Genomic DNA, 120536 nt, shown 5'->3' with positions numbered 1-120536 from the left:
GAAAAGAAAAGACTCTCAACCTACCAAAGCAGACTCTGCATTTTAACACGATCCCCAAGCGATCTATTTGCACATTAAAGTTTGAGAAGCAGTCGCCTGTTAGACATCCAAGTGGTGATATAGGCAGCAATTCTCTGCTTGCTCAGAGACATAGGAAGCAAAGTCCAGGCTGAGAGTGAGGCTGCAGAGGGGGTGTGGGAGTTCTGAAGGGACTGTAGAAAGTGTGGAGTAATTGCCTAGGATGCGCGTGTTAGTGTGAATAGACAAGTTAGTGTGCATGAACTTAAAGGGAGATCAGTCAGGACCGTTGCATGTTTTTACCCTCACTTTCGGCTGTGTGGGTGCAGAGCTGAGATTTTGCTGCTGAGAACCATAAGGTACAGTTGAGACTGCATACAAAGGAGTAATTATAATATTGGAATCCAAGCTAGTCAAAGAGGAAAGTGAGGATGTGAGGGACAAGAAAGAGGTGGTGGTCAGGTGGAGTGGCTCACTCCTGTAATTCCAGCACATTGGGAGGCTGAGGAAGGAGGATCACTTGAGCCCAGGAGTTTGAGACCAGCCTGGGCAACATAGGGAGACCCCATCTTTACAAAAATTACAAAAATTAGCCAGGTGCAGTGGTGTGTGCCTGTGGTCCCAGCTACTCGGGAGGCTGAGGTGGGAGGATATCTTGGGAATAAGAGGAAATCACTTTGGCTTTTCTTGAGTAGTAGAGTTGTTTAGACAAAAGCAAGTGACTATGAGGAGGAGCTTCCTAACTGGGGGCAAGAGAGTGGGAGAATGAGGCCCAAGATGGACAAGGAGAGGAGCTCGAAAGTTGAGAATCCCCTGGTATTCTGACTGGCAGAGGTGGTGGAGGTCCATGGCGAGAGGGCAGAGTGTAAGGGCACAGCTGGAGCCTGGCTCTGCTGAGCTCCCAGCTCAGGCAAGTTCATCCCTCCAGGCGCTGCTTAGTGTGAAAGGACGTTGTGTTCATCACTGGGAGAATCACTGGGCTTCTATTCTTCAAACAACAATAACAATGAACATTTTAACTCTGCCCTAAGCATTTGAAGACTGCTATTATTTTTCATTCTTACAACTACCCTATATTATTACCACCCTTTTTACAGACAGGGCACCAAGGCTCACAGCAGTTAAGTAATATGCCTAAGGCCACACAGACACCAAAGACATTTGAATGCTTGCTGGTGCGGCAGGCGATTTACCTGGGAGCGTTTGTTTATGCTTCCACTGAAGATTCTGATTCACTGGTCTGGAAAGAAGTATCCCCAAGGGAATGTGCATGTTTTCACAAGCAGCTCAGGTGTCTCTGAGGGTCAGGCAGATTGGAAAGCATTTCGCTGGCCCTGCCTGCAGCATGGTGGATGCCAGGCTGGTTCGGTGGCCCAGCTTCCTCATGGTACCACCCACGTCCAGTTATAGCCGTTTCAGTCACCATCAACATCCGCCATGTGCCTTTCTCACTGCCTTTCACCTAGATGACCTCAGCTGAGGAAGGCACCAGAAGTCACAGGAGGTAGAGAACGATTTCTTTTCTTTTCTTTTCTTTTTTTTTTTTTTTTGAGACGGAGTTTTTTCTCTGTTGCCCAGGCTGGAGAGCAGTGGTGTGATCTCGGCTCACTGCAACCTCCGTCTCCCAGGTTCAAGCGATTCTCCTGCCTCAGCCTCTGGTGTAGCTGGGACTACAGGCATGCGCCACCACACTCGGCTAACTTTTTGTATTTTTAGTAGAGACAGCCTGTATGTTAGCCAGGCTGGTGTCGAACTCCTGACCTCAGGTGATCCACCCGCCTTGGCCTTCCACAGTGCTGGGATTATAGGCATGAGCCACTGCGACCAGCTGCAGTGTGATTTCTAAGTAGAGAGATGGGCCTCCAGCCTCACAGTCCTTTAGTGCCGAAGCTGGAACAAAACCTCACTTCTGAGACATCCAAATCCACCATTCTTTCCACCATTCTGAACCCAAGAGGCGGAGGTTGCAGGGAGCCGAGATCATGCCACTGCACTCCAGCCGGGATGACAGAGTGAGTGAGACTTCATCCCCCCCCCAAAAAAAGAAAGAAAAAGAAAAACAGAAAAAAACCAACTTCTTTCAGAAAGTTAGTGATCAATGCATGGCTAGAGTAACACATTAAATGCTAGGTAACCAGACAGCTATGAGAAGGGTTTGGAGGACCAATTAGTAGAGCCCTGGAGCTGGGCTGGAGGGTGGCAACAGAGAAAGTTCTCTGGATCCACCACTCCAATTAAGTTTTCCCTACCCGTGCCCTTCAGGTTCCACCTGGGCCCACCCCTTCCAGGCTGCCACCACCCCCTCCCACCAATCACTAAGCTTTAGCTACTCCAGTCCTAAAATAAACATCAGCCTAATCCCTTTCACTCCCCCACCCCTCTTCCGGCAGCCGCGGACTTGACTCCACTTTCCTCCCAGGTAGTGTTGCCAGAAAAATACAAACGACCAGTTAAATATGAATTTCAGGTAAGCAATGAGTACTTTTTTTAGTATAAGTATTTCCAAATATTATATGGGGCAGTGGGATATGCTTACATGAAAAAAAATTGTTTGGCTGGGTGCAGCGGCTCATGCCTGTAGTCTCAGCAATTTGGGAGGCCAAGGTGGGTGGATTGCTTGAGCTCATGAGTTTGAGACCAGCCTGGGTAGCATGGCAAAACCCTGTCTCTACAGAAAATACAAAAATTAGACAGGCGTGGTGGTGCTCACATCTGTAGTCCCAGCTACTTGAGAGGTTGAGGTGGGAGGATGGCTTGAGCCTGGGAGGTGGAGGTTGCCGCAAGCCAAGATCGCACTACTGTATTCCAGCCTGGGAGTGCAGAGCCAGACCTTGTCTCGGAAAAAAAAAAAAAGTTTGTTGTTTATCTGAAGTTCAACTTTAACTGGTTGCCTTGCATTTTTATTTACTAAAGCTGGAACCCTACCCCAGGGGTACTACCAGAGCCTCCCCAACCCTCCCAAACTCCCTCTAGGTGGTTATTTTCTGGCTCCTCATTACTTTCAGGGTAAAATCTCAATTCCTGGCCCCCTGCCTCCTTGGCCAGCTGTTTTTCCTACCCCTTCTACCACATTGCACCCTCCACCCCACATCCTAGCTTGCTGGGGCAACTGGCCCTAAGCCCCTTTCCCTCTGCCTGGAGAACCTTCTCCCCTCCTCCAACTAGGCTGGTTCCTAACACCTCCTAACACTCTACTCAGTTGTCACCTCCTCTGAAGTCCTTTCCAGAACCCCCACCCCATTCCCCACACTGGGTTAGCAGCTTTCTCTGGGATCTGGAGAAACCAAGTGAATATTTCTTTATCTGCCAGCACTTGTCAAACTGTCAACATTGTAATAATCTGTCATTTTACTGGCTCCCTTAGATTGTGAGTTTCTTGAGAGCAGGGGCTGTGTCCTTTCAGCCTTCTCACTTCTAGAACCGGAAATTCCTGTCTGGTTGGCAGACCAAAAGAGCTTACTTAATAATTTTGCAGATAAGGCCCAAGAGAAAAAACATGATTTATTGAATGCCTATTGCCAGCGAAGCACTGCTGCTCTGGGCCAGCTGCTTCAGGTGTTACTTTTGACCCTATAGTCAGAAAAAGGGCTCTGGAGAAAAAGCACGCAGCAAGGCTTGTGTGGGCTTGCCTCCTGTGCCCCATGTTCCACTCCCCCAGTCGGGCAGATACGAGTCGCTGGTGATTGCTGGCTGGAAATGGAATCTCCTTGGATATTCACTATCCTGATGGTTCCAGAAAATGGAGGGTGTTTTGTGGAGAAGGGGCCTGCTATGGTCTGAATGTTGTTGTCCCCGCTCCATTCATTTGTTGAAAGTTAATCTTCAATGTGACAGTATTAAAAGTGGGGCCTTTAGGAGGTGATTAGGTCATGAAGGCGGAACCCTCTGGAATGGAATTCATGTTCTTACAAAAGAAGCTGGTGGCCAGGTGCAGTGGCTCATGCCTGTAATCTAGCACTTTGGGAGGTGGAGGAGGGCAAATTGCTTTAGCCCAGGAGTTCAAGACCAGCCTGGGCAACATAATGAGACCCTGTCTCTACAAAAAATACAGAAATTAGCTAGATGTGGTGGTACATGCCTGTAGTCCCAGCTACTCAGGAGGCTGAGTTGGAAGGATTGCTTGTACCTGGGAAGTCAAGGCTGCAGTGAGCCATAATTGTGCCATTGCACTCCAGCCTGGACCACAGAGTGAGATTCCGTCTCAAAAAACAAAACAAAACAAAACAAACAAAAAAACAACAAAAACAAACAAAAACCACGCAGGTTGGAGGGTGTCTGTTCCTTCCTTGGCCATATGAAGACTCAGTTAAACGATATCATCTGTGAAGCAGAGGGAGCCTTCATCAGACACCTAACCTGCTGGTGCCTTGATGTTGGATTTCCCACCCTCCAGAACTGTGAGCAACACATTTCTGCTGTTTCTAAATTACCCACTCCAAGGTATTTTTGTTGTAGCAGCCCAGATGGACTAAGACAGCCCAAGTGTAGAGAGCATGAAAAAATGTCGGGGATCTGGCCAGATTCCACGGGCCATGCATTTCACCTGCGGTGTTACTCCTTGAACAAGGGGGAAACAGAAACTGAGCAGAACTGTACTTGCTTTGGTGAGGTCACACCTTGGGTGGGGACTTTCTAAAATGAGGTTCTTGGCCCGTAGGAACTGGAATTACATTGAAGGGTTGGGGTGTCTGGGGGAGCTAGCCCACCATAATGGCCACCAGTCCCCCTAAGTAACTCCTACTTAAACTATATTTACACAAATAAACATACATAGTGTGCATATGGGGGGCAGTTTAAAAAAAAATTTTTTTTTTTTTTTTTTAAATCTCTGTTTTGGGGCTGGACGCGGTGGCTCGTGTCTGTAATCCCAGTACTTTGGGAGGCTGAAGTGGGCGGATTGCTTTGAGCTCAGGGGTTTGAGACCAGCCTAGGCAACATGGTGAAAACCTGTCTCTATGAAACAAACCAAACAAAAACAAACAAACAAAATTAGCTGGGTGTAGTGGCACACACTTGTAATCCCAGCTACTCAGGAGGCTGAGGCTGGAGAATCAGTTGAAACCAGGAGGAGGAGGATGCAGTGAGCTGAGATGGCACCACTGCACTCCAGCCTGAGAAAAAAAAGACATTCAGTGGTGGTGTTGTGTGGTGCTGACCTGTAGCTATTAACACAAGATAAGCACTTTAAACAGAGTTGGTCAACTACTGGCAGCCTTGGTGTCATGGAAAGAACTTGGACTTTGGAACCCCGGAAACTCAGGCAAGCCTCGGTAATGTTTCTTTCTTTTTCAATTGAGACAAGGTCTCTCTATGTTGCCAAGGCTGGGTCTCCAACTCCTGGGCTCAAGCCATCCTCTGGCCTTGGCCTCCCAAAAGTGCTAGGATCACAGGCGTAAGTCACCATGGCCAAGGTCCAGTAATATTTCAGAACTTCCCCTAAACTCTTTCCTCCTTTGCTACTGCATTCTTCATTGGGTTGAGGGTTAAGACCTACCTAACAGTAGTAATCGACATCTCAGTGCAGGACTTCTGAATTCTGACTCCAGGAAAACACCTGCTTTCCTGGTTGAGTAATTCTAAACAGAGATTCTAAGTTCCGTCTCTAGGTTTGCGTGTTTGCAGTTTTAAACTCGAAAAGTGCATTTATCTCAAAAGCACAGAATTATCAAGGATTTTAATTACTGATTTATTTCTAATGTAAAAATGGGAAACAAATGGCCTCCAGTAGGAAATTAATTTAATCTGCATAGTCATGCAATGGAATACTTTACGGCATTAAGATTGTGCTTTTGAAGACTATTTAGTGAGAAGAAAAATGTTCATGATAAAATATTAAGTAAAAAGAAGGGCAGTAAACGAAACATCATACAATATACCCCACTGTAGAAAAACAAAATACATACAGAAATGTAATAGCCAAAGAAGGCCCCAAAGCGAACGCTTCCCCCTAGGAACTGGGAGGGGTGGAGAGAAGTTACTTTCTTCCCTGCATTTCTGTTTCTTTTCTAGCTTCCCATCAATATCATGTATTGCCTTTAAATCCGAAAATACCGCCGTGTTATTAGTGAGGCGTCGTCGGGGCTCTGAGAGATGCGCGCGCCCGGGACAGACCCCTGCGCCCCCTGGCGGCGCCCCGAGGCCCCGCCCCACGAGGCCCGCGCGACGGGGCGGGGCGCGGAGCCCCAGCCGAGCCCAGCCCTGCCCCGCCCGGGAGGACTTGCAACACTCGGAGGCCAGGAACGCTCCGTCGGGAACGGCGCAGGCAAGCCAGGGGGCCTGGGCCGGCGCCGTTGGGGACTGTGGGCGGTGGGGACTGGGCCAGGGTTGGGGCAGCCACGCGCCGGGGCACCTAAACTTTTCGGAGCCCGCTTCCGGCTTGCCCGCTCCTGGGCCCAAGGAGCCCGTTCCAGAATGGGGATCTCCCCGCCTGGCCCTTGGCGTTTCGCTCTTCCTGGGCGCGCGGGTGGGCCGCCCGGTCTGTGGAACCTGGTTAGCCTTGGGAGCCCAGCAGCGTGTTGTGGGCACTGGTGAGCGGAGCCAGGGTCTGGGGGTGTCCTGGTGTCCCCTCTTTCGGGCACGAGTGGCCTCTCTGTCGCCGGGTCTGTCCACCATGGCAGCCCGAGTGACCAGCTGTGTGGGATGAGGGCTTTCATGGCCCTCAGCTGGTGAGAAGAGGGAAGGGGGAGAGACAGCCAGGGCCTGGCACGGACCCCAGGTTGCCCCCGCACGCGCTGGGGCCAGTCTTGATGTAGACAGGTGAATATTTAAGGGGTGGGGAAAGGGGGTCCTAGCTTGCAGCTCGGGCAGAAGCCAATGAGCAGCTCAAGTGTTTGGCATGGAGAAGTGGCCACCTCTGTCACCATGACTTTGCCCTCTGCCAGTCCCACGTCCCGCTACTGTTTCCCTGCTGGGTTCACAGAGCTACAGCGGAGTAACATCCCCCTCGTGACTTCTTTGGGTCAGAGTGAAAACAAAACAGGGAAACGAGAAAAGGGAAAGCAAGTGGAGAGGCTGGGGCAGGAGCCAGGGACCAGTGGGAGGAAGCAGAGGGAGGCTGCTGGGAGGCCAGGCCCTGACCTTGTGGGGTCGGCACCAATTCTTGTCCTATGGGGTCTCCATCTCCTCTCACTCCTCTGTGGCCTCTGCGTGGTACCCAGGAGTTTGGGGTTCTACCTGAGCACCCTGGACATGGGATAAGTAGGCCTGGGAACGCAGGTCAGAGCCAGATGTCATGGAAGGGCCCTCAGGTGTCCAGTTCTCTGGGCTCTGAAATATTCATCTCATCGGTGAGCTTTGGTTTCCAAGCTGGCGCCTTTGGGCTGGCCAGCGGTGGCAGGGGAGCCAGGTGCCTCCTGGGGCTGCTTTGTTGGCACAAAGGGGGAGCCATACTTCCTCCTCACCTGCCTCCTCTCTTTGTCTCTCCAGTCATGAGGATCCAGAGAACCAGTTTATAGCTTAAATGGAAAAGGCAGGACCACAGTGTCAGGGGCCCTGTCTTCCTGTGCTATGACCTCAAGGCCTCACTTGTAAAAATGAGCACATCAGAGAGGTAATGATGGGTTATCCTGTAAGTGTTGGGAGAGCCTCATGTCATCAGCTGGGGTAATAGCCACCTGGGCTCAGCTTCCTCCCCTGGGAATGGGTGCCTCAGCCAGACGCTGTCTACCTCAGAGCACCTCCAACCGCAGGCCTCACCCTGGGCCCTTCAGAAACAGCAGAAGCCACAGAGAAGGGAAACACACATACTTGTGTGTTTTCAGAAGGCTGAACTGGGAGGACCAGAGAGTGGAAGCTTATACACTTCTCTGGTAAGAAGTTCTGCTAATGACATGGCTGACCATGACATGGGCCTTCTGGACCTATTCTGTTGGGGACACTGGAAGGGATGACCTTGACAGAATCTTCCAACCCTAAGATTCCGGGCTTCTAGGCCAAAACCTGTGTCTTGTTTTGAAGTAGAAATGATATCCAGAAGTCCACAGGCCACAGTGGCAGGTACCTCCACTGGAGGGGAGGGAGTTAATAATGGGCCCCCACTTTTGTCTGTAATGATTTGTGCTTTGCTCCGTTGCACAGAGGTGAGGTTTAGGGGTGCCCATTTCCTGGTTCTGTGCTAGCTGGATATGTCCCCCAACCCTTGGCAGTAAATCCTATGGTGGGATAGCAGCTGTGTGGAATGGGGAAAGGGAAGGACCCTCGCCAGGGATCCTGGCACTGGGCTGACCCCCTGAAAATGAGAGGGCGTGTCTAGTACTTCATGTGACTGCTCTGAGGGGCAGCTAGGTGGACACACAAAGGTTTTAAGAGAGGAGGAGTTAGGATATGAATGATTCTCAGGGTTGGGTGTCTATAATACAAAGGTGGCCTGGATCAGCATCCCACAGAATGTTAATAGGTTTGCCTCGATAAAAGTGGTTCAGGCTTAAGGAAGTTTGAAGGAACACTGGGTTAAACAAAGCTGAACAGGGTTGCTTATGGCAGGACTTCTCAGGGGCTGAATATGCCATTGTGAATTTCCAAGAAGGGGGCGTGGATTGTTTCTCAAGAGTCATCTGTTCCCAGTACTCATTCATTGACGTCTCCTGGGGCGTGTTCTTTAGAACAGTCAGGGAAGTGCCTGGCTGGGTGATTCTGTTTCTCCACTCTCTGGCTCCCATAAACAAGTCCCTACTCCTTTCCCCCACATGGGCTGATTTAGGGATAAAAGGAGGCCAGGGGATGTCATTTGCCTGGATTCCTGTGGCTAGTTCGTGAACCCAGGTCAGTGGACTTCCTGCCTCTACTCTTTCTTTTCTAGAGTGTTATCATGTTTAGCTCGGGGGTAACTGATCACCCAGGAAGAGCCAGCCGTAGGGTCCAGACAGCAGTGTGGGTACAGTTTGGGAGGGTATGGACAGCCCCGTACTGAGAACATGCCATGTCCTTCTGCTTCTGAAGGTGTCCTCTCAAACGGTTGCACATCAGTAGTGACCCCCCAGTGTAGGTTCTTGGGGAGCCATGCCATTCTGCCCTGAAGCCTTCTGTTAGGCTATTCATTCGGAATCAGAAACTGGCAGAGTGGACTTTGATCTTTCAGGTTTTTTTTTTTTTTTCTGTCGCCCAGGCTGGAGTGCAGTGGCGTGGTATTGGCTCACTGCAACCTACGTCTCCCATGTCCCAGGTTCAAGCGAGTCTCCTGCCTCAGCCTCCCAAGAAGCTGGGATTACAGGCACGTGCCACCATGCCCGGCTAATTTTTGTATTTTTAGCAGAGACGACGTTTCACCATGTTGGCCAGGCTGGTCTCGAACACCTGACCTCAAGTGATCCACCTGGCTTGGCCTCCCAAAGTGCTGGGATTACAGGCATGAGCCACTATGCCCGGCCATTCTTTCAGTTGAGGGGAATTGTCTTACTGATGTTAAAAGTCGGTCTAGAGATGTGGCTCTCACAGTGGAGTCAGTCCCAAAGCCAGGACAAGAACTTGGGTCCCTGCCTCCTAGCCCAGGACCCAGGCTTCAGATCAACTTTCTGCAGGGGAAAGAAATAATGGTAGCAACAACAGCTTGCTCAGCCTTTCTCTCTATCGTTTTGATCTTTGCTGCTTGGCCCCCACGCTGGGTGCTGCCTATTCATGCAGGTGCCTGCTACAGGTGCCTCAGGGGCTTCTACTCCTGCCTGATATAAAAGCAAAGAGGCTGAATTTTAAATCAGGCATGAGATCTGGGCTTAAACTCATCTCTGCTGTTTGCCTGCTCTGGGACCCTAGATCTCTTTTTCTCTGAATTTCAGTTTTCTCATCTATAGAGTGGGATGGGGGTAAGAATACCTCACAGCACTGTTGCAAGGATCAGATGTGCCTTAGTTATTATAGGTTGAGTATCCCTTATCCAAAATGGGGACCATTTTGACAATTTCCTTCCCTCCCTTTTCCTTTACCCACCCCAACTCCCTTCCACCCCCAAGAAAACACTTTACTCTCCGACTCCAGCATATAGGCACGATACCCATGGGGGCAGACATCTACAGTGGCAGAAGCACATGGATTTTGGATTTTTTCAGATTTGGGGCTATGTGTATTATACTTACTGGTTGAGCATCCCTAATCTGAAAATCTGAAATGAGAAATGCTCCAGTGAGCATTCCTTTGAGTGTCATCTTGGTGCTCAAGAAGTTTCAGATTGTGGAGCATTTTGGATTTTGGAAATGAGGGATATTCAACCTGGACTTCCTTAGTTGTGTAGTAAGTACTGGAAGTGGTTCAACTACTCTAAGTGGTTCCCTTCCTTCCCTAGCTATTTTATTTATTTAGTTTTTGAGATGGAGTCTCGCTGTGTTGCCCAGGCTGGAGTGCAGTGGCGCCATCTTGATTCACTGCAAGCTCCGCCTCCCGAGTTCATTCCATTCTCCTGCCTCGGCCTCCCAAGTAGCTGGGACTACAGGCACCCGCCACCACACCCAGCTAAGTTTTTGTATGTTTTAGTAGAGACGGGGTTTCACCGTGTTAGCCAGGATGGTCTTGATCTCCTGACCTCGTGATCCACCTGCCTTGGCCTCCCAAAGTGCTGGGATTACAGGCGTGAGCCACCATGCCTGGCCCCTTCCCTAGTTCTTTATTGGGGTTAGTTATCAGTCTCGTTTTTCTGTCTCTTTCCCCTCCTAATCTTGAAGTTCAATGAAAAGACAGGAGATGATGAAACAAAGAAGGAGGTGAACAAGGACTGCGCTCACAAGTATTTCAGCATCAGCTTGCTAATGTCTTCCTCTTCCCTTATCTGTACTCCCAGGCCATCCTGACTTGGGTGGGGTAACCTGAGATTACCACTCTGATCGCAGGATTCTACTCCAGACAAAGGTGGCGGAGCTGCGGTGTCTGGGTCCTCTCGTGATCCCCAGGACAGCCTCTCCCTCCTGGTAGCTTGGAGCCACCCCTCAGTCTCCATGGGTTCAGACAGAGGCCACCCTGGCTAGAGAGGGGGCTGGGAGGGGTGGCCTCGAGTTGGGGGACAGAAGTCGAGGGCTGGCAGTCTTTTTTTTTTTTTTTTTTGAGACGGAGTTTCACTCTTGTTGCCCAGGCTGGAGTGCAATGGCGTGTTCTTGGCTCACTGCAACCTCTGCCTCTCCAGTTCAAGCGATCCCCCTGCCTCAGCCTCCCTAGTAGCTGGGACTTCAGGTGTGCGCTATCACGCCAAGCTAATTTTTTGTATTTTGTAGTAGAGATGGGGTTTGACCATGTTAGCCATGATGGTCTTGATCTCCTGACCTCGTGATCCACCTGCCTCGGCCTCCTAAAGTGCTGGGATTACAGGCGTGAGCCACTGCGCCTGGCCTGGTCTTAACTGTTTCTCAGCTGAGAGGTCACTAGAGAACTGAGAGAATGGTAGCTTGTTCTGGCTCCTCCTTGGGAGAGGGTGTGTGGTGGTGTCTGTCACTCAGAGTGGGCGGGGCTGGGAAGGGACGTTCCAAACCCATGACCAAGAGGGCTGTTCTGGGGTGGAGCAGGAACTTTCTTGGCTGTGGGGTTTCCTTGTCTGTCAAATGACCAGGTGAGATCCAGAGTCTAAGCCAGCTCTGATATTTTAGTGTTTAGATCCCTGTGGCTTCATCCTCTTAATCCCAAAGTTCAGGCTGATGGAAGGATATTCAGTTGATTCTGGGCCCCCTTGGTGCAGAATCAGGCCTGGTGAGTTGCCCAAACGTGCTCCTGGGTATATCTTTTTACTCGTCTGCTCTCATGGCTATGAGGTCAGCTGTGCCCTGGGGTAGGAGGATAAAGTGTTTTCTTGTAGGGGCAGATAAAGGAAAAGGGAGGGGAACAAACCGTCAGATCCGGGCTGTGCTCCTGCGCCTGCTGGGTGGGGTTTCCTGAGATGCGCATTCTGAGCTATTCTTTCCACTCTGGGCATCCGTCCCTGGCAGGGAGGAGGGCAGGCTGCCTGGACCAGTCAGCTGCTCCTTTCCATCCCTCCGTCCAGTACACACACTTTCCTCTTGCTGTAACCCCAGTAGCTCAGGCCTCCTCTGCGGATTCCGGAGGCTTAACCCTTCAGATACCCCCAGGAGAGCCCCAGCCCCAGGGCCTCAGTAGGCCAACAGCAGGATTACCACACTGAGAGGACTCCAGGGGAGGATGTGCTTCCATCTCTGCATCTGAAAACCGTGACACCCAGCAAGTCCTGCTGTCTGAGCTCACCCACTTGTGCCGCTGCTGTGGTAGAAAGCAGGGGCTCTGGTTCCTTCCTAATGGGGGACTGCGGCCCTGAGAGAGGAGCAAACTTAGATCTATAATGGGCAAGGATAGGGCACAGTCTGAATGCCTCGATACCAGGCATTGTGAGGCAAGGAAGAGTGTTCTAATGATTCGAGCTGTCTGCAGCCAAGGGGCTTGCTCCACGTTGCTGGAGTTCCTTCAAGCAGAAGGTGGGCCAGACGCGGTGGCTCACGCCTATAATCCCAGCACTTTGGGAGGTTTTGGTGGGTGGCTAACTTGAGGCCAAGAGTTTGCCAGCCTGGCCAACATGGTGAAATCCTGTTTCTACCAAAAAAACAAAAAACAAAAACAAGCAGAAGGTGAATGCCTACTGTATTTTGGGAAAATTCAGGCTTCCAGTGGGAACCTTAAAATTCCTTTTTAGCCCCTGCAGACTGTGAGCCCCTCTAGTAGCTGCTGGCAGAACCCAGAAGATCTGATTCCTAGTCTTTGGGTATCATCCTCACTCTCAGTCAATCTCATGGTCTCTCTCCCCTTCTCCCTCCTTCCCTTCCCCTCCATTCTCCAGTCTCCACCCTTAGACATAGCTATGAAAGTAAACACTGACCCTTTCCCCCTTTGCTGCTACCTAGGCAGATGGCAGCCCCACACCTCATCCCTAGCGGAGGCCTCGATGATGTGGAAGTGCCCAGGGCGCTTATGGAGGCTGGGCAGGAGCCCAAGAGCAGGCTCTAAGGCTGCCAAACGTGGCAGCCACGGGCCCCGGAGGCTTTTGCCAGTCTGACAGTGTTCTTGGCACTGCTCAGAGGTGAGTGTGGCTGAGTTTAGCAACTCCCCTGGCTAGCGTTAATGCTGGGGTTTCCTCTCCTGTGCCCAGGTCTCTCTATGCAGACAGCTAGGATGTCGTCCTGTCCCCAGGACCAGCTCGGTAACCAAGGACAGGTCCCTGTGCTATGGCTGTCTAGTTAGTAAAGTGAGGGGTTGGCTGGCCTTGGGTGAGTTTCTTTTCAGCTCTGACCTTTATGTATCTCCATGCCTGGGCTACCCTCTTCACCCGGGGCCATTGGCCAGGGTGTTAGCCCCGTGGTGATGTGGAGGGCCTGAGTAGTTTGGCTTTCACTTGCGTCAGCCTCCTGTTGTCATGAGAGGGTTTTAGATGGAAGCTATGGCAGAAGTGATGAGAAGTTGGCTAGACAGGGTGTTTTCAGGTGAGGGATTAAGAGCAGGAGCTTGGGAGTCAGTCTTGGGGCTCATTTTGACTTCATCACACTTTAGCTTGGTTATCCTGGCCAAGTGATTTAATTCTTCTGTGCCTCGATCTCTTCACTTGTAATGGGAATAATAATAACAGTATTAACTTTCTGGACTGTTGTAAGGGTTTAATGAAAATAACCAACCTTTATCCCCGTTGATCAGGGGCCGGGTTTCATTCTAGGCACTCTATGTGTATTTTCTTTTTTCTTTTCTTCGAGATGGAGTCTCGCTCTGTCACCCAGGCTGGAGTGCAGCGGCGTGATCTTGGCTCACTGCAACCTCCACCTCCCAGGTTGAAGCGATTCTTCTGCCTCAGCCTCCCAAGTAACTGGGATTCTAGGCGCCTGCTGCCATGCCCAGCTAATTTTTATATTTTTAGTAGAGATGGGGTTTCACCATTTGGCCAGGCTGGTCTCGAACTCCTGAGCTCAGGTGATCCACCTGCCTCGGCCTCTCAAAGTGTTGAGATTACAGGCGTGAGCCACTGTGCCAGGCCTGCTATGTGTATTTTCTCACTTAATTTTTATAGCAACTCTGTGGAGGGTACTATTACTAGTGTGAGACCCATTTTCCAGGTGAAGAAACTGAGGCATAGTGAGTTGAAGTGGTCATGGCAGTTTCTGTTGTGGATGGGCTGGTGGCTGAGGTGCCGGAGGACTGGCCTGGAAACTGCTGTGTGCAGGCAGGCCTACTAGCTCATGCTTTTGAAACCAAAAGCCTGAAAGGGAGGGGCAAGGGAGGCAAGAGTGAGGCTCTGAGTCAGCACCCTCTGAGCTGCACCAGAACCTTGGAGTCCTGGCGGCCCATGCAAGGCTGACCCTTCTCTCTGAGTCACCTTTCACCCGGTGGCTGCCACAGCCCCTTGGTCTGGAAAGTTACCTATTTGCCCTGCTTGGCTCAGAGGAGGGAGCAGGGGCAGCTCTCTGGCCAAGCAAAGGTCAGGCCCTGCAGAGCCGAGTTCCCAGGATCATAGTCTATTGTTAGAGGAGGCAGTGGGCTTAGAGGTCGTGTGGCCCCCACCTTATTTCACAGTGGTGCACCCTGAGGAGGTACGGGGACACATCATGGTGACATCATGGTTGGGGTTTCTGCCCACAGAGCCTTTCTGGCCAGTGCTTTTTTTTTTTTTTGAGATGGAGTCTTGCTGTGTTGCCCAGGCTGGAGTATAGTGGTGTGATCTCAGCTCACCACAACCTCTGCCTCCCGGGTTCAAGTGATTCTCCTGCCTCAGCCTCCTGAGTAACTGGGACTACAGGTACACGCCACCATGCCTGGCTAATTTTTGCATTTTTAGTAGAGCAGGGTTTCACTATGTTGACCAGGCTGGTCTCAAACTCCTGACCTCATGATCTGCCCACTTCAGCCTTCCAAAGTGCTGGGATTACAGGTGTGAGCGACTGCACCAGGCCCTTTGTATTTCTGACCTGACATTCTTGCCCTGGTTCTATCCCATTCCCTCTGGGGAGATGGAGAACAGCTTTCCTCAAAATAACCCACTTAGAGACCTGGACTTTTGTTCAATTCCCCCTCCTCAACCCTCCCTGCCACTTTCCCCTCTCTGAATTGATCCCAGTGGTCATAAGAGACAAGAGTTAAGACAGTCCTTTATCTGATCCCTGAACTGTGCAGTGTGCCCTAAAAAGAGACGCTGGTCTCTCTTGCTTCCAGAAGAGCCTCTGAGAGCCTCTGGTGTCTGCTGACCTGCATCTGGGGGTGTCCTCCTTGGGGATGCTAAAGCCCCTGTAGATGCTCTAGAAGAGGTGGTGGCCCTGTCAAGCCCAGACTGCCAGGGCTTGTCCTTACTGGGGATGCAGGGGCCCTCTAGGGGCCTCCTTAGCTCTTCCTAAGCCTGCATCTCTGCTACCTCAGAGGGGACCACCAGGCCCAGAGGTCAGTAACTGGCAGAGGAGGCATAAGAGCACCGCATAACATAAAGGACCTGGACCCAGGATCTAGAAGGCCTCCATCCTGGTTATGCCACTGACCTGCGAGTTCTGGGGTCCTGGGGAATCACTTCCCTGTTCAGGGCCTGCATTCTCTCATCTGAAGTGAGCATTTGGAGCTTATGGCCTCGAGGTCCTTTCCAACTCGTTTGGGGTTCCCTCCCCCTGGTTCCTTGGCCCTCCCCTGGCTGTGGGACTCTTCCTGCTGCAGGGAAGGCATTCCCTTGACCTTGTGGCCTGACTCCTCAGCTCTTTCTCCTCCCTGCTAGCCCTGCACCTGGAAAACAGGCGGAACTCACAGAGAGCCTGGGATTCAGAACATCTGTCTCGCGCTCCGGGGGGCCGAGGGGCCCTGCACTCACTCTCTCCTCCCTAGCAAGGCCAGAGAGCAGCCGTGGTCACAGGCTGCCACATGCCTTTCTGACACGCCACTGCTGTTATTTGAAGGAACCAGAAAGTCCTGTCTCAGGCTGGCCCTTTGGCACAGCCTCCCCGCCCCCAGCCCCTGTACTACCCACCCCTGCTTCTCAGGCTTCCTGACTGAGCCTGCCACTGGCCCCCGGGTCCCTGGATCCCTTCCCCCTTGGGGCCTGGCAGCTCTGGCGCTGGGGCTAGCTTGTTTTCCTCCACTTCTCCCCCTGGCTCTCCACTTTGAGCCTTAGCTCCAACCCAGCTCTGGCTTCCAGGCCTGGCATCCCCGTGGCAGCTGTGGCAGGGGCAGAGCTGACCCTTTCAGAGGGTCCCAGCTGGACCTGTGAGTTGTCGGGAGGCTGTGCCTGGGCCATCTGGCTTCTTCGCTGGTTCTGCCATCAAGCCACCAACACTGGAAGGTTTTCTTAAATGAGAACAGGGAGTTCCCAGGCTCCCTGGTCCCTGTCTCCTCAGCGAATCCTTCCTCCTGCTTTCCTATGGCTGGGGAGCTGCACAGTGAGAGGCCCGTAGACAAAAAGCAGGCGCAGAGGCAGGAGGGACAGGAGCCCAGCTGGTGGGGAGGCGGCCTGTGGACAGCAAATGACACGTTGCCCTCTAAGGAGAAAATAGGAGGTGTTCCTCTCCACAGAGGCAACCTGGATAAGGCTGGAAGTGGGGCCACGAGGCTGAGCGAGCTGGGCCTGGGTATTCATGATTGCTTTTCTCCTCTTCCATTTCAGATCCCAGCAGCTGGGGTTCCCCTTCAGCCTGTGAGCGGCCATGTCCAACCCCAGCGCCCCACCACCATATGAGGACCGCAACCCCCTATACCCAGGCCCTCCGCCCCCTGGGGGCTATGGGCAGCCATCCGTCCTGCCGGGAGGGTATCCTGCCTACCCTGGCTACCCGCAGCCTGGCTACGGTCACCCTGCTGGCTACCCACAGCCCATGCCCCCCATCCACCCGATGCCCATGAACTACGGTGAGTCCTGGAAGGGCAGATGGAGGGTGGGTGGGAGGGACAGCACTTGGAGCAGATGAGGCCACCACCTCCTGCCCCCTTTCTCTTCTGGTTCCCTTTAAATCCCTTTTCTCATCTTCTCTGTTGAGATCTCTCCCTCTGTTTCTCGTCTTTGTTACCCTCCACTTTTTCTCTCAGCAACTGGCCCCCAGCCACTTGCTGGCCCCTTTGTTCAAGGAGACCCACGAGGCATGTCCCAGAACAAGTACACACCACAGGAGCAAGGGCCTGGGTCAAGTAATGACTCCTGAGGGGTTACCTCAGGGCACAGGCTCTGTTTCCCAACAAGCTGCTGCCACCTCCGAGACCTGATGACTTCCTTAGGAACTCCTTTGGAAACCTGAACCACTTTCCTCATCCTTTAAAGTAAATCTGACTTTTGCAAAATATATTTGGAGCCAAGTTTGGTAAATATCATGGCAGGGACGTGCTGTGTTTGGTCAGAAATGAGGTGGGGCTGGGCGCGGTGGCTCACGCCTGTAATCCCAGCACTTTGGGAGGCTGAGGTGAGCGGATCACCTGAGGTCAGGAGTTCGAGACCAGCCAGGCCAGCATGACAAAACCCCATCTCTACTAAAAATACAAAAACTTAGCTGAGTGTGGTGGCGTGCACCTGTAATCCCAGCTACTTTAGCTGAGTGTGGTGGCGGGCACCTGTAATCCCAGCTACCTGGGAGGCTGAGGCAGCAGAATCGCTTGAACCCAGGAGGTGGAGGTTGCGGTGAGCCAGGATCGCACCACTGCACTTCAGTCTGAGCAACAGAGTGAGACTCTGTCTCAAAAAAAAAAAAAAAGAGGCCAGGTGCAGTAGCTCACGCCTGTAATCTCAACACTTTGGGAGGCTGAGGTGGGCGGATCACGAGTTCAAGACCAGCCTGGCCAACATGGTGAAACCCTGTCTCTACCAAAAATACAAAAAATTAGCCGGGTGTGGTGGCACATGCCTGTAATCCCAGCTGCTCGGGAGGCTGAGACAAGAATTGCTTGAACCCGGGAGGCAGAGGTTGCAGTGAGCTGAGATCATGCCATTGCACTCCAGTTTGGGCAACAAGACCGAAACTCCATCTCAAAAAAAAAGGAAATGAGTTGAAGTTAGAGTGCAGTGAGTCTTCCTGGGTGGCTCAAGTGTGGATTTTAAAAGTAGTTCCCAAAGAGGCATTCAGGCATCCAGGGAATGTTTGCAGCCCTGCAGCGTCTCTGAACGCCAGAGGGCTGTCAGCCAGCTCTCACCTGGACATGTGCGCTGGTGCGGATCTGCGCATGGGTCTTGCAGTCTCGCACACCCTCTGCACACCTGCCTCTGTGAGGCTGATGCAGATTCCCGTCTTCGGCTCTATCCCTGCTGCTGCACAAACTGCACTCCGCCGCCTTCCTCTTCTCCGACCCTCTGTCCCTGTCCCCTGTTCTGCCCTGGCTGGCTGTCCCAGTGGATGCCCGCACATGCTCCTGCCTGGCTTCCTCACTACATTATGACCCCGCAGTGAACCCCTAGTGGCGTGGGCTGGGCACACAGAAACCCTCCACAGATGCACGCGAGGAACATTTCCTACCTAAACCCCCTCGTGACAGGCCAGCTCTGGGTCACTCTGAGGGTGTCTAGAGGACCGCAGCTTGGGAGAAGAGTTCCTGTTATAACACTTGTCTTTTGGCTGGAGATACCTGAGACTTTGAGAGTGTCAGGGAGGCTTTGGGATTGAGGCCACATATCTCAGGTCCCCAGCTGGTCAAGTGTCATCTGTCCCTAGGCCCAGGCCATGGCTATGATGGAGAGGAGAGAGCGGTGAGTGACAGCTTCGGGCCTGGAGAGTGGGATGACCGGAAAGTGCGACACACTTTTATCCGAAAGGTAAGATGCGCACAGGGAGGTGGGTGTACCTGGGGCCCTTCAGGCTGTGGGAATGGGGAGTGGGTAGGCCACAGTAGCCCCATGGCACCAATTCCGTGAAATACGCTGGCTGCCTGTCTTCTCTAGCCTTGTCTGCTTCTCAGAGGGGCACCTGGCTTCTCTAACTGCAGGGTTCCCCCTGTTTTTGCACCTCTCTTCTTGACCATGTTTTGGGAGGACACATTTAGTCTGGGAGAATCTCCTAGGTGGGTTCTGCCACAGTGCCTGCCTTCCACAGACATCTTTCTCCCCTTAGACTATAGGCAGCTTGGAGCCAGAAATGATCCTACTCGCTTGTAACCCATGCTTTCCATCTCATAGCTGCACAGAACGTGCAGACTGAGCTGCTGGGAGTGCAGAGGCCGTACTGGTAGAGCATGGTGGCCAGGCAGGGCAAGTCAGTAGTCACCGAGGCTGGTGTTGGACAGGAGGGGAGATGGCAGGGAGCATGGGAGGGGGGCTGAGGACACATAGCCTCTGAGCCAGGCATCTCACTGGGGTTGCCTCTGGGCCAGGCTGCAGCTAGGAAGGGTTCTTGAGTGGGAGGAAAGGACTGGGGGCTGGCAGCTTCCTGGGGGAGGCCAGGGGTGCCAGATGGTGACCCATGCCCGGCCGTCTGTATCCAGGTTTACTCCATCATCTCCGTGCAGCTGCTCATCACCGTGGCCATCATCGCTATCTTCACCTTTGTGTAAGTCTCTAGGCCTTGCCACCCCACCCACTCCTGCCGCCCTGGGGGTTCAGGGTCACCTGCTGGGAGTGTGGGTGGCGGTGGGCCCTGCTCTCAGGGTGACCATGGGCAATTAGAGAAGGTGGTGCCAGGGCTGCCTGGCAGGCCTGGGTGGGGCAGACAAGCCTCAGGGTGACTCCTCCTGTCCTCCCCTGCCCCACAGGGAACCTGTCAGCGCCTTTGTGAGGAGAAATGTGGCTGTCTACTACGTGTCCTAGTGAGTGTGTGCTCCTCTGTGGTCGGGCAGGGAGGCAGGGGTTGCAGCTTCTGTTTCTAGGTGACCAGCTTTGCTGGGCAGGATCAGAATACTTTTTGGGAGGGCCCTCAAGTTGGTGCGGGTTTCCCATGCCAGAGGGTATGGGTGTGCGTGCCCAGATGAGTAACAGACCGCCAGAAGTCAAGAGAGCAAGAGTGGGACCTGCTGGTGGTGGCGTGCACGCTGTGCTGCAGCCCCCATGTCCTCTCAGCCCATCAACTGCAGCCTCCCCAGACCTCCTTCCTGGCCAGAGCCTGGTGCTTCAGAGCATCTCAGTGACCCTGGCTGGGGGTAATCTTGTTCTTTCTTCCTGTTGTGTTGCTTTCCCTCAGACTTCCAGACAGCTGTTTGGGCCCCGACTCACTGGCCTGGTGTGTGCTGCCAGATGGGGCAGGTTTGGGCCTGAACTGCTTCCCCATCTCTTTCTCCCCAGTGCTGTCTTCATTGTCACCTACCTGATCCTTGCCTGCTGCCAGGGACCCAGGTGAGTCCCAGAGACTTAGACAGTGAGAGGGGTGACAGGGGTTGGGCTGGGAGCTGAGTATTTTGGAAAGAAAAAGGATTCCTTTATAGCAGCTGAATGGAAACTTACAAGAAATGAGGAGGATGATGATGGCAGCTACTGTTCAGGTGTATACAAAGGACCATGTGTGTGCAGGAGCTAACTAGCTGTCACTCTAATAGCAACCCTGCAAGACAGGTAGCATTTTAACCAGTTAACAGATAGGAAGAACCTGAGGCTCAAAGAGGCCGAGTAACTTTCTCCACATCACACAGGCAGTCAGTGTAAGAGCTGCAAACCAGTCCAGGCGTTTCTGGCACCACAGCACAGGTCTGTCCCACTGGTCTATGTTGTCCCTGCCTAGAACACCTGAACAGGTGCCAAAGGCCATGCCAGCCTCCCTCCTTGGAGTCACAGCTTAATCCTCCAGGCACAGGAGCCAAGCACTTCCTTCTGCTGCAGGAACCTCTGACACCTGAGGGGCCCCGAGTCATTTAATCAGGGCTTCTGTTTCCCTTCAGACGCCGTTTCCCATGGAACATCATCCTGCTGACCCTTTTTGTAAGTCTAGAAGGGTGGCAGGAGGGTGTGGAGATGCTGAGAGGGAGGCTGGTCCCAGGGACGGGATGGGGACACACTGCAGAATGATGTCCTGGCTGTCTCCCCCACCTTATCTGGGCCGCTTGTTCTGATCTCCTCTGTGGCTGCCTCTTTCCAACTTGGTGGTGTTCCCCAGCTCTGGCAGAGGCCACCATGGCCACTCCCCCAGTGCCCTGCCTGCCTTCCTTTTTAAGCATTTCATTCTTGTTTCTCTCCTTCCCTCAGACTTTTGCCATGGGCTTCATGACAGGTACCATTTCCAGGTACATTGAGGGATAAAGCACCACTCCTGGGAAGTGTGTATTGTGGGGAGCGGGGTGTCCCTGGGCCGGCAGCCAGATGCATGGGTGGATTCTGGGCCGGTGCCCTCTGGAAGTGGTGATTTTGAAGTCATTCATACGTGGCTTAATGCCTGTTGTCTCTAACTCCTGCTTCTCCCCAGTATGTACCAAACCAAAGCCGTCATCATTGCAATGATCATCACTGCGGTGGTATCCATTTCAGTCACCATCTTCTGCTTTCAGACCAAGGTGAGGGCATGGAGGGCCCTTCCCTGGCACCCCCGACTCCCCTTTCTTATCAGGCCTGGGCAGGCCCGGACCCCTCTACACCAGAGATGTTCCCTAAAGACCTGATCCCCTTCTCCTCATCTGCACCTACAAAACTGTGTCCTGTTTCTGTCCTTAGAATGTTGTGGGCACTCCCATGTCCCCTAGGAGGCAGCACTGGGACTCCCTGGCAGGACCAGTCTGGCTGGACTGGTTGTCACAGCGGTCTGACAGGTGCCTCCTTCTCCCTTCCTGGCAGGTGGACTTCACCTCATGCACAGGCCTCTTCTGTGTCCTGGGAATTGTGCTCATGGTGACTGGGATTGTCACTAGCATTGTGCTGTACTTCAAATACGTGAGTGTCCCAGGAGAGTTGGGGTCAGCGAACCCAGTGTTCAGAGCAGACTTCCTATATAGTATGGTCTCGCAGGCCCCAAAGGCCCCTGGGGCGGGCTCTGACCTCCAAAACCTCTCGACTGGCTAGCAAAAGCACCAACGTGGAGGCCGTATCCTTGTGGGTGAGGGTAGACTCTCTACGTGGAAATGGGCGGCCTTGGAGCCAGAGCATCTGAAGCTCTGGACTGCATCTTTGCACTCCTAGGGGAAGGGGTGGATTCAATCTGCCTGGCAGCTGAGAATCAGGTTCTAGGAGGCAGACTGGGAGAGGAACCCAGAGGACTGAGATGGTGGGCCTGGGTGGAAGGGACCTTGGGGGTCTCTGGATCCAATTATTTCCTTTATTCCGTTCAGCTGGGGGAGAAGAGTGCCGAAGGGGAAGGATGGGGACACAAGGGCTGCCTGCCCATGGGCCGGCTTTGCCCTTCTGTGGATGGCCACCTGTAGGCATGTCATACGGGGTGTCCTGTGGGTGCTCCCGGATTCTGATACTCACCAGAGGGGTTAGGGGCCTCCCTTCTTCCTTAGTCTACCCCTCCCAGGCTGGGCTGTAGGAACTGGTCTATTGAATTCTGTCCATGACGGGGCGGTGCTGGATCCGCCCCCTTTAGAGCTGTAACTCAACTGCCTTTTTTCTAGAAGTATAGTGGATACTTGTGTACCTTGACTGGCTTTGGAGATTGGTTCTATACAGCCATTGCAGGATGGCCTCTGCTTTCTCTGCTGGATACAGCACCAGTCTTAATTTCCTCCAGGATCTGGAAAGGCAGTAGCCTTTCATGGAGAGCTAGTTTCCCTAGTTCTACCCACTCTCATGCCACTATCCTGGGGGAAGCTGAGGCCTGTGCTTTGCTGAGGCTTCTAATGCCATTCCCTGTCCCCTTCTTCCCCAGGTTTACTGGCTCCACATGCTCTATGCTGCTCTGGGGGCCATTTGTTTCACCCTGGTGAGTAAGTCCCAGCCCCACTCTAGGAAGGGGAGCTGAAGGGATGAGGGGAGGAACCTAGGGAAGGGGGCATGAATTTAGACTGCCTGGGAGGCAAGGCATGGGGCCATAGCTGGCCATTCCTCTCACTACTGTCCAGAGGTTCCATTGATTTTTGTGGGCATTCTCGCCATCTTTGGTTGACGCTGCCTGCTATTAGAATACTAGTCAGCCATATCATTGAGAACGGTGTGTCTACCTCCTTTCCTAGACTGTGAGCGGCTACAGCGTAGAGCCCATATGTTATGCTGTGCATTAATGTGGCCCTAAGCACTGTGTGGCGCATAGGCCCCCAGGACAAATCTGCTGACCTAAAATGAGCTCTGGACACTGATGCCTGAGTTCTCACTTCTGGCTCCCCTATCCTTGCAGTTCCTGGCTTATGACACACAGCTGGTCCTGGGGAACCGGAAGCACACCATCAGCCCGGAGGACTACATCACTGGTGCCCTGCAGATTTACACAGACATCATCTACATCTTCACCTTTGTGCTGCAGCTGATGGGGGATCGCAATTAAGGAGCAAGCCCCTGTTTCACCCGACCCTGGGCTCTCCCTTCCAAGCTAGAGGGCTGGGCCCTGTGACTGTGGTCTGGGCTTCAGGCCCCTTTCCTTCCCCTTGAGTAACATGCCCAGTTTCCTTTCTGTTCTGGAGATAGGTGGCCTCTCTGGCTGTGGATGTGTGGGTACCTGGTGGGGACGGAGGAGCTAGGGACTAACCGTTGCTCTTGGTGGGCTTGGCAGGGACTAGGCTGAAGATGTGTCTTCTCCCCACTACCTGCTATATGGTACCACATTCTTCCTAACAGCTGGGGTTGGGAGGAAGATGAAAAGAGCCTATTCGATAGCTAGAAGGGAATATGAAAGGTAGAAGTGACTTCAAGGTCATGAGGTTCCCCTCCCACCTCTGTCACAGGCTTCTTGGCTACGCAGTTGGAGCTGCTTCTTCCCCCAGCAAAGCCAGAGAGATTTGTCCCCGGTGTCCTGGACACATAGGCCATTATCCTGTATTCCTTTGGTTTGGCATCTATTAGCTCAGGAAGGTAGACGAGATCTGTGCCCATGGGTCTCCTTGCTTCAATCCCTTCTTGTTTCAGTGACATATATATATTGTTTATCTGGGTTAGGGATGGGGGACAGATAGTAGAATGAGCAAAGTAACCTATACAGGCCAGCACGGAACAGCATCTCCCCTGGGCATTGTGACGGTATAAGACAGAGCAGGCCACATATGGCCATGTGCTCCCCATTCTTCAAAGCTGCTGGCTCCTCTTTGCAGGCTTCTGAGATGTCTGGTCAGAGTGAACTCTTGCTTCCTGTATTCAGGCAGCTCAGAGCAGAAAGTAAGGAGCAGAGTCATACGTGTGGCCAGGAAGTAGCCAGGGTGAAGAGAGACTCGGTGCGGGTAGGGAAAATACCTGGGGGCCCCTCACCTGGTTAGGGAGATACTGAAGCCCACTGTGGTACTGACGACTTCTGTATTATTTCCTTCTGCTAACCCAGGGACGGTCCTAAGAGGAAGGTGACTTCTCTCTGTTTGTCTTAAGTTGCACTGGGGGATTTCTGACTTGAGGCCCACCTCTCCAGCCAGCCACTGCCTTCTTTGTAATATTAAGTGCCTTGAGCTGGAATGGGGAAGGGGGACAAGGGTCAGTCTATCGGGTGGGGGCAGAAATCAAATCAGCCTAAGGATATAGTTAGGATTTCTCTATTAAGTAATTAATCCTAAATATATCACACAAAGGGACACAACTAGAAATGTAATAAAGTTTATGTCTAGAAGTTAAAACCCTGTATGGCTCCAGGAATATGTCTGGCTCTGCCCGAAGCATCCACTTCTTCCTTCTGCATTCTGGGTTGGTCTCTCCCACCTTTTCCAAGGTAATCAAATACACTCTATTGCAGCACTTCCCAGGGATCGGTGCAATAGACTAGTGAAGGCTCAGGATTTGGGTGGGGAAAGGGAGAGCTCAACCCTACCACACTGGATCACTGGATCTGGAAGAGACCTCTTGGCTGTAGTGCTTGACCTTTGCTACACCATGGACCCTTTCCAAAACCTCATGAGAGCTAACTGTCTTCCCCAAAGAGCTGTATGTATACCTACAGTTTTGCAGATGGAGGAGGGGATGGACTGCAGGTTCAGTCCATGTCAGCTCCTGTCTTAGAAATCACCAGTCCCAACTCTTACAAATGAGGAAACTGGGCCTGGTACAGTCGCTCACACCTGTAACCCCAGCACTTCGGCAGGCTGAGACGGGTGGATCACCTGAGGTCAGGAGTTTGAGACCAGCCAGACCAACATGGTGAAACCCCATCTCTACTAAAAATACAAAAAAAAAAAAAAAAAAAAAATTAGCTGGGAGTGGCGGTGGGTGCCTGTAATCCCAGCTACCCTGGAGGCTGAGGCAGGAGGATCGCTTGAACCCAGAAGGTAGAGGTTGCCGTGAGCTGAGATCATGCCATTGTACTCCAGCCTGGGCAACAAGAGTGAAACTCTGTCTCAATAAATAAATAAATAAATAATACAAATAAAAATAAAGACACAAAAAGTAACTGGGCATGGTGGCACTCACCTGTGGTCCCAGCTACTCAAGAGGCTGAGGTAGGAGGATCACTTGAGCCCAGGAGGTGGAGGTTGCAGTGAGCTGACGATCACACCACTGCACTCCAGCTTGGGTAACAGAGCGAGACTCCGTCTCAAAAAAACAAAACAAACAAACAAAAAAACCCAACAAAAAAACAAACGAGCAAACTGAGGCCCAGAGTCGAGTCCTTTGGACTCAGTAAAGAGCCATGCTTTTTTTGCCTCCACACCCTGAATACCTTCTTTGATTCTGCTTATTGTTTCAAGGCTGAGTGGGACCCCACCCCTCCTGGGCGGCAGCTCTGAGGGCTTGGTCCCGAGGGCTCAGGGCCTAGGCTGGTTGCACTTAAATCTCTGGGTTTGCCCCACCATCCAGCTGGGAACACTGAGCTCTGTGAGAGGGAGCACACATGAGTAACCAGCCCCACCCTCTGCCCCTCCCATCCCAAGGGACTCACAAACCCAGACCTGGTTCCTTTCCACTAAACACTCAGTAACTTTATTTGCCTTTGGCTGGCTCCTTGGTGTGGGGCGGCGTAGGGTTTGGCAGCAGCCTGGGCTTTATGCGCCCTCTGGTGGACCTCAGAGGCAAGAACTGAAATCCGGGCCGAACCTGAGGGCTTCACAGTCAATAGCCTAGGAGGGTCGCAGCACTCCTCAGGTCTGCACCCCAGACCCAGCATCAGGGGATGGGGCACCCTGGGAGGAGGCCCTGAACCTCTGGCTCTCATACTCGCCCGTGTTGGACAACCGCATGTTCTGCCGAGCCTTCATCTGCTTCACACGGTCCTTGTCCACTTCCCGCTTGGTGAGGATGAAGAGGAGGATACCACAAGGGAAGCCGATGGCCCTACGGGTGGGGAGATGTGCACGGGGTTTGGGGAGGGGCCAAGCCTGAGCCAGAGGAGCTGGGGGGAGTCATTCTAGCTTCAATTGCATGAATGCTGCAATACCTCTTATAGTCTATTCGTCCTCTGTGCTGGCTGCTGGAGGGACCCACACAAATCAGATCCTGTCACTTCCCTGCTTAACACCCCTTAATAGTGCTCCATCACTTCCTGGCCAAGTCCAACTCCTAAGCATGGCACAAAAGGCCCAGTGTGGCTGGGTCTATGCCTACCTCTTTCCTCCTCCCCACTAGAGCCCGATCCTCAGCACGAGCTATGCATTCCTGCAATAGCACCTGTGCAGGATTTTCCAGGCAGCCCTGAAGCTTTCCCTCTCTGAGACTTGGTCAAGGTCCCCTCCCAGTTTTCCCCTCAGTTAAGCTAAGTAACCACTGCTTGGGAGGCACTTTGGTGTGGGGGAAAGAGCATGGAGTCACAGACCAGGTGAGAATCCTAGCTCAGCCTCAGTTCCTTCCTCTGTGAAATGGGGATGTAATATTTATCTCAAACCCTAAAACATTACATGGCAAAGTGCTAGCACACCTCACATGCAGAAAAAAGTTGATTTCTTCCTCCTTTCCCTTTAATATTGGTCAATAATACGTATTAAGGTCAGAGTCAGAGCCCAATCACAATGTTCATAACGCCTTCTGAGTACTACTATACAACTAGTACAATCTCACATGATCTCAGCAAACTACTTAACTTCAACTTGAGTCTCACTCCAAGCTCCCAAAAGGCAGGATGAGGCCAGGGACCCAAGTCTGAATCAGATCAACTCAGCTTACTCCACAGTAAACCCACTATCTTCTCAATTCTCACATACTTTCCCATATCCCCTGCCCCACCCGTCTCAGATTCCAATCGAACCCAACAATTCTGTTCCCACAACTTTGGATTCAGCTCGCCACCTGAAACTTGGAGAAGTTTCTGAGTCCTGCCCTTCCCTAGAAGCCACGCCCCGTCGGTGGGCAAAGGGGTGGTTAAAACTCACCAGGCCAGTCCCACAGCTTTCATGGGGTTCTTGCCCCTCTTTCTGGGAATGTATTCCAGCTCCGGGGATAGGGGTTCAGGTTCCTCCTTGCCCTCTGGAGAGCTGTGGCTTTGCAGTGCCCGGGTCCTGTTATGGGAAGCCTTGTTAGCTGTGGCTCCTGCGAGAATGCCTGTGGATGGAGGTAAGGAAGGTCAGTAAGAAGAGATGAGAAGAAAGCAAGCGGGGAGGTGGGGGGGCAGTAAGGGCTGGGGAGGAACGGCTGAGATCTGGGGAAGGGGAGTGACTGCAGTCTGAAGTAACAAGTGCCAGGGAGAATCCAAAGGGAAATGGGAAAATCGCCATCGAGGTGGCACCTTTGGAAGCCACTTCCACGTCACTGCGAGCTCATCACCCTGGTGCCAGGACGAAAAGCTTCGCTGTTCTTCCTCAGACGACAGGATGGGAAGGACTGCAGTGGGACTCGCATGAGACGTATGAAGGAAATCCGGGAAAAGGTTTTGAAACTGCAAATGTTAGCACTGGAAGGGACCTTAAAGATAGTCTACTCCATCCCCTGCACTGTATGGAAGAGGAAACTGACGCCCTGAGAGACAAACTGCTTTGCCCAAGGTCAAACTTCTAATTATCCGGGGCTGGAACCCAAGCCTCCAGAAGCCTGGGGCTCTTTCCTCTGCACTGCGGTGAGTGTGAAACACCTGGAGCGCGGGAGTCTAACAGGCTTCCTAGGAGCTCCCTCTCGCAGCAAGACCCCGGAGGTGTCGAGCAACCCAAAGGCGGGGGGATGCACTGGGTGACCTCTAAAGAGCATCTCTTCACCCCCAGACTCTAAGATCTTGCAGAAAAGTGTGGTCAGGAACCGAGAGCCCTGACCTCCTGCTACCGTCAGGCTGGATGTGAAAGAAAAGGGATCTTCTGCTGTCCTGCCCTCCCCGGAGCCCCTCTCCTTACCCCGGAGTACGCGGGCATTTCTCGCCCCCCGGCCCTTCAGCGCCGTAGCAGCTACCACCGCCGCCATGTTCAGATCCCACCCCACTTCACCGCGCTCCCCGCCGGGAATTGTAGTTTGCGTAAGGGGCCTTCCCCGCTCCTTCCGTCCTGCCTACAGACCAGAAACTACATCTCCCAGAAGCCCACAGAGCCGACCCAGGAGAACTACTTTTCCCAGGAGACCCCGGAGGCGCGCACGCTCGCTTGTTTCCCTCCAGTTGGGGGCGGAGTCAGGCGGGGCGGAGTTTGGGTTTTCTCTACCACGCCTCGGCCCCGTCTTCCAATGCCACTCTGTGATTGGTGGGGCGTCCAGCCAACCTTCGTAGCTATTGGCCGAACGGCCGTCGCTCTTCCTGCCGGGGAGTCGCCTACGCCTACTTCCTCCCGGGAGGAGGGGCTCGAGTTCCGCGTCGTCGCGCAGAGCTGACTCTGGGAGGCGTTTGGGCCCAGAGAAGTGGATCGGCCGCTTGCGCCGCATGGAGTCCGAATCGGAAAGCGGGGCTGCTGCTGACACCCCCCCACTGGAGACCCTAAGCTTCCATGGTGATGAAGAGATTATCGAGGTGGTAGAACTTGATCCCGGTCCGCCGGACCCAGGTGAGAACTGCCGCTCCTCAGGCCATGGGACAGGAGACGCTCACCCCTGGCCTCTGACCCCTGCTTTTCCTCGCTCCCCTCCACACCCGACCGGTCATTCCTACCGATATCCCTCTTCCCCTCCTCCCCCACTCCCACCCTCAGACTTAGTTTTCAGGCCTGGCTGGGGTGGGGGTTCCCTGACGCCTCCTCTGGCCCTTCCCCTCACACACCCCCTTCCCATCATCCCCTTGGCCCTCCCTTCCCGCACGGTCGCTGGCCAGCCCTGGCCTCCCGTGCTGTGTCCCGCGCGCCCCTGGGACCCCGGTGTGTCTGACTCCACCTTGCCCTCTCGCCACATTACCTGCCCCAGCCTCAGGCCTCCTCACGCTTCTCTCCGTACCTCTTACCGCCTTCCGAGCCCCATCTTCTAACCCTCTCCCCAAAGCAGATGACCTCGCCCAGGAGATGGAAGATGTGGACTTTGAGGAAGAAGAGGAGGAAGAGGGCAACGAAGAGGGCTGGGTTCTAGAACCCCAGGAAGGGGTGGTCGGCAGCATGGAGGGCCCCGACGATAGTGAGGTCACCTTTGCATTGCACTCAGGTAGGTCTTTGAGGCGATTCACCTCCAATCAGTTTAGGTGGGTGTGTAAGCATTCAACATCCGCCGTGGACAGAGCGTTATGGGGGACACAGAAATGAGCAAGATGCTGGCCTTGCGCTGGAGGAGCCCACAGGTGGGGACCTGTGGCAGAATGGATGACTGCTTGACTTCTGGCATCAGTTGAGACACCAGGCTTCAAGTCCTCCCTCTACTTTGCCGGTTAACCTTGATTAACCTCTTAGTTCTCTTTTAAAAAGTTATCTTTGGCCAGGTGCGGTGGCTCACTCCTGTAATCCCAGCACTTTAGGAGGCTGAGGCAGCTGGATCACTTGAGGTCAGGAGTTCGAGACCAGCCTGGCCAACACGGCAAAACCCAGTCTCTACTAAAAATACAAAAATTTGGCCGGGTGTGGTGGCTCACGCCTGTAATCCCAGCACTTTGGGAGGCCGAGGCAGGCGGATTGCAAGGTCAGGAGTTCCAGACCAGCCTGGCCAATGTGGTGAAACCCTATCTCTACTAAAAATACAAAAATTAGCTGGGCGTGGTGGTGGGCACCTGTAGTCCCAGCTACTCGGAAGGCTGAGGCAGCAGAAGGAGAATTGCTTGAACCCGGGAGGCGGAGGTTGCAGTGGACTGAGACTGCGCCGTTGCACTCCAGCCTGGGTGAGAGAGCAAGGCTGTCTCAAAAAAAGCCCAAAAAAACAAACAAACAAAAAAAAAAACAAAAATTAGCCGGGTGTGGTGGCACATACCTGTAATCCCAGCTACTCTGGACGCTTAGGCAGGAGAATCGCTTGAACCTGGAGGGGTGGAGGTTGCAGTGAACCGAGATCGCGCCACTGCACTCCAGCCTGGGCAACAGAATGAAAGTGTCTCAAAAAAAAAAAAAGTTATCTTTGATAAAAGTTAATAAAAGTAGTGAGTATAAAATTAGAGATAATTGGTCAGGTGCGGTGGCTTACGCCTGTAATCCCAGCATTTTGGAAGGCCAAGGCAGGCGGATCACCTGAGGTGAGGAGTTCAAGACCAGGCTGGCCGACATGGTGAAACCGAACCGCATCTCTACTAAAAAAATAAATAAATAAATTAGCTGGGTGTGATGGCATGTGCCTGTAATCCCAGCTACTTGGGAGGCTGAGGAAGGAGAATCACTTGAACCTGGGAAGCGGAGGTTGCATTGAGCCGAGATTGCGCCACTGCACTCCAGCCTGGGCGACAGAGCAAGACTACATCTCAAAAAAATAACGTAAAATAAAATTAGAGATAATTGTATCTTTTTGAGCATATTTTATATAATTTTCTCAAGTGCTAGTTCTTAGTAAGAAACTCCTAATATGATGCTCTCCTCATTCTGTACCCAACCTGGTGGCATCCCATGCTGAGACCTGTAGGGCCTGCACCTGTACCCACCTCTTGTCCATGGCATTGGTGCCGGGTGGTAAGGGGAGTCGCACAGTGAGGGGATCTGCTCTGGCAAATAGGGAGCTTGGCAAATATGGGAAGGATCTTAACAACCCGATTCTTGAAACTTGGAAGAACTTGGATGTGCCTGTGTTTTCCAGGAGGAAAGACATATTGCTTTGGGTGAAAGGGGGTGGGTTTCCTGAAGGTTCTGAAGGACAGAGTCCTAGGTGGGAGCTCTGTCCCCTTACCCATGGAATATCTCTTGGGACAGCATCTGTGTTTTGTGTGAGCCTGGACCCCAAGACCAACACCTTGGCAGTGACCGGGGGTGAAGATGACAAAGCCTTTGTATGGCGGCTCAGCGATGGGGAGCTGCTCTTTGAGTGTGCAGGTGAGGGGGCTGAGGTAGAGGGCTCGGAGAGGTCATATTCCTTTGGGAGATCTTAGGAGCCTGGCCTGCAGGGGTCGTGCATCCAATAGCCACTTAGTGACGTCTCTTTTGTGCCAGCTCTGTGCTGGGCCCCAGGGCCATGGGGAGAATACTAATGTGTTTTGGGCACAGAGGCAGGAGGCACTCATTGGCCAAGGGAGTCCAGGAAAGGCCAGAGGAGGTCACACTGGTATAGGAGCAGTTGGGCAGAGGGGAGGACTTGGGATTGTGGGCAGAGGTGTAGAGTGGACAGAAGCGGGAAGGCATAGGAGGCTGGGGCTTGGCCTGGTTGAGTGAGGGCTAGCAGTGTCTCTCCTGGGGAGACATGGGAGGGTTGGGTCCTAGAGCGGCAGTGAGTTCCAGCACCTGTTCTGCTCAGGCCCGCCCCTCTTTTTTTTTCCTAGCTGGTCGTTTCAGGGGGCCAGATAGCAGAATCACATGCCCCCAGCACCAGGTACCCTATTCTTTTCCTCTCTTTCTGCCCACTTTTCTTTGAAGGCCATAAAGACTCTGTGACTTGTGCTGGTTTCAGCCATGACTCCACTCTAGTGGCCACAGGGGACATGAGTGGCCTCTTGAAGGTGTGGCAGGTGGACACCAAGGAGGAGGTCTGGTCCTTTGAAGCGGGAGACCTGGAGGTAAGATCATCAGAGCGGGAGTCAGCTCTGTGGGGCCTTGGGTTGCTGGGTGTACAAGCTTGGGAGGCCAGTTCTTCCTTTATTGAGCCAAGCCAGCTCTGAGCCAGTGCTCCCCAAGGCACAGGAAGAAGGTCTGCCTGCTACCTGGAAAATCCCCGCGGAACCCCAGAGGCAGGAAACCTTGGGTGGAGCTCATAGGACAGGCTTCTAGGTGGGATGGGGTGACAGGCCTTCCTGCTGCCCCTTCCTCCCTGTCCAGTGGATGGAGTGGCATCCTCGGGCACCTGTCCTGTTGGCGGGCACAGCCGACGGCAACACCTGGATGTGGAAAGTCCCGAATGGTGACTGCAAGACCTTTCAGGGTCCCAACTGCCCAGCCACCTGTGGCCGAGTCCTCCCTGATGGTGAGAACACCTCCCTTGAGTGTCCTTTCCTGGGTGCAGAGGCTGAATCCCGGGATATACACCTCCTGGAGCAGCCTTCTGGGCCACAGCCGGCAAACTCTGAGGCCTGCTCTTTGGAGTGCTTACCTCCTGGGCCCCAAAGCTCATAGCGCCTCCTTCCTGCTCTGAACTCACCTGTGATTCCTGGGGCAGTGTCTGGGTGCTTCCACTGTTCTTTCCTCTCCCTCTCCCCGTTCCCTTGCTTAGTGTATCCGAGCGTGCCCTCTGCCCTCTCTTCATCTGTGCCTCTCTTCAGGGAAGAGAGCTGTGGTAGGCTACGAAGATGGCACCATCAGGATTTGGGACCTGAAGCAGGGAAGCCCCATCCATGTACTGAAAGGTATCAGAGGTGGGGGAAGTGTTAGCCTGGGCCTTTGTCGGGAGGGGCTGAGATCCTGGGGGAGGACTCAGAGGAGAGGTAGGATGAAGCCTGACTGCCTCCCTGCTCTATGCTAGGGACTGAGGGTCACCAGGGCCCACTCACCTGTGTTGCCACCAACCAGGATGGCAGCTTGATCCTAACTGGCTCTGTGGACTGCCAGGCCAAGCTGGTCAGTGCCACCACTGGCAAGGTGAGTTGACCTGGAGCCCGGCTGGGGCCTCCGCTTTCTCGACTCCTCTCCGTCCTTCCTGGGTCTTCACTGTCTCCTCTCCCCACCGTCTTTCTCTCCATTAAGCACCCGGATTCCGGGCCCTCCTCTGATCCTCTCTGGCTTTCAGGTGGTGGGTGTTTTTAGACCTGAGACTGTGGCCTCCCAGCCCAGCCTGGGAGAAGGGGAGGAGAGTGAGTCCAACTCGGTGGAGTCCTTGGGCTTCTGCAGTGTGTGAGTGAGGATGGGGAGACGGGTTTGTGGGAGGAGCCTGGGCTCGGGGCCCCGGGGGGAGGGCAGGGCGTGTGAGTCCAGGCCTCATGAGTCTTCATGGTGTGCTCCTCTACCCAGGATGCCCTTGGCAGCTGTTGGCTACCTGGATGGGACCTTGGCCATCTATGACCTGGCTACGCAGACTCTTAGGCATCAGTGTCAGCACCAGGTACGGGCAGCTGGAGCTGGGATTGTGTGGGCTGTGGCCATGGTGGTGGGGAAACCCAGGCCTCCAGGAGCATCTACCCCAGATCTGGCTCCTGCCTGGCCGTTGTGTGTGGCTGTCCCTCTTTGTGAGAATTGGGAGGAGATGGCTCTCAGCTCTCCTGCCAACCCCTGCCCTGCCTCTGTCATTCCTCGGGGCAGTCGGGCATCGTGCAGCTGCTGTGGGAGGCGGGCACTGCTGTGGTTTACACCTGCAGCCTGGATGGCATTGTGCGCCTCTGGGACGCCCGGACCGGCCGCCTGCTTACTGACTACCGGGGCCACACGGCTGAGATCCTGGACTTTGCCCTCAGCAAGTAAGTGAATTGGCCGAGGGCTGGGATCTCTTGTGTATTTGGAAGGTGGGAGTAGTGGGGGCACAGGATCCTTGGGGTGTGGGAGGGGATTCCTAAGGCAGGGATGCTGGGAAGCCTGAGGGTTCACAGCCCAGCGCCCACCCCAGTGACTGATAGTGACCCTCCGGGGGTCACTCCTCTCTCATGAGGGAGAGGCTGAGACTGATTTTCCCCATCGGAGTCAGCTCTGCTTCTCCCGTGCTGGGGGCTTCCTGTCATTCCCCCCATGCTGGCTGCACAGATGTCGGCCCCGTGCTGGGCACTAGGGCCCCTGGGCGGTGGGCTTGGGTTCCCCCCGTCTCTGCAATCACATGCTTTCTGTTTATAGAGATGCCTCCCTGGTGGTGACCACGTCAGGAGACCACAAAGCGAAAGTATTTTGTGTCCAGAGGCCTGACCGTTAATGGCTGCAGCCCCTGCCTGTGTGTCTGGTGTTGAGGGGACGAAGGGACCCCTGCCCCCGCCCGCCAGCAGAGGCAGTAGGGCACAGAGGGAAGAGGAGGGTGGGGCCCTGGATGACTTTCCAGCCTCTTCAACTGACTTGCTCCCCTCTCCTTTCCTTCTCTTTAGAGACCCAGCCCAGGGCCCTCCCACCCTTGCCCCGACTTGGTGGGCCCTTCAGAGGGAGGGGCGGACCTGTTTCTCTTTCACTTTCATTTGCTGGTGTGAGCCATGGGGTGTGTATTTGTACGTGGGGAGTAGGTGTTTGAGGTTCCCGTTCTTTCCCTTCCCAAGTCTCTGGGGGTGGAAAGGAGGAAGAGATACTAGTTAAAGATTTTAAAAATGTAAATAAAATATACTTCCCAGAGACAGCGTCTGTGTGGATTTTGTGGTGGCTGGACCCTAGGAGGAGCTAGCTAGGGCCCCGTCAGGGCAAGGCTCTCCCGCAGAGTCGGCTGGATGTTGAGATGTGCTAGTGCTAGCTCCCTGTCTCCAGGGTCTGTGCACACGACACTTCTTGTCTGCCAGGAGCCGACTCTGCCTTAATCCATGACTCTGCCTTAATCCATGCGTATGTCTGTAGGTTCTTTCTGTTGTTGGTGTGTTGAGCCATTTCCTCCTGCCTCGCCCTGAGATATGGAATGAGATAAGCATAAACAGCCAGAGGAGCTTTATTTAGTCAGTGTGGGGTCAAATAGAGGCAGGGTCTCTGATCCAGAGAAGTGGGGCCCAGTGGAGACAGGCTGGGTGGCTGAGCTGGATGGATGCTCTGGTAGGAGTCAGCAGAGGCCCTTCCTTTTTAGTTCAAGTCCCGGTCGACGCTGCTTTGGCTGCTTGGGTGGTAGGCAGTGCTGGGGCCGGGACTGTCCCGGGAGGCTCTTCCCCGCAGCCCCTGCAGGCACCTTTGGGCGGCTGCCCTCCAGGGGGCTGTGTAGCGCTGATCGCCCAGCCCCATGGCCACGGGCACTGCCGCTGCACTGGCACTTCCCAAGGAGATGAGGGACAACAGAGTCCCAGGCCCCAGTGGCGGGCGCTGCTCATAGGCCAGGACTGAGAGGAGCAGTGTGGCCACATAGGGCCCCCAGCACAGCCCGAAGAGCAGCATGGCTCCAGCCTGCGCCCTTGCCTGCCTCCAGGTAAGGGCCCGGGCCAGGGCCGAGGGCTCATCGCGGCACACTGCCCGCTCTAACCGGCGGATGTCCTGCAGCTGGCGGTGGGCAGTGACCAGCACGCGGACAGAGAGGAGGGCAGCAGCACCCACAGCGGGCAGCAGAAGCCCATAGACTTCGAGGTAGAGGTAGGGGGCTGGGAAGATAGCCTGGGAACTGCAGTTGGCACCAGGGGTCCAGTGGTTCCACCCCAGAGCGGGCAGACTGGCAAAGAGCAGGGGGCCAGCCCAGGTGAGGAGCAGGGCCAGCCGAGTGCTCCCAGGGGGCTGGAGTGGCCTCAGGACTGCTATGTAGCGCTCCCCATGCACCAGCAGGAGGTTGGCGAGCAGGGAGAGGAAGGAGAAGTTGGGAGCCAAGTAGAGGAGGAGGCAGGACCAGTAACCCCGGCGACTCTGGTTCCACAGCCCTGGCAACGTGGGCAATGCCAGACCCGTGAGCAGCCCAGCCAGCAGCAGGCTCAGGAAGAAGCAGCCAGCAGGCGGGCTGCGCAGATGGCGGTCCCAGGCAATGCCCAGGGCTAGCAGCAGGTTCGCCGTGACGATGAGGCTTGCCAGGGCCAGGGAGAGCCCCAGAACCCCCTTGGGAATGGGGCTGGGCACCTCGCCAGTGCTGTTGGGCGTCATCTCGGTCCTGAGGACAGGGGAGTCCTGGAGTGGCAGCCGGCATGCCTGCAGGATGGGGTGGCCAGAGTTAGGATGGGGCTGCAGGTCATGTCCTCCTGACAGGGTGGCATGTTAGTCCAGGGGCACAGACCCGCAGGCTGTGGGCTGTATTATGTTCGCTGATACACAGAATTTTTCAATGAGTTGCCAATTAAACATTTATATAAAAAACTATCTTTGTTTCTATTGAAAAATCAGGTCTGGTAACACATATGTCCTGTATGGTAGCAACCAGCCGGAGCTCACCGATGGCTGCCCTTGGGACAGTCCCCACCCATCCAGCTTTATCCATTTCTGCTATCTGCCTTTTCTGGGCAGCTGTGTTTAGGTCTCTTGTTTAGACTGAAAGGCGGGTCCATCCAGCCCCAAAGCATTTTGTGTATTCCTGCCTCCACCGGGGAGGCCCCTAAATGAGCCAAAAGAATGGACCAGAGCTGGCTGGTGTGTAGTGGTCTTCCAGCCAGCCATTAGGTGACAGGCTCCAGTGGGCCAGGTCTCGGGCACCCTGTGCCCTTCCCCCTATCTGTCCTTGTAGCCATCACAGCTCAGTGAGCAGCCTCCGGGTAGGACTTCCAGCCCATAAACTTGACTCGTCTTTGCTCCACACTAGCAACAGGGTCCTTCCTGGGAGCTGGAGGGAGGAGAGAAGCAGCAAGAGGGGACCTGTGGCAGTGAACATGGAGATGCCCGCAGCAAGGACAGGGACTCCCCAACACCCCCAGGCCTGAGGCTGAGCCCAGAGGAGAGGGAAGAGGAGTCAGTGGGCAAAGCCTGGCTTCTCTGTGGCTCTCATCTGTCCCTCTCCTTCCCGTCATTCCCTGGTCTCAGTCCTCCAGTGTCATGGCTCTGCTGCCACATCCTGGGGACGGGGGAGGGGTCCTGGGTCCTGTGGGAACTCCTGCTTCTGTCAACAGGGGAGCAGCTGCTGTTGCCAGGCTCCAAGTCAATAAGGAAAGGATTCATACCTCTCCCCTCCTCCAGGACAGGGGATCAGCGCCCCATGGCCACCCTGGGCTGAGAGGAAGGAAGATGCTCCCCTTCCTTCCCAGGTTCCCCCAGCACCCCGAACCCGGGCCTCCAAGGCCTTGTGCCCCCTTTCCCCTCCCCTAAGCGTGTTTTCTCTTCCTCAGTCTCCTCCAGTGCCCTCCGCCCAGGATGTCTTTTCCTCTCTAGAGGCCTTCCAGTTTCTGTTCCCTTCCCCCCAGCACCATCAACTCTCTCAAGCCCCGTGAGACTCAGGGTTCGTTACCCCAAACCTGGCCTCCTGGAGCTCCCGGCCCTAATCGGAATGATTCCCCCCACCCCACCTCCACCAGAACAGCGACAAAGGCAGGGGTGATTTCCCAGCAGGGTGCAGGCTGTACCACCTGCACACCCCCGAGGGTCTGGTGGCTTGGGCTGGGTGCAGTGGCCTCTCCAGGATCTGGGGTTTGGGGGTTGGGGGAGTAGCTACTCACATGGCTGTTGGGAGCAGGTATTGCCTGCCCAGCCTGGGCCTTCCTGAGTGTCAGGGAGTTGCTGCAGCCAGACCTGCAGGGGTTTGGACCGTGTCTGGTGTCCTGGCTGAAGAGCACAAGTGGACCAAGCACATGGTGTCTCCACCCGGTGGAGACAGCAGGGCCAGGCTCTCCTACCCAGGCTCTGCCCCTGTCTGGGTTCTCAGAGGGATGGAGAAACAAGGCTGGCGGGACTCAGCCCCGGCCCCGCCTCTGGGAGGGTGGGACCTGGCATATTCTGAACCACAGCAACTGGGAGGCCTACCTCCCACTCCCACTCAGTGTCCCTCTGCCCTGCCACCTAGGTGGCAGTTTCCCTACTCCAGCTTGGAGTAATCTGAGAAATGCATTCCAGTTAATGAATAATAGTGATTGACTTACCCCTCCTGACTTCTCGCCTCAGCTGATGCATTTACATTTAAGCCCCTGGACTGGCCAGTCAGTTGACAGTACACCAGGCTCCCTCCACACTTCCGTGTGTGGTGGCGGCAGTGGCGGGTGTTTGGGGCCTGAGGATCTTCACTTCCCCATCCCATCATCTGATGGGCCTTTCAGTTTATAAGGCCAGACTTGCCTTCCTGAATCTGTGGTCATTCCATACTTTTCTCAACTGCTTTCTAAGTTCTGAACTATGAAGGATAAAAGGCTCTGGGGATGTGACCCTGGGTAAGGTACTACTGGGCCTTGGTTTCTGCCTGTGTTAAAATGGGAACAAGATAAACCACCTCTAATTAATTAAGGTCGTGGTGGGGCATATCACAGGATAACACATATGGCTGCATATACGCCAGTGGCTTGGCCTTGATGGGTGGGGGTTTGCTCCAACAAACGACTCCCTCTCTTTCCTCCCCCATGATGAAGAGGCATGAGCTGGCGCTGGAATCAGAGCTGTCTGGATCCTTTTAAAAGCTGGTGAACTTGGGCAAATGACTAAAGTTCTCTTGCCTTAGTTTCCTCATCTGTAAAATGGGGCCCAGAGTTGTACTCGCCTATCGTGAGACTAAATGAGGTCCCGTGTGATGAGGACTCAGATCAGCACTTGGTCCTTCAGCACTCCGTGACGTGACAGGCAGCGATCGCTAGGAACATTATTAGGATTTTTGCCTTTCTCTGCACCTGGCCCCTCTAAGACAGATCCGCTGAGAGAGGCACATGGGGAGCTTAGGAAAAGCAAGAGGGGAGTGACACTTTTGCTGCACAGGGAAACTGAGGAAACCAGGTACACTGAGAGGGAAGCGCAAGTTCAAGGCTGGGAAGCCAGGAGGAGTGGTGCCTCAATTTCCACCTTATATCAAGTGCGGCTTTGGAGTGAGGGGGAGGAGAGAAGCCCAGCCACACGCCCTTAAGGCCTGAAATGGGAGGGAACAGGCGGAAACTGCAGCAGGAAAGCTGGCGCTGGGGGTGAGACATTAGGAAACACTTCCTGGCTGAAGAAGTAAATGGAGCAAAGGGACTTCCGTGCTCTCCAGGAGAGCTGGGCCCGAAGGGCTGGAGGTCCGCGGAGTGTGGCTCTGCCAGCTCTGCACAGTCAGGGATCCTGAAGAGGAGAGACTTCTGTTGGGACAAAAAGTGGGAAGACGAAAGCATCCAGCCTCAAATCCATCCTCGAGGGAGCTGGTGGGTGGGGAGGACGCAGGGTTCCAGGGCCGGCCCTCAGAACCACGCGATATGGTGGGGCAGAAGTCACAGGCTCTGGGAGAGTTCAGCCTGGGGCCTGACAGAAGTGGGTGTGGGACCCTTCTAATATGGGACTGCCAGGAATAAACAGACCTCCTGTTCCCAGCCCCGGCCTGCTCCCCGCGGGATCCAGGATGTCTGTTTCTTCTCTGCTGCTCTGTCTAAACACTGTGTGTGGGATGTGTGAAGGGGGACAGATTAGGCAGTGGCAGCCAGGGAGCCTGGGCTGTCTCTTGCTCAGCCTCGCTTCTCCCTTACTAGATCATCTAGTTCCTGTCTGTTCCATCAAGCCCTGGGGCTGACTCACTCCCTGGCTTCTTCCTTCAGCCACGAGGGCTCTGGTGCAAGCCGTCTTCAGATGCTCTGTCCAGCTGACTGTGCCCGGACCCCATTCTCCTTTCCTCAGGCAGAACCTGAACGGGGGTGACCAATCCAGACTCTGGCACGGAATCCTCCTGTGCCTCCTTTGTCCGTTTCCATTCTCTTAGCTATCTGAATTTCTCTCTGTTGACCCACAATGTCTGGGACATGAGTGTCATGCTGGCTGGGGGTACTAGCTTTGGACCAGTGGAGGCAGCAGGGATGGGGTTTCTTGGACCCTGGTTGGCCTCCCTGAGCCGCTGTTCACTTCACACTCACGCCTGTAATCCCAGCACTTTAAGAGGCCGAGGCCTGGGCAACGTGGTGAGACTCCGTCTCTACAAAAAATAAAGATTAGCTGAGCACAGTGGTACGTTGTGTGGTGTTGTGTGGTTCCAGCTACTCAGGAGGCTGAGGTGGGAAGATTGCTGGAGTCCAGGAGGTCAAGGCTACCGTGAGCCTTCATGGCGCCACTTCATTCCAGCCTGGGTGACGACAGAGTGAGACCCTGCCTCAAAATAATAAAAAAAATCAGAGCCAGGCACGGTGGCTCACGCCTGTAATCCCAGCACCTTGGGAGGCCGAGGCGGGTGGATCACAAGGTCAGGAGATGCAGACCATCTTGGCTAACACAGTGAAACCCTGTCTCTACTAAAAATACAAAAAATTAGCCGGGCGTGGTGGCATGTGTCTGTAGGCCCAGCTACTCAGGAGGCTGAGGCAGGAGAATTGCTTGAACCCAGGAGGCGGAGGTTGCAGGGAGCCACGATCGCGCCACTGCACTCCAGCCTGGGCGACAGAGTGAGATTCTGTCTCCCAAAAAAAAAAAAACAAAAGAAACAAAAACCACAAAAAACAAAATCCTCCCCGCCCAGAAATGGCAGTGCTTTTAGCGACCCCCAGTAGGGGGCAGCATTGCTTGAACTCAAAATCGCCATCAGAGTAGACCCAGGTTCCGGTTGAGCACCCGTCAGTACTACTCCAAATGAGGGTAACTTAATGGCAAACAACTCCAAGTAACAGCTCCCCCCAGGAAGGCTGAGGCAACAGCTAGGGCTATTTCCTTTTCTTGGTTTCAATTCCTCCTCCAAGTCCACCCTTCCACTTCCTGTTAGTCTGTCTTTCCTGCCGAGCTCCTAATTCTTAGCTTGCAGCTTGCCCCAGGTCCCACTTTTTCCAGACATGGAGATTCCTGCCTGCCTTGCCCGGGCAGTAAGGGCCATTCAAGCAGGGGAAAATACCAAAATACCAACTACCTTGGGGAAAGCCTGGGAAACCCCAAGCACCGAATGAGGGTTGGCTTCTGCGGGACTTTGCTGGGGCGGCGGCCTGTCACTTCTGATCCCCTTGGGTGTATAAAGGGAACCAAGATTCATTAAGGACATTATAATTACAGGCATCATAATGCTTACCATGTAAGAGACGTTTATTCTCTTTTCCTTTTACAAATCCTCAGGTAAATGTCCAATTTAAATGAGGCTACCAGGGCTCAGATTAAGAGATTTGCTGTCACACAGCTACTGGATGGCAGAACCTCGATTCAAACTGTTCTTCTACAGCCCATATCCAAGGACACCTGCACCTCCCAGGTGTGAACCCTTGGGGCACTGGCTTCCTGAGACTAGGAAGAAACAACTACATCCCCTTTTCCCAGCCCACACTCTCAGTGTGCTTGACCCTCATTCTGAGACGTTCTTCCTGCGGTCCTAAGGCCTCAACTGGTCACAGTGGGCTGCTTCATCTGTGAGGAGGGTCTTTGAGGCTAGATCCGTACTAACACCAAGTGTGTCCTTGTTAACAGAAGAGTCAATCTGGACAGGGGTTTACACCAGTATGGATTTTTTTTTTTCTGAGACAGGGTCTCACTCTGTTGCCCAGGGTGGAGTGGAGAGGCACACACAGCTCATTGCAGGCTTGACCTTCAGGGCTCAAGCAATCCTCCTGTCTCAGCCTCTTGAGTAGCTGGGACCACAGGCATGCACCACCACATCCAGCCAATTTTTATTTTTTGTAGAGGCAGGGTCTCGCCATGTTGTCCAGGCTGCACGACAGATTTATTTATTGGTGAGATTATTCATTGGAGAGTTTTGCTCTTGTCGTCCAAGCTGGAGTGCAATGGCATGATCTTGGCTCACTGCAACCTCCGCCTCCTGGGTTCAAGTGATTCTCCTGTCTCCGCCTCTGGAGTAGCTGGGCTTACAAGCCCCCGCCACCATGCCCAGCTAATTTTTGTATTTTTAGTAGAGATGGGGTTGCACCGTGTTGGCCAGGCTGGTCTCAACCTGACCTCAGGTGATTCCCCCGCCTTGGCCTCCCAAAGTGCTGGGATTACAGGTGTGAGCCACCACGCCTGGCCAGATTTATTTTTTATAGAGATGGAGAAGGAGTCTGTTACCCAGGCTGGTCTTGAACCTGGGCTCAAGCAGTCCTCCTTCCTCATCCTCACAAAGTGCTACAATTACAGGTCTAAGCCACTGTGCTCAGCCTGCACTATGGATTTTTAATGTTGACAAAGTGTCTTGGCACTAGTTACTTCCTTAGGATTTATTGCTGTAGAAAATATTTATGCCTTTTCATTTTTCTCCTAACTCCTTATCTTCTAAGCAACCTTGGTTCTGCCATCTACAGTACCTACCAGAAATCGGATTCCTGCTACTGGCAAGAGAGTACAGTGAGCTCCAACATTAGTTATGTTCTATTCTACTAAGGAAGAAAGCAAAAACTCAACTGGACATGGTGGCAGGTGCCTATAGTCCCAGCTACTCCGGAGGTCAGGAGCTTGAGTACAGCCTCGGCAACACAGTGAGACCCTGTCTCTAAAAACTAAAATTAAAATAAAAAAAGAGCAAAAACTGCTTATAGTCAAAATTACACCTGAAAACCCCTTAAATAACTCATGAGGTAGAGAATGCATACGTTGCCGTCAATATATCCAGTTAATCTAGGTTTTCCAAGTACCAGAAGTGGTCAGGGGCACCCTGAGCAGCCAATTAGAACTATCAGAGTACCCTGAGCTCTCTAGCAGCCCATTTTAGTGAAATAAAAATGAAGTCTGATGACTGAACAACCTGTGGTTTTCAAAATTCTCCACTGTGACTCTCAGTCAAAAGACATTTCTACAAGCCAGGTATGATGTGCATATGTAACTAATATGTTTCCAAATCAACACTTACCCTTAACAGATGTGATGCACTCCGATACTATTCAGTTGCTTAAAAATGCTGGTGTCACATAAAGCTACAAATATGACAACAATGCACAGATGTACACCACACACAGTGCAGGTAAAACCGGCCAAATCTGAAGAAGGTGGGTGGACTATACCAATGACCTTTTCTTGGCTGTGATGCTACACAATTATACAAGATGTTAGCATGGTGGGGGAACCAAGTGGAAGGTATACAGGATCTCTCTGTATTGTTTCTTACAACCATATTTAAATCTACAGTTATCTCAAAATCAAAAGTTTAGAAAACAAAAATGCTGGTTGTGATATAGTCAGGTTATGTCACAATTAATGGGACCCAAGCCAGTATGAAACACACTGCCATAGATGAAAGGCAAAAACCATTCGAATGACCATCAGACCATTGCAGATGCCCCTAAAATTCTCCTCTTAATTCCTTACACCAAGCAAACTTTCTTAAGCAATTTCATTTCAGGGACCAGAGTCCTGCTGGGGGACAGCTGCTCGACTAGGCTCTGTACTGTTTTTGACAACTTCTCTCCCTGAAAGCAGTCTTTTGGGCTGCCATGTGAGAAAGACAAATTGTGGCCAGTTAGTCTGCATCAGACATACACCTGAATCAATGTCCTGCAGGACACACACTAAGGAACACATTTTGGGAAATTCCACACATTATTCACAATAAAAAGATCAACCAGAAAACCCTTTGTCTGTCACTGTCCAGGGAGCTTCAGGAACAGCCAGAGTCTCAGCGACCAAGCTTTACAAGGAAGCATGTAAGTTTGTATTAACAGCTCAGGTTCCATGGCTCATGCCTACAATCCCAGCACTTTGAGAGGCTGAAGCAAGCAGACTGCCCAAGTCCAGGAGTTTGAGACCAGCCTGGGAAAGATGGCGAAACCTCATCTCTACTAAAAATACAAAAAATGAGCCAGGCATAGTGGTATGCGCCTGTAATCCCAGCTACTTGGGAGGCTGAGGTGGGAGGATCACCTGAGCCCAGGCGGCAACGAGACCCTGTCTCTCGGTGCGGGGGAGTTTAAATATAGTTCACTGGCCAGCCATTCTCTCCTCTAGGGGAGGTGAGGATCTAAACCTGATGGGCTCCTGAAACTAGGGCTTCCCAGCTTAGGTTTGCAGGTTCAAGGGCAGTATAGGTCTATCCTTCTTCCTTCCTTCTCTTCTCACTTTGAACCTGCAGTCCAGAAACCCAGTAAATTCTCATGTAAGATAGAAAGATTTTCTTTATTAATGACCCCAACCGTATTTCTTTAGATACAGGAGTTTTGAACTCAAATACTTAGGAGAAAACAAGTTAAGACTGCATTATCCTGCAACTCATTACCGGTAACATATTGCAAAGCGAAACAGCTTGGAAAAGAGGGTGGGAGGAAAGGGAAGTGAGGGAGGGAAGATAAAGAAAAGGAATTAAGTTGATCAAGTGGAATTCTTTTTTTTTTTTTTTTTTTTAATTCTTGGGAACTACGAAGTCTTTGCAAGCACAGCTCGTTTCTGCAGATTATTTTCCAAACGTGTACAAAATGGAACCAAAACGGAGAATCCCTTAAGAACCTGAAGAGGTGCAACATTAAAAGCTACGATTATCCAGTAGCAAGTGTTCCAGCCTTCAGTTGCCAGCCGCTTCCTCCTCTTATTCCCAAGATTAGCGGGATGAAAACGTCTTCCCCCTTCAAAAGGAGAGATAAGTGCGAAGGTCAGTTTCTGGCTGCCCTTTCCTCCCGCCCCACACTCCTAGACTAGATGGGATCCCAAAGAAATACCAAATGAAAGGTAGAAAGGGCTAGATTTCTTTTCTTTTCTTTTTTTTTTTGAGACGGAGTCTCGCTCTGTCACCCAGGCTGGGGTGCAGTGGCCAGATCTCAGCTCACTGCAAGCTCCGCCTCCCGGGTTTACGCCATTCTCCCGAGTAGCTGGGACTACAGGCGCCCGCCACCTGGCCTGGCTGCTAGTTTTTTGTATTTTTTTTTAGTAGAGACGGGGTTTCACCATGTTAGCCAGGATGGTCTCGATCTCCTGACCTTGTGATCCGCCCGTCTCGGCCTCCCAAAGTGCTGGGATTACAGGCTTGAGCCACCGCGCCCGGCCGGGCTAGATTTCTTAAGCAGAGGCACTGGAACCACAGGACATGGGCTAAAATCTGGCTTTCACAGAACGGTTTCACCAGCTCTTCCTTCCTATTGGATACTTTGGATGCCCAGGAATTATCAGTGTTAAGCCCATAAGGACATTCAATGTACCAAGTTAGATACAAGAATCACTTGTCCATAATTTCTGGATGGCCTAGATGTACCTGAATTTCCAACTAGGCTCAACCATCTTAGTACTACCTCATTTGTCAGCTCCTCCTACACAGCGTATACCTCTCAGGGTTCCCAGATAGCAGTTCCTTCATCTCTCACCATGAAGGCAGGTGGCTGGTTCAAAGCAATCCTCAGAACTTCCAAGGCTAAAGGTATTTCTGCTATCACGTGGTGACTCCTCCTCTGGCTTATACAACACCTGCCTGGTTCGAGGCTCCTGAATTGTGGTGTTCTGTTCCACCCACTATTTCTCCAGACGGGCTAGGTGGTCCTCAAGGACAGAGCTTCTAACTGGTACCTAACAGCATCTGGGAAAGCAGCCTGGAAGCTAGAGCTGAGTACTATGGGAAATCAGGGCAAAAACACGGGCTCTGCATTTTCCCTGCCTTGGATGTATCACTCATTCCAAAATGAAGCTACACCTTATTATCCTTCTCTCCAAATGAAAAGCTCATGAGTGTTCAATTCTGGGCAGCCCATCGAGGGTTCCTGGCTTCTGCCCACAGCTGAGTCACTTAACTCCTACCCACCATTAGTAACATAATCTGGTTTTCAGGATGGATGCAGCTGTTTGTCTCCTGCTTCTCCTTTCTGGGGCCCAACTCTGCCAAAGAGAAGCTGCAGCACAGAAGAAGGCAAAGTTGCTCTTTCTAAGTCCCAGAAAGGAGGCTTATATACAGTCTGTTCATTTCAAGGATTCATCCTTTCCTGGGTTTCTCACCAGGACAGGAAGCTATCCCTGCCTGCTACACAACTGCACTCACTGGGCAGGGACTCCCAAGACTGCCTGCTGGCTGTGGAATCGGGCAGCAGCTGCCTGACAGGCCTTCCTCCTGGATGCACAAGCAGCTACCAGTGCCAAAGGTGATGCCGGCAGCCCCAAGACTATTATGACGCCCAGCCTTCCAGTCCAGTTATCACAGGCTGCCAGGTCAGGCTTCCCTCTCACTGTACCTTGCTGCCAGTTTACCTCTGGGCCTCTACTGAACTGCCTGTCTACTGGGCCCTGAAAGCAGCATGAAATTCGCTGCCTCACACTCCAGGTCACCAAACAAGTACCTGATGAGAAAAGCACTCCTGTGTAGAGCAAGCAGGGAAAGGGGAAAATGCAGACACCAGGATGGAGACTAGGTTCTGGAGAGGCAGCAAGAGCACATCCTCTCACCTGCCCACCCACCTTGTTGGTTACTTTGCCCATTTAAGGATCTGCCCAAGAAGCTGCAGAAAAGAAATGATGCTGCTATTTCATTGCATGGCATTTGGACACTCTTCTCTGAATTGCTACAGAGACAGGCCTTTACCTAAAGAAGGGTGACTTAAACTGCTTATTTTTTTGAGACTGAGTTTCGCTCTTGTTGCCCAGGCTGGAGTGCAATGGTGCAATCTCAGCTCACCGCAACCTCTACCTCCCGGGTTCAAGTGATTCTCCTGCCTCAGCCTCCAGAGTAGCTGGGATTACAGGCATGCACTACCATGCCCAGCTAATTTTGTATTTTTAGTAGAGATGGGGTTTCTCCATGTTGGTCAGGCTGGCCTCCAACTCCTGACCTCAGGTAATCTGCCCGCCTCGGCCTCCCAAACTGCTGGGATTACAAGGGTGAGCCACCGCACCCGGCCTTAAACTGCATTTTGAGAATGTCTGAAAACCCTCACCTACTGCTCAGGTCCTTGGATCTCTTTCTCATCCTTTCAAATGGCAGCAGAAACTAACTTAGTAAAAGAGCCCTCAAATGCAAGAGAGAGAGTGTAAAGCCCTAGGCATACCACAACCACTAAAACTTTGCCTCAAGAGTACTGAGTGCTGGGCCAGGTGCGGTGGCTGATGTCTGTTATCCCAACACTTTGGGAGGCTGAAGTGGGAGGATCACTTGAGTCCAGGAGTTCGAGACCAGTCTGGACAACATGGTGAAATCCTGTCTCCACAAAAATACAAAAATTAGCCAGCTGTGATGGTGCACACCTGTGGTCCCAGCTACCTGGGGGGCTGAGGTGGGAGGACTGCTTGAGCCCAGGAGGTTGAGCCTGCAGTGAGGCAAGATTGCACCACTGCATTCCAGGCTGGGGATCACAGAGTACTGGGCTAGGCGCGGTGGCTCACACTTGTAATCCCAACACTTTGGGAAGCTGAGGTGGGTGGATCACGAGGTCAGGAGTTCAAGACTAGCCTGGCCAAAATGGTGAAACCCTGACTCTACTAAAAACACAAATAAATTAGCCGGGCTTAGTGGCGCATGCCTGTAGTCCCAGCTACTTTGGAGGCTGAGGCAAGAGAATTTGCTTGAATCCAGGAGGCAGAGGTTGTAGTGAGCTAAGATTGTGCCTCTGCCCTCCAGCCTGTGCTCCAAGAGTGAAACTCCATCTCAAAAAACAACAACAAAACAACAAAACAAACAACAACAATACTGGGGTGCTGGCAAATATACTGGCTGTTAGGGAGGCTTATGATCTCAAGACTTTTAGTTCAACTGGTACAAAAGACAGCAGATGGGAAGCCGAGGTGGGCGGACTGCCTGAGCTCACGAGTTTGAGACCAGCCCAGGCAACATGGTGAAACCCCATCTCTACTAAAATACAAAAAATTAGCCGGGTGTGGCGGCGTGCACCTGTAGTCCCAGCTACCTGGGAGGCGGAGGTTGCAGTGAGCTGAGATTGCGCCACTACACTCCAGCCTGGGCGACAGAATGAGACTGTCTCCCCCACCTCCCCCCACCAAACAAACCAACCAACAAACAAAACAAAAAACAGCAGATGAACACTACTACTATATCTTAAGGACAGGACTGCCTGAATTTCATCAGAAGAACCAAGGTCTGGACTATAATCCAGCCTGGGCTACAGAATGAGACGCTGTCTCCAACTCCCCCCATCAAACAAACGAACGAACAAACAAACAAACAAAACAAAAAAAAAAACAGCCGATGAACACCATTACTGTATCTTAAGGGCAGGATTGCCTGAATTTCATCAGAAGAACCAAGGTCTGGCACCTTTCACAGAGATAAAACTCTCTAGGCTCTAGGCCATGCTCGCCTTTCCTGCATGCAGAGCCACACCCCTATTTAGGGCTCTCCTCAAAAAAATGTTTCTTTCTTTTTTTTTTTGAGACGAAGTCTCACTGTTGCTCAGGCTGGAGTGCAGTGGCACAATCTCAGCTCATTGCAACCTCTGTCTCCTGGGCTCAAGCAATTCTCTGCCTCAGCCTCCCAAGTAGCTGGGATTACAGGCACCTGCCACCACTGCTGGCTAAATTTTTTTGTATTTTTAGTAAAGATGGGGTTTCACCATCTTGGCCAGGCTGGTCCTGAACTCCTGACCTCGTGATCCACCTGCCTTAGCCTCCCAAAGTGCTGGAATTACAGGCATGAGCCACTGTGCCCATCAGGGCTCTCCTCAATTCTATCCTCAATAAAGAGAACCTTCCTCTGCATGCAAACTTCCCGCTGAGAGTGCACCAGGGAAAGAACACTTAGTGGGTGGCGTCAGGCCTATTTACCCAATTAAAGGTCCTTAAGCAACTTCTTCCATCTCTCCAGAAAGAACACCAGAAGCACAAGACTGAAATCATAACTCAGGCCCAAAAACAACAGTCTCTTGGTAAACTTTATTTCCTAGCTGCCATTCTCAGAGTTCACAAAGATACGGAAACAAGGAAACCCATCCAGGCCTATACAGCACTGAAAACCTGGAATCCCACCTTTGTTTTATCTACTTAGCCCTGCTGGCCTCACATGTAGCCAGTGCCCAGACACATGGAGGACCAGGCCACCAGCACCCACTGCTTCCTTCTCGGTGACTCAGGAGAGGAAGGTGGTCCTGCTGGAGTGCTGCCTGACTTACGTGATTGTTTTCATTTCTTTTTTCTCGGCATCTGGGCGTGCGCGGTTCAGCACCTTGAGGAAGTCAGACGTTTTTGCCCGCATACGTGTGTGAATATAGGCCTGGGAACAAACATAACAGGTACTGAAGCACAGTCACTGTCTAGAAAGACAGCTTTGCTTTCATCAGAGGCGTTTGGGAACATACACCCTGGGACTGACCCAGGCCCTGCAGCAAAGCAGGAAGGCGAGCAATTCTGGAAACAAATATTCATCTCTGCTATGGGGAGGGGTGAGGGACAGTGGCTTGATGAACAAAGACTATGGTTTCTTGAAGCCTCTAGAATTATCTACCTAAGAGTCAATATCCACAGCCTAGACTAACAGAATGACTTTTTGTCATGAGTTCTGGTGGAGGAAAAGACTCAGAGCACAGCGGCTGAGATGCTGGCACCCCCCTCACCTTAGAGCACTTGATGTGGTAGTGCAGGTAGTCCCGGAACGTGTGGATCAGGTTGATGGTGTTGTCTCGAGCGCTGGCATTGGTGTGACGAGGGAACAGCACTGAAGGTGGAAGACACAATGCGTTAGGACCCAACACGAACGCCAAAGGGTGGGTAAGAACAACAGCCTACTGAACTTCACTCCCTCTCTGGTGAAGTACCTTCCACTTGTGTCAATATTACCAGGCTTTGTCAGAGTTTTTTCTTGACATGGAAGGGTAAACAGCATGGCCAGGAAAGGTGTCAATGAGCGTGAATGGAGGAGCCCATGATGAAAAACAGGGTTTAACCCTAGGCCTTCATTCTAGTCCTGGATTCTGCAGCTGTGCATTTTGAAATCTATTCCCCGTCTGCCACACATGTAATAGCTCCTGCCTGTGCAGCTGGGCACACTCCAGGATCACATTAACTGGCTTTAACAGTTTACCTTAAGGAATCAGGATTAGGAAATGCAGCTGCCTGTCTTAGGTCCTTGGTGCTGAAATAGAGTAAACCTTCCCAGAAAATAGATGCCAGAGAATTTCCCATATTCTCACTGTGAAAACAGACAATAAGGTATAAGGACCTGAACCCTCATGATAGGCCAGGCAGGAGGAAGCTGCTCTGACTGGGCATGACTGAAATCCAACCCTGTGGCAACAGCCACCTAAAGACCTGTGTGAGGCCAGGCGCGGTGGCTCACGCCTGTAATCCCAGCACTTTGGGAGGCTGAGGTAAGCGGATCATCTGAGATCAGGAGTTCGAGACCAGCCTGGGCAACATGGTGAAATCCCATCTCTACTAAAAATATAAAAATTAGCCACATGTGATGGCATGTGCCTGTAATCTCAGCTACTTGGGAGGCTATGACTCTAAGTCTGCCATAATTTTACGTACCACAAGAGAAAAATGCTGCCAATTAAACTATGACATGCCATGAATTGTAAGACGCATCCCAGCTTCAAAGATAAAAACTTGAAAAAAATGGTATAGCTGGCTGGGCGCAGTGGCACACGCCTGTAATCCCAGCACTTTGGGAGACTGAAGTGGGTGGATTGCTTGAGGCCAGGAGTTGAGATCAGCCTGGCCAATAGGGAAACCCTGTTTTGTTTTGTTTTGAGACGGAGTATTGCTCTGTCGCACAGGCTGGAGTGCAGTGACATGATCTCAGCTCACCACAAGCTCCGCCTCCCAGGTTCACGCCATTCTCCTGCCTCAGCCTCCCAAGTAGCTGGGACTACAGGTGCCTGCCACCATGCCCGGCTAAGTTTTTGTATTTTTAGTAGAGACGGGGTTTCACTGTGTTAGTCAGGATGGTCTCGATCTCCTGATCTTGTGATCTGCCTGCCTTGGCCTACTAAAGTGCTGGGATTACTGGCGTGAGCCACCACACCCGGCCGGAAACCCTGTTTCTACTAAAAATACAAACATTAGCTGGGTGTGGTGGCACGTGCCTGTAGTCCCAGCTACTCGGGAAGCTGAGGCACGAGAATTGTTTGAGCCTGGGAAGCGGAGGTTGCAGTGAGCCGAGATCACACCACTGCACTCCAGTCTGGGTGAAAAGAGAGAAAAGAAAAAAGCGTATAGTTTAGATTTAATGAAATTTGGTAAATCAACAGATTCATTACCAATAAACAGGCTCACCTTTACCACTGAGGTGAATTAAATTACATTTCACAAAGGAGACATTCCAGTGGCATTGGGTGCAGTGTGAACGAGCTGTTAATTCCAAACTGTAAGCTATCCTAATCAGCCAGTGCAGAGGCTGGAGCAACTGAAGAAGACCTGAATTTATTCCATGAAAAAGTGGAGTAAGTGGATCATGGCTGGAGCTTGGGCTTAATAAGCAAAAAACCAAGAATTGCCAAATGACAGAGAACCACCATCTAGCTGCTTAGGTGGTTTCTCTTCTTAACTCCTTTTTCTGGTAACACAGGGTCTCACTCTGTCACCCAGGCTGGAGTGTAGTGGTGCCATCACAGCTCACTGTAGCCTCGACCTCCTGGGTTCAAGTGATCCTTCCACCTCAGCCTCTCAAGTAGTTATGACTACAGTCATGCAACACCATGGCTAGCTATCTTTTTTTTTTTGAGACAGTCTCCCAGGCTGTAGCGCAGCAGGACGATCTCAGCTTGCTGCAACCTCCACCTCCCAGGTTTAAGCAATTCTCATGCCTCACCTGGTCAAGTAGCTGGGACTATAGGCACATGCAACCATGTCCAACTAATTTTTGTATTTTTAGTAGAGATGTGGTTCACCATGTTGGCCAGGTTGGTCTTGAACTCCTGACCTCAAGTGATCTGCTCACCTTGACCTCCCAAAGTGCTGGGATTACAGGTGTGAGCCACCGCGCCTGGCCCCTGGCTTTTTGTAGAGATGAGGTTGTGCCATGTTATCCAGGCTGGTCCCAAACTCTTGGACTCAAGCGACCCAACAACCTCGGGCTCCTAGAGTGCTGGGATTACAGGCATGAGCCACTGTGCCTGGCCTATCCTTAACTCTTTTTCTTTTTGAGACAAGGTCTCACTCTGTCATCCAGGCTGGAGTGCAATGGTGTGATCTTGGCTCACTGCGATCTCTGCCTCCTGGGTTCAAGGGATTCTTGTGCCTCAGCCTCCCGAATAGTTGGGATTACAGGCGCATGCCACCATGCCCAGCTAATATCTTGTGTTTTTTTTTTTTTTTTTGGTAGAGACGGAGTTTCACCACGTTGGCCAGGCTGGTCTCGAACTCCTGACCTCAGGTGATCTGCCCACAGTGCTAGGATTATAGGCGTGAGACACTGCACCCAGCCTCCTTAACTCTTTTTTTTTTTTTTTTTTTGGGAGACTGAGTCTTGCTCTGTTACCAGGATGGAGTGCAGTGGTGCGTGCGATCTCAGCTCACTGCAACCTCCTCCTCCCCGGTTCAAGCGATTCTCCTGCCTTAGCCTCCCAAGTAGCTGGGACTACAGGCGCGTGCCACCATGCCCAGCTAATTTTTTTTTGTATTTTAGTAGAGACAGAGTTTCACCATGTTGGCCAGGATGGTCTTGATCTCCTGACCTTGTGATTCGCCTGCCTTGGCTTCTCAAAGTGCTGGGATTACAGCCGTGAGCCACCGTGACCGGCCAAAACTGTACTTGTACTCCTTCAAGCTGGAATCAAACCAGCGACCTAAGGACATCTCCTACTGAGGAAGTAGCTACAGTCCTCTGCTCTACCAGCTGAGCTATCGAAGGGACCTTAACTCTTGATATCAGAATTCAGTCTTATTTTTAAGATTTAAGAAAAACGGGGAAAAAAACAAAGGAAATGATTACTGTACAAAAATAGCATATGGCCTGCTCTGTGATTAATACCCTGTGACATCCCTCCTTTAGTCACAGCAATGGCAACAGAACAACTTGGTACGCCTGCTCTTGCCTACCTTAAAATGTTAACCAAGGTTCTGTGCAGATTTAGGTATTCTGTGTGAACTCATTAAAGCGGCATGAAAGCAGCAAGTGCACCCTGCTCACCAAAGGTGATGTAGCCAATGTTGTCACCCACAGCGGCGTCCGTGTCTTTCAGCTCCAGAGGAGGTTCCCTGTGGCTAAAGAGGACCTGTGGGGCTGTGTGGCTGGCTCTGCGTCCTTCTTTGAATTCCTGCCAAGACAAAGCAAAAGCAACCAGAAGAGAAGTGGGTGTAAGATGAGTGGCAACTCAAGCTATGGGGTTTGTTCTATGCGGTGTGACCTTTGTAGCCCTCCAGAGCAGCAGGAGGTTAAAAATAAACTACATCAAACCTGAAACATTACAAGAGCTAGCTGCTGCCACTGCACTTCAGATTCAAAAGGAAGAGACTTCAAAGTAATAGGTCAAATCTTCAAAATGTGATGAAAAGTAGTGATAATCCTTTTCCCTTGGACCAACATAGGTGATAAACTACCATACTTTCTCTGGGCTCTGGGACTTTGCATGAGTCTTTTTTCACTGAGGATCCTGTTGCTATTTAGAATTCATCAATAAAATCTTTAGAGCAAACTTAAGCTCTTCTTGGAGACAGAAGACAATGGAATGAAAGAAGCTGAGCTGTCTTGGTGCTCATAAAGGAAGCCCTTCCTTTATGTTCCAATCTCCAAACCTGAAGTTTCTATAGTCCATGCATGTAAATAGACACGTAATATAAGACTTCCTTCTCTCAGCCAGATCTGCAAGAATAGAAGCAGATTTTCTAGCAATGCCAGTAAAACTGGATGATCCAAATTCATCAAGCAGGTCTTCGACGATGATAGACAGCAGGAGGATGCAGCCAAGGACTCTCCAAGGTCTCTTGTTTTAGGAGTTCTGAAGGCATGGTTACAGTCATGTGGCCTGCAGTGCCCTTCTACTGCTGCTCAAATACCACCTCCTAACACCATCTCCAACAAACCCAGGCAGGTACTGCTCTCTTGCTGGAGCTGCCATGTCTTTTCTACAAACCTCTACTATGACATTTTACTATTCATTAATGCATCTGACCCCCCTAACACATTATGAGTTCAAATCAAAGATCCTGCTTAATTTATCTTTGTAATTTATTCCTCTGTCCTTCAAAGAGGCTATGCAGCATACGCCTTGCTGAGAGAAAGAAAGTGCTTCTATCCGAGCTGGTTTAGTATCATCACACTATACAGGAATAGGCAAGGGCTGTTTTCAGTTGCAGGCAGGAAGAATACACACTGATCAGCAAGCCCTCTCAGCAATTAGTGGCGAAGGAAAGATGATGGCTGAGCAGCCGCAATGCCCAGCCTGGGACCTCACCTATTTCACAAACTGCCTCTCATGCCAACACTACCAAGCTTTAAGTAGGAAAAGAAATGACCATAAGCTGGGTTAGATTAGTCCCCTTTCGAACAGATTTTGTGCCCCAAAGGAAAAATATCTGCAAAGGAAGGGAAGGAGTCAAGATTATCCCAAATGGAAATTTCTAGAGCAAAGCTTCTAAAATTGCCCTTCTCTAGAAAACATTTTTTATTCTACAAAGGGGTTAAGAAGCTTTTTAACTTCTATTGGTTTTACTTTTCAGTCTTAAGGAATTAAACAGAACAGATATGTAACTGCTGGCATTTTCTTGTGTTTATTAAGTATCTCTAAGGCTCCAATTCACAGGTACATGTGGTATTCACAATGAGATGCGGTATTTATAAACCAGTGGTGACTTATTAGCACTCATTAGTTTTGTATACGGAAAATAATATATTTAAGACTGGGTCAACAATCTGTTTCTGGTTTGGGCCTACTCTTTCTTTTTTTTTTTAAGGTAATAAATTCTTTAATCCACTTAACAAAAATACAAGAACACAAATTCACGTTTATTTGTTGATTTTTCGTTAGTTTAAATCCTTGAGGGGTACAGCATCACTCGGATTCTGTGTCCAACGGCCTTAGCAGGAAGATTGCTTCGGAATTTGGCACGAACCATGCCACTGTTTCCATGGGCCCGAGTTACTTTTCCCCAGATGACTCTGGTTTTATTTGGTTTGCTGCCTGGAGTCACTGTGTTGTTCTTTGCTTTGTATACATAAGCGCATCTCTTGCCCAAATAGAATTCTGTTTCATCTCGGGCATAAACACCTTCAATTTTAAGAAGAGCTGTGTGCTCCCTTTGGTTCCGGAGACCCCGCTTATAGCCGGCAAAAATGGCCTTGGACCACAGCCTTCCAGACATAGTTCCTTTTAGAAGTCCCGTTCCCAGCAGGCCTCCACAGGAACCAAGATGGCAGGAAGAGCTACTCTTTCTTTTTTGAGACAGGGTTTCACTCTATCACCCAGGCTGGAGTGCAGTGGCGCGATCTTGGCTCACTGTAACCTCCACCTCCCGGGTTCAAGCAATTTTCATGTCTTGGCCTCACAAGCAGCTGAGATTACAGGCGTGTGCCACCATACCCGGCTAATTTTTGGCCTTTTTAGTAGTTGGCCAGGCTGGTCTCAAACTGGCCTCCTGTAATCCACCCACCTAGACCTCCCAAAGTGCTGGGATTACAGGTGTGAGCCACTGTGCCCGACTGGACTATTCTTTAGATTATCTGATGTCTTTGCTTCTCCTCGGTTCTTTCTCCCAAATAAAACTTAAATAAACACACCCAAACAGCCCTCCATCTTCACTGGCATCTTTGTTATATGTAATTCAGCAATATTATCTTTTTACTCTCCTGGCTAGGACGTCTTTTGAGCATCAGACTATTTCTCTCTTCCAAACTACTATTTATCATTGGAAGTTCGGAATAAATTCAAATATACACAAGGAATTTAGTACACGATAAAGGTAGCACCTTAAATCAGGGGTGTAAACGTGGAAATAATTGCTACTGGGACCACTGGATAGCCATTTAGAAAAAAAGATAGATTATTCTTTCATACCATGTACCAAGAGGAGCTCTCAACAAATAAAAAATCATGTATAAAATATGTAACTGTAAAAATACTCAGAAAATAACAGGTAAATTTCTTTATAACCTTGGAGTAGGGAAGGGCTTTCTACCCCTATAACTCAAAATCTAGAAGCCATAAAAGGCAAGAATGATTAATTTGATTACACAAAAACAAACTTCCACATGGGGGAAAAAAACCCCACAAAACAAGGTCCAATGACAAATGGGAGAAAATATTTCAACTCTTAATCACGGATGAAAGGCTACTCTCCCTAGTATATAAAGAAATTGAGACGCTCAATGACCCTACAGAATAATGGGTAAAGGACATAGACACTTCATAAGAAAATCAAATGGTCTATAATGTAAGAAAAGATGTTCTGACCTCATTCATAAGTGGACAGACACATCACTTTTAACCTATCAGATCAGGAGAAACCCAAAAGCTGACAACATACTCTGGGAAAACAGACACTCTTATCCATCACTGGTGGATGATAAAATGCTACTACCCTGATGGAGAAGAGTTTGGCAATATCTACCAAAATGACTGAACTTGGACTCAGTGTTCCCAGTTCAGGAAAATACCCTACAGACATAACCACACATGTAAACAGGCAGAAAGGGCCCTTAAAATAACGTCTTTACAACTGCTTAAGAGGCAGATGCTTGTGTCTTTGTCCCTGAACATACAGAAACCCGTGGTTTCCACTTAACTCTTCCTGGTTATTTAGTTACTAACTTGACTTTAAAATCTTATAATATGAAAAGAATTCTAGTTCACCATAAGCTAATCTCCAAAAGCATGATTACTGGTCCTATTGCTTTTCATGGAATAAGTGTTGAAATGATGGCTTCTATCAGACATTCTCCAGTACTAAGCTGATCAACGCCCATACCACTAACAGTAAGACATCCACGAGAGTGGAGGAATAAACTTCCTGTCTTTTTCTGAGAGGGAGAAAGCATCCCTCAGAGTCTGCTTGCCAAATGACAAAAGCAAGACTTGAATTCTGATCAGGCTGGATGTGCACGCTGGAAGGGAAAGGCCACAAAGGCTGGCAACAAGGAGACTACTGACCATGAGGAACTTCAAACAGTGTTCCCAGGGTACAACTTTCTGTGCCAGGTGATCCTCATTCTTTTTCCTAGAAATTTACAATTCCAGGCCTAGGAAAAAGTTCTACTTATTTTTTGGGAAAATCCAGCAATAGTCCAGTTTTCGATGGTCATTTCCAACAAATTACCTCAGGCTCTGAATTTGGGAAGGGTGGCAGGGCAGATGACTTTCTGAGTCTAGCATTGCACAAGGCCAGTTATTATCTAGAGATCCTGTTAGTGCCAAAATGCAAAAGAGGCTTTGTCTTCACTTTTAGGTAAGTGACCTACCACAGGTACCCTGAAGGAGGCATTTAAATTCATATCCCAAAAAAGAAGACACAAAATTCTCCTTAGGAACAAATCTCCAGTACACTCTCCAAGATAAGATCTGTTTAAAGTATAGAAATAAGTTGTTTCCTGGAATAAAATGGAATAAGATTGGTAAAAAACCAGCCAAATCTAAATATATACTTCAGAGCTTTAAAAGTTAGTTTGTGACTCTGGATTTAGCCCAATTTCTGAGGTACTGCATTTAATTCCCCTGTCAATTTTGCATAAAAACACATGAAATGCCTATCTAGAGGCTTATTTTAGGACCCAAGAGATATATGTATATTTTTATATTCTTTCATCAAGTTCAGCACTAGCAAATGCTGAAGTGTCAATATTCCAGTTTTTCTGTATAAGGACTCCCAAACTAGAGTTTCTGATTAATTAGCCAAAACACAAAAGCTGCTAGGGATGGAGCAATTGAGAATATCACTTTTGAAGATTTCCCTAGCCACTTAGAAGGCTATGCAAGGTATCTTTACTGTTTAAGAACAGTTGTCTTTCTATTTGGCAAAACAGATTCTGCTTCAGAATTTAAAAATCTTTACCACCCTGCCAAGGAACAGAATGAAGGTAGTAACGTTTTCAAAAAATGTTACCATTGTACTCGATTTTGAATGCTGAGCCATCTCAGAAGAAACCAGCCTGAATGTCACCTGACCAATGAACTCGCATGTCCATCCTAGAGCCAGCAACTAACTGGCCAGCAGATCGGTACACAAAGACCTGAATACAACTACACCAAAAATCCAATTACAAAATGCCCTGCTAACTCTCATGACTACTTTTTTGGAGATGGGGTTTCGCTCTTTTTGCCCAGGCTGGAGTGCAATGGCACGATCTTGGCTCACTGCAACCTCTGCTTCCTGGGTTCAAGTGATTCTCCTGCCTCAGCCTTCCAAGTAGCTGGGATTACAGGTGCCTGCCACCATGCCTGGCTAATTTTTTGTACTTTTTTAGTAGAGATGGGGTTTCACCATGTTGGTCAGGATGATCTCCATCTCTTGACCTCGTGATCTGCCCACCTCGGCCTCCCACAATGCTGGGATTACAGGCGTGAGCCACCGCGCCTGGCCTCTTATGACTCTTCTTAAGATGAGCTTCCTGTGAGGGAAGTACTATACAGTGACCCATCATCCAAACTCAGGCTCAGTCTATCAGTTCAACAACTCTACCTGTTCGTGCGTTATCTACTACCAAAGAATTGGCTATAGAGCCCATTCTGAAAAGACCTTAGGACCAAACCAAGAGCAGAACTTACTAGAAATCTGACGAAACACAAGAGGTTAGGGTTAGGAAACCTGACAAAGTTTTAGGTCAAAGACCCCACAGTAGGAAGGATACATAATATTCATTCATAGTTAGTATGTTTAATTCTCAACTCACCCTTTAGTTCTGTCCTGCAAAACTAGAACCACTGAGAAAAAAAAGATTAGGCTGGGTGCAGGGGCTCATGCCTGTAATCCTAGCACTTTGGGAGGCTGAGGTAGGCAGATCACGAGGTCAGGAGATTGACACCATCCTGACCAATGTGGTGAAACCCCATCTCTACTAAAAGTATAAAAATTAGCCGGGTGTGGTGGTGGGCGCCTGTAATCCCAGCTACTTAGGAGGCTGAAGCAGGAGAATCGCTTGAACCCGGGAAGCGGAGGTTGCAGTGAGCTGAAATCATGCCACTGCATTCCAGCCTGGCAACAGAGCAAGACTCCATCTCAAAACAACAACAGCAACAAAAAATATTCACTGAGTTTTGTGGGAGTCGTCTATTAAATCTTCAACAAATTCTAACGTCAAGGCTGGGTGTGGTGGCTCACGCCTGTAATCCCAGAACTTTGGGAGGCCGAGACGGGCATCACCTGAGGTCGGCAGTTGGAGACCAGCCTGACCAACATGGAGAAACCCCGTCTCTACTAAAAATACAAAATTAGCCAGGCGTGGTGGTACATGCCTATAATCCCAGCTACTCGGGAGGATGAGGCAGGAGAAGTGCTTGAACTCGGGAGGTGGAGGTTGCAGTGAGCCGAGATCGCGCCATTGCACTCCAGCCTGGGCAACAAGAGCGAAACTCCGTCTCAGGAAAAAAAAAAAAATTCTAACATCAATAGAGCTGCTAGATCTCTTTCCTATGCTCATGGTATGTTTGGGTGCAAAGGTGTAAGTCGCTATGCATGGTTTTCCCCCAAGATGTCTGCTCCATACCTGCATGAACACCTTTCCAATGACCACATCGTCGTCATCCTTAAACACTGTGCTGAAGACTACTGTGACTCTGTCCTTTTTAGACTCAACATACCTGAGGGGAACAAAACCCATGAGGATAAGTACAGAATCAGAATGGGGTTTTGTCAATAACTTGATCTACAAGTGCATCAGAAGGCTAAAGTCACAAATCTCTTAAATCATAATACAAAGGTGTGCCAAACGAAATGATATTTATGGTCAACAAAGTTAGTGCACAAAATGAATGCCCTAAGAGAGGCAGTAGATGGAAATTATCAGAAGTAGATTTTATTGACTTGTAAATATAACATGGAACCGAGATGGTCACCTTGCCTGCTGATTATCCAGGTTATACTCTTAAACATGACTCAGAACAGTGGTGCCTTAAAAGAAAGCACTGGATTCTCTTTCCACCTTCTATCAGCTCTCAGTAACTGGAGAGTAGGAGGAGTGGCTGATTTTTGCCCTATCATCTACTTCCTGGCTTAAGAAATTTTATGAGAAAAACATTTTCACGCAATACAGCTTAAGGTCTGACCAAGCCATATTTCTTTCAGTAAGTGCCATGGTGGTGTGACAGTCATATCCAGGCTTCAGGACTAAATTCTATACTCACATGGTCTCATCATCCCTATAATGGATAACTGCCCTGTTCTCTCCTTCCTTGCCCTCTTCTTGGAATTGGAAGTATTTTTCAAAGACAGAGGCGAAACAATTTCGCTTCAACATGCCAGCTTGATGCACAATGGAATCCTTGGATGCCGGAAGATTTTCAAGGTCGTATAGCAAAGAGACATTGTATCCTGGAGGGAGGAAAAAAAAACAAAAAACAACCCAGCAGCTACATTTAAAAAAAAAAAAAAGCAGCATACTATCTCTTATCAAGTAAACAGAGACTAGAGGCAATTAAAAAAATTTTTTTCAGGTTCTATTGACATTTTACTTTGTCTCATTATCTGTACTTTTAACCTCGGTAGAATATAGTCTATTTTCATCTACCTCACGGGGAAAAATGAGGTGAAATAAAATCTTTTTATAAGATTCTTGTAAATATATATAATGAATGTTAATCAAAAATTTGAATCAGTATCAACGATGACTAATTGCAAGTATGTAATGGGAGAAAGTCAGAACCTGGGAACTCTGATTGGAAATGTACTCTTTCAGACACAGTTGTAAAGGAGCCACATATCTTTCTCTGATAGTTTAATGTGCCAAGTATCAATATGGCCAGCAGATGGGTAGCTTTGTGATAATAAGACAGACCCTTCTACATGCCACTGCAAACTCTTTGAGGCAGGGTAGAAAAACCAACTATCTGTTCATGTACACGCCTTTCCAATAGCTTTTATTGGTATACACTGTAAAATTTTCAGTATTTTTTGTAACATTTTACTTCATTTGATCTCCATAACCATGCTTTGAAGTCTGCAGGCTAGATAAGGTTACTGTTTTACGGAGGGAAAAGGAGATTCAAAGAAATGACGTGAATTGCCAAATGCAGCATGACACATAAGTGTAGGGCACTCTATTTTGAGTTGAACAGAACTGGGTCCAAATCCTGGCCTTGTCATTTTGTAACCTTAAAAAAACTTCTGGGTGTGGTGGCTCATGCCCGTAATCCCAGCACTTTGGGAGGCTGAGATGGGCAGATCACCTGAGGTCAGGAGTTTGAGACCATCCTGGCCAACAAGGCGAAACCCTGTCTCTACTAAAAATAAAAAACTAGCCAGGTGTGGTAGTGGGCACCTGTAATCCTAGCTACTTGGGAGGCTGAGGCAGGAGAATCGCTTGAACCCACAAAGTGGAGGTTGCAGTGAGCTGAGATCGCGCCACTGCACAACAGAGTGAGACTCCGTCTCCAGAAAAAAAAAAAAATCGCCTAACCTGTTAATTCCCTCGTCGGCTAAAAAAAAAAAGGGGGCGGTAGGGTGGCCTGGGCACAGTGGCTCACACCTGTATTCCCAGCACTCTAGGAGGCCAAGGTGGGTGGATCACCTGAGGTCAGGAGTTTGAGACCAGCCTGACCAATACAGCAAAACTTTGTCTCTACTAAAAATACAAAATTAGCTGGGCGCAGTGGTGCATGCCTGTGGTCCCAGGTACTCTGGAGGCTGAGGCAGGAGAACTGCTTGAACCCCGGAGGTGGAGGTTGTAATGAGCTGAGATCATGCCATTGCACTCCAGCCTGGGAGACAGTGAAATTCTGTCTCAAAAAACAAAAAGAAACAAAACAAACAAAAAAAAAAAAAAAAAAAGGAGGGGGGGGGGGAGGGGGTGTGGAGATGGGGAGACTGTTGTGAGCATTAAAAGAATGTATAATACTTAAAGTGTGTGGAACATGACAGGTCATCAATTTGGGTGCAGAATATGGACTGAAACCGTTGGGTGACCTGCCTCTTTACAGCATGTCCACTATGAATTCCCAGAAGCCGGGCTGGAACACTGATTATAGAATCAAATGATTCATAAGTGTCAAAAAGGTTTAGAGATGTTTTTGCAAGAATATTTGTATAGATCACCGAGGATCATTTTATATTCTAGGCAACTGACGGGAATAACTTCACCAGAACTGTACAGATTTCACACTTCTAAGGATCTGAAACCTTTTTACTATTTCATTTTTTCCCAAAAGCATTCTTGAGATCTTTTTTTTTTTTTTTGAGACGGAGTTTTGCTCTTGTTGCCCAGGCTGGAGTGCAATGGCCTGATCTCTGCTCACCGCAACATCCACCTCCCAGGTTCAAGCGATTCTCCTGCCTCAGCCTCCTGAGTAGCTGGGATTACAGGGACGCGCCACCATGCCTGGCTAATTTTGTATTTTTAGTAGAGATGGGGTTTCTCCATGTTGGTCAGGCTGGTCTCAAACTCCCGAACGCAGGTGATCTGCCCGCCCCGGGCTCCAGTAGTGCTGGGATTACAGGCGTGAGCCACGGTGCCCGGCTGAGCTCTGTATTTTTTGTTGAACATGGGCTCTTTGGGAGGATGGGCTAAATCTCTGCAATAGATAATACTTAGCACATTTCTGGCACTCCAGTATTAAATAATATCAATCATCATTCCATTTTGGGTACTTGAAAAGCAGATAAGCACACAGATTACAAGGTTAGATTAAAAAAGAAAATACTTAGAACTGAGGTTTGCTAGTTTTAGGAAGCCAAATAAAAGCAAATAAAACTATAGCTAAGGTAAAGTCTGCCTTTAAGTAAGGCTTCTAACATGATGAACAGAATATACTGAGGATGAAGAGAAGTGAAAATCTAGTATGACTTGCTGAGTTTTCCAAACGTGCCTAGATAACCCATTAAAAAAGAGGAGGGGAGACTCTACTTTTTTTTTTTTTTTTTTTGAGACTAAATCTTGCTCTGTCGCCTAGGCTGGAGGGCAGTGGCGCAATCTCGGCTCATGACAACCTCTGCCTCCTTGGTTCAAGCGATTTTCGTGCCTCAGCCACCTGAGTATCTGGGATTACAGGTGGCTGCCACCATGCCTGACTAATTTCTGTATTTTTTGTAGAGACAGGGGTCTCGTTTTGTTGCCCAGGCTGGTCCTGAATGCCTGGGCTCAAGCAATTCACCCACCTTGGCCTCCAGAAGTGCTGGGATTATAGGTGTGAGCCACTGTACTTGGCTGAGACACTACTTTCACACACTTTTACATTTTACACTTGTATGAAGACAGAGTCTGCAATCTGGCAATGTCTATGATTTAGTGGGAGGTAGGAGGCGGCCCAGGGACAGAAACAAACTTTCCATGTCAGGGTGTTGGCTGTGACAAGCATGCCCAAGACTTTGGACACGGTTTTTCTGTTCTAGATCTGTTTGTTTCTTTCTTTAATACCTTGATTCTGCCAAAAGCCTACAGTGTTATCTTGGCTTTTATTTCTGTGACACATTCATCCCGCCAATTTGGAGATTTAAAAAAAAAAAAAAAGGGTGCTGGGTATGGTGGCTCATGCCTGTAATCCCAACTCTCTGGGAGGCGGAGGCTGAGGTGGGTGGATTGCTTGAGGCTAGGAGTTTCAGACCTCCTTACTCTGTTTTGGCAGTCTGCACAGCAGACAGTGAGACCCTGTTTCTACAAAATAATAAAAAAATTAGTTAGGTATGGTGGCATGTGCCTGTAGTTTCCAGCTATTGGAGAGGCTAAAGCAGGAGGATTGCTTGAGCACAAGATTTGGAGGAGGCTGCAGTGAGCTGTAACTGTACCACTGCATTCCAGCCTGGGCAACAGAATGAGACTGTCTGAAAAAATAGGTGAGGTGATGAAATAAGCTAGCACAAGTAACTGCTGTTAAGAGTGACAGAGAACTTCCTTCTTAGAAGACTTTTCTAATCAAGGTACCAGAGTTGTAATAGTTGAATAAAAAATATTATGTTCCAATGGTCTTACTACCTGGTTCTCACTTTGGGGTCCTGCTAAATGTCTCAGAATTTGAGACATGCCACTGATTCACAGGGTAAAAAGGCTGTTCAGTTTTTCCACTTTAAATCTCCTTTAAAGCAGTATAACATAGCTGTTCTATTCAAGGATGACACAGTACCTTTCAATTCCTCTGGCCATGAATGCTGAGACCACCTATTAGAAGACTGGATTAAGAAAGGGTCTGATTTTCATTATTTGAAATCACAATAGTGTGGTGAATGAATATTCCTTTTCCTTCTCCAAATATGTAGTGTGCAGAAAAAGGTTACTAAGGGCTGAGGGTGGGAATCAATGTTTGCTTATCCTTTTCAAAGGCATTTTAATCACCATGAACAAACAAATGTGGCCCTCTGGCTGAAAGATTAAGTAAGAGTCATGTGGCCCCATCAAGTAAATGTTAAAAATGTCATACATCAATTTTGTACCCCTACTGTGTTCCATACAGGACAAAGCAAAGCCCCTTAAAAGCTATTTTTATGGAGGGAGTTGAATTAGGAATGGGCTCATGAATAAATATTTGTAATATTTAAATGAAATCCGTTGGGTAAAAAAAGCGTAATATAAAAAGGACACCTCTCTTCCCATGTCATTCCATAATTGCTCACACGACTACATACCTGATTCTGGATTTACCAAGAAACTCCCGTACACCCTCTTTAATAACTAGAAAATAAAAACAAAACAAAACCAAATATGTTAATCCAAAGGCCATGATAATTTCATTATTTTTAAAGTAATGTACTTGTCAAGCTCTTCCTAAGTTGGCATCCTTCCTAACTTTCATTTGGTGAATGGGAAAGTAGAGACAGAGGGGAAGTGGATTTAGTCACCAACAAGTCACAGAACTGAGAAGAGAATCTCTTTTTGCCCAGGCTGGAGTGCAATGGCGCGATCTCAGCTCACCATAATCTCCACCTCCCAGGTTCAAGTGATTCTCCTGCCTCAACCTCCCAAGTAGCTGGGATTATAGGCATGCACCACCATGCCCGGCTAATTTTGTTTTGTATTTTTAGTTGAGATGGGGTTTCTTCATGTTGGTCAGGCTGGTCTTGAACTCCTGACCTCAGATGATCCACCCACCTCATTCTCCCAAAGTGCTGGGATTACAGGCATGAGCCACTGCGCCCGGCTGAGAATCTTTAATCAAAGTTCATCCTTTACTTTTTTTAGGACTTGACTACACCCTTAATATGTTTTCTGTTCTCCTCCAGATCCTACATTGTACTTAATCATGTTTGGTTTTCAAGAGAGCAAAAGGAGGCCAAATGTCAAGTGAGAGAACAGATTGTTAGTTATCAACCTAAGCACAGGCTGAGCCACTAACCCAGAGGAATAAAGAGAAAAACCAAGACTCTTGGGAACTGATCTGTTTGTCTGCTGATCTTGTATGCTTTAAAATTACTCAGTGCATAGACAGCTTTTAAGGCAAAGGACAGTGAATGAAATCTTAGCTAGTTATTAATACTGGTGTCCAGAAGGCTGTACACTCTACATGTCTTTTCCCCCAAACCAGAACCTACTGCTGGCTACTTTCCAGGTTTTTGAATCAAATGAAAACAACAATAAAAAACCCCAAAAAACCAAGAACCCCTTTTATACCTTCTGCTATGGTTTGAACGTCCTTTCGAAAACTCATGTTAAAGTTTATGTTTTTTTTTTTTTTTTTGAGACAGAGTCTTACTCTGTTGTCCAGGCTGGAGTGCAGTGGTACAATCTCAGCTCGCTGCAATCTCCACCTCCTGGGTTCAAGTGATTCTCCTGCCTCAGCCTCCCAAGTAGCTGGGACTACAGGCGTGCACCACCGTGCCTGGCTAATTTTTCCAAGCCCGGCCAAAATTTATGATGATGATTCTTTTTTGGAAGCAGGGTCTCACTCTATAGTCCAGGCTACAGTGCATTGATAAAATAGCTCACTGCAGCCTTGAACTGCTGGGCTCAAGTGACCCTTCTACCTTGGATTCCCCAAGTATTGGGATTACAGGAGTGAACCACCATGCCTGGCCACATGTTGAAATTTAATTGCCACTATGACGGTAATTAGGTGATTAGGCCATGAGAGCTCTGCCCTCATGAATGAATTAATGTTGTTACAGGGGAAGTTGGTTTGTTATCACAAGAAGGGTTGTTAAAAAAGTGAGTCTGGGCCGGATGTGGTGGCTCACGCCTGTAATCCCAGCACTTTGGGAGGCTGAGGTGGGCAGATCACAAGGTCAGGAGATCGAGACCATCCTGGCTAACATAGTGAAACCTCGTGTCTACCAAAAATACAAAAACAAAAAAAATTAGCCGGGCATGGTGGTGGGGGTGCCTGTAGTCCCAGCTATTGAGGAGGCTGAGGTGGGAGAATGTGTGAACCTGGGAGGCGTGAACCCGGGAGGTGGAGCTTGCAATGAGGCGAGATAGCGCCACTGCACTCCAGCAGCGCCACTGCACTCCAGCTTGGGTATGCTCCAGCCTGGGAGACAGAGCGAGACTCTGTCTCCAAAGGGGGAAAAAAAAAAGTGAGTCTGGCCCTCTCTTGCCCTTCTGCCTTTGCTATAGGATGATGGGAAAGGGCACGAAGGCCCTTGCCAAATGCTGGTGCCATGCTCTTGGACTTTCCAGTCCCCAGAACGTGAGTCAAATAAACATATTTTCTTCATAAATTATTCAGTCTGTGGTATTGTTATAGCAACAAAAAACAGACTGAGACTCCCTATTTTTTTCTCTGTCACTGTGACTGCTTCACCTGGTGGAAGCTGCTTCCAGAATGACATGGCTTAAGAAACAAACATTTTTATTTTACTTCAATTTAGTTTTTTTTTTTTGAGACGGAGTCTTGCTCTGTCCCCCAGGCTGGAGTGCAGTGGCCGGATCTCAACTCACTGCAAGCTCCGCCTCCCGGGTTTATGCCATTCTCCTGCCTCAGCCTCCCGAGTAGCTGGGACTACAGGCGCCCGCCACCTCGCCCGGCTAGTTTTTTGTATTTTTAGTAGAGATGGGGTTTCACCGTGTTAGCCAGGATGGTCTCGATCTCCTGACCTTGTGATCCGCCCGTCTCAGCCTCCCAAAGTGCTGGGATTATAGGCTTGAGCCACCGCGCCTGGCCAATTTAGGTTTTTTGAGACCGAGTCTCACTCTGTCGCCCAGGCGGAAGTGCGGTGGCGCAATCTTGGCTCACTGCAACCTCCACCTCCTGGGTTCAAGGAATTCTTCTGCCTCAGCGTCCCTAGTAGCTGGGATTACAGGCATCCGCCACCACACTCAGCTAATTTTTATATTTTTTAGTAGAGATGGAGTTTCACCATGTAGCCCAGGCTGGTCTCAAACTCCTGACCTCAAGCAACCGACCTGCCTTGGCCTTCCAAAGTGCTGGGATTACAGGCGTGAGCCACCGTGCCCCGCCTATTTATTTATTTACATACAAAGACAGGGTCGCACTACGTTGCCCAGGTCGGGCTTGGGTCGCACTACAAGTATATACAAAGACAGGGTCGCACTACGTTGCCCAGGCTGGGCTTGAACTCTTGGCCTCAAGCGATGCTCCTGCCTCGGCCTCCAAAAGTGCTGAGATTACAGGCATGAGTCCCCGTGCTTGGCTGAACAATAATTTCTTAATATTCCACATATTTATTTAACCATTTTCCTATAGCTGGAAGAAACTTTCAATGGGCAAGATTACATTTTTTTATACAAGGGCAAAAGATAAATAATGCCACATGTAGTTCCTATTTGGTGAACACACAGCCACCGTGAGGTATCTCTTTTACTGAAGAGGAACCGAGAGGAGGGCCTCAAGGTCAGGAGAGTTTGTTGGTGGCACAGAGAGACTTGACCTTCAGGTGTCTGATATACCACTTCTTTTAAAAAAGTAACATGCATATCCCAAGAATTTGAAACAGCATGTTACCTCTGAGCTACAATTCTGTGTTGCACATACTATTGGTATTTCGAGGAAGGGGAAATCAGACATGGCAGGGATTTAGTTTAAATCCCTAAGCCCCTAAGATTTAGTTTAATTTCAAGCTTACTAAGTTAATATTCTGAGATCTAAGAGGTACTGAGAGCCAAATTCATATCACATTCAACTGCTTTGCTCCCTCCCCTTGGTAAAACCAGCCAACACTTCCTTGTTACTTCACTTGCACTTTTAACCATGATTCACTTTTCAGTTTGTACCCCCTCTCCCAATATGACACCAGGAGATGGGTGGAGGCAACCTATCACTTATCACCATTACCTTCCCACTTTAGCAGCAGAGGCATTCTGCCTTTAAAAATGGCCTGTGACAAAGTAATAAGCTTCCTGTGGTTATCATGGGTTGGTCACTGTTTAACCAACCCAGGGAGCCATTTACTGTGCACTCTGCTCCAACACTATGAATGTTACTTACTCCACCCACTTGAGTGGGTGGGGTTGGTTCTTTGACCCTTGTGGTGGCTAGAAGAATAGCAATGTGTTCTGGAGCTCCATTGTAAGAAAAGCAAAGAATGGAAAGGAGATATAAGAAATCTAGCTTAACTCTTCTTTTTTCAGGATTATTATTATTACATTTAGATCTTTTCCCTTTTTTGAGATGGAATCTCACTATGTTGTCCAGGCTGGACTTGAGCTCCTGGGCTCCAGCGACCCTCTCCACTTGAACCCCCCCAAGTAGTTGGCACTACAGGTGCATGCCACTGCGCAGGCTCGCACCTAGTGAAGACTGTCTAGGGGAGAATGATTACACAATTTAAAAAACGTCTGTTCAAATACTGTGACACTTCTTTTCAGGTAGTTATAGCTAATTCAAAGCAGGGCTGCAGCTGGACATGGTGGCTCACATCTATAATCCCAGCACTTTGGGAGGCCCAGGAAGGAGGATTGCTTGAGCCCAGGAGTTCGAGACTAGCCTGGGCAACATAGTGAAACCTCCTGTCTATAAAACAAAACAAAACAAAAAATAAGCCAGGTGTGGTGGCACGTGCCTGTAGTCCCAGCCACTCAGGAGGCTGAGGTGAGAGGACTGTTTGAGCCTGCGAAGTTGAGGGTGCAGTAGCTGTGATTGTGCCACTGCACTCCAGCCTAGGTGACAGAGCAAGACCTTGTCAAAAAAAAAAAAAAAAGGGCCGGGCACAGTGGCTCACACCTGCAATCTCACACCTGCAATCTTAGCACTTTGGGAGGTCGAGGTAGGCAGAGCACCTGATGTCAGTAGTTCGAGAGCAGTCTGGCCAACGTGGTGAAACCCCATCTCTATGAAAAACACAAAAAATTAGCCAGGTGTAGTGGTGCTTGCCTGTAATTCCAGCTGCTCAAGAGGCTGAGGCAGATGAATGCTTGAATCCAGGAGACAGAGGCTGCAGTGAGCTGAGACAGCACTACTGCAGTCCAGCCTGGGCAACAGAGGGAGACTCCATCTCAAAAAAAAAAAAAAAAAAAAAAGGGCAGGGCTGCTTTAATAGCCATTTGTTTTCTTTCACTCTTTATCTGGTAAAGAAGTGTCAGCCACTATCTTTTACAAAACAATTCTTCATAAGCTATTTATAAAAGCACTAGATCTTTCTGAGCTTTTCTTTTTCCAGTAAAGTAACCTGGATTCCAAATTCTCTAAATGTTTCTTCTTTCTTTGAACTTATGAGAAAGTCAATTGCATTTGAATAACTAAGGGAAGTAACCGATGGCTCTTGGTATTAAGTAAGACCAATTTCAGTTTTTATGCTAAAAAATTAAACAAGCTTTTGACCATATTCCTTTACAAATCATCTTTAATATATAAATTTTAAATAATTCAAAAGCTACCACTTTTCAGAAAGAAAACAGCTATGATTATATCTTCATTTAACAGATTAAGGAGAACCTAGTTTGTTAAAACTAAGAAATTCAAAAACTGATTCAGGAACTGAGTCATATTTCCTGCTTTGAGACCCAACCACAACGTGCACAAACTGGTGTAATAGCATTTTCTTTCTTCCATAAATGGCTCTCCCCAGAGCAAATACAGTTCAACAGGAACCAAACCTGCTACTTAACTATTTAAAGAAGCCAGTGAACAAGGCATGCCACCAAAGTTTCATAATGTCTGGACATCCTTTCTTATTTCCCCTATGGCAGTTATAAAGAAGAGATATTTAAAGAGGATAGCTTTAAAGAGCTTTAATTAAACATTTCAAAAGACAGCTATTTGTGCCTACGCTTCCAGAATGAGAACCTGAGACAATAAAATTTAAACAAGCTAGAAGTTATCTATCTGCCTTGATATTACAAAAATAGAACAGAACCTAATTCTTGCAACAGCTATTTTTGTCCTGATCAAGGAAAAGTATTCTTTGCTATGTTTTTGGGGAACTAAAGCTGTGTTCGTTTCCATTGTTTTAAAGCAAGCAAGCAAGAGTCAGAACCTTTTCTAGACACACACTTAATTCATTACAGTAATCAAGTCAAGAGCCCCTAGTTAGGTGAGCAAGTAGTCATGCAGGGGTGATTTAGTGCCATGGATCTTCCATGAACCGCAAACTGCCAATAAAAGGTGAGGAAACAAGAGTCCTACGGAAAATGATGTGGAACTTACCTCATCAGCACCATGTGCCTGAAGTTCCTTGTAGAATTTCAAAGAAATACTGACCATCACTTTTGTTTTGTCTCCATTAGGATTTGAAATATGATAGAGGACCCCATCGAAATCTGTGAAGAAAGCAAGTAAGATTGTATAACAATTTGGAAATGGGAAATAATCTCTCCAAGCGCCTACCTTGCCGTAGGCCACAAGGAAGACCCCTTACAAGGAGGCATGTAAGTAAAACGGAATTTATTTTAAATCCATGTGACAAATCAGCAGAAACACTGGGACAGAATTGCTGAGTACTCATCTCTTTGACCTTTCTTAAAATTACAAAGCTATTCTTTCCTTAATCACAGCTTGGTGCTGAAATAATTGGATTTTACATGTATACAACCAGAATGAACAGTATAATGAACTCCCATCTCCACTATGAGGCTTCAACTTTTTTTTTTTTGAGACAGAGTCTTACTCTGTCACCCAGGCTGGAGTGCAATGGCATGATCTCAGCTCACTGCAACCTCCGCCTCCCGGGTTCAAGAGATTCTCCTGCCTCAGCCTCCCGAGTAGCTGGGACTACAGACATGTGCTACCACACCCAGCTAATTTTTGTATTTTTAGTACAGACAGGGTTTCACTATGTTGGCCAGGCTGGTCTCGAACTCCTGACCTCATGAGCCGCCCACCTCAGCCTCCCAAAGTGCTGGGATTACAGGCGTGAACCACCTCGCCTGGCCTCAACAATTATTAACACATGGGCAATTACTGTTTCATTTAGATATCCTCCTTCCCATTGATTTATTTTGAAGCAAATCCCAGACACGACACATAATTTCATCCATAAATACTTCAGAATGTATCTTTGGAAGATACAGAAGACTATTTGTTAAAAAACATAAGCATGATATGAGTGTCATGCCTAAATTTTTAAAAACAATTTCTTAATATCAAATATTCAGTCAAGGCCAGGCACGGTGGCTCAAGCCTGTTAACCCAGCACTTTGGGAGGCTGAGGTGGGTGGAACACTTGAGGTCAGGAGTTCAAAACCATCCTGGCCAACATGGTGGAACTGTCTCTACTAAAAATACAAAAAATTAGCTTGGTGTAGTGGCACACGCCTGTAATCCCAGCTACTTGGGAGGCTGAGACAGGAGAATCACTTGAACCCGGGGGTAGAGGTTGTAATGAGCTGAGATTGTGCCATTGCACTCAAGTCTGGGGGACAGAGCAAGATGCAGTGTGGGAAAAAAAAAAAAAAATAGCCGGGTGTGGTGGTAGGAATCTGTAGTCCCAGCCACTTGAGAGGCAGAGGCAGGAGAATCAATTGAACTTGGGAGGTGGAGGCTGCAGTGAGCAGATTATGAGCGCCACTGCACTCCAGCCTGGGTGACAGAGTGAGACTCATTCTCAAAAAAACAAAAACAAAAACAAAACAAATATTCAGTCAAGTATTTAAATATTCTCTATTGTCTCAAAAAAGTTTAAGCATTGTTGTCTTATTTGAATTCAGATGCAAGCAATATCCACACATTGTATTTGGTTATCTTTTGAGCTGCTTCTAATCTATAGGACTCCCCTCTTTTTCGGTTCTATCTTTCTGCAGTACACAGGAGTGACTCAGCCTATGTAATTCCTGAAACTAGGAATAGGTTCCTGAAACTAGAATTAGGTGCTGAGTGCCATCACTTTAGAGAGCTATCGTAAGAATCACGAAAGGATATCTGGCAGTGCTAGTTAGGAGGGTAAAGGGATGGTGCCTGGCCTCCAAGTAACAGCACTTCAGAGCTGCAAGAGTCTTCCAAGATCATCTTGTCAAGGACTCTCATTTTAGAAAGGGTGGTTATATTCCTCTGAGTTCATTCACCTAACAAGTAAATAGTACCAACACCTAATCCTTTATAGGGAACAGAAAGCAGCAACATCTCTCTCTGACTTGATGAACACATCTCCAGCTGTTCACGTTTCCCTATCACTCTAGTGCTAGGCAGACTAAGACTGACGGCTACTTGGATAATGTAATATTTCCAAATTAAAAAATAAATAAAAAAACCCTTAGTTTGTACCACAAAATTAAATCCAAACTTCTAACTTATCAGCAGGTAACTTTATATTGTCAGTCATCAATGGATTAAATACATGAAACGGTCATCTATTATAAAGAGCTCAAAAAGTCCTGATGAGGGACAGTATCCAAAATGTCAAAGCTTTTTTTCTTGAGATGGAGTCTTGCTCTGTCGCCCAGGGTAGAGTGCAGTGGTGCAATGTCTGCTCACAGCAAGCTCCGCCTCCTGGGTTCATACCATTCTCCTGCCTCAGCCTCCGAGTAGCTGGGACTACAGGCACCCGCCACCATGCCTAGCTAATTTTTTTTCTGTTTTTAGCAGAGACAGGGTTTCATCATGTTAGCCAGGATGGTCTCGATCTCCTGACCTCATGATCCGCCTGCCTCGGCCTCCCAAAGTGCTGGGATTACACGCATGAGCCACAAGGCGCCCAATCCATGTCACAGCTTATTTTAGGTATAATTTTCTTTTCTTGTATTTTTTTTTTTTTTTGACAGAGTCTCACTCTATCGCCCAGGCTGGAGTGCAGTGGTGCGATCTCAGCTCACTGCAACCCCTGCCTCCCAGGTTCAAGTGATTATCCTGCCTCAACCTTCCGAGCAGCTGGGATTACAGGTGCCCACCACCATGCCCAGCTAATTTTTTCATTTTTAGTAGAGGGGGTTTCACCATGTTTGCCAGGCTGTTCTTGAACTCCTGACCTCAGGTGATCCACCTACCTTGGCCTCCCAAAGTGCTGGGATTACAGGCATGAGCCATTGCAACCAGCCTATTTCCTATTTTTCATATTGTACCTTCTCTTTAGAGGGCTGAGATAAAGATGCTTACCTGCAAATGTTACTTCTACTGCTTCCGGTTTGTTTCTGTAAATAACAAAAAAAGGCCCTCAGTTAACATGACTATATTGCTGCTTACCTTCAAGGGGAACTGGAAAGGCACCTGAGCTTCACTTAAGATCAGACCATTCTGTATAAGTTTTAGGTTACTGCCAATCAAAGTACACAATTCATTTTCTCATGGACCTGAACTTTTGGACTTGCTTTAAGTAGAAGACAAAAAAGGAAGGTCAGCTATAGCTTTTGTTTTTCACCTGCTGTTGAACCTCCTGCCTTGGTTGGTGTTCACTTTCAATTCTGAATTTCCTAAGAGCACGCTATATACCTGTTTGTATATGTGCACCACAAAATGCCATCTTTTGGTCAATGCCTTCCCCACAGGACAGTGGTATTAGGAGTAATAAGTTCAGCAGGAAAATGGCTAAGTATAACGTAGAATGGTTTTAATATGCTTAAAGTAAAAGGATGATTTCGGGCCATAAACAAAACGGCAAGTTCTATTCCACTTCAAAATCCGTCTGTAAGCCTACCTACTCATCTTTCTTTCTTCCTTTACATCACCAAAGTGCTTACCACTCACCTTCACGAAACCCTCTTTAGTTCTACCCTAGTTTTGTCTTGCCTTTTAAATTCCAGCTCTGAACTTAAAATAGACAGTGTAACACAAAACAGCACTATGAAATCACTAAGGAGAATAGTCAGGACATCTGCTTTACAACTTTGGCTTTCTCATCACACTCATGTTTTGGGACAAATACCCTTATACCTTTGCATTCTGCCCTATCATCTACAAAATGGGGGAATACAAATGATCCTATCTACTTCATGAAACTACTACATATAACACAAGAACAGACCTGAAGTCCAAAGTAGGAAGCAAATGAAGACTATTGCCTTATCAGCTAGCTACCTGTAACTCAATGATTCCACTTTGTTTTAGGGGCTAGCAAACAAGATGGACACATTTTCACATTTATTTTTGTCTAACTTGCTCAAGACCTCTTAATCAAGTACGTATCTTTTCCGTGATCTCTGCTCCATCACCTGTGAAAGAAACCGAGACTAAGTTGATCTGCAGGGCTGCTGGAAATAATGGAATATATAACATGGTTTATGAGTGTTAAAAAGTTGATACAGAAGACAGACAATACCTTTCAAGGAAACTGGCTTCTATGAAGCATGCTAGCCCTGCTGAAAATCAACCTATATGAATCATACAAAGCTTCACCCTGCCTCTTCAAAGCCCTCTATATGTGACTTAGGAAAAGCATGTTGGGTATCTCCAAGAATTGAAGAATCAAGTGGGTTTATGGATAAGCAGTTGAGTTCAGAACAGAAGGAAAAACTACATGGAAATTTAAATTGCTTCTGAGCCTTCATTTTGAAACTGTAGCCAGGAAACAAAGGCAATGAGTCCAATACCATTCCTCACCTTTAGAAAACAAGAGCAAAGAACAAAAATATGGAAATGTTAATCATGGCCCAACTGAATCAAGTATTAAAAGGATGACCAATGGGAGGAAGCATACTTTCCTGGGGAAGGCTGGCTGTGCTGAAGAGTCAGGGAGTTTACAAAAGCCCATTATTCCATCACTTAGTAGGTTTTTTTTAACCTTTAGGTTTTAATTCAGCCAAAGATGGGCTGAGTTCCTCACTCTCCTACTTTATCAAAAGATCTGAGAAAAATAAACTATAAATAAATAACCTTTGGGTTCCAAGTCATAAATACTTTGAGTCTGTAATTTCAAATTTCTCTAGGCATAAAGTACCCTGAGCACAGATCCCTGTGGGAAAAGTTGCTATGATCGATCTTAAGTGGTTTGCTGTCTGACTTAGCAATACTTGTCAAATCACTGCCATTAATATTTTAGTTTACTATTTATGGCTAGAAGAGAGAGAAAGGCTGCTGAGGAGAGCATTAGGCCAAAGGAGACTTCATGAGAAGTCTTCCGGGAATTAGAGGTCCGAGAACTCAGTGCCTTAACGAGGAGTTCGCTGAGTGTGAAGTATACCATCACAAGATTGCTTCTCAATTCCAAGACCTTGCGTTTGTTATTTTACTTCCACGGTTTAAAATTACAAAGGAGCAGGAGTGAGACCGGCCCTGGGAAAGTGTTCCACTAAACAGGGCCCCCAAATTAATAGTTACATTATTTAGTGTTCTACCAGCTGCTAAAATTTCAGATACTAGGGGTGAGAAAAAGCAAGTTATTTCGAATTCAAAAATTATTGGCTATGTGACCACAAGCAATGCTCCTCAAATGTCACCGGGCCTCAGGTTCCTCTTCTACAAAATGGGGACAATACACCTACCTCCCAGGTTGGTGTGAAGGCTAAGACGATATATGTACAGTAGTACAGCAGTCTCCCCTTATCTGTGGGGAATATGTTCCAAGACACCCAGTGGATAAATAAAACTGTGGATAGCACTGAACTCTAGCAAAGAAACACCAAGGTCACTTTTTTTACTTAAAGAAATCACTTTATGGGTTCTCTTTGGCATATTCAAATTGCCAGCATCATTACTCCTGTACTTTGGAGCCATTATTAAGTAAAATAAGGGTAACTTGAACACAAGCACTACAATGCTGTGACAGTCATTCTGATAACCTAGACAGCTATTAAGTGACTAATAGAGGGTAGTGTACACACTGTAGATATGCTAGAAAAAAAGATGATTCATGTCCCCGGCGGGACAGTGCAAGATTTCATTATGCTACTCAGAATGGTGCACAATTTAAAATTTATGGATTGTTTATTTCTGGGATTTTTCCATTTAATATTTTCAGACCATGGTTCACTGAAGGTAACTGAAACTGCAGAAAGCAAAACCACAGATAAGGGTGGACTACTGTACAGCAAAGTTTCTCAAACAGTGTCTCGTAAGTTACCGATATGCTGAGATAATGATGCCTATATCCCTTAGGGCAGGCAGCAGGTGGCAGGATCTCTGAGAGGCTAGACCATTTACCCAAACGTGCCACACAAATACGATCATGTTCTGTGTGTGCCATATGATAAACAAGGTCAAGAATCACAGTGAAGGATGCCTGCATGGTGCTTACTTAATATGTAGTAGTTACTTACTCAATGTCTACCCCCACCCCCTATCCTTAAGAGCCCTAGTTTTCTCAATTGTAAATGAGATCCACTATGTGTCACACAGGGGCACTTTGAAATGAAATGAAGCCATGTTAAGGCAGATAGCACAGTGCCTTGTTCATAGAAGGAAATCAATAAATTAGTTCTTCTCCTAGGTGGAGTCAGAGATCAGACTCTGAAGCTGTGGTTGGGAGAGGTTTTAGGATTGCAGTAATTCCCTGAATCAGGAATTGGTTAGCAGTACAAGGAGAAATAGAACTGCTATAAGTGTCAGACTGCTGTAATGTCTGGAATCCTAGAACAAGCTGGCTGGATAAGTCCTCAGTTACTGACTGGACAACCCAAGACACTAAAACATAATCAATTCATTCAGATAGGTTTTAAGAGCTATTCTCAAAATCCTTTGGAAAAAATTTTCTTCTATCTTTTCTCTAAGGAAGTTTCTAGAATGTCAATAATTAATCCAGAAAGGGCTCCTGGCAACTGTATTATCTCATCTTCTTTTCTCATTAACAACTTTGGGCTTTTCACTCCTGAATGCACCCTAGGATACAGTTCCCCATTTTTTTTTCTTTTTGAGATGGGGTCTTGCTCTGTCACCCAGGCTGGAGTGCAGTGGTGCCATCTTGGCTCACTGCAACCTCTGCCTCCTGGGTTCAACTGATTCTCCAGCCTCAGCTTCCCAAGTAGCTGGGATTACAGGCACGTGCCACTACACCTGGCTAATTTTTGTATTTTTAGTAGAGGTGGGGTTTCGCCACGTTGGCCGGGCTGGTCTCAAACTCCTGACCTCAAGTGATACGCCCTCCTTGGCCTCTCAAAGTGCTGGGATTACAGGTGTGAGCTAGGGTGCCTGGCTCCAATTACCCATTTGGGCATTTATGTCTCTCTCCTACTTATCCCTTCTTATGTCCTGAATTAGAGGAATTATTGAATTCTGCTCGCTATAAAGGTTTCTGAGCATTCTACTTTAAATCTTCTATAAGGCTCCCATCATTCTTTTTGAGCAAAGCCTATAAAAATAGATCATATTAGGTAAGAGGAGGTCCTATTCTCTGCTAAGCCATATCTCAAAATATGGAGAACAAAGAGACTTAAAAGCTGATTTACTCAATGTCAGAAAAATGCCAGCTCCTAAAGAAACAAGGAATCATTCTATCTGGCTTCACTCATTTCTTCAACAAACCAATTTACTGAGCTGACTATACATATAATGAGGATGCTGGGGAACCAAACACGATTAAAGCGATACACCCAGCCCTTAAGGAGTTACCAGTTTGGTCCAGCACAGCTCTGGGACTTCATGTGGTCCCAAGTAGGCCACAGGACAGGCGGCAGTGTGTAATTAACTACAGTGACCTGTAAAAAGACCAACCAGGTCTTCTTATCGAGTTGGACACAACATTCCATTTCTTCTAAATGCTTAAACAATGTCCTAATTCCAAATCACTCCAAACCAGCCTGTCTCTCTGAGGACATATGCAATATATTTGGGAATGAGAACAGAGTATCAGCAAGATTTTATTTATTCCTTTTTCAAATTTCTCTTCCCACCATCCTCACCCACCCCAACTGGCACTGCTTGCTTACTGAGTTTCACTTCCCCTCACGGAACCACAGTATGTACTGGCTGTGGCAAGGAGCCAGCACACACTTACATCCAATAGCAATTTGCATCTGACAGAATTTCCTCAATTTTGGACTCCAGACTCCAGAGAAGTTGACAGGCTTAGCTTCTCAGTATGAAACGGTTCTTGGTATGTACACTAACGAAAGAATTAAATTAATTTGCCTGATTACTTTTGCTTTGAGGGTCTGGGTAAGAATTCCCAAATGAAAAGGCAATGCTGTTAAGACCTGTGCATGAGGTTATTTGCAGTGTTGGGCATAGCTTTTAAGTCAGTCACATTCTCTTAGTTTGCAGACTGCTGGGAAGACAATTTACCAATAATTATTATTTTGTGACAACATACGGGTTGTTTCAATAAGCCACTTCCCAGAAGTGTGGTAGGAAAAAATTAAAAAGCAATCTGTTTGGAATGATCCTTAGGCTTTGCTGAACTGCCTCCAAAATAAAAGGTTATCATGACCAAATGTACTCTTAAACAGTTTAGATGATAGCACTGCTTTACCCAGAAGAAAGGTGATACTTTTAGTAGGAGGCCACTGGTGAGACGATCCAGCAGGATGATCTGAGAGGAATCATTAAAACAAAACAAAACAAAAAACTTCAAAAGAAAAATTAATGCAACTATATTCTGAAGTATATGCCACAGAACTATTTTTAAGACCATCTCAAGCTTTCATTTTCAGAAGCTGGAACAGTGCTAATAGAACTTTCTGCAATAATGGAAATGTTCCATGTCTGTGCTAAATACAAAAGCTACTAGCCACATGTGGCAAATGAACACTAAAAATGTGGCTAGTGTGACTGAGGAACTCAATTTTACTTCACCTTAATTTTTATTTAAATTTCGCTGGCCACTTGTATGGCTATCTTATTGGACATCACGGAGATGGAAGACGCACTCTGGAAAAGGCTGCTCTGAATTGTAATTTCCCCAACTGGTTTATTCTGAGAAGTGGAAAAAGTAGGGTGGAGCTGACCTCTCCTAGCAGGTTCCCACACCAGCAAAGTCTTTCAAATCTCTGGGGTTTATCCTCCAAATTACTCCCATTCTTTAATGTCTTTCTCTGATCTCCACCCCAACACCTTTCACCCTTTAGCACCTCCCTAACTTGGCTAATAGGCTCTCAGAAAGGCCCCTTTTTTTCTGTTGCTGCCTGGGCTGAGCACTGGTAGAATCTCATACATGTTTATGATAATCATACTGGGCAAACTTTGCTGGAAGTTCTGGAATAAGCCTGCACCTTGCTTTACCTTACTGGGATGCCTGGTAATTTCCACTTGCTTCATTCGGGCTTCTGCTGGGTGATATATCTGTAATCCCAGGAGAGCCCTGCCTACTAGGCAGGATATTGTAGTCTTTTAAAAGACTTTCAAAGTTTCAAATTCTCAGCAGAATGTTATGAGCCGCCTTATTGAAAACCAAATCTCAAAGAGGGAGCTGGGCCAGAATGAAAGCCTAAATTTATACACACACACCCGCACATGTGCACAAGCACACACAGCAGTGCACCCCCATACAAGTTCCCTACAATGCGAATCTTTGTAAAAAATGTCCCGAGGACAGGCGCGGTGCTGTAATCCCAGCACTTCGGGAGGCCGAGGTGGGCGGGCCACCTGAGGCCAGGAGTTTGAGACCAGCCTGGCTAACATGGTGAAACCCCATTTCTACTAAAAATACAAAAATTAGCCGGCTGTGGTGGCGCGTGCTTGTAATCCCAGCTACTTGGGAGGCTGAGACATAAGAATCATTTGAGCCTGGGAGGGCGAGGTTGCAGTGAGCAGAGATCGCGACACTGCATTCCAGCCAGTGAGTCTGTCTGGGGGAAAAAAAAAAAAGTCCTAGAAGTTCTAACGTTTGTATTCCAGACTTGAGGGCCTATTTAATCCCTTCGAAATGGTTAGCTTCTTTTTTTAAGAATAATTTTTTAAAAGAAAAAGAACTGAAGTTCCGAATAATGGGCCATATTTTGGAATCACAAGTCATTAATACACAAATAGACGAGAATGTACTCCTATGTTAAAAGACATGCCTCTTCTTGCAAATACACAGCCATTTATCTTGTAGATCAGCTTATAAACGCCCAGGTCTCATTCTTTGCTAGTCTGGACCTGAGAATGCATTAAGATCAGTTATGAAAATGCAGAAGTTAATTCAACTTCCTCCTATGTGCTACACTGCTCAGAAAAAAGTATACAGCAATCACCCAAAATAAGACTCTGGGCTGATTCATTTGAATATTTAAAATGCAAAGAAACTGGTAAGAGAGGCTAAGACAAGAAAGAAGCAAGTCAGCCTAAAATATAAGCAACTGCAGCCCCTGGCAGGAAACAGTACTGCTCACTACACATATTACTTCAAGGAAAGTAGTGCTTTGTTTTACAGATAAAATCTGTTGCCTTATAAAGGAGACAGGACATACTATATATTCAATTTAAATGGTAGTTAATACTTTTTAATGCCTCCAAGCCACAAGTACATTATGACCACTTAAAAATTCCCCCCTACCAATCTTCTCCCATCTGTGGATCTCCAAGTACTTTCCTATTACTAGCTCCCAGTTCACCAGAAACAGTCTGCTCTTATTTCCTCAACTGTGAAACCCAGATGTGAAGCCCCATGCTCATAGATAGGGAAATAAGGCAAAGGGATTGGCCACAGGCCACCAAAAATTAGAACCCAAAACCCTTAGCTCATGTTTTAAATATTAGAAAAGCAAAGCAGCTTTGGAGGAGGAGGTTGTCTTCTACTGATTCTTGTGTTTGGCAGAGAAGGCTGCCTTGGAAATATGCCCTAAGCCAATCTTTTAAAAAGTCCAACTGTAAAGAGAGGTTATCTAAGAACTTTATATATTCTGGAGGCTTTGAAGTGTGTAACTGGGCCAAGGCTACCACAGAAGAAATCACAGACCAAGGGTCTTGATGTAAGAATTTACAAGATAACCAGATAAAGGCTAGTGGGCGAGGAGAGAGCATTAGAACCTCAAAGGAGAGATAAGGAAGGGGTGTGGAGCAAGGGACAATTAGCTTTGCTTGAAAAATATGTAACAAAATGGCTCAGTGTCTCTCACAGAAAGGTTCGGGGAAGGGAAACCAGAGATCGCGTTTTTCCGGCTCTAAGACTGGGTTGGCTTTCAGTCATCTCTTCTGCTCCTTTTAGAGGAGACGGCAGTGGGGAACGAGAATGCTGGTGGCGATGTGGGCCTGCATCTCCTTTCCTCCTCCAGTCCTGGGAATTCCTGAAAACTCCTTCCAACCCAATTCCAAACAGGCTCTCTCTGGGTTCAGAACAATGCCAGGGAATTTCACTAAGTGAAGGGGTCGCCTTCTCGCCCCAGCGGGCAGGGGGCTCCTCCAGCGCGAGTTCCGGCCCCAGCGTCCCCCACGTCCCACAGGTCTCCTGCCCTTTGGTACGCACAGCCCTCACCACTCGCTGCTTCCGCATCCCTCCTCTGAGCCTCTCCCCACGCATCTCTGCCCCACGCCCGGCCGCGCCCAATCGCCTCCCATGTCTACCCCGCTGGGGCAGCACCTACACCCTGCCAGGCACCCCATTTCTCTCCTCCAGGTCTGGGGGACTGGACGACACTGGGGATTAGCCGGGGTCAACTCTGCCTCCCCCGCCAGTCCCGGCCCCGGGCGCGCGCTCACCCAGCGGCCGCGTTCTCGAACTTGAGCGCGAGCGTCTCCTCGATGATGCGGTTGTTCACCTCCAGCAGGATCATGGCGGCGGCTGCCCCGAGCAGGGGAAGGAGAAACAAGGGCCGGTGAGGGTGGGTAAGGGAGGGAAGGACGGAGGAAGCGGCCCTGCTGCCCCCTGAGGGGACCTGGATGGGGTAGGAGGTTAGGGGAGAAGGGGAGAGGGGCTGGGATGGAGGGAAGGGTAAGACGCACACGCTGGCCCACGCACGCAGACTGTGGAGACACCCACCCACCCAACCGACCTGGCCCCCAAAGCCTGAACCCGCCTGCCGAGCCGCCGCCGCCGCCGCCGCCGCCACTGCCGCTTCACCGACAAGCCCAGTCCCCGCCCAGCCCCCGGCTCTGGCCGGCCACTTCCGCTCACACCCACTTCCGCTCGCCGCCTGGACGCGCGGCCCCGCGGCGCCATTTCCGCTTCAACCCCTCGTGAACGCGAGCGCAGGCGCGCCGGAGGAAACGGAGACTGCGCTTGCGTATGTGTGATGCCGCCACCCCACCCTCTACTTTCCCACAGACCCCCTTACGTCTACGGCCTACCGGTGCGTCCCCCGCGGAGCTGTCATTCCCCGAGGCTTGCCTGACTGTCCAGCTTCTCACTCCCGCTTGTCCCAGAGATTCAACTCCGTTCTTCCGGTCTTGTCATTCCAGAGACCTCGCAAGAAGCTCGCCCTTGTAGTCTCCCAGCGGGCTTCTTTGCTCCCAGCTTGTTTGCTGGGGGTGCCTCTTTTTCTTTCTAGGTATTGCTGTCCAGCGACACCATCACACATTGATTTCTCCAGCAAACATTTTCATGGGCTCTTGCTCTATACTGGGGATGTAGTGGTAAATGAAATAGACGAGGCCCTGCCCTCGTGGAACTTATAGTCTGGTAGAGGAAAGACAATAAAATTCTTAATTGTGTAAGGAGGTAGAGATGCTTGGGGAGAGGATCAGAGTAGGGATGCGGAAGCAACGAGTGGTCAGGAGTGTACGTGCCAAAAGGCAGGAGACCTGTGGGACGTGGGAGTAGCTGGGGCCGGAACTTGCGCCGGAGGAACCCCCTTGCCCGCTGGGGCGAGAAGAGGACACTGTCCTTGCGTGAAATTCCCCTTATTGTTAAAAGGACAATTAAGGAAAGGAATGAGAGGCCACCTGGGTGAAAAGGCAACTTAGATTGGCCTCCCTGTGTTCCTGTCATGCCTCCAATTCTGCGTCCAGGTGTCCAGAACACATTTTTTTCTACTTTTGAAACCTTCCAGTACCTCTGGCAGAGATATACCCTCCTTGTTACCTGCGTGCGGAATCTTAACTCTTTGTGCTACATCTGCACCATCTGCCTTAGTGCCTTGTTTTGTGTTTTCTCTCCTCCGGGGAGAATGTAATAAACTTAGCTGAGTCTCTTCTACATACAAGGAAATAATTTATTTTCTGTTATGTGTTTGGGGGTGGGGATAAAAAAATGAACAAGAAACTAACTCCTATCATTAAGGCACAGATAGTCCTTTGAAACATTACTTAACGGGCTATGGATGAACTTCAGGATATTGCTGGTCCCCCACAATTATACGCTAATTTAATTAATTAATTTTTTTAATTAATTTTTTTTTGAGACAGAGTCTTGCACTGTTGCCTAGGCTGGAGTGCAATGGCATGATCTCGGCTCACCGCAACCTCTGCCTCCCCGGTTCAAGCAATTCTCCTGCCTCAGCCTCCCAGGTGGCTGGAATTACAGGTGCCTGCCACCACGCCCGTTTAATTTTTTTGTATTTTTAGTAGAGATGGGGTTTCACTGTGTTGGCCACGCTGGTCTCGAACTCTTTACCTGAAGTGATCTGCCTGCCTCAGCCTTCCAAAGAGCTGGCTTGTAAGCGTGAGACATTGTGATCCTCCAGCTTCAGCCTCCCAAAGTGCTGGGATTACAGGCGTGAGCCACCGTGCCTGACCGATATGCTAACTTTTTAACATTAATGACTATTGAACTAAAATAATGTTTATAAATTGTTTAAAATATGTATACTTATAATACTAAAATGAAATTGTCATGAAAAAAGCAGTTGCCTGTCCTACTCTTTGGAGGCAATATGCTCAACTCTTTCACAAATTCATCCTGATGTTTACCTTCATATTCCTTCCTCCCTCCCTCCCTCCCTTCCTTCCTTCCTTCCCTCCCTCCCTCCCTCCCTCCCTCCCTCCCTCCCTCCCTCCCTCCTTCCTTCCTTCCTTCCTTCCTTCCTTCCTTCCTTCCTTCCTTTCTTTTCTTTCTTTTCTTTTGACAGGATTTCACTTTGTTACTTAGGCTGGAGTGCAGTGGCATACTCTTCACTCACTGCAGCCCCGATTTCTCCGGGCCCAAGCAAGCCTCTGGCCTCAGACTCCAACTAGCTGGGACTACAGGTGGCCACCAATATGCCCAGCTAATTTTTGTATTTTTAGTAGAGACAGGGTTTCACCATGTTGCTTAGGCTGACCTCGAACTCCTGAACTCAAGCGATCCGCCTGCCTCAGCCTCCCAAAGTGCTGGGATTACAAGCATGAGTCACTGTGCCCGGCTTACCTTCATATTTCTAAGTTAATGTTTATACCATTATTTCTTGGTTTGTTAATTTTTAGCATTATGTGTTGACTTCCTGACACGGTAAAGAAGAACTTGACTGTATCACTTCTGCTTCCCACCATATAGCTGTGTAACAACTTTTGGTTAAACCAATAATCTGCGCCCAGCTGTATTAAAATTATTATGTATGCAAATATTGTTTAGTGATGAGCCAAGGAATACACTACAATCATGACTTCTAGTTTACATGGCCCTTCATTTTTCTTAGGGTTAATTATTGCCTTTTTTCTCTCATTTGTCTGATTTTCTAAAAACAGTATTTACAGTTGGCTTTTCACCTCAAATGCTCTAAGACTGTATCGAAAAGTCTAGCAATAATGTTTTCCATATACTCAGTATATAAGTTCCACTTTTTCTTTGGAGTTTTTGTCCCAGAGCCTGCCTTCCTCTTGTTTCAGTCTGGACTGGCTGCTCACTAGACTTGCTGTACAGTCGTCATTCTGCAATCTTCCTTCATTGCTGTTCTGGGGTGGTTTTGCCCATTTCCTGGATCCCTTGTCTTCCTCTTGTTTTACTTCCTTGTTTTGCTAAAGCATCTCCTCTAGTAACTTCCTAAGAAAGGGAGATGGGGGAGATATGTTGTTAGAATCTTTGCATATTTGAATATATTACTTCTATTTAACATTTGATGTGTTGTTGGGCTAGATATTCAAGTTTGAAAATGATTTTCCCTTTTTATTTTGAAGGTATACTACATTTTCTTATACTTTCTAGGGTTGCTATTAAAAAAGTATAATTCCTATTCATATTTCTGATCCTTTGTCTGTTACATCTCCCCCATCTGTGAAAGCCTTAGGATTCTGTCTTTAACTTGTTGGTTAGAAATTTTATAATGATTTGCTTTATTGTACCACTTTCTTAATTTGTTGTACTGAGCACTGATTCAAATTAGAAACTCATAGAGCTGAGCATGGTGGCTCATGCCTGTAATCCCAGTACTTTGGGAGGATGAGCAGGGAGGATTGAGCCCAGGAGTTTTAGGCTGCAGTGAGCTAGGATCATGACACTGCACTCTAGCCTTTACAACAGAGTGAGAACTTGTCTTAAAGAAAACACACAAAAAACAAAACCTTCTTTTCATCTTGCAAAACTGAACTCTAAAGCAACCCATTGTTTGTTTTTTGTTTTTCTATTTTTGTGGAATATCTTCTTGCATTATCTTCAGCCATTTTAACTTTTTTTTTTGTTTTTTGTTTTTGAGACAGGGTCTCGCTCTGTTGCCCAGGCTAGAGTGCAGTGGGCAATCTCAGCCCACTGCAGCCTCGACCTCTTGGGCTCAAGCGAACCTCCCGCCTCAGCCTCCCAAGTAGCTGGGACCACAGGCTTGTGCCACCACATCTGGCTAATTTTTTGATTTTTTGTAGAGATGAGGTCTTCTATGTTGCCCAAGACTGAACTTTCAGTTTTCTTATTTTTAATTCCCAAGACCTTTTTTTCCTGCTGACTGTCTCTTTTCCATATTATTCTATCCTGGTTTTATGGACAGGCGTGTTTTCCTGTCTGTGAGGATATTATAATAGTGAATTTGTTTTTAGTTTTTCTTCTCTCTACTTTGTCTCTGTTTCTTTGGGTTCTTTTTAATGTTAATTTATTTTGGCTACTCTCATGTTAATGGCCATGTCAAACTTCTGTCTACTTTAGCGATCTATTCATATTTAAGGATGAGACAATAAAAAGCTGAGTGGAGACTCTAAATGTTTGGGCAAGATGAGTTAACTAGCTCCTTGCTACTCAAAAAGGACCAGCAGCATTGACATCATCTGGGAGCTCATTGGAAATGGAGAACCCCAGGTTCCACTGTACCTACAGATTTAGAATCTGCATTTTAACAACATCACCAGGCAATTCAAGTGCACGTTACATTTTGAGAAGCACTAGGTTGACCGTAAGTTGCATAGATGATGTGCCAGATGTCGAATGTCGATATTGGGAGGTCTTCTCTCCAGGGAAGAATCCTCCAGTTGTGTTTGGAAAGTGGATGTTCTTAAATAGCCAGAAATTTGCTGCATTCAGTCTTGAAGATAGAGGCTCGAGGTAATTTTGGGGTTGGAATGGCTGTCTGGCCATTCTCCAGTTAGTCCTCCACATCCACTCTTCATCCTTTTTCACCCTTCTATCAACTGGACTCCCTTACACCTTGGTGTTTGGTTGGCCAATAAGGAGCCCCAGCAGGAGGAGGGGGGAACAGAAGTAGTAGTGGTAGGAGGAGGAGGCAAAAAAGTAGTATCAGGCTCTTTAATCTTGGGCTTCCTTCATCTTTTGAGGTCGCCTCAGGCTGGCTTTGTTCTTCAACCAAATGTCACTGCTCCTTTCAAGGTGGCCACCTCAGCACAACGCTTTCCTTCATTCCCGGTCCTGATCCCTCTCCTCAACCTTCTGGGCTTAGGGATAGTATCAGCTTGGCTGCTATTAGTCCTGGGTTACTGTATTCTCTTTTGTGGCTCCCCTACATCCACACTTTTGTAAAAAATCCTTCTTAAATACATTCTCCTCAAATTATCCTATCTTGAGGGTGCCATCTGTTTCCAATGGGATAAAGACTAATGTGGTGGGGTGGGGGAAGAGTGATGTCATGGAAGATGGCAGAGTAGAATTGATCCCCTCACCGAAACCACTATGGAGGTGGCAAGAACTGTCAGAACCAACTATTTGGAGCTCTAGATTCTAGTGGAGCACTTGCAGCATTGAAGGGAGTACATGATGAAGAAAGAGGCTGGTGAATTTTGGTGAATACTTCCCAGCAGCATCCAGTTGTAGAAATGGCAGTCTGTATCCCTGATGTGCTTGGCGATGTGAGGGTGGGCTATAGGGACCTTGTCCTCCAAAAATCAGGCTTGTGTGTTTTGATGTACCTTACAGTTTGTTAAGGGGGCCACCACAGAGGTTGGCCATAGTTTCAACCTCCATGGGCTGAGCTGAAATGGTTTTCTCATTGGTGGAGGGGATTAAAAAAGCTCTGTTTTTTTCTTTTCTTTTCTTTTTAAGATAAGGTCTTGGCCAGGTGTGGTGGCTCACACCGCTGAGCCACATGGCTGAGGTGGGCAGATTGCTTGATGTCAGGAGTTTGAGAGCAGCCTGGTCAACATGGTGAAACCCCGTCTCTACTAAAAATGAAAAAAATTAGCTGGGCTTGGTTATGCGCCTGTAATCCAGCTACTCGGGAGGCTGAGGCTAGGGGAATTGCTTGAACCTGGGAGGTGGAGGCTGCAGTGAGCCAAGATCATACCACTGCACTCCAGCCTGGGTGACAGAGCGAGACTCTTATCTCAAAAAAAAAAAAAAAAAAAAAAAATGAGGTCTTGCTATGTTACTCAAGCTAGGCTCAAACTCCTGGGCTCAAGCAATCCTCCTGCCTCAGCCTCCTGAGTGATGGAGGGGATTAAAAGAGAAAAAACAGCCCTTTTCTTTTTTGGATCCAGGAATTTAAGGAAATCTCTGTTAGGTCACTGGTTGACTGCAGAAATAATAAGAGTCTTTAGTGACTACACATGCCAAGGAATATAGTCTTTGCAACATAGTTTGGAAAAGGCATGAAATAAATAGATGACTGTAGCTTTCTTCAAGCAACAATAATCCCTGAAACTGAGACAGAAGAGAAAATCTAATTTCAAAGGTTACAATTTTAATATTCAAAATTTCCAGTTCTCATCACAAAATTATAAAGTATGCAACATAAAGTGAAAGTATGGCTCATTCACAGTAAAAGGAATATAGAAAAAAAGTTGATAGAAACTATCTGTGAAGAGCCCAGACATTGGACTTATATAAAAAGACTTAACTGTCTTAAATATGCTGAAGGAAAAAAGAAAAGAGCTCATGGAAACCATGAAGAATAGCTAAGGAAAATCAGCAGAATGATGTATATACACGCATAGAATATCATAAAGAGATAGAAATAATAAAAAGGAACCAAATAAAAATTTTGGAACTGAGAAGTACAATAGCTGAAGTACAAAAATTACTAGAGGGGGTCAACAGCACATTTGAGCAGGCAGAAGAATCAGTGAAATTGAAGATAGGGCAGTTAATATTACCCAGTTTGAGGAACAAAAATAAAACAATTGAACAGAGCCTATTGGACATGTGGGACACAAATTAAGCATATCAAAACACATGTTATGGGAGTTACAGAAAGAGAAGAGAGAGAGAAAGGGGAAGGAAAAATATTTAAACGGGAAGGAAAAATGTTTAAACACATAATGGCCACTAAGTTCCCAGATGTGGTAAAACATGTGAATCAACACATCTAATGAGCTTGATAAACTTAAAGCAGGATAAACTCAGAGATTCACACTGAGACACATTATAGTCAACTGTTGAAAGCCAAAAATAAGAGAAATTCTTTAAAGTGAAAGAAGTGACTTATCATTTACATGGATCCTGCATAAGAACAACAGCTACTTTTTCATCAGAAACCATGAAGGCAGTGTAATGATGATATCTTGAAAGTGCTGAAAGAAAAAAACATGTCAAGCAGGAATATTATAGCCCGTTAAATATTCTTTCAAAACGTGAAGGAGCCAGGCATAGTGGCTCACACCTGTAATTCCAGCACTTTGGGAGGCTGAGGTGGGTGGATCAACTGAGGTCAGGAGTTTGAGACCAGCCTGGCCAACATGATGAAATCCCATCTCTACTAAAAATACAAAACTTAGCCAGCTGTGGTGGCATGTGCCTGTAATCCCAGCTACTCGGGAGACTGAGGCAGGAGAATCGCTTGAACCTGGGAGGTGGAGGTTGCAGTGAGCTGAAATTGGGCCACTGAACTCCAGCCTGGTTGAGAGAGGGAAACTCCATCTCAAAAAAAAAAAAAAAAAAGACAACCAAATACCACATGTTCTTACTTGTAAGTGGGAGCTACACATCGAGTATATATGGACACAAAGTAGTGAACAAGAGACACTGGGGCCTACTTGAGGGTGAAGGGTGGGAGGAGGGTGAGGATCAAAAAAACTACCTATTATTATGCTTATTACATGGATAATGAAACAATTTCTACACCAAACCCCCATGACATGCAATTTACAACAATTTATGTAACAAGCTTGCACATGTACCCCTGAACCTAAATTAAAAGTAAAAAAAAAAAAAAAAGGAAAGAAAACAAATAGCATGATGGTAGAGGTAAGTTCTTTATTATCAATAATCATTGAAAATGTAAATAGATTAAACTCTTAATTAAAAGACAGAGATTGGCAAAATGAATTTTTTTTTTTTTTTGACACAGAGTCTTGCTCTGTCACCTAGGCTGAGGTGCAGTGGTGCGATCTTGGCTCACTGCAACCTCTGCCTCCTGGGATCAAGCAATTCTCCTGTCTCAGCCTCCTGTGTAGCTGGGACTACAGGCGCGTGCCACCACACCTGGCTAATATATATATGTATCTTTTGTATTTTTAGTAGAGGTGGGGTTTCACCATGTTGGCCAGGCTGGTCTCAAACTCCTGACCTCAAGCAATCCGCCTGTCTCAGCCTCCTAAAGTGCTGGGATTACAGGCGTGAGCCACTGTCCCTGGCCAGCAAAATGAATTTTTAAAAAATGATCCAACTATATGCTTTTACTAGAGGCTAACTTAAGATACAAAGATGCAAATAGGTTGAAAAGAAAAGAATGGAAAAATATATTCTGGGGCTGGGCACAGTGGCTTATACCTGTAATCTCAGTACTTTGTCTTTTGTTTGTTTTTGAGACACAGTCTTGCTCTGTTGCCCAGGCTGGAGTGAAGTGGTATGATCTCAGCTCACTGCAACCTCCGCCTCTGGGATTCAAGCGATTCTCTTGCCACAGCCTCCCAAGTAGCTGGGACTGCAGGTGGGTGCCACCATACCCCAGCTAATTTTTTTTTTGTATTTTAAGTAGAGATGGGGTTTCACCACATTGGCCAGGCTGGTCTCGAACTCCTGACCTCAAGTGATACACCCACCTTAGCCTCCCAAAGTGCTGTTATTACAGGCGTGAGCCACCATGCCTGGCCAATCCCAGCACTTTGGAAGGCCAAGCCAGGAAGATCACCTGAGCCAGGAGTTTGAGACCAGCGTAGGTAACATGGCAATACCCTGTCTCTACTAAAAAAAAAAAAAAAAGGCCAGGAATGGTGGTGCACACCTGTGGTTCCAGCTACTGGAGAGGTTGAGGTGGAAGGATTGCTTTAGCCCAGGAATACTATGCAGCCATGGCTGCAGTGAGCTACAGTAAACTGTGTTTGTGCCACTACATTCCAGTCTGGGTGCCAGGGTGAGACTGTGTCTTTGGAAAAAAAAAAAAGATATTCTATGCAAATTGTAACCAAAATAGAGCTGGAATGGCTATGTTAGCATCAGAAAGAATATATTTTCAGTCAAGAATTGTTGGCTGGGCGCAGTGGCTCAAGCCTGTAATCCCAGCACTTTGGTAGGCTGAGAGGGGCAGATCACGAGGTCAGGAGATCGAGACCATCCTGGCTAACCCAGTGAAACCCCGTCTCTACTAAAAAATACAAAAAACTAGCCGGGCGAGGTGGCGGGCGCCTGTAGTCCCAGCTACTCAGGAGGCTGAGGCAGGAGAATGGTGTAAACCCGGGAGGCGGAGCTTGCAGTGAGCTGAGATCCGGCCACTGCACTCCAGCCTGGGCGACAGAGCGAGACTCCGTCTCAAAAAAAAAAAAAAAAAAGAATTGTTATAAGAGACAAAAAAGTTTATATTGATAATAGGATCAATTCATCAGGAAAATATAATAATTATAAACATAAACACATCAAACAATAGAGTCCAAAATATATAAAGCAAATATGGACAGAATTAAAGGGAAAAATAGTTCTACAATAATAGTTGGAGACTTCGATATCCTACTTTCAATAATAGATTGAACACCTAGACAGAAGATTGGCAAGGAAATAGAGGACTTGAAGAACACTATAAACTAACTAGACTGCAGACATACAGATCATCTAACAACAGCAGAATATACTTCTCAAGTGTGCATGGAGCAATCTCCAGGAAAGAACATATGCTAGGCCAGAAAATGATTCTCAATACATTAAAAAAATCAAAATCATACAAAGTATCCTTTTCAACCACAATGGAATGAAGGTAGAAATAGATAGCAGAAGAAAAACTGGAAAATTCACAAAGATAGGGAAATTGAACAACACATTTTTAGCCAATTTAAAGAAGAATTAACACCAACTCTACTCAAACTTTTCCAAAAAATGGAAGAAGAACGAACATCTTCTAACACATTCTGTGAGGCCAGTATTGTTCTCATATCCAGACAAAGATGCCATGAGAGAAGCAAAATTCAGGCCAGTATCTCTTATGAATACAGACAGAAGGAATCCTCAACCAAATACTAGCAAACCAAATCCAATAGCACTTTAAAGAATTGGCTGGGTGTGGTGGTTTGCGCCTGTAATCCCAGCACTTTGGGAGGTCGTGGCAGGAGGATCACTAGAGGTCAGGAATTTGAGACCAACCTGGCCAACATGGTGAAACCCTATCTCTACAAAAATACAAAAATTAGCTGGTGTGATGGCGTGTGCCTGTAATTCCAGCTATGGAGACTGATGCATGAGAATCACTTGAACCCAGGAGGCAGAGGTTGCAGTGAGCTGAGTTTGCACCAGTGTGCTACAGCCTGGGCAACCAGAATGACAGCCTGTCTCAAAAAAAAAAAAAAAAAAACAAAAAAAACAGAAAAACAACAACAACAACAAAAATATATATATAAAGAATCATGTACGTTGTCTAAGTGGAATTTATCCCAGAAACCAAGAGTGATTCAACACAAGGAAATCAATCAATGTGATATACCACAATAGCAAAATGACAGGAAAAACATGATCATTCTCAATAGATACAGAAAAAGCATTTGATAAAATTCAGCACCTTTTCATCATAAAAACTCAGAACACTAGAAATAGTGGGTGCTGTGATTTGAATGTGTGTATTCCTCCAAAATTCATGTGCTGAAACTCAACCCCAGTGCAATAGAATTAAGATGTGGGGCCTGAAGGAGGTTATTAGTGCCCTCATAAAAGGGCTTGAGAGAACTAACTGGCTCCCCTTTCCCCTTCAATCTCTTCTGCTATGTGAGGACACCATGTTGATCTCCTTTTGCCCTTCTAACTTTTCCTGCTTACTGTGAGGATGCTCAAGAAAATGCTATCTATGGAACAGGCCCTCACCAAACACCAAATCTTCTGGCATTTTGGTCTTGGACTTCCCAGCCTCCGGAACTGTGAGAAGTAAATTTCTTTCTTCTTTTTGGTGGCAAGGAGACAGGGTCTTGCTCTGTTGCCCAGGGTGGAGTGCAGTGGCAAGATTCTGGTTCACTGCAGCCTCAAACTCCTTGGCTCGATCAGGCCTCCCACTTCAGCTTCCCAAGTAGCTGGGACTATAGGTGCCTGCCATCATGCCTAGCTAATTTTTAAATGTTTAACAGAGATAAGTCCTCACTATGTTACCTGAGCTGGTCTTGAACTCCTGGCCTCAAACAGTCTTCCCACTTCGGCCTCCCAAACTGTTGGTATTACAGGGATGAGCCATTGTGCCTGGCAGAAATACATTTCTATTTTTTGTAAATTAATCACTCTAAGGTATTTTGTGATAGTAGCAGAATGGGTTAAGATAAAAGGGAACTTCCTTTACATGATAAAGGACATTTATGAAAAAACCCCACAACACATTCTTCTCAATGGTAAAAGACTAAAAGCTTAAAGTTTCTAGAATCAGGAACAAGACAAAGATGTCTGTTGTCATCTGTGCTATTCAACATTATACTGGAAGTCCTAGACACAGCAATTAGGCAAGAAAAATAAATAAAAGGCCTCCAAATAGCAAAATAAGAAGTAAAACCACCACGATTTTTAGAAGACATGGCTCTCTTTATAGAAAATCCCATAGAACCTCAGAAACCTACTATAGCTGGTAAAGGAATTCAGCAAAGTTGCTGCAAGGCCAACACACAAACATCAGTTCTATTTCTTTATGCTAGCAGCGAACAATCTGAAAAGGAAATTAAGAAAACAATTCAATTTACAGTAGCATCTGAGAGAATAAATTACCTTGGAATAAATGTAACTGAGGAGGTGAAAGACTTGTACACCAAAAACTAAAAACATTGATGGAAGAAACTAAGGAAGACCTAAATGAATGGAAAGACATCCCATGTTCATGTGTTGGGAGTGTTAATATTGTTAAGATGACAATATTCCCCAAAGCAATCTACAGATTCAGTGTAATTCCTATCAAAATTCCAATGGTCCTTTTTTTGGAGAAATTGAAACTTATTCTCAAGTTCCTATAAAACTGCAGGGACCGGCTAGGTGCGGTGGCTCTTGCCTGTAATCCCAGCACTTTGGTAGACTGAGGTGGGCGGATCATGAGGTCAGGAGATCAAGACCGTCCTGGCCAACATGGTGAAACCCTGTCCCTACTAAAAATACAAAAATGAGTCAGGCATGGCGGTGTGCACCTGTAGTCCCAGCTACTTGGGAGGCTGAGGCAGGAGAATTGCTTGAACCCGGGAAGCAGAGGCTGTAGTGAGCTGAGATCATGCCACTGCACTCCAGCTTGGGCAACAGAGCAAGACTCCGTCTCAAAAAGAAAAAAAGAAACAAAAAACAAAACCCAAAAAACTGCAGGGACCTCTGAATAGCCAAAAGAATATTTAAAAAGAAAAAGAAAATTGAAAGACTCACACTTCCTGATTTCCAAACTTACCAGGAAGGTACCTGATTTCCAAATTTCCCAGGAAGGTTTTTTTTTTTTTTTTTTTTTTTTGAGACGGAGTCTGGCTCTACCGTCCAGGCTGCCCAGGAAGATATTTTTTGAGACTGGGCCTAACTCTGTCACCTAGGCTGGAGTGCAGTGGCACAGTCTTGGCTCACTGTAGCCCCTGGGCCCTGAACTCAAGTGATTTTCCCATCTCAGCCTCCCAAGTAGCTAGGACTGCAGGTGCACACTGCCACGTTTGGCTAATTAAAAAAAAAAATTTTTTTTTTTTTTTTGGAGACTTGAGGTCTGACTATATTGCTCAGGCTGAAGTGTGGTACTTGTATAAAGACAGACACATATAGACCAATAAAATAGAAGAGTTGAGAGTTTAGCAATAAAACCAAACGTCTATGGTCAATTGATTTTTGACCACCGTTCCAATTTAATGGGAGGAAAGAAGAGTCTCTTTAACAGATTGTGGTGGGACAACGGGATAACCACATGCAAAAGAAAACATGAATTCATACCCTTGCCTCATTCCACATGCAAAAACTAATTCAAACTGGATCAACAACATAAATGTAAATGATAAAACTGTTAGAAGAAAACATGAGGTAAATCTTCATAACCTCAGATTTGGCATTCAAATCTTGAGCAACAGAGAAAGAAAAAGATAACTTGTTCTTTCTTTCTTTTTTTTTTCTTCTTGAGACAGAGTCTCACTCTGTTGCCCAGGCTGGAGTGCAGTGGTGCTATCTCGGCTCACCGACACCTCTGCCTCCCGAGTTCAAGTGATTCTCCTGCCTCAGTCTCCCGAGTAGCTGGGACTACAGGTGTGCACCACCATGCCATCCTAATTTTTGTATTTTTAGTAGAGACAGGGTTTTGCCATGTTGGCCAGGCTAGTCACGAACTCCTGACCTCAGGTGATCCACCTGCCTCAGCCTCCCAAAGTGTTGGGATTATAGGCGTGAGCCACCGTGCCCAGTCAAATTGTTCTTTCTTAAAATTAAAAACTTGTGATAGACTTGTACCAACTGTTCCTCCAAATGTGATACGAGTCAGCCAAGAACTGCCATTAAGTACATTAAGCTGAAAGTCTGAACCTATGTAATACAATAGGTTGTGCTATTTACAGAAAATGAGTGATTAAAAAAATTTTTTTTAATTAATAGAGATGGGTTCTCACTATGTTGCCCAGGCTGGTCTTGAACTCCTGGGCTTAAGTGATCCTCCCACCTCAGCCTCCCAAAGTGCTGGGATTACAGGTGTGATCCACTGTGCCCAGCCTGTTGTTTAAATTTTAAGTGGTTTAATGGGCCTCCCAAGGAGTTACCTGCTTTGGAAAATCACATATGTTGAACCTCTCATTTTGGCATAAAAAGAGATGCAGCTGGGTGCGGTGGCTCATGCCTGTAATCCCAGCACTTTGAGAGGCTGAGGTGGGTGGATCACGAGGTCAGGAGATAGAGACCATCCTGGCTAACACGGTGAAACCCTGTCTCTACTAAAAATACAAAAAATTAGCTGGGTGTGGTGGCACGCGCCTATAGTCCCAGTTACTTGTGAGGCTGAGGCAGGAGAATCACTTGAACCTGGGAGGTGGAGGTGCAGTGAGCCTAGATCAGGCCATTGCACTCCAGCCTGGGTGACAGAGCGAGATTCTGTCTCAAAAAAAAAAAAAAAAAAAAAAAAAGAGATACATCACTTTTATCAGTAGACAATTTCTCCTCATCTCTACTGAAAAAACGTTGAGTTGAAGAAATGTGAAATTATTAACTTGCCTGGGGTGCTCTCGTGGCTTGGTCCAGTTAAGATAGGAGGAGCAAATGTGACAGTGGAGATTAAGGCGATATTTTAAAATATTTATTTATTTATTTATTTATTTTTGAGACAGGGTCTTGCCCTGTCGCTCAGGCTGGAGTGCAGTGGCGCAATCATAGCTCACTGCAGGCTTGATCTGTCAGGCTCGAGCAATCCTCCAGCCTCAGCCTGCCTAGTAGCTGGGACCACAGGTCCACACCACCATGCCTGACTAATTTTTTTGATTTTTAATACAAACAAGGTCTCGCCATGTTGCCCAGGCTGATCTCAAACTCCTAGGCTCAAGCAGTCCTCCCGCCTCAGCCTCTCAAAGTGCTGGGATTATAGGTGTGAGCCACTGTGCCAGGCCAAAAGATATTCTATTTGGATAGGAAGTGATGGCAGTTTACTCTGGGTGGAGTAGTGGAGATGGAGAAAAGTGGAGTTTTTGAGAATTATTTCAGTGAAAAAATCAAAAAGTTCTGGTGATGGACAGGTGCTCCACTAGTTTTCTATGCTGAGTAACAAATTACCACAAACTTAGCAGCCCCAAATAACACCCATTTATTATCTTACAGTTTCCGTGGGTCAGGAGTCTAGGCACAACTTAACTGGGTCCTCTGCTCAGGGACTCACCAGACTTCAGACCAAGTATTGACATGGGCTGTCATTTCATCAGAGGCTCAACCAGGGAAAGGTCAATTTGCAAGCTTCCTCAGGTTGTTGGCAAATTCATCTCCTTGCAGTTGTAGCACTGAGGTCCCCATTTTCTTTCTGGCTCTCAGAGGCCAACCACAGTTCCTTGATAAACATGATAGCTTCTTTTTTTTTTTTTTTTTTTCCCTAATAAAAGAATTGTACTTACTTAGAAGCATTCAGAATGTCAACAAAACAGCTGCAACTTTTTATTTTTTGCAATTACAAAGTGGTATTCCGTTAACAGAACAATTATTTTGTATAAGCTGCATCAGAGACAACTGAAGATGAAAAAACTACCATCCCTGTATATAACTAATTTGTACTGTGGACCAACAAGAAGTTGCTTTAAATTTCCATGCCAATTTACAACCCCCGTACTGTACCAGGCAAGGTTAGTGGCTACTGAAAATACCACCAGGAGAGGGCTATCTAAAGGCACATTTGGCAGTGTGTTAGCTATACAAAAAAAAGACACTGTGCAGGTTAAAAACAAATCTTACACAGCCTTACATTTCAATTTTTTTCTTTAAAAGGAGTGAGTTTTTTGCAGGAGGAGTTAAATGCTTTATAGACAAGAAAAAAAAAAACTGTGCTGGAACCAACTTGTTCATTATCTTCTTCATCTTCATCTTTCTCCTCCTCCTTATCCTCTTCATCTTCATCTTCCTCCTCTTCCTTCTTTTTTCTTGCCTTTTCAGCCTTGACACCTCCCTTTTTTTGCTGCATCAGGCTTTCCTTTAGCTTGATATGCGCAATATCCTTTTCATATTTTTCCTTCAGCTTCGCAGCGTTCTTTTCATAAGGGTGCTTGTCATCTGCAGCAGTGTCATTACACATCTCTCCCGGTTTCTTTCCAACATCACCAATGGACAGGCCAGGATGTTCTCCTTTGATTTTTGGGCAATACTCAGAACAGAACAGGAAAAAGGCTGAAGGAGGCCTCTTGGGTGCATTGGGATCCTTGAACTTCTTTTTGTTTTTTTTGAGACGGAGTCTCATGCTGTCACCCAGGCTGGAGTGCAGTGGCACTATCTCTGCTCACTGCAACCTCTGCCACCTGGGTTCTAGTGATTCTTCTGCCTCAGCCTACTGGGTGGCTGGGATTATAGGTGCCTGCCACTGCGCCTGGCTAATTTTTGTAGTTTTAGTAGAAAGGTGGTTTCACCATCTTGGCCAGGTAGTCTTGGATTCCTGACCTCGTGATCCACCGGCCTCGGCCTCCCAAAGTGCTGGAATTACAGGCGTGAGCCACCATGCCCGGCCTGAACTTTTTTTGTCTCCCATTTAGGAGGGATATAGGTTTTCATTTCTCTTTCATAATGGGCCTTGTCCGCCTTTGGCATATATTCAAATTTTCCTTTCTCTTTAGCAGTCATGGTCTTCCACCTCTCTGGGCACTTCTGAGAAAACTCTGAGAAGTTGACTGAAGCAGCTGGGTGCTGCTGCTTATGCTCCTTCCAACAAGTTTGCACAAAAAATGCATATGCTGACATTTTGCCTCTCGGCTTCTTAGGATCTCCTTTGCCCATGTTCAGTTATTTTTCCTCAGCGAGGCACAGAGTCGCCCAGTGCCCCCTGGCTCTCACTTGCCCTGGCGTGGTCTCTATGGAGCTCAATGTACTGCAATGGCTGTGAGAGCAGGAGCCAGACGCAGCCTCTTCACTCTCTCTGCTCTGTAACATTACTCTTCGATAGCTTACTTCTTTAAAGCCAGCAAGGGAGTCTCTCTCCAGCCAGCTAAGATGGAGTATTATATAACATAACGTAATCACAGGAATGCCATCCAGTCACTATTGCCATATAACATATCCTGAACAAGATTCTAACATCTATCACCTTGGCTATATATCCCAAGTAGCTGGGATTACAGGTGTGTGCCATGACAGCTGGCTAATTTTTGTATTTTTAGTAGAAACGGGGTTTCACTATGTTGGTCAGGCTGGTCTAGAACTCCTGACCTCAAGTGATCCACCCACCTCGGCCTCCCAAAGTGCTGGGATTATAGGCATGAGCCACCACTCCCAGCCCACCTTGGCTATCTTCTATTGATTAGAAGCAGGTCACAGGTTCTGCCTCAAGGGGAGAGGATTCTACAAAGACATGCCTCATTGTGGGTAGGGGGATGCTATTTAGAGTGTGTCTCCCCCAAGTAGAATAAGGGAAAGTGAAGTATCACCTATAACATTCAAGTTTCTGGCATGAGCAGGTGGGTGGAAGTTGTGCCATTTATTGAGACACAGAGCATGTTGGTTGAGGAAAGCTCTTGAGTTCAGTTGTTGACATTTGAGTTAAGCTGCTCAGGGGCATGAACCATACCTGTTTTGTTTTTCATTCTATATCCAGTGACTGGTGTAGTTCCTGACACATAGTAGGTACATTATAGAATGAATGAATGAAATCTGTGAGATACCCAAGCAGAGATGTAGATGAAGCCATCTCCTGGATGCCAGTTGTGAGGTGTTGACTGACCGTGCATTTTCAGAATGCATGTGTTTTGCACTATTGGTGCGTAATGGTGATGAACATGCTGGCTTGGATGAGATGGCCTAGGAAAGAGGGTTCAGGGAAGAGAGCAAAGGTCTTGGGACTGAGCACTGGGAGCCCCAGGACTGAGAAGTGAGGCTGGAGAAGAAACATTGGCAAAGAATGCAAAGAGAGGACAGACATAAAACTGGTGCCAAATGCTGCTGGGAAGTGGAGACAAGATTGAGAGGTGTGCTTAGGGGGAACTGGTTTTGGTAGAGTGGTGGGGCTTAGCCGCCAACTTAGTGGGTGGAGAAATAGAGGAGGTAAGGACATGGAAGGCAAGTAGACAACTCTTTCTAGGAGTCTGGCTGAAGGGGGGGAGGGACTGAGAAATGAGAAATGAGCCATCCACAATTGAGATCATCCAGGTCCTGACTCCAATAGACTGCATCCTGAAGCAGGGCTGCAGTGCTCTGGACTGGGTCCACCCTCTGAGTCAGAGAGAGAGAGAGAGAGCACCTTCTCTGCCTAGCTCAAATTCTTGCTTTTATATTATCTTGCTTTTATATTACTGTCTCTGTCATGTTCTTTTTTTGGGGGGGGGGGTGTGGAGTCTCACTCTGTTGCCCAGGCTGGAGTGCAGTAGCGCAGTCTCGGCTCACTGCAACTTCCACCTCCCAGGTTCAAGTGATCCTCTTTCTTCAACCTCCCAAGTAGCTGGGACTACAGGTGTGCGCCACAACGCCCAGCTAATTTTTGTATTTTTAGTAGAGACAGGGTTTCGCTCTGTTGGCCAGGCTGGTCTTGAACTCCCAACCTTAGGTGATCCACCCCCCACCCTGAGCCTCCCAAAGTGCTGGGATCACAAGCGTGAGCCACCACACTAGGTATTATGTTCTTATAATAGTTAGGCTAACATATTTCTTTGAGAAGGTTTAGCTGGGCGCGGTGGCTCACGCCTGTAATCCCAGCACTTTGGGAGGCCGAGGAAGGCAGATCACGAGATCAGGAGATGGAGACCATCCTGGCTAACACAGTGAAACCCTGTCTCTACTAAATATACAAAAAATTAGCTGGGCATGGTGGCGGGCGCCTGTAGTCCCAGCTACTCGGGAGGCTGAGGCAGGAGAATGGCGTAAACCCAGGAGGTGGAGCTTGCAGTGCGCCGAGATTGTGCCACTGCACTCCAGTCTGGGCGACAGAATGAGACTACGTCTCAAAAAAAAAAGAAGGTTTAAAAGTCACAAATTTGGAGAATATGCTTGGATACCTCTTCCCCTTCCTCCTCCCTTCTCTCCCCAATAATTCTGCCCAGAATGTCCTTCCTTCCCTCCCTTCCTTTTATTTAAAATGAAAGAGACTTGAGAGGTTTTCATTGCTGACTAGGTGAATGCAATAGAGAGGGAAAAGTTGGAAAGAAAGAAAAAAAGAAAGAATGATAATGAATAGTGTGAGGCTTCTGAGAAAATGATGAGGAGATGGACTCTAGGATGCAGATGGTAGGATTGGGTGTGGAGTGGCCAAGGGACACCAACTTATTTGTCGCAGGAGGAAGGCGTGTGTGTGTGTGTGTGTGTGTGTGTGTGTGTGTGTGTCTGTGTGTCTGCGTGTCAGGTGGGGGCAGTGATAATATCGGTTTGGTTTCAGGAAGCAGAGAGAGGCGAAGGTCCGATTGTCTTTTGTTTCTGCCTCAGTCCTGGAGGCACTACCTTCTATGTAATAAACTGTTCATACTTGTTGAACAAAAGAAAGGGTAAATAAGTCCTTAAAGGACAGCATAAATAGCATATCTCTTCCTTAGATTTTCAGAATGAAATCTTTATTCACTTTTGTTATCATACAAATAACACATGGTGTTTGTAAGAAGTTTCAATAATATAGAAAATTTCCAGCCGGGTGTGGTGGCTCACACCTGTTATCCCAGCACTTTGGGAGGCCCAGGCGGGTGGATCATCTGAGGTCAGGTGTTCGAGACCAGCCTGACCAACATTTTTAGTAGAAACTCTGTCTCTACTAAAAAAAACAAAAGTAACGGCATGGTGGAACATGCCTGTAATCCCAGCTACTTGGGAAGCTGAGGCAGGAGAACCTTTTGAACCTGAGAGGCAGAGGTTGCAGTGAGCCGAGATCCCACCATTGCACTCCAGCCTGGGCAACAAGAGTGAAACTTTGTCTCAAAAAAAACAGGAAAAAAAAAAAAAAGAAAAAAATTTCCCTCAAATTCTAACCTACAGGGATAACAACTGTGAAGTGTCAGCCTTACCAGTAGTTATATATTAAACAAAAGAGGATCACTTAATATGTGGAATTGTGTCAGCTGTTTTTCTCATGTGAACATTTATGTGCTTTGTGTCAATATGTAAAGACGTTCTTTATCTTTTATAACACCTGCCTGGTCTCCATAATACCTCCAAGTCTCATAAATTTATTTAACCAAAACCCTATTGATGGACATTCAGGCTGTTTCTAACTTTTCAGTACGATGGCCCTTCTTGTTCACACAACTTTGCACCGTGTACCATTCTTTTCTTAAATTCCTAGAAGATGACAACATGCCTGTGCATTTCAGCTTTTGATACAATCTTCCAGGTTTGCCTGCTGAAGCCAGTTTAGGCTTCCATCAATAGAATGGAAGTGCACCTGTTTCTGCCCTGCCCTTGCCAACAACTGGCTACTAGAAATCTTTTTAATCCTTTCCATCTGAGTGAAAAATGATATCTCATTTTATTTATTATTTATTTTTAATTTCATTTTTTTTGAGATGGAGTTTTGCTCTTGTTGCCCAGGCTGGAGTACAATGGTGCGATCTAGGTTCACTGCAATCTCTACCTCCTTGGTTCAAGCGATTCTCCTGCCCCAGCCTCCAGAGTAGCTGGGATTACAGGCACCCGCCACCACGCCTGGATAATTTTTTTGTATTTTTAGTAGAGATGGGGTTTGACCATGTTCACCAGGCTGGTCTTGAACTCCTGACCTCAGGTGATCCACTCATCTTGGCCTCCCAAAGTGTTGGGATTACAGGTGTGAGCTACTGTGCCTGGCTAATATCTCATTTTAATTTGCTTTTCTGTAATTATTAGTGAAGTTGAACATCTCGAGTATGAATTTTGGACATTTTTGTGTCTTCTTTTAAAATAGAGTGCTGCTTTATGCCTTTTACTCATTTTCCTACTGGGTTTGTAATTTTCATATTATTTCCAAACAATTCACAGTTTAATAATATTACTCTTTCTCCATCATGTTGCGAATGCTTTTTTTCCATTTTATTGTCTTTTGCTTTGCCATGTAGAGATTTTAGTTTCATATTTGTCAGTCTTTTTCTTTTCTTATGGCTTTGTCTTTGACATGTTGCTGAGAGAGCTGATTGCCACATTAAAATTATAAAACATTCTTTCATGTTTTCTCTATTACTTTGTAGTTCAGCTTTTTTCATTAAGTTTTGTTCTTTTCCGCTTTTTAAAATTAGATGGGCAATATGTGGCAATATACGATTATATTCTAATGACATCCTTGAATGTAATCACTTTATCTCCTCATAATGCCCTCATACACACTTCAAAAGCAGAGAGAAGAAAAAGAGGGATGATGAGAAATACTTTTTTTTTTGGTGAACTTAAATAGAACAGCTGATCTTATGCAACTAGTAAGTAAATAATTCTGCATTTCCATGAAAAAAAGAATGACTGTTAAACCAATTAAGGTTTATCCTTTCAGACTCTATTAATGCATTTTATCATATGTTCATATGGATATCTATGCACACATTTAACATAAATGGTATCATTCCATATATGTTATATATAATTTGGATTTTTTTGAGACAGAGTCTAGTTGCCCAGGTTGGAGTGCAGTGGTGTGATTTTTGCTCACTGCAACCTCCACCTCTTGGGTTCAAGCGATTCTCCTGCCTCAGCCTCTCTAGTAGCTGCGATTATAGGCGTAGGCCAGCAAACCTGGCTAATTTTTGTATTTTTAGTAGAGATAGGGTTTCACCATGTTGGCCCGACTGGTCTTAAACTCCTGACCTCAAGTGATCTGCCTGCCTTGGCCTCCCAAAGTCTCGGGATTATAGTGTGAGCCACCACACCTGGCCTATAAACTACTTTTTATTGTGTATAGTTCTTTGTAAGTACATACATATTTACTTCTTCCTTTTCTAACTGACTACAGCACAATAGTCTATTGTATGAATGTAGCATAGTTTATGGATAAATTCTTTTATATTTAAGGCTTTCACCCATCTGATTTTTTTTTGCATATGTGTATATAAGTGGAGTGAGTTAGGGATATAACTATTTTTTCCTAATAATTTCTCAACTATCCTATCACCACTGTTGCATAACCCATCTTTTCTCCACTGACTTGAAATGTTACTGTCATAATTGAATGGACACTAAGTGGAGAATGCTGGGAGGTGGGCGGAGCAAAGTGTTCAGGAACATCTGAAGGAGCTTCCTGCTTCTGCTGGACCAGCGGTACCAGCTGGCCTGGGTATTTCTGTTTCTTCCCCAGCCACATAGCTTTCTCTGCACCGACACAAAAAAAGGACTGCTCAGTATTCCCTAATTTATCCTCAGAAATAAATGCAAACATCTTAGTTTTGAAATAAGACCATTTAATACTACTACCACAAATCCTGTGTAAGTCTTACTATTCAGCAGACCTACTGATCATCTCCATCTCTGTAGAGTTCCTGAGGTGCGTGTGGGCCTAGGTGCCATGTGACTTGGGGAAGACCCTGCTCCAGAGCCTTCCCTCCTGGGAGTTGAGGGTGGGGGCATAAGAGACATAGCTGGAGTTGGGTTTGCTTTTGCAAAGTGCTCCATTGGTAAAAATGGGATGGTTTTGGGTGATTAATGGTGAATCTATTTTAATTTAAATCATTATATATTTGTTTTAAGTCACGTTAATAAAAGTGACTCAATTTAAAGAAGAGCATGGTACTTAAGCAGGCATGGCAAAAATGCTGAAGGTGGTTTGAGGATGATGGAAGTTGAGAAGACCCCAAATTAGATGGTCGTATTATTAATCAAGAGTGCCCTCAGCTGCTAGTGACAAAAACCTAATTCCAGTGGCTTAAAAACATAGGGGTGAGGTGTTTTTTTGGTGTTGTAATTTTACACATAAAATTTGCTAATATTGGTTGGGTGCTCAGCAATGTCCAGGACTGATTTCTCTCTTCCCAGTTCTTTTGTCCTTTTCCTGATGGTACCATGATGGTTGCTGCAGCTCTAGCAGTCACAAGCAAAAGGAAGGAAAAGGGAGAGAGGGTGCCAAGCAGTGTCTTTCTTTCTTTTTGGTAGGAAAAGCGAGGTTTTTTAGAGTTCCCAGCAGTCTTCTCCTTGAGCCTCATTGACCAGAACCATATCCGTGGCCACCACTAGGTGTAAAGAAGGCTGGCAGAGTGGGCAATAGGTTGCACAACTGGCTTAGACCATCCTCATCCAATGGAGGTTCTGTTAGTGAGAGAGGAAGGGGGATGGATGGTGGATAGACAACTGTCACGTCTACCATGTAGGAGTGCACGGACCCACAGAGGGAAGCAGAGATGCAGACCATATGGCCCCAGAGAGAATGCTGCAGTGGGAGCAGCGTCAGGCTTCCAGCTCCAGTTCCTGAGTGGCAAGCTGTCCTGCGTTGCCTGTTCTTGCAAGTTGGCGAGATTGCCTGTTGTAACGTTTCCATCAATTCTCTTTTGACTTGAGCTCCTGGGAGTGGGTTTCTGTTCTTTACAGCCTGGAGCAGAGTTTTGGAGTTTTATTTAAGAGTTTTAAAATAAAACACATTTTATTTTATTTTATTTTGAGACAGAGTTTCCCTCTTGTTACCCAGGCTGGAGTGCAGTGGTGCGACCTCAGCTCACTGCAACCTCCGCCTCCTGGGTTCAAGCAATTCTCCTGCCTCAGCCTCCAAAGTAGCTGGGATTACAGGCATGCACCATCACGCCCAGCTAATTTTGTATTTTTAGTAGAGACAGGGTTTCTCCACGTTGGTCAGGCTGGTCTCAAACTCCCGACCTCAGGTGATCTGCCTGCCTTGGCCTCCAAAAGTGCTGGGGTTACAGGCATGAGCCACCGCGCCTAGCTCTCAGACACATTTTAAAGTTTATTTCCTCATTTGTTCTTTACAGTAGTTATTATTAGCCTTATTTTTACAAAGAGAAGAAGGAGGTTCCAAGAGGTTGGGTTAAGTTGGCAAACTCCATGTGACTCTAACCCAGGTCTTCTGACAACTAACACATTTTTCGTGCTGTCTTTCTATTTTTAAGATTACCACCTTTAAAGGGGAAGTGTTTGTTCCTTAAATAGCACCAAGAGGAAAAAGGGAATAAATATATGGGAGACTGAGTTTCTTCTGGGGCTTGTCGGTGCTACCCATCAACTCTGTCCCTGGATTAAGTCGAAAGGCAGGAGGCAGCTTGGCTGTGTTATGCACTGGGCTTTAGAGACCTAGGGAATGTTTAGTTTTCTGTTTGTCTATTTCCAAACATTATGTGTGTAATTTATTGTCCCGATTATAACTCAACATGGTTGGAAGATGTGAGTCATTCAAGTCACAGATTTGTGTGAGAAGCACCAGAGAAAACAAGTGCATTTGGGAGCTGCGACCCTTATCCCTTCTCACGCCTTAGTTTCTCCTTGGGTGACCTCAGCCACCCATAGTTTTTATCACTGCCAAGACAACACTTTGAGAGCAGACGTTTTAATCAATTCCTGGTCAAAAATAAATCATGATTTCTTTTCCCTAAACTTGCTGTTTCTCCTCCGTTCCCTGTCTTGGTAAATGGTACAACCATCTACACAGTCATGCCAGGCTGTCCTCACCCTGGCACACAACCCCTTGACCACATTATGCAGATTCCTTCCCCTAAATTACACAAATCAGGCAATTCTTCTGAGCAGTGGGCAGCACTAGTGGCTGGCCTTGCTTCAGGTCTCTCTCTTGTCAGTATAGCCCCATTCTGCTGTAGAAGTATCTTCCTAAAGTATGCTGATGGTTCTTTATCTGCAGCACAAGATCCAGACTCTTGTAGCATGGCAAACAGGGCATGATTTGGTTCCGACCTCTCTTGCTGGCCTCATCTGCTTCCCTGGTTGCTCATAATACAGACTATCTGTTAACTCTGAGGATTCCTTCCATTGCTCTTTTATTGCTCAGTGCCTTTGCATATGCTGTTCTTGGTGCCTAGACAGGCCTCCTTCCCCAGGTCTACCTGGAAAACCCCTATTCATCCTGCAAGACCCAACTCAAGTGTTGCCTCTTTCTGGAGGCTTTTCTTGTCACCACTGCAGCTTGAACGTACATGTATTATTGCAGTTACCCCTGTGGCTCCGCTATAGCAGAGACTGTGCTTAGCCCACAGGTATACCTAATAGTAGGTGCTTGTTGAACAGGGTAGAATAAAGGTAGCTTCTCCTATGTGAGAGGAAATGTAGTGAAAGCAAATAGGGCAATTGTTAGGAAAACAGTATTCCCACCCTTAGTTTGTGAGTCTAAACTCTCGGGAGTTTCTTACTGTGAAAATCAGTCATCACTTTATCTGTGTGCATTTACAAAGTCAATATATTAAACTGTGTAATAATAGTTAACATATATCTGGTGCTAACCAGTGTGCCAGGAACTTTGCATTCATCATCGCACTTCATCCTACAGATGAGGAAACCTAGGCTCAGAGGAGAATTAATTTTCCCAAGGTCACGGCTGGGTGTGGTGACTCATGCCTATAATCCCAGAACTTTGGGAGGCTGAGGCAGGTGGATCAACAGAGGTCAGGAATTTGAGACCAGCCTGGCCAACATGGTGAAACCCCATATCTACTAAAAATACAAAAATTAGCCAGGCATGGTAGTATGCACCTGTAATCCCAGCTACTTGGGAGGCTGAGGTAGAAGAATCACTTGAACCCGGGAGGCAGAAGTTGTAGTGAGCTGAGATCAGGGCACTGCACTCTAGCCTGGGTGACAGAATGAGAATCCATCTTAAAAAAAAAAAAAAAAATTCCAAGGTTACAGAACTGATAAGTAGTAGAATTGTTATAATGCTATTCTGCTTCTTCCAGATATTTGGTTAACAATCATTAGGATATGCAGTATGTGTCTAGGATGAAACATGCTAGGTAATGTAAATGAGTGAAGCACTCTGGCCATGAGGCAATGAGGGGTACAAAGTGTGGCAACCTGTTACGGGTTAAAGGAGTTGGCCAAGACAATGCCAGCTGATAGCCCCAACATTTTATTGTGAACAATTTTAAACATAAAGAAAAGTTGGGCCTGGCCCGGTCGCTCATGCCTGTAATCCCAGCACTTTGGGAGGCCGAGGTGGGTGGATCACTTGAGGTCGACAGTTCGAGACCAGCCTGACCAACGTGGAGAAACCCTGTCTCTATTAAAAATACAAAAAATTATCCAGGCATGGTAGCTCATGCCTGTAATCCCAACTACTTGGGAGGCTGAGGCAGGAGAATTGCTTGAACCTGGGAGGCAGAGGTTGCGGTGAGCCGAGATCTCGCCATTGCACTCCAGCCCGGGCAATGAGAGTGAGACTCCGTCCCCCAAAAAAAAAAGGAAAGAAAAGAAAAGAAAAGTTGACAGAATTTCACTGACTGTCTACTTGTACATCTACTACCTAGATTCTGCCATTAACATTTTACCTGCTTTATCTCGTATTTATCCATTATCCATCCCTATAGCCATTAATCCATTCTTTTGGATGTGTTTCAAAGTAACTGGGGACAGCAGTATACTTCTCCCTAAATACGTCAGTGTGTACATCATTGATTAGAGATCAATATTTGTTTATAGTTTTTTTTCTTTTTTTTTTTTTGAGACGGAGTCTCTGTTGCCCACGCTGGAGTGCAGTGGTACGATCTTGGCTCACTGCAACCTCTGCCTCCCAGATTCAAGTGATTCTCCTGCCTCAGCCTCCCAAGTAGCTGGGATTACAGGCGTGTGCCACCACGCCCTGCTAGTTTTTGCATTTTTAGCAGAGATGGGGCTTCGCCATGTTGGCCAGGCTGGTCTCAAACTCCTCACCTCAAGTGATCCTCCCACCTTGACCTCCCAAAGTGCCAGGATTACAGGCGTGAGCCACTGCACCTGGCCTTTAGTGTTTTCTTTTGATGTAAAATTTATATACAATGAAGTGCACAAATCTTAAGTGTATATTCTCTAAGTTTCAACCAATAGGTGCTCCTGTGTAATTCCAATGCCCATCAATATAGAAAACATTATCATCATTCCTAAAAATCCTCTTATATCCCCCTGTGGCTGGTTTGTCTCTGCCTCCATCCTCCCAGAGGTAACTTCTGCTCTGATTATTTTCAGATTAGTTTCGCCTGTTCTAGAACTTCATAGAAGTGGAAGGCTTCTTTTACTCAGTGTAATGTTTTTAAGATACATCATGTTGTGGAGTATATCAGTAATTCAATCCTTTCTATTGATGAGAATGATTCCATGGTATGACTATTCCACTGTATGTTTGTTTAGCCATCCTCCTATTGATGGACACCTGGACTGTTTCTAGGTTTTGGCAATTATCAATAAAGCTATTAATATTTTTGTGAACATATTATTTTCATTTCTCTTGGGCATATTCCTAGGAGTGGGATTGCTGGGTCAGAGAGTAGAAGTATGTTTAATTTTATAAGAAACTGCCAGACCTTTTACCAAAGTGGTTGCACCATTTTGCATTCCCAGCAATTATATGTGAGGATTCCAGTTGCACCACAACCTCACTAATAGTCGATATTATCATGCTTTTGTATTTTTAGTCATTCTGGTGATTGGGTAATGATGTTTCTTTTCTTTTTCTTTCTTTTTTTTCTTTCGAGGTGGAATCTCACTTTTACTCAGGCTGGGTCTTAGCTCATTGCAATCTCTGCCTACCAGGCTGGAACAATCCTCCCACCTTAGCCTCTCCAGTAGTTGGGACTATAGGTACATACCAGCATGCCCAGCTAATTTTTGCATTTTTTGTAGAGACAGGGTTTTGCCAAGCTGCTCAGGCTGGTCTGAAACTCCTGGCCTCAAGCAATCCACCCGCCTTGGCCTCCTGAAGTGCTGGGATTACAGGCGTGAGCCACCGTGCCTGGCCCGCATTGTTGATAAAATCTTCCTTTCCCTCACTGGATTGCTTTGGAACTTTTGATGAAAATCAAGTGATTGTGTAAGTTTGGCTCTATTTCTAGGATTTCTTTTACATTCCAGGTTTAACTGAGTTTTGCCATGAGCTCAGTGTTGTCAAATCTTCAATTTTTTTTTTTTTTTTTTGAGACAGAGTTTTGTTCTTGCCACCCAGGCTGGGGTGCAATGGTGTGATCTCGGCTCACTGCAACCTCCGCCTCCTGGGTTCAGGTTTTGTATATAAGTAAAACTGTCTCAGCCTCCGGAGTAGCTGGGATTACAGGTGCATGCCACCACATCCAGCAAATTTTCATATTTTTAGTGGAGATGGGGTTTCAGCATGTTGGCCAGGCTGGTCTTAAACTCCTGACCTCAGGTGATCCACCCGCCTCTGCCTCCCAAAGTGTGGGGATTACAGGCGTGAGCCATGGCACCAGGCCCAGATCTTCAAAATTTTAAAGGAGAGTGTATAAATCCAGATGTTTTTAAATGTGAAAAAGTCTCAAGTTTTAAAAGTTGGAAGCCAATTCTAATTTAAACAAACAAAGAAACCAATCCCATGCCGTCAAAGAAACTCATCTGCAGGCTGAACTAGACGTGTGGCATTGGAACAGGGAGAGGTAATTTCAGCAGGAATCTGGATATATGTGTATCTATTATATATATATTATATATATATTTTATAAACATATATATTTTATATATATAAAAAAGTATAAATCAAGAGTCTTATTTTATTTTATTTTATTTTTTTTCTGAGATGGAGTCTTGCTGTGTCGCCTAGGCTGGAGTGCAGTGGCGCAATCTCAGCTCACTGCAAGCTCCGCCTCCCGGGTTCCCGCCATTCTCCTGTCTCAGCCTCCTGTGTAGCTGGGACTACAGGCGCCCGCCACCTCGCCCGGCTAGTTTTTTGTATTTTTTTTTAGTAGAGACGGGGTTTCACGGTGTTAGCCAGGATGGTCTCCATCTCCTGACCTCGTGATCCGCCGGGCTCGGCCTCCCAAAGTGCTGGGATTACAGACTTGAGCCACCACGCCCGGCCAAGGGTCTTATTTTAATTGAAAGGTAATGGGAGTGTTCTCAGGGCAAGTAGGTGGGTTCCAGTGGTCAGTGAAAGTCAATAAGAATTCACTGCAAGGGTGAAATTAAAGCCCATGGGTCAAGGTTTCTTTGGTGCCTAGGAAAGTGGAGGAGCACATTTGTGAAGCTATTAGAATCACATTTAGAAACCATAAGGACAGGAAGGGCTAAGGGGAGGCACTGAGTGGAGGCAGTTGACATACCAGTGACAGGAAAGACACAGGGCCGAGAAAGCCCAAGGTGAGCTGATTTGGAGAATCTGGAGCAGAGGGAAAAAAGAGAATCACAGGTCTCTAAACCCAGGGCCCAGAAAGATGCTCTCTGGAATTGGCTGAAGGCTTCCTTGGCTCTGGATGGAAATTGAGACAGAACAGCCAGAAGACATACAACTGCACATGCCAGAGCTTAGAGCAGGTTCTCAGGTGTACCACAGGCCTCCTGCCACCATGGTTGAATTACAACTGTTTAACATTTTAAAATTATTTTTTCAACGTTGAAAATGTGTAATGGGAACTATGTCACGTGTTTCAAAAATAAAAAAAAATGGCCGGGCGCGGTGGCTCAAGCCTGTAATCCCAGCACTTTGGGAGGCCGAGACGGGCGGATCACGAGGTCAGGAGATCGAGACCCTCCTGGCTAACACGGTGAAACCCCGTCTCTACTAAAAATACAAAAAATTAGCCGGGCGAGGTGGTGGGCGCCTGTGGTCCCAGCCACTCGGGAGGCTGAGGCAGGAGAATGGCGTGAACCCAGGAGGCAGAGGTTGCGGTGAGCTGAGATCCGGCCACTGCACTCTAGCCTGGGCGACAGAGCAAGACTCCGTCTCAAAAAAAAAAAAAAAAATAAAAAAAAATAAAAATAAAAAAAATTAAAAGCTATTCACAAAGAGTCTTCTTCCCACCTGTCTCCCATCTGCCCAGTTTCATCTCCAACCCTTCCACCCTCCAGCCCCCTGGTCACCATTTGTGAGGTTTATTTTTACTGCAACCATGGATACCACTTTGGCAGCTGAGTCCATCAGACAGAATGTTGACTATGCAGGTTGGGCCATATCAGGTAGAGCTTAGTACCGCTGGCCACGTGTAAGAGAAAATAAGCAAACCTGTATCAAAGACAGACAAAAGTTTGTTAGAACTTGCTAGAGCCTTGACTCATGAATATGTAAGGGAGTGTTATCAGCGAAGGAAATCGTTCCAGTCAAACTGTGACATGGTGCTTGCTATGGATTCAAAATGTTTGTGTCCTCGCCAAGTTCATATGTTGAAGTCCTAACCCCCATTGTGATGGTATTTGGAGGTGGGGCCTTTGGAGAGGTGATAGATTATGAGGGTAGGGCCCCTGTGTGGAATTAGTGTCCTCATAAGAACAGGAAGAGACCAGACCTCTCTTTCTTTCTCTCCACCATATGAGGACACATTGAGCAGACAGCCATCTGCAAGCCAGGAGGGCGCCCTCACCATAACCCAATCACACTGGCACCCTGATCTGGGGATTCTAGTCTCCAGGACTGTGAGAAACACACTTCTGTTGTTGAAATCGCTGGTCTATGGTATTTTGTTATGGCAGCCCAAGCTGGAAGACCTAAAAACTGTGAAACAATCTTCAGTTCTCTGAAACTTGCTTTCTGTATACGTTTTAATCCCTTGGCCAGTAAGTCCCAATGTGCTGTATTTGAAAGTGTAGGTTCACTCAGAGAGGCTGAGAACCTTCTGGAGAAAGGGTCTATGGGCTGGAAATGGGGGTTGACCATGGGGACAGGACTGTTAAGTGCTTGGAGCCTGTGACAAATTGAGGAACATGGGACCACATGGGTGATATCGTTTGATTGCTCAGTGCAAACTCTGCTCACACTCCAGCAATGCTAAACTCTCATCTAGGAGGACTTTAAGGGGAGAATGAATGTATGTGAAAGGGTTTACAAACCTTAAAGGGTGGTGTTAAGTTCTAGACGTGGGCTGCCTAATGCAATTTACAATTGCACTTCCATGGGGTAGAGGAATTTTCACATAGGTTACTTCCTTGGGCGCCTCCAGTTATTTGGTTTGATTTGGAGATAATGCTGCCCTCTCCTGGACTTGCAACTCCAGACCCTGGCCTCCAAGAATAGATTCTGCACCTGCCCCTGCCTCTCTCCACAAGGCAACCTTGCTTGATCTCAGGGGTTTTCAGAACAGTTAGTGGTCTCCTGCTTTGCTAAGTCATTTCTTACAGCCATGGTGGACTTAACTTTCCCTTCAGTGTTATTTCCCAGAGACTGGAGGCAAGAGAAACATAGGGCAAGTCACTGGTGGGTCCTCAGTTTCTAGAAATAGAATCCTTCTTTTCTTCTTTTCGTTACTTTCAACAACTGTTTATTGCATCCTCTACTTGCCAAGGAGATGTGTAATGTCTTTTAGGCACACGGGATACAGTGGTCAAAATAGATACAGATCCCTGCCCTCATGAAGCTTATATGCACCAGAGGAGAGAGACAATAAGCAATAGCCTGTGTAACAAGCAGATGGTGTAGTATGTTAGGAAGGGATGCATGTGTTAAATTGATCAGGGCAAGGGACGTCAGGAAGGCTGGGGGGGAGGTGCAGCTGCGGAAAGGGAGACAGCATGGGCCTCAGCAAGAAGGTGGGTTAGAGAAAACACTTAGAAGAGGCGAAGGAGTTACCAGCAGGAGCAGCTAAGGAAGAGCTTTCTGAGGGAGTGAACAGCCAAAGTCAATGCCCTAAGGCAAGACCAGTGCAAGGCCAGTGTGTCTGGAGCTGAGCCACAAGGGGCAAAGTAGAAGGGGTTAGAAGGTGCTATGGGTTGAAGAGTGTCTTCTCCCTGCAAATTCGTATTTTGAAGTTCTAACCTCCAGTACATCAGAAGGTGGCCTTATCTGGAATTGGGGTCGTTGCAGATGTCATTAGTTAAGACAAAGTCATTAGAGGGGGGACCCTAATCCAATGACTGCTGTCCATATAAAAAGGGATGCAGAAAAATGCACAGAGGAAGAATGCACCGTGAAGTGGAAGGCAGAGATTGGGGTGATGCTTCTACTGGTCAAGGAACACCAAAGATTGCTAGCAACCACCGAAGCTGGGAAGAGGCACAGAACTCTCCCTTATAGCCCTTGGAAGGAACTAACCCTGCTGCATTTTGGTTTCGAACTTCTGATCTCCAAAACTATGAGATAAGAAATTTCTGTTTGTTCAAGCTGCACAGTTTGTGGTTGTTATAGCAGCCCTAGCAAACAAATCCAGAGGGGTAATGAGGTGGGATGAGGGGAGAGGGTGAGGGCAGGGAGATAGAGTAAAGCCTTGAAGACCATTTAAGGACTTTAGCTTTTATCAGATTCACTTTTTCTCATGATGAAGTGTGATTTATTCCAAAAATTCAAGCATTATTCAACCCTGGAAAACCATCAATATCATTCCCACACTAGATACTTTAGTAACTCCTAAGCGTGATGCTTGGGTGTTCACGTGCATGTGTGAGATGTGCCTCCCTTAAACCTTGGCATAACATCAGCACGTTACCCATCTGACATGAACAAAATATATATAATTCTCATACGAATGTACCTCAGAATAAAAAGTCATATAATTATCTTCATAAGCCTTTGACAAAATTCAAAACCTTTTTTTTTTTAATAGATGAGAGGCTCCCCATGTAGTCTGGGCTGGTGTTGAACTCCTGGGCTCAAGGGAACCTCCCACCTCGGCCTCCTGAATAAACTCAATAAAATAAAATACAGATGGTTTCCAACTTATGATGATATGACTTAAAAATTTCCACACTATGTTGGATTTATCAGGACATAATACCATGGCAAGTCAAGGAGTGTTTGTAGGTGCTTTCAAAGCAAGTATTAACTAAACTCCAGATTTTATTTGGATTTGGCCTGTTTTTCCATTACCCCCTCTTTCTATTCCAGGATCCAATCCAAGACACTACATTTCATTTAGTTGTTAGCTCTCCCTGATCTCCTGTGGTCTGTGACAGTTTTTTCTTGTTTTTTTTTTTTTTTGTTATGACTTTGACAGTCTTCAGAAATACTGGCCAGATGTCCTGTAGAATGTCCCTCAATCTGCCTGATGTTTTTCTCATGATGACACGGAGGTTGTGGGTTTTGGAGGACATACCCCAGAGGTGAGGTGTCTTCTCATCACATTGTATCAGGTGTACCTCAGGTCCATACATCATCCCTGGTGATGTGAGCCTTCCTCACTTGGGTAAGGTAGTGTTTGCCAGGTTTTTCTGCTGTAAACGTAGTTAAAATGCACTTAAAATGTTTAAAGCAATAGAGTTTGTACTTTGGAGACATTGTGATAGGGACAGGAGACAGGGAAATTCTGGGCAGAAGAGGGCAGGTCCTTGGCGAGGGCCCCACCCTCAAGCTGAAAAGCCTGATACCACAGCCTAAAGTGAGAACATACATCCCTGTTTTCCTGCACAAATGTTGCCTTTTTCAAAATCACCCATGGCCTGCCCTGTCCCCTATCCTGTGCCCGTAAAAACTCCAGGCTCAGCTGGCAGAAAAAGGAGAAGCAGCTGGATGTTGGAGACTATGGCTGGATGTCAGAGAGAAGTGTCTTGATTTCAGAGGGACAGTTTGATGGTATAGCTTTGGGGGAGGATTACCTTCCCACCCCATCCCCTTTTCAACTCCTCATCCCGCTGAGAGCCACCTCCATTTGCCATAAAATCCCCCTCATTTACCATCCTTCAAATTGGTTCGTGTGACCTCTTTTCTTTTGGATGCCAGACACGAACTGGGGTGCCACAAGTGTGGGTGCTGAAGTCTGTCACACTAACTTCCCACTAAGCTGTTAACACTTAAGCCATCTATGGACAGCAGTGCTAAAAGAGTACTGTAACACTTCCACTGGGGCTTCAGGGGTTGTGGGCACTCCCGCCAGATGCTGCTGCAGGGCCAGTATAGAATATGTTTCTGCTGGTGCCTGAAAAGTACTCACCCTGGCTCCTGTACCTGCTCACCTGCATGCTCCCTCTTCCATGAGTGAGGAGTGCAGTAAGTCCTAATGAGTAGAGTTTGCCCCGTCCTTTGAATTAACGCCAAAGCAGCCAGCTAATTCCAGCACCCACACTCCAGTTCCCGCCTGCAAGGGGTCAGGGAAATATCCTGCTTCAGTTGCAGGATACCAAGAAGGGGTGACAATGATCTGACATGCATTGTAAAAGGATTGCTCCCGCTGGTGTGATGAGAATATACCATAGAACACAATGGGTGGGAGCAGGGATGAGTGGGGTTGTTTCAGTGATGTAGGTGAGAAGGGACACTGGGTGGCAGAAGACAGGGCAATAGCAGTGGAGTTGGTGAGAGAATAGGAGCTGCAATTTATTTTGGCAGAGCCAGCAGCAGTTTCTGGTGGATTGAATGTTGAGTGTAAGAGATAAAGAGGCATCAGTGACGAGTCCATGAATTTTGGCAATTGGAAGAATAGTTGCTATGCATTGAGCTAAGGTGAGAATTCTGTGCTGCTATTTCTCCTCTCCACTCCTTCAGTATTTCATCTAATGCATATTTAACTGGCATCAAGACTGGCTACATAATTTGCAGTACCCATTACAAAATCAAATTGTAAGCCTCTTTCTATTTTTTAAAAATGTTTATTTATTTATTTTTTTTGAGACAGAATTTCACTCTGTCACCCAGGCTGGAGTACAGTGGCACAGTCTCGGCTCACTGCAACCTCTGCCTCCCAGGTTCAAGCGATTCTCCTGCCTCAGCCTCCTGAGTAGCTGGGACTACAGGTGCCTGCCACCATGCCCGGCTAATTTTTGTATTTTTTAGTGGCGATGAGGTTTCACCATATTGGCCAGGCTGGTCTTGAACTCCTGACCTTGTGATCTGCCGGCCTCAGCCTCCCAAAGTGCTGGGATTACAGGCGTGAGTCACCATGCTTGTCCTAATTTTTTTAACATTAAACTTAAAATTATTATTATTTTTTTGAGACAGGTTCTTGCTCTGTTACCCAGGCTGTAGTGCAATGGCATGATCATGGCTCACTACAGCCCCAACTCCCTGGGCTCATGCAGTCATCATGCCTCAGCCCCGCAAGTAGCTGGGACTACAGGCACATACCACCATGCCTGGCTAATTTTTGTATTTTTTGTAGAGACAGGGTTGTGCCATGTTGCCCAGGATGGTCTCTGACTTCTGGACTCAAGTGATCCACCTGCTTCGACCTCCCAAAGCGCTGGGATTACAGACGTGAGCCATTGTGCCCAGCGTGGCCCCTTGTTTAAATGCTGGAGAAAGCTTTTTCCTTTCTTCCTTTGTCTTTTCCTTGACTGGAAAGAGGGGTGTGTGTGTGTGTGTGTGTGTGTGTGTGTCTGTGTGTGTAAATCAGTTTATTGATGAAGACACAAAGTCAAGCTTCCCCCAGTCTCCACCCTCCCCAAGAACAGATCCCAACAAGAACAGAGGAATGAGACTCATTCTTAGGGCAACATTTACCTATTCCTGTTTCCCCATTTCCTTCCAGAGTCCCAGGCTTTACGACACAGACACATGGAGCAGACCGGGGTAAGGACAGACACCCGGGGAATCTCTGACCAGCTCTGGTCAGAGTGCTAGGTGTGGGCTTCCTTCGCCCTTTGTATGACAAAGGCATCTGGAAGCAGAGGAGAGGGGAATGTGGGGCAACTCCCACCCCACATCCCCAGTTTGGCCAAAATTGCTGTGGCAGAGGCCACAGTTCTGTCTGCTAGGAGAGAGGTCCTCTGATGGAAGCAGGATCCTTCCCTGACTCCGCTCAGGGGTGTGAGGTGAGGCAGCCACCCCAGGGAGGTAAGTGTTCATTGATTAGCTCAGCCAGGGCAGCTGAGAACAGGAGCTGTTACCTGTCACTGGTGGGGAAGCTAAGGGAAGCCTCACTTCAGGGCGTGAGGGACACATCCTGATACAGAATGGTGTTGTCTGCTTGCCCTGACATACACGGTTTCCTTGGGAATTATAGTTTGCTTTGAGATGAGAACACTGTATTTGCAGTGTGAACCTTCTTCACCACTTACAGCCATTGATTTCACAAATGAGTCCCAGCAAGGGAACTTTATCAATCTGCTTTTTCACCCCACACATCACTGAAACCGTCTTTGGAAAATTATGATTGAGACAGTGAAAGAGATCTAACTTAATCCACTCCATCTTGCCGCTAACCTCCAAGCTGTCCTTGTTTATTTCTGGGCGTAGGCTGAACTAAGTTTGGGAGAAACTCAGTTTATAGTTTATAGTTTAAAACAAAGATGATAACAGCCCTTTCCCAAAGTAGATCTCCTTCTTGCCTGGGGACTAGATGGCCTTTGTAGGGCTAACATTAGCCATAAGATTAGAAATTATAATTAGGAGGCATGTAGCTGGAGGCTGCAAGATTCTGACCCTCCCTCCTAAGATCAGTGCTTGAGATATTTTGCAGACTTTGCCCTTGATGGATCAGCTGGCACCACCCAGATAGATAAACTGGCTCATCTGATCTTGTGGCCCCCACCTAGGAACTGACTCAGCACAAGATGACAGCTTGAACTCCCTGTGATTTCATCCCTGACCAATCAGCACTCCTCACTCACTGGCTTTGCCCGCCCACCAAGTTGTCCTTAAAAACTCTGCTCCCTGATTGCTCCAGGAGACTGATTGGAGTAATAATAAAACTCCAGTCTCCCACATGGCTGGCTCTGTGTAAATTACTCTTTCTCCATTGTAATGCCCCTGTCTTGAGGAATCGGCTCTGTCTAGGCAGTGGGCAAGGTGAACCCCTTGGGTAGTTAGATCACTGACTGTCCACCTGCCACACACAATCCTGTGCTATCTCCTGTTGCCCACGTGCCTGAGGTGAGCGAAGGACATCTTTCCCTTCTCCAACCCCAGGCATTCTTCTCTTGGAGAGTCTCAGGGCTTAGGAAATGGTGTTGGGGGACCCACCCTCCCAAGCTTTGTAACTGGTATGAAGCGGGGTCATTTATGACATGATGAGGCTGGAGGGTAGTTTTCACTCTCGTTTTCCTCGAGTTCTCCTCTGAGGCCAACACGTTAAGTCTGAGTCCAATATGAGGCCTCTGGACGCTGGCATGCCTCTGATTTGAGCAGGGGCGTCTGAGAAGAGCACTCTCGGTTATGGATCCTGAAGACTGAGTGCCAGGCAATGCCACAAGTGCCCAAGATCAAACAGTGCCACACTGCTAACAGGTTGGTGTTTGGGGCATGAAACATTCTTTGACAAATCATATCCACTGTGTTAAGGTGGGGATATTTCACATCCCCCCCGTCTTTTCAGAGATGACAAGAACTGCTTGAACCTCTGGAGTAATCTTCATATGCCCTGCAGCCCAAGTAACAAGAAGAAGGAGCAGATCGAGAACTGAAGGGATAAAGAGAATTTGTGGCATGTCTAAGCTCATTTCATCTTTGTATTCGCTGGACAGAGTGTTTTTTATCTGCTTTTAATGTTGCAACCCCTGGGGCACAGGGATACTTGTGGGACAAGTTAAGACCATCGTGGGAGCCTGAGTCCCGATGCTGACCTTCCCTGTGGCTGCACCAAGGTCACCTCCAGGGGGTGAGGACTGTGGTGGTCTTGGGGCTGGGGAGTGGGTAGCTGAGACCTCATCCCTCAAGGCAACAAAGGTAGGACAGCATGTGAGCTGAGGCTCCCAGTACCCGTGCATGATCCAGTGGACTTCACATGTTTTTTTACTAATTTGTAGTTATAAAACAATCTATTTTTTTTTTTTTTGAGAGGAAGTCTCACTCTGTCGCCCAAGCTGGAGTACAGTGGCATGATCTCGGCTCACTGCAAACTCTGCCTCCCAGGTTCAAACGATTCTCCTGCCTCAGCCTCCCGCGTAGCTGGGATTACAGGTATGTGCCACCATGCCCGGCTAGTTTTTGTATTTTTAGTAGAGACAGGGTTTCACTATGTTGGCCAGGCTGTCTCGAACTTCTGACCTCGTGATCTGCCTGCCTTGGCTTCCCAAAGTGCAGGGATTGCAGGCGTGAGCCACCACGCCCGGCCTAAAAAAAAATTTTTTTTTTTTTTTGTGTAGAGATGGGGATCTCGCTATGTTGCCCAGGCAGATTTCAAACTCCTGAGCTCAAGCGATCCTCTAATCTTGACCTCCCAAAGTGCTGGGATTACAGCCATGAGTCACTGTGCCTGGCTGACTTCATTTGTAAAACACACATTCCAAGATAAAATTATTAAGATTTATAAGACAGTGACTGTAGAATATCAGACCCTAAGTTGGGGCTTTTCTGAGCCCAGGTCCCAGGCACCTGCAGAGGTCACACACCCCTCCTTGTGTCACACACTTTGCTGGGCACCAGGGATGCAAACTAGAATCCTTTACAGTTCTTGCCTTCAGGAGGGGCCAAGAGAGAAGGCAGGGAAGCTTTATGAATCATGACCACACGCCAGGCTTTGTGCCCGAGTCCTGCCTACTGATACTCCAGTGGGAGACAAACACTCCTAAAAATAAGCATAGAACAGTCTGAGAAAACAGCAGCAGTGGAGAACTAAGTGGTGTGGGAGCCCAGAGGCAAAAAAGCCTGCAGTTTCGGGGCTGAGGAGGGAGGAGCCCAGTGGGGCGGAAGCTCAGAGTCCTGGGCATCTGCTCACAAATGGAGCTGTGCAGGCAAATTGGAGTGAGGGGACGGGAATGACTGCCGCAGTGGTATTTATTTACTGATTTTTATGAAAACGGCTAAATATGTATTTTTTTCTTTTATTTTTTGAAACCGAGTCTTGTTCTGCCACCCAGGCTGGAGTGCAATGGTGCAATCTCAGCTCACCTCCGCCTCCTGGGCTCAAGCGATTCTCCTGCCTCAGCCTCCCGAGTAGCTGGGATTATAGGCACATGCCACCATGCCTGGCTAATTTTTTTTATTTTTGGTGGAGACGGGGTTTCACCATGTTGGCGAGGCTGGTCTCGAACTACTGATCTCAAGCAACCCACCTGCCTCAGCCTCCTGAAGTGTTGGGATTACAGGCGTGAACCACTGTGCCTGGTGTGTATTGTTTTGTTTTGTTTTTTTCTGATTGCAAAAGTAATGCTCATTTTAAAGATTGGGCAACATCAAAAGACGTAAGCAAGGAAGCAAATAGCTACAATCCCAAATATCTACAATCCCCAAGATAACCCCTGCTAACATTTGACTACATTTCCCATGTTTTCCCTGTGCATATACATATATGTATTTGATACAAAATGTTATACTGTACATTCTGCTTGTTAATCTTTATTGCCACTTGGCATCCTATTACAAACATTTTTCCATAGCATTAATTATAGCTGTACATTATTTTAAATAGAAGCATAGTGTTTCATTTTATAAATCCAGTATAATTTGTATAAACATTTTTTGAAGAACATTGAAATTATTGCCGTTTTATTATTATAAACAACCCTGTGATAAACTTCCTTCCTTCCTTCCTTCCTTCCTTCCTTCCTTCCTTCCTTCCTTCCTTCCT

General features: G+C 47.5%; 5 protein-coding genes, 1 long non-coding RNA gene, 2 other non-coding genes and 2 pseudogenes across 13 annotated transcripts in view; 4 read left to right on the top strand and 6 right to left on the bottom strand.

The window, feature by feature from the left end:
* Window positions 1-6150: 6150 nt before the first annotated feature.
* Window positions 6151-24531, top strand: TMBIM1 (transmembrane BAX inhibitor motif containing 1). 3 transcript variants are annotated; one of them, XM_023220946.2, is made up of 13 exons: window positions 6218-6280; window positions 12840-13015; window positions 16556-16797; window positions 18582-18682; window positions 19348-19412; window positions 19615-19668; window positions 20141-20191; window positions 20731-20770; window positions 21035-21072; window positions 21252-21339; window positions 21617-21712; window positions 22647-22700; window positions 23112-24531. In XM_023220946.2, exons 3-13 carry the CDS (start codon window positions 16596-16598, stop codon window positions 23256-23258), a joined length of 936 nt encoding a protein of 311 aa, XP_023076714.1. In that variant the 5' UTR covers window positions 6218-6280; window positions 12840-13015; window positions 16556-16595; the 3' UTR covers window positions 23259-24531. The 3 variants fall into 3 exon arrangements, with proteins under 3 accessions (XP_023076705.1, XP_023076714.1, XP_023076720.1); XM_023220937.2 differs by lacking the exon at window positions 12840-13015 and having other exon boundaries at window positions 6151-6280; XM_023220952.2 differs by lacking the exons at window positions 6218-6280; window positions 12840-13015 and adding an exon at window positions 8658-8778.
* Window positions 24532-25798: 1267 nt separating this feature from the next.
* Window positions 25799-28364, bottom strand: LOC111548481 (probable hydrolase PNKD). The gene is made up of 3 exons (XM_023220966.1): window positions 28156-28364; window positions 27208-27376; window positions 25799-26176 (listed from the first exon to the last, which is right to left on the bottom strand). The coding sequence occupies exons 1-3, from the start codon at window positions 28220-28222 to the stop codon at window positions 25984-25986; spliced, it is 429 nt and encodes a 142-aa protein (XP_023076734.1). The 5' UTR covers window positions 28223-28364; the 3' UTR covers window positions 25799-25983.
* Window positions 28365-28499: 135 nt separating this feature from the next.
* AAMP (angio associated migratory cell protein) lies at window positions 28500-34521 on the top strand. Of its 2 annotated transcripts, none has more exons than XM_023220919.2 (11): window positions 28500-28791; window positions 29222-29374; window positions 31051-31170; window positions 31708-31847; window positions 32107-32251; window positions 32547-32630; window positions 32747-32862; window positions 33011-33114; window positions 33232-33322; window positions 33520-33674; window positions 34042-34521. In XM_023220919.2, exons 1-11 carry the CDS (start codon window positions 28671-28673, stop codon window positions 34115-34117), a joined length of 1305 nt encoding a protein of 434 aa, XP_023076687.1. In that variant the 5' UTR covers window positions 28500-28670; the 3' UTR covers window positions 34118-34521. The 2 variants fall into 2 exon arrangements, with proteins under 2 accessions (XP_023076687.1, XP_023076686.1); XM_023220918.3 differs by having other exon boundaries at window positions 28585-28791; window positions 29219-29374.
* Window positions 34522-34809: 288 nt separating this feature from the next.
* GPBAR1 (G protein-coupled bile acid receptor 1) lies at window positions 34810-39911 on the bottom strand. Its single transcript, XM_023220920.2, has 3 exons — window positions 37863-39911; window positions 37443-37548; window positions 34810-35991 (listed from the first exon to the last, which is right to left on the bottom strand). Exons 1-3 carry the CDS (start codon window positions 38018-38020, stop codon window positions 34954-34956), a joined length of 1302 nt encoding a protein of 433 aa, XP_023076688.1. The 5' UTR covers window positions 38021-39911; the 3' UTR covers window positions 34810-34953.
* Window positions 39912-43931: 4020 nt separating this feature from the next.
* Window positions 43932-82003, bottom strand: ARPC2 (actin related protein 2/3 complex subunit 2). Of its 2 annotated transcripts, XM_023220894.3 has the most exons (11): window positions 81863-82003; window positions 81570-81651; window positions 73182-73216; window positions 70302-70414; window positions 64390-64435; window positions 59964-60150; window positions 59327-59420; window positions 52823-52949; window positions 49305-49405; window positions 48864-48964; window positions 43932-44393 (listed from the first exon to the last, which is right to left on the bottom strand). In XM_023220894.3, the coding sequence occupies exons 2-11, from the start codon at window positions 81641-81643 to the stop codon at window positions 44369-44371; spliced, it is 903 nt and encodes a 300-aa protein (XP_023076662.1). In that variant the 5' UTR covers window positions 81644-81651; window positions 81863-82003; the 3' UTR covers window positions 43932-44368. The 2 variants fall into 2 exon arrangements, with proteins under 2 accessions (XP_023076662.1, XP_023076672.1); XM_023220904.3 differs by having other exon boundaries at window positions 81570-81941.
* Window positions 52451-52543, bottom strand: TRNAY-GUA. The gene is made up of 2 exons: window positions 52507-52543; window positions 52451-52486 (listed from the first exon to the last, which is right to left on the bottom strand). It is a non-coding gene; the product is annotated as a tRNA-Tyr (tRNA).
* LOC111548411 lies at window positions 54578-55062 on the bottom strand (annotated as a pseudogene). The gene has a single exon (XR_002733398.2). The product of XR_002733398.2 is annotated as a 60S ribosomal protein L35a pseudogene (transcript).
* Window positions 82004-96179: 14176 nt separating the features above from the next.
* On the bottom strand, window positions 96180-97935 carry LOC111545690 (annotated as a pseudogene).
* Window positions 97936-113491: 15556 nt separating this feature from the next.
* On the top strand, window positions 113492-113595 carry LOC111549455. The gene has a single exon (XR_002733744.1). It is a non-coding gene; the product is annotated as a small nucleolar RNA U13 (small nucleolar RNA).
* Window positions 113596-116564: 2969 nt separating this feature from the next.
* Window positions 116565-120536, top strand: part of LOC111546065 — a 4728-nt gene continuing 756 nt past the window's right edge. Inside the window, exons 1-2 of the long non-coding RNA XR_002732634.2 lie at window positions 116565-118255; window positions 118344-118625. This is a non-coding gene — a long non-coding RNA (uncharacterized LOC111546065). The remainder of the gene's footprint in view (window positions 118256-118343; window positions 118626-120536) is intronic.

Source organism: Piliocolobus tephrosceles, chromosome 11 (assembly GCF_002776525.5).
Source record: "Piliocolobus tephrosceles isolate RC106 chromosome 11, ASM277652v3, whole genome shotgun sequence".
NCBI classification, from domain to species: domain Eukaryota; kingdom Metazoa; phylum Chordata; class Mammalia; order Primates; family Cercopithecidae; genus Piliocolobus; species Piliocolobus tephrosceles.
Note: the sequence above shows the minus strand (reverse complement) of the source record. Positions and strands in the feature narration are given on the sequence as shown.

What these genes read in the sequence shown, in the direction of transcription:
- GPBAR1 (XM_023220920.2), bottom strand. Translation starts at nt 38,020, where the DNA reads ATGATGGGATGGGGAAGTGAAGATCCTCAGGCCCCAAACACCCGCCAC. An exon ending in GAGGCGAGAAGTCAGGAGGG is followed by an intron (nt 37,549 to 37,862) that starts GTAAGTCAATCA and finishes TGTGCTCTTCAG; the next exon opens with CCAGGACACCAGACACGGTC. An exon ending in TACCTGCTCCCAACAGCCAT is followed by an intron (nt 35,992 to 37,442) that starts GTGAGTAGCTAC and finishes CCCATCCTGCAG; the next exon opens with GCATGCCGGCTGCCACTCCA.
- ARPC2 (XM_023220894.3), bottom strand. Translation starts at nt 81,643, where the DNA reads ATGATCCTGCTGGAGGTGAACAACCGCATCATCGAGGAGACGCTCGCG. An exon ending in CATTGGCTACATCACCTTTG is followed by an intron (nt 49,406 to 52,822) that starts GTGAGCAGGGTG and finishes TTCCACCTTCAG; the next exon opens with TGCTGTTCCCTCGTCACACC. An exon ending in ACCACATCAAGTGCTCTAAG is followed by an intron (nt 48,965 to 49,304) that starts GTGAGGGGGGTG and finishes GTTTGTTCCCAG; the next exon opens with GCCTATATTCACACACGTAT.
- LOC111548481 (XM_023220966.1), bottom strand. Translation starts at nt 28,222, where the DNA reads ATGGCGGCGGTGGTAGCTGCTACGGCGCTGAAGGGCCGGGGGGCGAGA. An exon ending in AAATGCCCGCGTACTCCGGG is followed by an intron (nt 27,377 to 28,155) that starts GTAAGGAGAGGG and finishes CTCCATCCACAG; the next exon opens with GCATTCTCGCAGGAGCCACA. An exon ending in AAAGCTGTGGGACTGGCCTG is followed by an intron (nt 26,177 to 27,207) that starts GTGAGTTTTAAC and finishes CCCCACCCGTAG; the next exon opens with GGCCATCGGCTTCCCTTGTG.
- TMBIM1 (XM_023220937.2), top strand. Translation starts at nt 16,596, where the DNA reads ATGTCCAACCCCAGCGCCCCACCACCATATGAGGACCGCAACCCCCTA. An exon ending in TCATCCTGCTGACCCTTTTT is followed by an intron (nt 20,771 to 21,034) that starts GTAAGTCTAGAA and finishes TCCTTCCCTCAG; the next exon opens with ACTTTTGCCATGGGCTTCAT. An exon ending in GGGCCATTTGTTTCACCCTG is followed by an intron (nt 22,701 to 23,111) that starts GTGAGTAAGTCC and finishes CTATCCTTGCAG; the next exon opens with TTCCTGGCTTATGACACACA.
- AAMP (XM_023220918.3), top strand. Translation starts at nt 28,671, where the DNA reads ATGGAGTCCGAATCGGAAAGCGGGGCTGCTGCTGACACCCCCCCACTG. An exon ending in TTGAAGCGGGAGACCTGGAG is followed by an intron (nt 31,848 to 32,106) that starts GTAAGATCATCA and finishes CTCCCTGTCCAG; the next exon opens with TGGATGGAGTGGCATCCTCG. An exon ending in CTGGACTTTGCCCTCAGCAA is followed by an intron (nt 33,675 to 34,041) that starts GTAAGTGAATTG and finishes TTCTGTTTATAG; the next exon opens with AGATGCCTCCCTGGTGGTGA.